Source organism: Numenius arquata, chromosome 6 (genome assembly GCF_964106895.1).
Source record: "Numenius arquata chromosome 6, bNumArq3.hap1.1, whole genome shotgun sequence".
Lineage (NCBI taxonomy): Eukaryota > Metazoa > Chordata > Aves > Charadriiformes > Scolopacidae > Numenius > Numenius arquata.
Genome location: NC_133581.1, coordinates 2,303,485 through 2,444,159, shown reverse-complemented (window position 1 = coordinate 2,444,159; position 140,675 = coordinate 2,303,485). Strand labels below are relative to the sequence as shown.

The window sequence follows — 140,675 nt, the reverse complement described above, 5'->3', positions numbered from 1 at the left end:
TCTCTGGGAGAAGTATTTCACTGAACAGCGATCACAGAGCTGGAAGTCTGGAATTTATCTCTCACTGTAAGACAGGGGGGATGACTAGAGAGAAGGACAGTGCTGGAGATGGACAAGAATGACACAGTGAGTAGAAAGCAACAGCTTGCTCCTGAATCTCACACGTTTACTCCCATCTCCTCTCCAGGATGCATTCCAGGCCTTCCATATCAACCCCACCTTGGTGCAAAAGTTTCTCAAGCCGTTACTTATTGGAGAGCTTGCTCCAGGGGAGCCCAGCCAGGACCGAGATAAGAATGTGAGTATTTGTTTCTGAGCTGGGGTTCATGATGGGTATGTTCCACCATTTCTTTCCTTGTGGGATGTCCTCCAGGTCAGAGGCGGGCAGATTGTAAAGGTCTCTTCACTACTGGCAGCTCCAGAGAGGGAGAACACTCTGTGTCTGAACACCTCCATATGGCAGTGTGCACATCCCAGTATAGATGAAAATGGGCATAGGAGGGAGGTGGCACATTCAGACTGGTTGTACAAGCCTTTCCTTTCCCACAGAGCCACCAACAGCTCTATCTATGGTAATCATATCCCGTTTCTAGCAGCCCATTCCAGGTGTCCAGGCTGGACTGATCCCATCCTGAAGGGAAATGGGAACTGAGACACGTGGACTGGGAAATGTGTGCCAGCTCTTGTGACTGGTGTCCCTTCTGCTGTTCCTTCTCTGGTGACCAAGCTCTCAAACACATGTCACCGCTTGCCTGTTATGGGGGAAGGAGAGGAGTAGGCAAAGAAGTCTTAAAAGACTTCCAAACAAGTTGCTCACCACCTCAATGAGACTTGAATCTCTTTCACTGTTTGCTCCACAGCTCCCTTTCACAGATTAACTCCCAGGGAAATACCTCTTTGAGACCCAAACTGACTTGTCCTGCTGAGACCAGTACCAGTAAAGCTCCGGAGAGGAGCCACGCTTGTGCCACTCATGGCACGAGCAGTAGGTACCTATGGGTGAGGTGAACCAGGTGTCTCATTTCGGTGGCCGTTTTTAAGGAGCAGCAACCCAGCAAGAACCTTTTCCACCCACTCGGCATCCCCAGGGCAGCTCTGTATCCCTCCCAGACAGTCCCTTCGTTAATTATTCAGGCACCGTACACGGCATGACTGGCTCTTGCCACGAAACTCAATCCCGTCCCGTTGTTTGTGACTGGCCATGATTATGATATATCTGTATCGCTGACAATAGAGGAGACGCTGCTAACCCACATTAACCCAGGAATGCTCTTCATGAATGGTTGCACGGTAGCTGACCCACATATTGAATAGACGACGGGTGCTCTGATATTGGGTGCTCATCACCAGAGCTCTGGAATTACGCATAAGTAATAGGACTGAATGCTCTCCTCCTCCAGCTGCCTCTTTGATACTTGTCAGGCTCATTCAGATGAGAATCATCAGCTGATGTAACCCTCAACAGAGCGAGGTGGTGCTGCTGGTTCGCAGCAACAGGCTTGAATTACTCTCCTGGCTCAAGGTGCAAAAGGTCAGGACGTGGGCTCGGACCAGCCAGGATGTTTATTCATAGGAAAGTGCTACGAAAAGCCAGAATACAGGGTGAACATGGAGGCAGGTCCTTCCTTACTTCTGGAGCAGCCAACCAATGCAAGAAACAGCCGGGGTCCTTAGTATGGAACTTGGTTTTCCTTCCTCAGACACGTTGGGACTTACTTACAAGCTGCAAACTGTGCCTTGCTACGTTTGTTTTGCAGTCCCAGCTGGTGGAGGATTTCCGGACCCTGAGGAAGACAGCGGAGGACATGAACTTGTTCAGAGCAAGTCCTTTGTTCTTCTCTCTTTACTTGGGCCATATTCTTGCACTGGAAGTTTTGGCTTGGTTAACGGTGTCGTACTGTGGTACCGGCTGGATCACAACTCTCATCCTCGCCTGCATCCTTACAACTTCCCAGGTGAGAAGTAGTAGGCACAGAACATGCTGGCTACGCAAATCACACAGGGGAAGGCCAGTGTGCACTGGACTTGTCACATTAGATTAATTACCAGTGCAAAACATTCACACGAGTGAGAAATACTCACAACATACCTGCCACTTCTGGCCACCGCTACCCGCTGCTGGTTGTGGCTCACACATTTTTCTCACCCCTTTGGCCTTTCCTTCCACGTGTTGGTAGACTTGGTAGTGTTGCCTTTACGGTTGGACTTGATGATCTCAAGGGTCTTTTCCAACCTGACTGATTTTATGATTCTATGTTCTCTTCCAGAATGAAAACAGAGATCTTCACCTTCTCACTTCAATTAATCCCCTCCCTTCCTCACACTCACAGCTTGCCTTCAATCTCCATTTCCTTTTGTGCGTAGCTCTGATTTCAAACAGCTTCCTAACTACTTGATTTCCCTTCATCCCAGGCCCAAGCAGGGTGGCTGCAACATGATTTTGGACACCTCTCTGTCTTTAAGAAGTCTTCCTGGAACCACATCGTCCACAAGTTTGTCATTGGGCACCTGAAGGTAAAGGACATTGTGGACCCAGGGCACTCTGGAAAGAGCAGCAGTCACTTTGACTATGCCAAAGTAGGAAACTGCAGCTTTAAACTTTTCCCCAGTGAGGAGATGCACAGAGGAGAAGTTAGCAACCATTGCACAGAAGGGATAAGAAAGTGTACCCAGAGCTGTTAGAGAACACAGTAGTTCCACAAGCTTCAAGTGGAACTGCAGCAATTTATAGCAGCTGAGGACAAAGCTTATTAAGTTGCAGAAAACCCTATTTTAACATGATATTTTTGCCATGCCCTCCACCTCCTTCACGCTAAGGTATGGTATTTTTCAAACGTCCCATCCTAATACTTCCCACCCATACAAGATGCCTTCAGAACTTCTATCCTGGGCAAAGTCCAGTGCAGTCCAGGCATTTCAGCATCCACCTGCAGTAGGAACTTCTAGGGGATAGGACAAAGCTTTGCCCATTCTCTCAAACCCGCTTTGTCCTGTCTGGTTCCTCACAGGCACCAGAGAGAAACCAGTATAATAATCAGTAAGACAGCAAAGGGGTTTAGTGGTGGGCTTGGTAGTGTTAGGTTAATGGTTGGACCTAATGATCTTATTGCTATTTCAAAAGCAAATAACAGTTTGGCCATAATCAAAGTTGCACTGTTTTAGTTTATATAAATGAAATGGGTAATCCTACCATGAGAGTAGCTCCTCATGGGCGAACTCCTTGTTCTCGCATCTGCCCAGGGCGCCTCTGCAAACTGGTGGAACCATCGTCACTTCCAACACCACGCCAAGCCCAACATATTCAAGAAGGACCCGGATGTGAACATGCTGCATATTTTTGTCCTCGGAGACACACAGCCTGTTGAGGTAAGGCAAAGTAGGTTAAACATGGAAAACCATGGTCCTAAGGGGCTTCAGAGAACACTTGCACAATACCAGGAGTTGGCTAGTATTGGTAGATAATGGCTTACACAGGACTTCCAGGAATGCTAAAAAAGGAAATCCAGGGATTTCATCTGTCTGTGCTGTCTAAGAGGAGTTTGGTTCTCACCAAACCTTGGGCTGAAGAGCAAGACAGTGTAAAATTCCCTATCCACTTCCTATATTGACCACAGGAAAAAAGTGTTTTGGGATAGCTTGGGAAAAGCAATGAAGCTGGGACTGGAAAGGAAGTAGAAAGCTGGTAAAGACAATTTTGTCCTGCTGGCTTGAAATACCAACATGAGGGGAAAACATGGTGTTCCTCAGTACTTCATCTGAGTACTTGAAAGGAACGTTTCAAAACTGGTCTTCCATTTCCGCAGGAAATATCTTCCAGTATCGTCCGTCCAGCTGGGCTCCAGACAACCTGTAGAAGGTCCTCTCCACTGGAGCCTCTGACATGCAGTTGAGGGGATATTACTTGCATAAGCAATACTTTCTTGCCTTAATTATGTGCTGTCATGCTGCATGTGAAGTAACAGGCTATGTTGAGGGATTTTAATTCCATCTGTCCTTCTACAGCCAAAATATTTACCGCCTATTGCATAAAAACCTACACAAAGGACATAACCCATGTACCATCCTTGGTCTGTTTTACAATGGAACAAGGATTTCCAGTTTTAAAAAGAAATAAACAACCCAAGTAAAAAAAAAAAAAAAAAAAAAAAAACAACAAGAAACATCTGCAGCAAGAACAACGCAGGGGAAATATGACATTAAAAAGTTAATGGTTTCTCAGCCAGCTTTTATACTATTGAGAAAGTAACTCCAGACACATGCAGGGGACATACATACCGGTATATGGCCATGTATAGACAATGTCTTGCACACACAGAATTTTCAAGAGGCAGAAGGGCTCTTATACGTGACTAAAATGAAAGCCTTCTCTTGGGGTATAAAAAAGCCATTCTCTAGAAGATGTAAGTCAGTATCATGCTCTTAAATGTGTGGGTACCAGCCATTGGAAAACCTCGTGCCTGGTAACTGGGTTTAAAAGCAGAACCTATGGCATTTGTACTGGTAATGATGGAGATGACAGCAGCTCTTAGCGCAGCCGCGGGCGTGGCAGAAGGTAGAAAAATCCATTAAAATGCAATCAGGTTCTCAAGAAAAAAAGACGACATCTGAATATCAGGCCAGAAGACTTTAAAAAGGAATTTATACCTAGCGCAATTATGAAGTCAAGATATTTAACCGTACCAAAACACTTTGTACCTTTACTGGTGCGGGAATTTAGTCAAAACTCCCCAGTCAATAAATAAGGAAGTATTGCAAAGAACCTTCTCTTACCCGTGAGTGTCATAATCCAAGCCTGAGCTTTCTCCTCTGTGTCCTGCAGTACGGCAAGAAGAAGCTGAAGTACCTGCCTTACAACCACCAGCACGAGTACTTCTTCCTCAGTGAGTATCTGCCCCTCCACTCTTCCTTTTTCCCTGACTGCCAGTTGACCTTCCCAGCCCCTACTGGGACTCCTTAAGTCTCAACTCATCCTTCCCTCCTTCAGGACCACCATCCCCTGTGCAGGTCCCGAAATCAGTTCAGTGTATTCTCAATGGTTTCCGAGCATCTTGAATACGGCCGGTAGGGTCGTGTAAAGCAAGGCAAACACCTGAGACTGGGAAATAACCTCTGCGTGAGAGGCAAAAGTGCATGTTGCCAGTTGATGCTCTTTGATAAGTCAAGGTGATAGGTGTGAGGAAGAGTCTCCTTTCTTCACAGACAGGCAACCACCCCCCATCACCAGCACCTCACCTCTCTCACCAGTGCTCAGCAGACTTTCCCTAGGACCAGGCATAAGTCACTGGCTCGCTGTCATGTCGCACACCTTTCCACCCCTCTGATGGCCAAAACATCTCCCTTTTGCTTTGCAGTCTTCCCGCCTCTGCTCATCCCCGTGTATTTCCAAATCCAAATCATCTCAACCATGATCAGGCGCAGGTTCTGGGCGGTGAGTGAAATGTTCCCTCGATCTTTATGGGGTCCAGCTGGCTCGTAAGAAATCACAACTGAGTAGGGAGGGAGGTCGGTCATCTCTGCAAGAGAGCTGGCAGAGGGAGGTGGGCAAGAGATCACTGTGTTAATTGTCCATCATCCCTAACAGTACCTGCAAGGACACATTATATGAGATAGGCAAAGTGATGCCTAATGTCTTCTCTCTTCCCCTAGGACCTAGCCTGGGCCATCAGCTACTACATGCGCTACTTCATCACATACATCCCATTCTATGGTGTTCTGGGATCCCTGTTTCTCCTCACTTTTGTCAGGTAGGAGATAAAGGGCATCCTCATGGCTCTCCCCTCCCTCCAGGGCCAGATGGACCAAGTCTCAGTTCTTCTGTGCCCCACAGGCCTTCTCTATTTAGGTTCTCCGCAGTCATTGACCTCACTGTGTGTTATCTTCAGTGTTCTCACTGCTTTACTTTCCTCTTATCGTCTCCCAGTTCTGTCTCCCCACAGCAGAGCTGGTTCTGGTCCTCAGCTTCTTCCCCTGCCCTTGTGATGGTCCAGCCAGGATTCTCCTTCCTTTCCTCATTACCCGTTCTCATACGCTGCCCAACCCCAACACATTTATGCATTTTTTTTCCACTTTGGCCAAGGCTGGACCCTTCCAGAGTGTCACCCTCTTCCCATCTTACTGGGAAGGTAATTCATGAGCCGCCCTCCTGAGCACTGGCCGTGCTTCCCAGTAAATGAAACGCTCACCACTTCCCCCAGTGTGGAAGACCGTGTGGCCTGACCACTGGCTGGTACCAGGGGATGGCAGTTAGTCCCACAGTCACCATTAGGTTTAGGAAAACATTTCATTACAGTGAAAAACATTCTCTAAAAAAAAAAAAAAAAAAATTCATTTTTTTGCATAAAAAGAAAAGGTAATAGATGTAAAACCCCCTTCACAGTAGTAGAACTTCTACCTCCACAAAATGTAACGGCACTGTTCCTGACTTCAGTTTTCATAGTTTCAAACCAGTTTGGGCCTAAGGAAAAGAGGACATTCAAAAGACAGACATTTTGTGTAAGTGCCTGGCCAAACTTTTCAGACTGAAATCAAGCTGAAAAACTTACGACAACCAACCTGTTATTTCCAAAGCTTCCATATTTTGCTTGAGCTAGAAGTGGAAGAAGAAAGGCAAAATTGCAAAGTCAGATCATCTGCTCTTTCGGAAAACGAGCCCAAAGACCAGAATAAGGATGCTTCTGGACAACTTGTCCGCATAAATTTAAGTCTCAGCACAGAGAAACTACTCTGGGTAAATAAAGTGCATTTCTATAGACTACTACTACAGGTGCTAAAAATGCAGTTATATACCACAAGCAATAAAAAAGCCGCTCAAGAGCGATACCCAGCCCAGGGCAGATTTGAGGCTTAGGGTAAAGATAATGAGGGGGCAAAGGGGAGCCCCAGTGCGCTGAGCTTGACACCCAGCGAGCTAACACCGATGGGCAGGAGGAGTTTGAAATTAACGCGTATCCAGCAGGAAACGGGAAAGATGAAGACAGTTCTGAGAATTTCTAAATCAGGGCTTGTTTGGTTGGTTTTTTTTTTTTTCAGAGAATTGGATCAGTTTTATTTACCCAAAGGCAAAAGCAGCGTGAGAGATCAATCCACTTGTGAGGAAGAGGGATAGTCCAGTAGGATGTCCTGCTTCTATTTAATCATAATCGGGTTATTCCCAAAGGTATAAAAAGAGGGAAAGGGAAATTCATCACAGAAAAAATTCTCTCTGGTTTCCATAGAAAGAGAGGTACTTACTGCAAGACCTCGGAGAAATACTTTCCTCACAGGTTGCGTCTCCTGCTGCTCCCCGTAAACCCCACTCTATTTACCTGACACCCTGATCCACAGTATCAATTGTCACACTTTGTTGTGCCCGTTTGCTTTTGAAGGTTTTTGGAGAGTCACTGGTTTGTGTGGGTCACCCAGATGAATCACATTCCGATGGAAATCGATTCCGAGAAGCACAGAGACTGGCTTAGCTCTCAGGTAACTGGGAAGGGAAAGAATGCACAGAATCACAGAATGCTCTGGGGTTGGAAGGGACCTCTGGAGATCATCTAGTCCAACCCCCTGCCAAAGCAGGTCCACCCAGAGCAGGTCCCACAGGAACGTGTCCAGGGAGGTTTGAATGTCTCCAGAGACGGAGACTCCACCACCCCTCTGGGCAGCCTCTTCCAGGGCTCTGCCACCCTCAAAGTGAAGAAGTTCCTCCTCATGTTTAGGTGGAACTTCTTATGGTCAAGTTTGTGCCCATTTCCTCTTGTCCTGTCCCTGGGCATCACTGAAAAAAGACTGGCCCCATCCTCCTGACACCCACCCTTTAAGTATTTATAGGTGTTGATCAGATCCCCCCTCAGTCTTCTCCAGACTAAACAGACCCAAGTCCCTCAGCCTTTCCTCATAAGAGAGATGCTCCGGGCCCCTCATCATCTTTGTAGTCCTAAATACCCCTGACTCACCCCAAAACGGATTAAAGAGTGGACAGGTTACCACTATCCCCAGGCACCATTATACGGTCTCTTTCTCCATGACCCCTCCCATGAAGATGTTCTCCCCAGAGCCAGTAATGCTGAGTCAAGACATGGAAAGCCAAAATTCTGTGATTAATTTGACCATCAAAAGGTTCTTTCAGGTTCTTTCAGGCAGTATCAGGTTCTAGAAGCATGATTTGGCTTTCCTGTGCAGCGTATGTTGGCACATTCATATGAGCAAAAGAAGAGCCCCAACGAAAATCAAAGCTGAAGAGAGGGCTTAATAAATTTCTAAAGTTTATATTTCAGCAATAAGGGCTGAAATGAAAACCAGCTGCTTTCTACACCTTTTTAATGTCGGTTCAGACACATCCACCCTGTTGAAAGGGTACCTTTTATTTACAGTCCTATTTACGGACCTAGAGGATAACGAGAGCAACTTTGACACTGGCCATGTGAATTTGGTATAACTGAGCTGACAGAAGAAATCACCTCATGTGTTAATTAGTATAATTAGTATTTGTAGTTGTTACCGGGGCCTCGAACGTGAGCTTTCAAAGTCTGACAGTCCGTTTCTCTCCCTTGTGCTAAAAGCACAAAAGCATTAAAAATAAAGCGCTGAAAGCACTATTTAAGAAAGTGCCTAAGCATTTGTTTTAAATTAAGCATGGGAATAGATTCGCTGAAGTGATGGGAGCGTTCAGGTCTTCACCTTAAGCTTTTGCTTAAGCACTTTATGCAACTGGAATTTGTAGGCAGAGAGAGGTCTTGAGAGTGGGAGATTTAGGGGGGGTGGTATTATAAGAGAGAGATAGTGGGTGGGAGGGAGAGAGAGGGAGAAAATGGGGGTACGATAGGGATAAAGAGGTGAGTCTCTTTGATGTGGTTTTATGCTGCATCTTGGGAGGGTGAGGAGAGTCCATCTCCTACGGTTACTACGGAGAAATCACAGCTCGGCCAGTCCAGGGCGTAAGAGGATTTTAAGAAAGACTACCGCATTTTACAATCATTAATAGCAAGAGCAGCTAAGAAATATTTCCAGAATATTCAGACCTTGCAACTTAAGGCAAAGTGGGCAATAACTAGCTGGGATGGGGAAAGCAAGCTTGCTGCGTCCGTGCACTTTTCCTTCCCCATTTTCTGCCTCGGTACTGTTGTACTTCACCAATTTTCACAGCTCCTTTCTTGCCGTCACAGGTGGCAGCCACTTGCAACATCGAGCAGTCCTTTTTCAACGACTGGTTCACCGGGCACCTGAATTTTCAGATCGAGCACCAGTGAGTACAGAGCCAGAGCCATTCGGCCATCACCGGGTTGTCACAACACCGGACCCGAGGGGAGGGAAAGTCTGCCAAAGGGATGGGGCAGGATCTTTGGAGCGGTACATCTGATGAGAAAAGAGAGACCCCGGACTGCTGGGGGGTCACAGTCTGCTTCTACCCCAGCCATGGCATCTTTCTCTCTCGCTACCGAATACTTCAGCTTTCACCCTGACAATTTTAATTTAGGGTTTTAGGAGTCAGCAGTACACATCTGCCCGTTACAATGGCGATGGACTCATATCACAGAATCACATGGGGTTGGAAGGGACCTCTGGAGATCATCTAGTCCAACCCCCCTGCCTAAGCAGGTCCACCCAGAGCAGGTTGCACAGGAACTTGTCCAGGCGGGTTTTGAATGTCTCCAGAGAAGGAGCCTAAGCTAAGTACTTAAGGAAGGACATGGACCTGTTGGAACGGGTCCAGCGGAAGGCCACGAAGATGATCAGAGGAATGGAGCACCTCCCCTATGAAGACAGGCTGAGAGAGCTGGGGTTGTTCAGCCTGGAGAAGAGAAGTCTCCAGGGAGACCTCATAGCAGCCTTCCAATATCTGAAGGGAGCTACAGGAGAGCCGGAGAGGGACTCTTGGTCAGGAAGTGTAGTGACAGGACAAGGGGTAATGGTTTTAAATTGGAAGAGGGGAGATTTAGATATTAGGAGGATTAGGATAGATATTAGGAGGAAATTGTTTACTGTAAGAGTGGTGAAGCACTGGAACAGGTTTCCCAGAGAAGCTGTGGCTGCCCCATCCCTGGAAGTGTTTAAGGCCAGGCTGGATGGGGCTTTGAGCAACCTGCTCTAGTGGAGGTGTCCCTGCCCATGGCAGGTGGGTGGAACTGGATGATCTTTAAGGTCCCTTCCAACTCTAACCATTCTATGATTCTACTTGAACCTGAGTATCCACTACAGAAATCTCTCTGTGATTAAAAGCACATCAGTGCTTTAATAGCATGGGAAAGCTGTGGGGGACAGTGCGCGCTGCCGGGTACCAGGTTGCAGGGCCATACGGGCAGTCTGTTGCCGGTGACAACACAAAATGTGGAAGAAACAGCATTTAGGGTAAAGCTGACTGGTTTGGAGGCAAATTAGGAAATCTCCGTTGAACGGCACAGGGCAAGGTGATCCCAAATTATTCTTTACCTGCTTCACTGTTCCGTGAGCTTCCAGAGGTGGGAAATCAGTGCATTCAGTTTCCACAAGCCTTCTTGAAACAGGCTGGATACCTCTCGGTGCCTCTCTTTTGCCTGCTTGCACAGTTTGAGTGAGGAGAAGGCGTTAATAATTAGCCCCTGCGAGGATGCAGAGAGAGATGCCCATCCCTTGGGGTTAGTCTCCAGAGTTTTCTCAGGTTTGTTTTCTCTTTCTCTATTCAAGCCTGTTTCCAACAATGCCACGGCACAATTTCTGGAAGGTGAAACCTTTGGTGAAGTCATTATGTGCCAAGTACGGAGTCCAATATGAAGAGAAGCCTCTTGGGAAAGCATTCGTAGACATTGTTGGGTAAGGTCCTTTTAGCATCACCTGCAGCTGGCAATTTGCTGTTACATGAACATCCTGTCTCTTCTAGCACAGAGAATTGAGGACACTATAGACCCTTCAGAAACACCATCTCGATACGGTGTAATCTGGTGTCGCCGTGTTAATAATCTTCATATCACGGTCCAAGGAACACCTGGAAAAAAGTTGCCCCACAGCAGAAATGACACTGTGACAAATGAAAGCAGACTAACACCGGGTGACAGCAGATGGGAACCTGCTTCACTACATCACGGGGGGAAGAAATAACTATCCCCCAGAGCAGCTTCTGCAACCAGAGCACTGCTATCAAAGTACCAAAGTACCCAGTGAACGTTTAGATGGCTACTAACCTCATCTCATAGGCACCTTTTCTGTAATACATATTTTTTTTTATAATGCCTTTTTAACGTGCTATATTTAACGATACCTTTTTTAAATGCCATTCTGACAGCTGGTGATTCTTGGGTTTTGGGAGCTGGCGGCTTACGTTCAGGCTGCAAAGTGAGATGAATCAAAGGGGGATGAGTCAAGTTACAGCCCACGCTGTCTCCCATCGCTGCAGACGAGTCCGATAGTCCCTGCCAGGCAGACTTGGCGTTAACGTTTCCGTCTCAGTTACTCCACGGGGAATAATTCACGACAGGCAACATGAGAAAGCATTCCGCAGTCCGGGGAGCTCCACTCTCAAACCATTCTAAGCCAATGCAAATTAAAGCAGGTTGGCCCCAACGTGCAGAAGGGCTGAAAGTGGGTTCAAAACCTCTCATCCAGTCAGCACAGGAAAATGCGTGCCACCCTGAGACCCAGGGGGGGCTATGCCCAGCGTCCCACCACACGGCGCCCGCGTCCCTACACCAGCTCTCAGAAACCATCCCAGCACTTACTTGCCCTCCTGGTGGAAGGGTCATCTCCTGTAATTCGTATAAAGCAATATTTCCAGACCACCTTCTGTTTGTCAGACTTTTGGGAACAAACCAGCTCAGATCTGTCAGATAATGTTTGCGGAGCTGATGCAGATGGGAAATTCCACGTGAGAATTCCCGGGGGAGACTCCTTCAGAGATGCAGGGTGGTGACCCCAGCCAATCTCTCTCTGCTCTTTATTCAGGGCCAGAGGGACTATAGATAACACAGCGGGCATCGGGTGAAGTTCTTGCTCCCTGAGTCTCAAACTGGTCACTTTGGGGGTCTAAAGAGCACAATAAGTAGCTCTTGGTGTATCTGCTCTACTGGGGAAAGACATTTGGTGCCTAAGGGTTAATATTCAAATTCAGTAACAGGCTTCTTTGTAGGAAAAAAATGACAGAGAGAAGGTTCACAAGCCAAAAAAAAAAACCCCTTCTCTTCCTTTTCTTTCCACAGGTCCCTAAAGAAATCCGGAGATCTATGGCTGGATGCTTACCTCCATAAGTGAACACGAGTCTTAACGGGGAGGTGTGAGTGCCAGGGAGGGATGGGGGGGTGCGCAGGGTGGGGGGGAAATCACGTGTGTGTCTCTTACTCTCAGATTTCAGTCTATATCTACGTGCACGGTTGGAGGGGAGTCTCCCGTCTCGTGAACCGCTGCTGGCAGGGGCTCAGGCAACCTGTTTAATCCAGAGTTTAAATGCGCTTCACAGAGGACGGAGCGTTTGTGCGTTTGCATGGCACAAAACGGAAGGTTGGGAGAGGATGGAGAGAAGGAGCGTTTTAAAAAAAACAGGCATTAATATCTGTCCTCGACCTTCCCTTCACAAGATTCATTCTAATTCCACCTAAACCAGACAAGCCCCTGATTCACAGACACTTAAGACTCGTTAGGCTTCAGTGAGTATATTTGCAATCCAAGGACACCCCAGTCAGCTTAAGCCTCTTTCCCCTTGTCCCTATTTGTGTAGAAGAGGGGCTCAGCACAGAGTTTCATTTCATTATCAAGGAAAAAAAATAAGGTGGTCAGTGATCACTGCCCCAACAGGGAGCTCAGGTGGGGTGTGATGCTCGGCAGCGCCTGTGGGAATCGCATCCCACGGGGACCATCTCCCGCCGTGCCCTGATGGGGCTTCCAGCCCTGCCCACAGCCCGGCTCTCGCGGGCTCCTTCCTTCCTCTCCCTCCTTCCTTTCTCTAATCATAGCATCACTTTAGGAAAAGCTGTGATACCGACCCTGCACAACTAATGCCTAATCGCCTCTCAAGCAGGGTTGATAAAGCTGTATTTTTACCACCAGCCCCTCTATTTCCAGGGGCCCATGGACGATCTTTGGGCTTAAACAACAAAACGTCTCCTTTAGGAGAGGGTCTATTTTCTCTTTAACAAGCAACAGACCTGGCACACCAGTATGGTTGTCAGTAACTTATTCAAAAGACCGAAATAAGTCACATAAGCAAAACTTACTAATTGCTCCCGAGTGCTCCAGTGTAACCACAAAGGGTTTTTCCAGCAGAGCAGTTGGGCAGTGCGCTGCCAAAACACACTGCTCCCTGCCCTCTCCCGCCTGTCGGAGGCTGGGAGCGATGGCATTGCTCACCCTTCTCTTGGCAACAACCAGCGAAGAAAATGAGTTTTCCCTGCCCAAGGAGCAGGAGCTTCCCAACCACTCGACCCAGCTCCCGGGTCCTTCAGGGAGGCAGCTGGAAACAGAACTGACCAGGCTGTGCTGGTGATAAGCAAACTTCTGTAGAACCCTTTTATAAATCGTCTAAAACTCTATTTTCTGCCCAACACCTAATGACCGCAATCCATGAATCAGGAGATACGGTTGAACAGCTTCCAGGCGCTTCTCTGACGGGCAACCTGATCCCAAATAAATCAAGGGCTTTGGATTTACTTGTAGTACAGCAAAAACTACACACTCTTTAGTTTATGACAAAGGGCCATGGTTTCTCTCGTTCCAACAGCCATCCCAAAACACCCAGCAGGGATGCTCTCGTTATTAGGCAGTGACTTTGCACGCCTCGTTACTTTGCTCAGCTCTGAAACTGGATCCCCTCTACCAAATCCTCGAATGCTAACAGCGTCCCGCAAAACCAGCAGGGATCTTTGGCAACAAAGACAACTCCAGGGCTTGAAAGAATTAAATAATGTATTCCCACCCCCCCCTCTTCGGAGAATAAGATGAGATTATTTCTTTGCTTACAGACTGGAAATTCATAGGGAGGACTGCAACTTAACCTAGCTAGTAATACTTAAGGTTTATAAAGTGCTTATTTTGGTGTTCTTTCCCACCCCTAAGCTGGCAACGCCTGAATAGCAACTCTGAATGGTTAGGATGAAAAGCTACGCTCTCCGGGTCGTCTGAAGCTCAAGCAGATTTTGAGGAATTTTTATAGTTGATTTCTAATAGCACAACCAATAACGTCCTTCTGGAGGCTGTAATTTCCCAGGCAGGCAGTAACGGGCCAGCCTGGGGTTGTGGCTAACGTCGTACAGGCTGCCTTAATATCTGCACCTCTTTCTGACTCCTTGAATGTATCTCACTGCCCCTGCTCCAGCAAGGATGACCACAAGCACACAGTGGCATCAGCAATGCAACTTTGAAACGTTCAGCTTGTTTTTCTGACAATTCATACATTCTCCTCCCCCCAGTTCTTATTTCCAGAGGAAATTTTTCTCAATACGGATGCCTCTTCCTCCTTAGCGCTGACCCCTCCTCTCTCTCTTACCTTTCTTCTTGGGAAACTCTTCGGTTTTTGAAAACTAGAGAAACTGCAGGGAGCTGGTAGCTCAGCCTGGGTAAATAACCCTGCTTTAGCAGCTTGCCTTCCTTTTCACCACTGACCAGCCTTACTGGAAGGACTGGTTTTCTGCTAAAAACCCCCAGTACTGCCAACAAAACAGCCTGGCCTGAGAGCGCCTAGGAGACAACAGCTACTACTTGATGATGGAGAAAAGAACTCAAAACATTCCAGGAGAGCAACCAGGCTGCAACCACCTGCAGAAGAAAAGACCAGCTCTTGGGCAAACGGGCAATTAATTTCCCAAGACCTTAGCAGAAGACACCAAAGGGAAGAAGGGGGAACAGGAGAGGTCTTGATACTAACTCTTCCCCAGCTCCTTGCCTCTCTCAGACTCTCAAAAAAAAATTCCCTTTTCACGAAAAAATGTTCAGTTGCTCAAATCCAGATAATAAAAGCTGTGCAATGTGATAGTCGGAACTGATTTCCAAGTGTCATGCATGGTCCTTGCTGTTGCGAGAGAAAAAAATGTCTGCAAAGAACGGGCCACCAACCCTTTGTAACCAGCCGCGTGTTTTTCATATTCATTGTACTTACAGACGCAAAAACAGTCTGTCTGGTGAAACTGTAATGTGCTGGTTACTTTTTCAGGCAAAACCTCTCCGGCTCATACAGTCTCTTCACCTCCCTCCAAAATACCCCAACTTTCTGTCTTGGAATTCAAGCTGATTCATACGTGCCTTGATGTAGAAGTTCTCCATCCTTTAACTGGAGCAGGTCAAAGAGATCCCTCCCAAAGAGCCCCGGAAGCCTGGAGAAATCTGCTTTGTTATGAAGTGAAATTAGGAGATATTCCAGAAGTTTCAGTAAAACTGCCAACTTAGATGGATGTAAAGTTCACGTGACCTTGCTTGGCTTTGTCTCCAACCTGGACAAAACGCAGCCATCAATCACAGATGAGCGTCCCTTGCAGGTTATGATTAGCCATGAAAATGCTTCAAACACAGGCATTTAAGTGCAGTTTTTGCCCAGCTTTCCGAGGACATTAACTAACTAGTTTCTCTGAAAATAATGAGAGGAAATCTTGTCCTCTTTCTCTCTTGATAAAGTTCATTCATTCGCACTGTAATGAGACACAAACGCGCACACACACACAAAAAATCTGTAAAACATACTGGGAGCCTGCCAGGGTTTATTTAACCCAACTAAACCACATTGTTGGCTCCATGAGCACTTGGCAACGGAGAGAGGCCACGAGTTGGAAACACTGAGTTTGTTTTAGGGCAGATAATACAACGATAGGCAGGAAAGGACTGGCTTTGCTTCTCGACCGTCACTTGTTGGTGGGGACTGGAGAAGATGGAGGACCAGGATGGTCAAAGACAGTTGGGAGAGGAAAGCATTAACTGAAATAAATAAGTGCAGTAAAGGCAAGAGAAGCCTCTGGGCAGGAGAGAGAGGGGCATGTGTTTTAGGAGAAGTACAGAGATGGGAGAAACATGGGAAGGGAATAGGCTCGGGGGGGGGATGCATGACAGAGTGGGAGAAAAAATACCGAAGGGGTGAAGAGAGAAGAAAAAGCAACTTGGAATCAGGTGCCCAATGTTTCATAGATTCATAGATTGGTCCAGGCTGGAAGGGACCTCTAAAGGTCATCTAGTCCGACCTCCCCGCAGTCAGCAGGGACACCCCCAACTAGACCAGGTTGCCCAGGGCCTCGTCGAGCTTCACCTTGAATATCTCAAGGGAAGGGGCCTCAACCACCTCCCTTGGCAACCTGTTCCAGTGTTCCACCACCCTCATGGTAAAGAACTTTTTCCTAATATCCAATCTAAATCTCCCCTTCTCCAACTTAAAGCCATTTCCCATGTTCTCCTACTCATCGCTAGTACCTGCCCGGACAACAGCGTACGCTGGGGAGACGAGGCAAGAAAGGGCAGAGCACAGGCTCAAAGGAGATGGCAGAGGCTGGCAATGTCACCGGGCATCTCACGGTGACCTGGACCTTGCAGTGAGCTCTGCCAGCAGGGACAGTACGGGGGTGACACGCACGGTGCCCCTCAATTGTGCATTTCAGTCCCCTGCAAAGCTCGTGCTCAGAACCATAGAGTCATAGAATGGTTAGAGTTGGAAGGGACCTTAAAGATCATCAGGTTCCAACCCCCCTGCCACAGGGGGGGTGCTTCTCCTGTGCTCCGGTTAAAGCAGGTTAAAGCCGGGACCTAGACCTTCAGCAACAAAAATTAACTCCGCTGGAGGCCATGGGTCTGCGCCAGCTTCGGGAACCAACAGGAAATCTGGTCTCCTGTTTCCAGGCAGAGGCACAATGGGAATGAGGGGATTTGCACCGAGATTTTTCCTTTAAGCACGGATTTGAGGAGTCTAAGATCCCAGCTCCTTACTGGAATAGGGCTTGGGAGGTTCAGTGCACCAGCAGAGCCTCACCAGGACATATCTCCAGGCACCATCATCTCCCTGCTGCAGGGGCTGATCACAATGGCTGGATTTTAGGTCTTTTATTAGGGCAAAGACATCCTTTTGTTTCTGTAACAAGCTGCTGTGTCCCAGCCATGGCCTCTCCCAGTAGATGCTTTCCTAAGAAAGCCTTCCTAACAGAGCCCTAACATCGCAAATGTTTTCTGGGAGCTGTTAAAACATCAAAACCACATTCCTTACAGGACAGCTCCTGATTATTTAATTCTTAAAATAAAATATTCCAGTAACTCAAAAGAACTTTGTTGGTTTTTTCCCTGTGTATTCTACCGCTCAATAAAATCATAACTATTTGCTGACCATAAAAATGCTTTATGTGTTTTTTCCAGTCACATCCAGAGTCACTGCAGTGCCTAAAGGATCTGTTTCCCCTCGGAGCACCTTCTACAATACAAACCCACCAGCAGGTAGCACGGAGAAGCCAACTAAGGCGGTTAGGACATTCCCAGGGCGTGAATGTCACCACCCAGGCCTGGCCCTGAGATAAGAACGTATGTTCAATTCAGAATTCTTCCCGGGTCAGGGTAGGATTTGGCATAAGGGGTGGTTCGAGTCTGAATTTCAGCTCTAGTCTTGTCATTGGTGTTCTAATCAGTTCAAAATCAGATCCCAGACCAAGAACTGCACGAACACCGTGGAAGCAAACTCCAGAAAATGATTTGGGATCAGACTTCCTGATTACGGTTTCCCTTGGTTTTCCTAACTATGTTTTTTTATAGAGGAGCTGTTAAGCTAGTGATTGTGCAAAAAAAGTCCTTTTTCCACTTCACAGGGTGAAATTAGTGAAATTACCTTTATAGCATTGACTTTTACGGCAAGATAAATTTCTTCATCAGCCTTCACAAAACCCAGGAAGAGTGGAGCTGCTTACACTCCTCTTGGGAACAAGCTCCAAAGAAAAGGAGATCTTCCTGTAAAAGGTCTGTCTCCAGGCCATTCGGAGAGGCAGCTGAGGGCAAAACTGATGCGCAAACTTCCGTAGAAGCTTCTTACAATTTGTCTGAAACTCAATTTTCTGCCCATTCATGGCTCATCCAGAGGTATGGTAAGCAGCTTGCAGCAGCTTTGCTAACCAACAACTTGATCCAAAGCTTCAGTGGGCTTCAGGTCAACACCATCAAGTGGGCTTCAGGTCAACACCATCAAGTGAGCTTTGGATCACCATCAGTGGGCTCCAGGTGAACACTATCAACTGGGCTCCAGGCGAACACCATCAACTGGGCTCCAGGCGAACACCATCAACTGGGCTCCAGGCGAACACCATCAACTGGGCTTCGGGTCAGTGGGCTTTAGGTCAGCCCAGAAGCTTTAACAGAACGGTGAGACTGTTAGTTCTCGCAAATAAACAACTTTGAACCATATCACCAGATAGAGGAGCACACAGCAAGGGACAGGGGCTGTGAGTAGGAAGCGCATAGGCTGTCCTAGGTCAGGAGACAAAAAACGATAGTCGGGGACGGCCAGTCTGTGGTTATCTGTTACCTTAAATCAATAGCACAGTTTTCCAGAGTACACATTAATTGCTTCATAGGTAAACTCATTCTGCACAGAAAGCACTCTATAAGAAGTCATAGAACTCGAAACAGAAAATGACCCCACCTTGCCCCATCATTAGGACTTTTATTTGACCCTAGAATAAACACATTCCCCTAATACACACACAGGGAGCTCTTACACAAAAATAAACTGCTCCAAATTGATATATGGCCTGGCTCTCTTCCCTGGGAAAGCACAACTGCTCCCAGAACCCCTGAGCATCCCTAGGCAACACGATTTGAAGGGTAGCAGGGACCTGAGAGTTCTGGGATCACGTTCTGGATTAAGACGCCGACACTCCAACCACATCTCGCAGCCATAAAAGCCACTCTGCTTTTACACGGGGCTTCTCCCTGTGCCAGGAAACCTCAGGCATCAGTCAAAATGTGGCAAGCGGGCCCGTTTTCCAAGTTTCACCTTCCACAAGCCTAAGCTTAGCTTATCCAAAGTTCAGCTCATCCTTCAGCTGGGATCTTGGGAAACGCACTGCCCCTGTGGACCCAGCAGTACAAATGGTTGTCTTTTTTTTTATTATTATTATTTTTTAATTTATCTGACTTTAAGTTGTGACGGACTAAACTTTCCATGGGCTAGTTGAAATTAAGCCTTTCCAATTCCCTCCTTCCCTTGGAAATAGCACACGGACAGTAAGGAATCTAAGGCATGAAATCAACATAAAATGCACCTCATATTCTTACGTTAAATATTCATATGCCAGGCATCGAGCTCATCAGTTCCAACTCTATTTTAAGCTACTTAATGGTCTAAAAAATTGAGGTTTATGATTGGCAAGATCTATAAAGAAGTCTTTATCCATCAGCGATATTGCTTTTTAAAAAAAAAAAAAAGAATCTATTTTACTTACTCTGCAATGGCCCAATTCCAGATGTCTCGGGAAACTGTATATTTCACAACATACTTTGTGTGCGGCATCAACACGATAAGAAATGTGTCCGTGGTGCTCATACCTACAGTATTTACCCAGATAGTGCAAGAAGGTACCCTGTCACATAGTTTTCCCTCCTTGCAACAGGTTTTTTAAATTCTGTTCAGAAAAGCCAACGACAAGTTAAGTCTCTGAAGAAACTCAATTTTCAGTTCCGCACTCGTGGTGGGTTATTATTATATTATCATCTATTTTGTTGGGCGGCTTGAAAAAAAATCTGTCTGAATTCCTCAAATATAATACAGAACAATTTCCATAGCGCATCCCACTTACACTGTCCCTCTCTCCTGGCTGTTCTGCAGTTTCTACAGAAGAGGGTGCAGGTGAAGCTGCTGGCCTCTTGTAAGGCAAATATTTCATACACGTTTCCAGAGAATCATCATTTGTTTGAAAAGCATGTTATAAATAGTATTAAGGGAATAATACAGAATTCCAGAATTCAAAAGCAAGCCGGGAGGCGAATCGCTCCCCCGTGGCAACTCTAGCACGGTCCTGGGACAAAGGAAAAATGATTTTCCTTTGCGTAGCGCGGTGGTGGTGAGAAACACTGCACAGCACTTCCAGCAGCCCAGAAATTTCACCATTCAACCATCCTAAGGTCTGAATCAAGAGGTTATTCCTCTTACTCAAGAAGAGGTTAAGATCCTCCACGATCCCCAGCCGTGTCAGTTGGTTAACAAGCTGGAGTCGCTTATTGCTCAAAGAGTGTGTTTTTAGAAGCACCACTGTCCCCAGCCACCGCAGGAATCCAGTGGTTCAGCTGGAGGGAGTCACTAAGCCACAAAGGGCAAGCAAGAGACACAAGGAACATGTCGGAGAATTCTGACTAGACCATTAGAAAAAAAGGAAAGGAAAAAAGGAAAAAAGGAGAAAAGGAAAAAAGGAAAAAAGGAAAAAAAAAAGGAAAAAAAGAAAAAAAAGGAAAAAAGGAAAAAAAGGAAAAAAGGAAAAAAAAGGAAAAAAGGAAAAAAGAAAAAAAAGGAAGAGAAGGGGGGAAGAGAAGGGGGGAAGAGAAGGGGGGAAGAGAAGGGGGGAAGAGAAGGGGGGAAGAGAAGGGGGGAAGAGAAGGGGGGAAGAGAAGGGGGGAAGAGAAGGGGGGAAGAGAAGGGGGGAAGAGAAGGGGGGAAGAGAGAGAAGGGGGGAAGAGAGGAAAAAGGGGGGGGGAAAGAGGAAAAAGGGGGGGGGAAAGAGGAAAAAGGGGGGGAAAGGAGGAAAAAGGGGGGGGAAAGGAGGAAAAAGGGGGGGGAAGGAGGAAAAAGGGGGGGGAAGGAGGAAAAAGGGGGGGAAGGAGGGGAAAAAGAGGAGAAAGAGGGGGGAAAAAGAGGGGAAAGAGGGGAGAAAGGGGGGGAGAAAGGGGGGGAGAAAGGGGGGGAGAAAGGGGGGGAGAAAGAAAAATAAAAGGGAAAAAAAGGAAAAAAAAAAAAGGAAAAAAGGGAAAAGGAGGGAAAAGTAAGACATTCCAGAGTCGTGTCAGAAAGGTGGTAAGAAGCCTTTCAAAGAGCATGAATTTTATGATGCTGCTCAGCCTCTTGCTAATGAATGGGACGGGGAGGAGGAGATAATTATGAAAAGGTCTCATTTGTGTACGGAAGTCATTATTTTCACGTTTGGTTTGCTGACAGAATTAGGAGAGGTGTGGACTTTGTTTCCTAAACACTGACCAGAAGCAACATGAAAACAATTACTCCACCAAGAGCTAAAGAATAAGCTCATTTATTTCCCAGTTTCGGAGTGAGAAATCTCCCGAGTCCGAACAGAAACACTCGGCTGAGGTTGCAGTGTAGGTGATTTTTCTACACGGATTACGGACCGGTCCGTCAATTGTCTAAATTCACCTTCTTTCTTTGAGCAACGGCAGTGTATTTAAGCTGAGAATCTGAGTCATAGAAAAGGTTCGATTTAAAATCAGTCTTCCGTAATTCTGAATAAAAGTACGTAGCAGACGGCCACTTCAATGTGGGTTTATAGGAAAACACAGTGGTAATAGCCCAAAAGTTCACCGATCCAGAAGAACAGCTTCAATATATTTACCATATACCTCTCTTTGCCCTATAAATATAATGCAAAGCATCCGAAATTCCAATCATTGTTAGAGCTATAGAAATACCGGTGCTGAACGGGACAATTAAGCACTGGAAATGGGAGCAGAGAGGGAAAGCCTGTTGGGAAGGGAAACGGCTGCTCCACCGCATTCCAGCAAAAGCAAACCACGAACGCCCAGGCGGGACCAGCAAGATGAAAAACGCAGGGAAAAAAAAAAAAAATAAATATCCTCCTATCCGGGATCCTATTCTGGGATGCGCGGGTCAGCTCATGATGTCCGTGGAAAGTTAAGGCTGATTCCTGAAATACCGTGGTGCAAGTTTGATGATTAGGCACCAATAGAGGTTAGGTGTGGACCTGCTGGAGTCACGTTCTGAAGAGAAAGATCTGGGGGTCCTGGTAGACAGCAAAATGACAATGAGCAAGCAGTGTGCTCTTGTGGCCAGGAAGGCCAATGGAATCCTGGGCTGCATAGGGAAGAGTGTGGCCAGTAGGTGGAGGGAAGTCATTCTCCCCCTCTGCTCTGCACTGGTGAGGCCACAACTGGAATACTGCGTCCAGTTCTGGGCTCCCCAATTCAAGAGGGATAGGGAACTACTGGAAAGAGTCCAGCGAAGGGCAACGAGGATGATTCAAGGATTGGAGCATCTCCCTTATGAAGAAAGGCTGAGAGAGCTGGGACTCTTTAGCCTGGAGAAGAGAAGGCTGAGGGGAGACCTTATCAATGCTTATGAGTATCTGAAGGGTGGGTTGAAGGAGGAGGGAGCCAGACTCTTTTCAGCGGTTCCCAGTGACAGGACGAGGGGCAACGGGCACAAACTGGAACATAGGAGGTTCCACTCAAATATGAGAAGAAACTTCTTTCCGGTGAGGGTGCCAGAGCCCTGGAACAGGCTGCCCAGGGAGGTCGTGGAGTCCCCTTCTCTGGAGATTTTCCAGACCCGCCTGGATGCAGCCCTGAGTAACATGCTCTGACATGCTCTGGGCAATCCTGCTTCGGCAGGGGAGTTGGACTAGATGATCTCTATGGTCCCTTCCAACTCTAAAAAAAATTCAGTGAAATTTACAGGCTGCGGGTTACGGATTATTGATGAAAAATTGACTTTCATGGTAAGGAGTGCTGTGTGTTGGCAGATATACGAAATTAAACCATAAAATTAAGACATTCCAACTTTTTACCTCCAGTCAATGTTTCTTTTTAGACTCAGTGAGAGTCGTGATCCGGAATCCAGTTCAGATCCATCCAGATCCGGAATCCAGTTCCCGTCCGTTGCCGAGTCCTGCCAATCAGGCATTAGGTTCAAAGCTTTCTCCAGTCGCTGAGCAACCCTGGATTATCGCTTTGCTCTGCATCAAAATGCCTTTCCTAGAGCCCCGGGGAGACAAACTGTCCATCAGCCTGCCGCAGAAGTAGCCAGCATGTGTATCCAGTTCCGGATGTCTGGTGAGAAGCAGAAAAAACCAAGAGAAAAAAAAAAAACCAAAAAAGGTGGTTTTTTTGGATTGTGAACTATCAAAAGATAAGGGTATGCAGTACTCCGGATGCCAACAGGAATGAAAATATCCTGCTACACCTTATTGGAATGGGTCCAGCGGAGGGTCACAGAAATGATCCGAGGGCTGGAGCCCCTCTGCTGTGAGGACAGGCTGAGAGAGTTGGGGGTGTTCAGCCTGGAGAAGAGAAGGCTCCGGGGAGACCTTATAATGGCCTTCCACTCCCTCAAGGGGCTCCAGAAAAGCTGGGGAGGGACTCTTGATGAGGGAGGGGAGCCATAGGAGGAGGGGGAAGAGTTTGACACTGACAGAGGGGAGATTGAGCTGAGATCTGGGGAAGAACTTCTTTGCTGTGAGGGTGGTGAGAGCCTGGCCCAGGTTGCCCAGAGAAGCTGTGGCTGCCCCATCCCTGGAGGGGTTCAAGGCCAGGTTGGAGGGGGCTTGGAGCAACCTGGTCTGGTGGGAGGTGTCCCTGCCCAGGGCAGTGGGGTGGGACTGGATGATCTTTAAGGTTCCTTCCAACCCAAACCATTCTATGATTCTACGATACACCTACACATAGTGCCGATCCTGAGACCAAGCAGTTATTATTCTTAGGCTGTACCTATGGTTGAGGACTCCACCCAAGCCAACAAGCTGCGTTATAAATAAAGGTGCTCCCTAACCCCCCTGTGGAGGTCACCTGGTCACAAATATGAGGAGCTCCACTGGTGTGAACGATGACTGTTTTCTTAAAAACCCTGTTTTTTTGTACCAGAGCTCCACCAGCCACTCAGAACAACTGTTTGAACCTCAAGCACAGGCCACTCGGGTCAAGCCAAAGAAGCCACGGGAGGCTCAGCAGAAATCCAAGACTCTCAGAAAACGGGTGGGAAAGAGGTCAATGATCCTCACACCACCCTTGCCTGAAGCATTGTTCTTAGCACAATTAGACAGCTATGTGACTTATTGGCCAGGTGCTGAATTCATATATGACAATGTGGAGATTAATCACAGTAATTGCTCGTGATTGCACACATCCTAGTTGAAATGGGTGGGGCTGCTTTACTTGTCTGATTAAATTAATTGACTTCGATTATCTTGCCCTCCCATCTTCACCCCCCTTGCACTAAGCAGTGACCCATTTTATATAAAACACAGGAACCATATAGCACTTTCTTGCCTGTGATATTTTCCCCTTATTTTCGTAGTGACCAGCACAAAACCAGAGCCCCATGTGCGTGGGTCTAACTATAAAGACAGTCTCTGGGTCCAGCCCACATCAACCTACTTCACTGGGAAGCTTCACGGGTTCACATCAGCCCTTGTCCATGCCATTTCACCACCCTTTGACCAGAAGTCTATGTAGCAGCTTCAGAAATTGTTTCAGGTCCCTTCTGTGCCCAACAACACCCCAAATCAGGAAAGCACCTCTGGTGAAGAGATTTGTGAGCGATTTGGGGAGCCACTGCCCATGAAGATGTAAAACTGGCAGCTAAGACCAAAAGAACACGCTTAGCAAAATAATTGGACTGATGATATTACCATTAAAATTAGTCCAGAAAAACTATATTTTAAAAAAATAAAATAAAAAATCCTTGCTTACAGATACCTGATAAAACCTGAAAATTTGGTTTCTGAATCTGCAGATGATGCTGTTGGTTTCTCAGCTGGAGCCAGTTCCTCGTTCTCCCTGGTCCCATAAGCAACTCCAGATCAATCACTCCCAGTTGGAATTATTGACCTTTGCAAGTCAACAGACCTTTAGGCCACACTCGTGACCCCAAACGGACCTAAGCAGCAAAACCCATCCTTCACCATCACCCGGGGGTGGTGGAAATGAAGCGTGAACATAAATGAAGGTGCTGCTGCTGCCAATCCCCGTTCCGATCCCTTGTTCGTTCTTGTCTCCTGATGATGCTGAAGCTCACAAAGCACGAAAATTAAACATCTGATTTGGTAAAGGTATGTAACCGAGATGCAATCCAACACACTTAGAGGGCAAGGCACCATCAGGATGACTTTAAAGCTGCAGTGTTCCAGCACCGTGACTCCTTTCACGTCCCTGCAAAAAAAAAAAAAAAATCAACAGTTTGCCAAATAACAAAATGTCTGGGCTCGAATGTTGCAGCAGGAGATTGTCTCTCACCTCGGGCAAGTCAGGAACTAGATGGTCTTTAGAGGTCCCTTCCAATCCAAACCGTTCTATGACTCTATGAACATTCCTGGCTGCATAACTGAAAACCCCGAAATAAAAAGCAAAGCGATGTTGCATCGGTCTGGTCCGTGATGCACAAACAAATCACACACAAAACACAGGAGAGAGATTAAGAAGCAATTTCCTTTCCTCAACGACTCTGAACCACCTCTAAGCAGAAAGGGACATTTTTGAAGGTCTCTACTCAAATATTGCGTAAATGCACCTAAGTTTCAGAAAAGCTCTCACAGATGAGCTGTTGCCGAGACGGTGAGGGCAAGTCAGAGCGTGGTGGCACACGTGCTGCAAGAGGGTTTAAGATATTTGTGCATTTTGAGTGTGTAAAGCCAGGCTTGGAAAATCAGCAAAAATCACAGGGGAACTCCCAAGTCTTCACAGAGTCATCCAGGATTTTAAAGAGCTTGTTGTAGCATCTGATGTGTCTAAATTAGTTGTCCCACCAGGAGTCCCTTTGCAAACCAGGAGTGAGGTATCACTAAACCCATGGATACGCAATGGGGAGCTCCAAAGAACCTAAACTGGTGGTTAAACATGAGGTCTTCTCTCAGGCACATGTGTATCATTTCAGTGCCACATGAACAAGATTTGGTCCTTGTGTCCCCTCTGTTAGTGTTCCTAGTGTAGAAGAGTTTTTAGGCTTAAGGCAAGCCAGAGTGGTCAGGTTTTTTGGGTGGTCCCAACAGTTCACCTGCCCAAAGGCGCTCTTGCCATCCACCCATGGGACCACCAGACACCGCTGGAGTTCCTCCTGAAACATTATTTGCCAAGCTCAGTGTCATCAGTTTAACTGGAAGTTGGATTCGTGCTTCATTCCTTATCGTTCCTGCCAGCTGGCATCCAGCAGGTGTCCTGAGGAAGGTCATCAAAGGCAAGGGACAAGTCACCTCTTCCAACCCCAGCTGCAATTCCCATGCACAAACAGCAAAGGCCTCTTTCAGTGATGACTGACATACGTGTCCGTTGGCATGAGGCATCTTAAATTGACTTTAAGGTGATTAACCGAGCAGAATTAGCACAATGAGCCAGGGGAATTAAGGGCAAAGAGGTGTCCTTGAGCCAGCTACGTCTACGTCTGCCGCATCTACGTCTGCCAGAGGAAAACCCACAGCCCCAGAACTCGAGTGGAAGCGTAAGTAGGGAACATTAACGAAGTCTCTGGTATTGTACACTGAATTAAAAAGCTCACGAGGTTCTGTGCAGCCACGCGAGTATCACTGAGAGCTCTCCAAGTAGCACGGGAACGAGTGCTAGAGTTTTCACTGCAAAGCTTTCTAGGGACCACCTCCAATTTCTCTTTCAGCTTCCTTTTCACAGCCCCCCTCTCCGAGACCATCCTGTGGGGAGTTGCTTTGGGGCTTATGACTATTCCTGCACAAATTGCTGTGAACCACATTTCCACCACTGAAGATACTTGTAAGTAACCAGACACGTACCAGTGACTCCACTTTTCTTGTCCAGCTAACCCAGTCTGATATTTTCTCCTACAAGGGGAATCATCTCAAGTTCAACCTGACCAAAAGAAAGCTAAGAATTACCTTTTCCTTCCCAAACTTTCCCTGCTGTCTCTCTGCTCCATCATCCCAGCTCGTGCTATCATATCTCCTGAGCCAAGGCATGGCTGTCAACTCAGATTTATCCTTCTTCCCCTCACATCCAGCCCACAACTAGACCTAGTCTCATTTTCTCCACATTCTCTTTCCCTTCTGATCCACCTCCAAAGGAGCTCTTGCACTTCTCTCTTCTCCAGGCTGTGCAATGGGTACCTGCCACTTCACCAGTGCAACCATACCAAGCTCCTGTGAGCTCCCACCACAAGCTCCCTTCCAAGGGGACATGCCACTCAGCCTTGCTTCTTCTAGGTTCATCTCCTTTCATGTTCCCTCTCTTGCCTCCTGACACTGCCCACTAAACACCCTATTCAGAGCTTTCCCTGGTCTTCACCTCAAAGCCTTCTGCCACCCTGTGTGCCCAGACCCCCTCTGATGGAGGAACCCACAGAATATACTGTTACTTAATAAGTGATGATGATGCTGGGAGGGCTGGAGCCCCTCTGCTGCGAGGACAGGCTGAGAGAGTTGGGGGAGTTCAGCCTGGAGAAGAGAAGGCTCCGGGGAGACCTTAGAGCCCCTTCCAGTCCCTAAAGGGGGCCTAAAGAAGAGATGGGGAAGGACTCTTGATCAGGGAGGGGAGCGATAGAATGAGGGGGGTTTTAAACTGAAAGAGGGGAGATTTAGAGGAGATCTCAGGAAGAACTTCTTTGCTGTGAGGGCGCTGAGACCCTGGCCCAGGTTGCCCAGAGAAGCTGTGGCTGCCCCATCCCTGGAGGGGTTCAAGGCCAGGTTGGAGGGGGCTTTGAGCAACCTGGTCTGGTGGGAGGTGTCCCTGCCCAGGGCAGGAGGTTGGAACTTGATGATCTTTAAGATCCCTTCCAACCCGAACCATTCTGTGATTCTAAGTAGGGAAGGGTTGGTCTCTTTGGACATCTGCTTGATGCTGAAGACCCTCTGCTGCTTAGCCAAGCTCTGAGGTGCATAGCCTCTGGAAATGCTTTACCACAGTTCCCTGGTGCCCACACCAGCCCTTCCAGAGGGGACCTCAATGTCCACTGAGCCCTGTCCGCTTGACCTCACCACAAACCAGGTAATGGCATGCTTCAGCCTAGCATTGGTTATCAAGCACTGGACCAGGCTGCCCAGGGAAGTGGTGGAGTCACCATCTCTGGAGGTATTTAAGATGTGTAGATGTGGCACTTAGGAACACAACATAGTGGTGGACTTGGGGGTGTTAGGTTTATGGTTGGACTTGATGATCTTAAAGGTCTTTTTTCCAACTTAAACAATTCTATTTCACAGCTGAACACAATTTGAATCGTTACAGCCAGAGAGTAAGCAGGGCTAGAAGGCATCTCACTATCCAATTTATCTCTTGCAAACGGGAGTTACCCCACTGGGGGCCTGCTCTGGCTTTTGACCACCCTGTGAACGTTACGCAAACCAGCAAAGTCCACCTGCTTCAACGGGTTGGCTAAAGTCAACCTTTCAGCTCCTTTCAGTTCTGTCCAACAACCCTCACACAAATAAGGAAATATTGACATGATAAATAGCAAACCCGACCTTTTGGCTTCCAGCACCGGTGGCACCACAGGGATTGCTCCTATAAGGAACGTGTTCCCTTGGCAGAGCTGACCAGCCCCAGCCCTCAAGTGCCACGTGCACAGTTAAGAGCTGTGCCAGGACATTGACTTCTTCCTGGCAGGGCCACCCTCCCCAAAAGTCCAAAATAACTGGAATTTCCCCACGGCTGATACAGTGCTGCCTGTTCTGCAGTAATCCTCGCTGGTTTGATATATTTGTCATACAGGAATGTTACTAGTCACCATGAAAGCTTTGAAGTAGCTGACTTTTTTAAGGCCATCTGCTTACCTTCTCCTTGTCTGCACCTGAAGCAAACAGAAAAAAAAAATAATAATAAAAAAAATCTTTCATTTGTTGGTTCCTGGAAACATACACCTCTCTGTGCCTGTGCGGACAGCCTGACCCATTGTGCAAAGACAGCCTGATTTACAGCCCTGCACAAACCGTGAAGGCAAGGTAAAGGACAGGACCAGCAGATCCAGGGAACTGCCATGAGCAACTGAATCTCTAGGTCCCTTATCCTGGTTTCTCTCTTCTTGCCATTCAAACTCTCCTAGATTCTGCACTTAGACGTGTATTAACATCTGAGTACCTAAAAGCACCTCATTGTGCACAACACTAACCTCCATCAGAGATATAAAATATCCCTTTTCTCTTCCAAACCCAAGCTCCTTTGCAGCCCAGGTTAAGATGCCTCAGTTGGGACCTGCAGACCTTGTCTCCCTCCCTACCATGAATGGATGCACAAATGCTCAGAGCCCCTCCTACAGGCAGACCAAATACACCAGGAACACACACACGCACCCCTTATCACTCTTACTAGAGCTCTAGACAGAAGCTGTCCTAAATGGCGTGGACCATATATCTGCCTCATGGTGAGAATTAATCATCTCCCAGTTGGACAGATGGAGAAAGTGAAGCTCCAAGATGGGTGGCTGAAAGATACCACCCAGTATAATCTACACTAGAACTGGTGCAGGAAAAAAACACGGGAAGATCTCTGGTCCCTTTTGCTGGAACTGTCAGATTATTCATGTTTTGGTGCCATGCCAAAATGCCTCACATCCTGCAAATTTGGTTATGGACAATCCTAACAAACATCAGAGGCTGCTGTTGAAGATGCTGGTGGGACAACAGACATACTATCAAGCTACGTGTACATTTGTCCCAGTGCATCTATACATCTACAGTACCACCACAGAACATCATTACTCAAGTTGGCCAAGTCTTTGCATGAATTGTCACAGGGACAACTGAGGACCACTGTCCTTCACAGCACAACCTTCTCTGGTCCTACAGTTACTAGGGCATCTCCAGGGCAAGTATAAAAGGACCAGAGGACCCAGAGACTCTGTTGAAAGGACATGGAGGGGGTCTGGCAATTGGACTGTGGTTTACTGCTGAGAGGAAAAACAGCAGGAAAGCTCCAGTGGAAGAGGTGGGCAGATGGGGATAAAGGGCAGGGCTGATGTCTTCTCAGACCACAGAAGCTTAGGAGCCAACCTCACGGCTCAGCTCCCAGCCACAGGAAAGCTTCTGAACAACAATCCCTACTGACTCTAGTGAGGACATTACACCTAGAGACCCAGACAGCAAAACATTCAGTCTCTCATCTGGCTGTCCCCACTGCATGCAATGGTCCTCTGGCTTAACCAAGAATCCCTTAAAGAAATCCAAACCCTTCCTTTCCTTTCCATATCATGGACTTACTTTCCAGTTGCTAAGGAGAACGGCACCCACGTAATACCAATTCTCCTTGCCAACAGCAGAGGAAGGTTTCAGAAATACAACCGAGAAGAGGCTGCAGAAGACGGGTCAGCAGGTTTGACGCCTTCAGAGGCAGAAGCGAGGATCTGGAGAAGCTCCATTCTCACAGGGTGGACAGTCCCTACCTGGTCTGCCTGTGCCCTCTTGCGGCTGCCTGACTGTGCTGCACAGGATGGGACCAAACCTCTGGAGAAAAGAGGAGAAACTACTCTCCCTTGCAAAGAATGACGGTTCTTGTATTACTTTTTAATACAGACTCTGTAGGATCCTGAACAAATAAAATAAAAATTGATATCCCGCTCTAGAGACAGCTCTCAATTAGAAATTTAGCTGCTTAACGCAGGACAGCTGAGGAGCCAAAAAGCACAGAGCAATTTTACAGCCATCCGAGCACAGAGCACAGCCCAGTCCGGACCCACCAGGGAAGGGATGTGCAGTCAGAGCTTTGAGTTTGGCAGGAAGAGGACAATCCTTCTAATTACTCCATCGTATCTGCTGTTGGCCCTGGCAGCTGCTTCCTCGAAGCCCCCATCCACCCAGGGGAATCTGTTCTGGCTCTCCCGGCAGCTCATACCCCTGCTCTGCTCAAGCAAGGAAGGCAGAAGAAGGACGGACGGACACCACCAGCTCTGTTCCTGCTTTGTGATCGCCAGTTGGTTTCCTTCGCCATGCCCAGACAACTTGTCCAATAAAACGGTAACACCGTTTGAAAAAACAGTAACGTCGTTTTAGGAAAAAGGCACGGGACCTTTGGGTTACCATCGCTGGTATCTGTTGGGGTTCCCCACATCCCAGAGGTGGCAGCCCCTTCCTCTGGGCACTTGTTGAAACAGAGCTGCCTCCAGTGCCCTTCTCTCTCCCTTCCACGATGCCAGATGCCAATGAGAGTGAATCCAGACAGGGAAAATCTTACGCGCCCTCACCAACCTGAAGAGCAGCAGTGAGGGGCCGCTCATCCCGAGAGAAAGGCAGTAACACCCCTGTTTACACAGGAAGAGAAAGGGGAAAGGATGACAGGGAGATCTGGGGACCTAGCCAAGAGTGTTTCAGGGCACCCTGAGTAGGGAGGACACAGGAGCCCAGTTCCTGGCTTTAAACACAGTGTGGAGCAGCTCATGGTGATGTTTCTGTCGCGCTGTCATGCACCAGTGACTGGCTCTCAGGATTGCATGCAAGCAGGAAAAATGGTGAAGGCCTCACCACCATCACATCAAGCACAAATCCAGAGGAAGCCCATGGGGGTTCTGTGGTTCATTGTCCCGTGCTGGGGAGAACCTCAGCGCTGCACACTCACCAGGGGACACAAGGTTCCCCGGGGCTGGTCTTCCTCTTCCTCATCCTCATGCAAGTTCTACCTTTACTGCAAAAAGCAGCCCCAGGTCCCAGAACTGCTGCTACCATGAGGTCTAATGCTGTTTTCTGCTCTGGCTGTACCTCTGTTTCATCTCCCAAAGGCCTTTGACGATGTGCTTCTTCCCTCCACTGCCACCACCAAGAGATGATGACAAGAGATCTTCCATGTTAACGTCCACAGCTAAACGTGGGAGGAGAGCAAAGGATTTCAGTGAAACCAAAGAGACCCAACTTCCCAACCTGAAGAGCCTGAGAGCTGCTGCAGGGCAGGCACACGCCGTGCCCTCCACCAGCTGGTACCTCTCACTTGTGCTTGTCTCTGCTGTAGCGCAGAGAACAAGTTTTATGGGGAGCAGCTAAGGGAGCTGGGGCAGTTCAGCCTGGAGAAAAGGAGGCTGAGGGGAGACCTTATCACTCTGTGCAACTCCCTTAAAAGAGGTTGTAGGGAGGTGGGGGTCAGTCTCTTCTCCCAAGAACAAGTGATAGGACAAGAGGAAACGGCCTCAAGTTGTGCCAGGGGAGGTTTAGGATGGATATTAGTAAAAATTTCTACACTGAAAGGGTTATTAAGGATTGGAACAGGCTGCCCAGGGAAGTGGCTGAGTTGCCATCCCTGGAGGTATTTAAAAGATGAGTAGACGTGATGCTGAGGGACATGGGTTAGTGGTGGGTTTGTCAGTGTTAGGTTGATGGTTGGACTCAACGATCTGAAAGATCCCTTCCAACCTAGACAATTCTATGGTTCTATGGAGAGCTGCACGTGGGCTGGGGCCAGGGGAACCCAGCCACAGTCCCCCTTCTCCTTTAAAGGACAAGGGCCTGCAGGACCTGGATCTACCTTCCGATAGAAAAAGGCAGCCTTTTTCAAGTCAACTTGCATCTAAAAGCAGCATGAATTAACTGAGCAGCAGGAGGAAGTTGAGTTCCCGGTGCTGCTACAACTCAATGCTTGCCACCTCCTGCCTTGGTGTCCCAAGCCCCAGGCCCTCGTGAAGCCAAGGGATGACCTGCCAAAGAAGACCCCATGACCCAAAAGTCTCCAGAGATGAGAACCATTCACTCCACGCCACTAAGGAATCATTAGTAACGGCAGCTTCTGAAAGGCTCCCACCACAGCTCTGCCTACACCTGCTGACAGGAAAAGCAGGAGACTCTCAGCCCTGCAAAGAAGAAAAGGAAGAAAATCCTTGAATTAACCAGCCTTGGGGACATCCCACGCAACGTTTCACACCGGTAAACTGGACCAGACCACAGCTGAGCTGGAAGAAACCTCAGCCTTGCTCAGCAAGAACCACACGGGCCTGCCTTGTCACGAGAAATACCCGCGATAAAACTCTGTTTGCCATCAAAACACTGTCCCTTTGTCCCCCTGAGAAGCCAGGGAGCAGCCAGCTACTGGAGGGACAGACTGATGAAGAAAAGCATTAAAACCTCAGTCCCTCAGGACGCGCGGTGGCAAGAGAAGCACAGAGCACCAAGCCAGCCAAGCCTGGCTACCAAGCACACACATGTCCCAACCAACCCAGCCCTAGAACTGCAATCAGACCTTTAAAGAGGTTAATAACAAATGTTTATTTTCCTTTAATAAAGAGCAGGGTGCAACCATCCCGCTGCTAACGGAGTGATTTCATATTAATCTACAAATTGTTCTCTCTGCTTTGTTTCAAACATAAGACAACCTTACACAATGCATTTCTCTAATTCCTTTCATCTCAAAGTGCTTTACAAAGTGACACTGAGGGGGGGGGTGGGGGGGAGGAAGAAAATCCCACAAACCAAAACATCTCCTACAGAGAGATCATCTCATTCCCAGCGCTGCAACGCAGCCACGTCTGTTGTGCAATGTAGCAGTTAACGGAACACAATGACATGTGGACATCAAAAAGTTGGGAGGGGGGGGGGGAGAGATACAAGGAGAAACTGCCAGGGATTGAATTTACCTGAGCTGAAATCTGCAGCTGGGGATAGACATTTCTATTTTCTCTTCTGGAAAAGCTGATGTTAAATTGCCACAAGCCCGCAGACACCAGAGATGCAGGTTTATCGCTAGCTCAAGACCCAGCCGGACTCTGGATGTATATTCCTGGTTTTTACTCCGCGTTTGGAACACATTCCTTTGGCGACAAGTAGGTGTACACGCTCATCTGGCGAGGGTGAGCAGCGTGAGTCGGGGCTCTCCGCTGCGGGAAGTAAAAGCAGAACTGGGATGTTATAACAACTTGGACTTGTAGGTCAGCCCTTTCCGAGCTGGATTCCAAGCTAGCACGTATTGTCAGGAACATGTTCTCCTAGCTCTGGGGATGACAACTCATGTTTCACACAGCTCCTAACCCTTAACAATCAACACCATATGCCACTATAGCTACAAGGAAAGGAGTCCCCTGAGGAGCAACTCGGCAGCATATCGTGAGTGTGCTCAGTGACAGGAAAGCTTGTGCTTAGGGGAGTCTTCTACAGGAAGGATCTCTCAGATCTGCTGTGAAGCTGTCCTTGTATTAGGTTCCAAACCAAATTTTTGCCTTCCCTGTCTATTCCTCCCTCCCCTGGATAAAACCACAGCAGCTCAATTAGTTTTCTTCCACTGACAATACAGAGTTCCTACTGCAGCATCTCCCAGGAGGGGATGAAACTTCATGGAGCTGGTTCTGGGCACCAACTTGCTGAGATGGGAGTTAACAGTGATGGCAGAGAGACAGGGCAACGTGCCAGTCAAGAGCGCAGAAATGCCAAGTGAGATGAAGACCCCAGGTTGGGCGGTGGCTGAGCTGATTCCAGAGTCACTGAAAAAAAGGCTAAATTGGCTACAAAACACTGTCATGGCTTTTGCACAGTTCCGTACAGGCAAACCTGGGCCTGAGCTCAAGCTATAGTGGGCCTCCACGTTCCAACAGCTTTAGTGACACCCTTCCCAGCACATTTTGAGGTGTACAGGAACCTCAGCCACATCCCTCACATGTGCACACAAAGATGTCTCAAGTATCCTTATTGGGGATGGCAGCACAGTAGAATCTGGGTTTCCCAGTGGACGTGCATCTCTAGGTCTGCTGTAATACTGGGGAGGAAATCTCGGGGCCTCAAGGCTGTGCCCAGGGCATGATCCTTCTGGAGACATAAAGAATCCAGCCTGGGACCACAGTTTCTATCTAAACGGTGGGACCAGTCCTACCCAAAGCTCCTCCAGAGCAGGACCAGCTCAGAGGCATGTTTGTGGGTGAGGTTTGTATCTAAGAGCACCGTGGGGGACTTCTGCACCAAGGACTGTCACAGACCACCACATGTCAAGGTCCACGTCGGCCTGTGACAACGGCAGCAGATTCTCTAGACCAGGAGGAAACATCCCACAGCCAAGCTGTGGCCAGCTGTGAGTTACGTGATTTCCCTGCTGGCTTTCTTCTGCCGAAGGCCCCAGGTGCACAGCTCCGGCCTCTGCTCCGGCCGTTCCCCCAGCCTGGATTACCCAGCGCCAAATCGCAAGCTAAAACCAGAAACAAATCCCTCTTTGTAACTCAGTTGGCAGAAAGCTTCTTTTGCGGGCTCCTTTAAAAGGAGCAAGGAAGTACTTGGAAACAGGCTGTTCATGGCTCTCCGTAAGATTATTGTGTGCTGCTGGCATTTACAGGGCCGTCAGGGCAGCAAGTGGCCAGCAGGACCGAGGCGTACGGCTGGGCACAGCACCCTCCACCCCAAAAGGAGGGGAAACAGACGGACAGACAGCCAGCATCTGTCCTGAAAGACTTGCTTACAAAGAAGGTCCAGGACTCCTGCCTTGCACAGGGCTGGCCTCAAGACTATGCCAAAGCAGACTGCATATAAAACCAAAAGTTTTAAAACAAAAAATAAATGGATATACACTGCATATAGGAGACTCCACAGAGGACAGTCTGTAGACGGCCACCCCAAAGCGGCCAGGGCCAGCCCGGCTCCAAGAGGGTGGCTTGGAAGCTGTGTTCCAGTCACAGTTGGAGAAGTGGGACAGCCGAAGGAGGAACTTGTGCTTCTTGCTCCTCACTCAGCTTCAGGCAGAGGGAGGGCAGGGAGGCAGTAAAGCCCACTGCAGGAGAGGTACGGTGTTCATCTGTTTGGCAGACTGCGTTTGAGAAGCCATTCCTACAGGAGCAGTTTCCTTCCACGTCCAGGCCTCTGCTTACATCTCACTGGGATAAAACCCGAGTTTGGCCAGAGACATCTCCCTCCGGAGCCGCATGACCTCCCAGTACATCAGCTCCACTGCAAAGCAAAACCAGTGTGGGGAAGGGAAGAAAAAAAACAAGACACCAAAAATCAGTAAGCAAGGCACAGCTGGACACCACCTCACGTTCTGCTGTGCTCTCAGTGCAGCCCAGCCTGGCTCATCCCCAGAGTGAGGGAAGCAGAGGACAGGCCCATCAGGTCACCCCTTACCAGCTCCACCCCAGGGCAAAGAATCATAGAATTCATAGAATGGTTAGAGTTGGAAGGGACCTTAAAGATAACCCGGTTCCAACCCCCCTGCCCTGGGCAGGGACACCTCCCACTAAACCAGGTTTCTCAAAGCCCCATCCAGCCTGGCCTTGAACACTTGCAGGGATGGGGCATCCACAGCTTCTCTGGGTAACGGAGAAGCACCCAACAAGCTAATGAGCAAGGAATAGGTGCATCTATTCCTTCCTCTCATGCCTTTCTTTTGTCATTTAACTGTTTCTCAAAGAGTTCAGGTACCCCAAGCTGGCCCCGTTCCTGTCATGCTGAACAGGACCCCTTAATTCCTCCCCATGGCCCACAGAAGGCATCACCCCCCCCCGCCAGCTCCTATCCCCTCTTACCGTCCTGCCTCACCAAGCCCTGCTGGATGTAGCGGATGTATGTGAAAAAGTTGCACACGGCTGTGATCTGAGGGAGAGAAGGAAAAAAGAGAAAAAGGAGAAAAAAAGGAGTCAGTTACAGAACTGCTTTGCCTGTCAAGAGGCTTTCACAGCACCCAGCAGGAGAGCTCTTAGTGATCAGCACCTGAGAAATAGTCCCACATACCACCAGATAAAGAGATACAGGAAGAAAGCTGATTAAAAATAAAAAAATTAAAAAAATCTGGGCATCTACAATCCCATCCCAAGATGCTACACTATCCATGAGACACACTGCGGAAGAACTCCAATCTACTGCAGATTTGAGACATAAGCAATCACTACTTAATGTGGCAGCAAAGCCTGTGATCTTCCTTCAAAAGAGCACCGTTCTCCAACTGAACAGAAGTCTTTGGAGTTAAAGATTTCTGTAGAAAGCATGTGTGCAGGGAGGCAAAGGTGTTGATGACACTGAGTACTTCAGTGCAAGTGACAAAAATTAATCAACTTAAGTCCATGGCTGAAACCAAATTTTTTGTCTCAGAAAGAGTCACATGTTGCAGGATCAGCTCTTCTGATATGTAACTCGGGAAAGCATACACTTCTCAAATGCTCTGTTGAATCAGGGCCCCAACAGCAACATTAACAAATCATTCACCTTCTCCCTTCCCTCCAAAGAAAGGACAACTTGTTCTTGTAACCATTTGAGTCACTGATCTGAACCGGAACAGTAACAAGAGCCAGCATTTAAAGAGCAGAAAATTACTGTGTTTTACAAAGGAGAATTAAAAAATAATAATAAGGCAAAACAATCAAAGCCCTGTACTGAAGCAAACCATGGAAAGCGAACACACTGAAGATAGGTTGCCTGAAGGAACATGAGGCAGAGCACCGGAGCTTGAAGCAGGGCTGGAGACACACACCAAGAGCCAGATTGACTTCAGGAACAAGCTCAAGCCCCCACATCTCTGTCAGTTTGAGGGCTGACCCAAAAGCTCCTCTATCTCAGGGCTTGGGACAATTTTGGAGGGTCGAGACACCCTGGGAAGGTGGAAGACTCACCCTGGCCCTGCAGGATGGTGAAATGTAGTAGTAATTCCCAGAATCTCCCAGCATGATGCGGTGCTTGCAGGTCCTGGGGAGGCCACTGAGAGCACATTTCCTGCAGGCAAAGGAAAAACACTTCAGCCTTCAGCAACTGAGCAGCACAGCAATTCAACAACCTCAAGACTATCCCCCCAAGAGATGGAAGTGGGAGCTCAGAAGGCAGATGCTGTGTCAGTTCAGCACGAAGAAGGAAAAAAAAACCACTTTGGCTGATATGAGCTTTTTTGCTCCTTGAAAGATTCCATAAACGGCAAGTTTAGGAGACCTTAGACTAAATATCTGGAACCATGAATTATTCCATGCCCATTCCATACCCTTTCCCTGGCAGACAGCCCAAGTCAAAACCACAGAAAATATTAAAGAGGTGAGGCTGAAGCAGAGTATAACAAATGTCATCTGTTCTCTGCACATCTCTTCCATGTTCCAGGCAAGGCTTTTCCTGAAGGAATTCTGCTCAGGTGTATCAGCTTTCCCAATGGGATGCAAACACGCTGGGTGGGGATCAAACCTGGTCTCAAAACAGGTAAATCCAGCATTTGAGCAGATTTTATCATGCTGAGAACTCAAAACAAGCCACGCTGCAGCCTTTATGCTACGCTCCTATTAATTAATTTGGGCCTGATTCGAAGCTACTCTAGTTGAAGCCACACGGATTGACTTTGTACTGACTTCAGGGGGCTTTGGATAAGGCCTGCATTTCCTAAGAACAAGGCAATCCCTTCTTGTGCAGGCAGGGAAGAAGCCTGGCTTCACAACTGTAAGATTCCAGACTGAGTGAAGAAAATAGTCTTTTCAAGACAGCTCAGCTCCCAGGGAGACCACCAATAGACATAATCAGCAAGGGTGCAGCATGTCTGTATTTTCTTGCCATTTCCTTCTGTTAATTGCAAGATTAATGTTTCCCAGCACCAGCCAGTTGTCCTTCCTTCATCCCCACTTAAAGCAGTATGCATACTCATCACCACATTCCCTGGAGACTCAGTGCCTGTATGGTGGGAAGAGGGACATCCCTCCCCAGCTGCAAATAGTTGCTCTGTGTCCCGTGGAAGGTAACAACACAGGGGAGCGGATGTTTCAGCGAGCTTCTGAGCATGTCTCTGTGCTTGCTTTCCATTGCTATCAGGGCAAATAGTAGCTAAGAGTGGAAGCATGGGCTGTAAGCGTTCAGGTGCAATGAGAAGTAATCATCGCCCAAATATTAACACAACTTTGGGGATCAAATCCTCAGAAGGTGCAGGATGACCGATACCTTTGTAAATGAGATACCTTTAAGAGGTCCTAAATTTGAGCATCGCAGCTCACTGAAAAAAAGACTCTTGCTGGTCACTCTTGGCTTGGTTGATACTGCTTGGTGTAACTCCAGCTATCACAAGTGTAGCTAGAAGTAACCTAAACCGCAGCATTTGGACACCTGCCCTTCAGCGCTCTACACACTCCAGGGCAATTTGCCAGACATGCCACCATGAAAACCAGTTGCCCTCAGCACCTCCTGGCCAACATTTTGCTCTGATGGTATAAAGGCAATGTCACACAGTGGCCAACTCACTCCCTGCCTGTCTAGACTCCTCGAACTGCTTCACCGAGGTCTGTACAGCAACGTTCAGACAAGTAGGTCTGGTAGGTCCCAGCTTGGGCAGGGACTCCAGTTTTCTCCTTTCTGGCCCACAGCATGTCCAAAGTTGCCATAAAAATCAGTGGTTTGCATCTGGGAAACAAAGAGGAACAAACTCCTTTTGGGTCCTTTATCGCCAATAGCGAGATTCCTTACCATCCTGTCTGGGTGGAAATTAAAGAGGGTTAAAAAGTTAGCTTAGTTCAGCTCTGGCCTCGAAGCTGCTATATTGCACTAAGTTAGTAACTTGTTAATGGATTAGAGATCTTTGATCACTGGCTAAAAAATAAATACTTCACTTACGTTACAATTTGTGACCGGAACCCACTGTGAAGACACAGAAAAAAAATAAAAAAATCAAAAGGAAACCGATAAGGATAAACACAGGATGGGTTGTTCTTGGAACAGGCCTGACACACACTCATGGAACAATTTGCCTAGAAATGACAGAAAACGCAGAAGAGAGTGGTAGGAATCCTGCATGTGAGCAGCTTTTACTGTTACAGGAACACCTTTGCTTAGAAGGTGCTCTGCTTGAAGGTCAGGGAGGGAAGAAGAAAGAGAGAGAGCCCTGACTGAACTCAAATTCAGTAGCTGAATAAAATCCCCTATCTTCATCTGGAATATCATGTCACCCCCGTCAGTGCTCCTCTTCTTTGAGGCAATCTCAAGTTGTCTGTCACATCAGATACACTCAACACAAGCTCTCGAGCACCCCTAGTCCCAATTCTGATGGTAAGGTGACAGCATCAGGTTGGGAAGATGATATGCAGCAAGAGGAGATCTCTTCTGACCTAGGCTCAAACCCACCTGGTGCACCAGCAAGGTCAGGAGTGCAGGGTGAGCTCAAACCTCACAAGATGACGACATGGTTTACTGATGATTTTTGATTTTATCAGAGTTAGATTGATGGTTGGACTAGATGATCTTAAAGGTCCCTTCCAACCTAGACAATTCTATGATTCTCTGATTCTAAGATGCAAGAACATGAGATAACACAGCTCTGACTTAATCCTTTCACCCTAAGTTATAGATAAACACACCTTCAGAGAACATTAAACAAGTTGCTACCTTAAGGGAAAAAAAAAAAACCAAACAAACCTCTTCCAAGCCAAGGGCACTAACACACCACTAGGTTACAGTCGATTACAGTCCCTCAGCTGAGCTGAGCTGATTCCCCTTCTCTCGAGCTGATCTACCACCGGTCACAGGGTAGGAGAACATGCAACTGAGTCCTTTGAACTGTTCAACTCAACTGACTGACCAAGGCCTGGCCAAACTCCACTAGATGGTACAAAAAGACCAGCAACAAGGAAAGGACAAGACAGCATAAAGCACTGTTCCTTACTTTGGGCCACCACACTCTTCTGCTGACACCTTCACCACCGGCAGTGCCTGGGAAGCAACCGGCTCAATGGTGAGCGTGTTCTGCTCCACAGCCACTCGCACCAGCTCCGACAGCTGTGGCAGAAAGAAACAAGTGCAGATATGAACGTGCAAAGGTCATCTCTGTAAAGCTGCTGCTATGGTTCTGCTACACTGCACAGTTTTTGTCCTCCTTTTCCAGCACTCACCTCCTGCTTCGTGAAATCCAGACAAGGTCCTACATCTTCTCGATAAATTCTGTCCAGGAAGGAACAGGATTTATCCAAAGTTGGAGATTCCTTCCAGGCCTGGAACTCAGCAAATAAAATGGAGTCGACCTGCAGCAAGTGTTCAAGAGGAATGGGAAGAGGGAAGGTGGGTGGGAGGGAGAGATACCATATCAGAAGGTGTTTGTTACTGTGCAGGTAATCTAACTATGAGACATCTGCATCTAGAAGGGCTTAGACATCACAACAGTGTCTGAGAGAAGTTGGCTTGCTCCAAGGGTCTTTCATCTCCCACCCATCAGCAGTTCTGTGCCAGACTGGGCTTATCCTGCCAGAAACCTGCACCTCTCTATGCCACATCCCTCCAGGACAGGGCAGCACCTCTGCTGCAGGAAAGCCACCATACAACCACTGAACAGACCAAGTGCCCACTCAGCCCATGGCAAGAATGATGAGAGCAGCTGAACGGCAAAGCACAGTGGCAATGGCACCCAGGAGGCAGAACTCTTCCGTAAGGAAAGGATTGCTACAGAAAACAATTAATTGGAAAAAGCTATTAATAAAGAGCTATCCGCAGGACTACACTCAGTGAGCCCAAGTAGGAGCTGAAGGGTATGCCAGCCCTTTAAAGACCACTCCAAGCCCAGAACTCTGGTGTTTGGGGAGTCGCAGAAGTAATGGGAACACTGGGCAGCCACACAGGCCTGCAGAGGGAAGCTGAGTGTAGGAAAGTAGGTCTCTCAAAGGGAATTCAAAGACTAGGAATAACTTTCCCCATTCTAATGTCTGCTCCTTGCCTTTTACAGGTGGGCCTGCAATAATTATCACTCCCGGGACAGAGTTTGCTCCCATCCCCTGAGCCAGCAGGAAGGTCGCTGCCTCTATCTCTGCCTGGTTGAAAATACTTCAGTCCTGGAGATTCTCTGGGACCTGGTGTTTAAACCCCAGATGGATCATTAGCCAAACCACCAACCTGACTGACAGGGCATCTCCTTAAAAGGCCAGCAAATCCTGTTAAAGCTGCTGAAAGGAAAAACAAACTTAAAGAAACCCTGCTGAGCAATACAAAGAACATGAGTGAACAAAGCTGAAAGAGGTCTGGGCTCCAGCACACTCGCTCTGTGCTACGGACACTGCTCACCTGCTACCAGGAGGCAGCTTCAGATCCACAAGATGGGAAAAAAAAAAAACATGAGAAAAAAACCAAAGAAACAAACAAAAAAAAAAATATGGAGGTTAGCATGCAAGGAAGCTAGAACTAAAAGGCTGGAAGTGCAAGAGGCAGATGGGTCGGTCCCACCCTTCCCCGATGCTGTCCAGAAAGGTTACCTGCCGCGAGGATGAGGAAGCATCTGCCCCCAAGGCCTGCCAGCTCGGTTCATAGGTGATGTGGAGAGCCTTCCCGGGGATGATACAAAGGAGCAGAGAGAGGAGAGCGGGTAACCCAGACTTTGAGGGCAGAGGGAGAGACAGACAGTGAAGGAAAAGGTTTAGAGAGACAGGCAAGAAAGGGAGGTAAAAAACCTGAGACAAAATAGAAGATATAAAGAAAGGCTCAAGCCCTCCCTTGCGGGGAACTAGGGTGCTGCTCAAGATATCACAGGGCCACAAGCCACACCTTTCGACTTCAGCTTGAGGTGCAAAAAGGAAACAAAAATTCTGTCATTTTTAGGCACAATTTAAGATAGGGCACTTTTTTTTCCATAGAGCACCAAGCACCAACTCTCCGAATGCCAGGTTCCCTTTTATCACCTCTCACACAGGCCACTAAGGAATTTGAGAGACGGAAATGAAGAAGTTAACAAAAAACCACCCCACCCTCGATATATAAAATTATTAGTTCCTGTAGCCCTGGGATTTTAAGCCCTGGGATATCTGCACCATGTGGAAGCTACCCACACAAAGAAATAACAGGTCCAAATATTTAACAAGCAAGTCACTTACAAGAGCTAGGACTTCTCTAAAGATCATCAACAGGAGTTTTGCTGAGACTGAGCCAAGAACAGCAAAATGAACTCCCCAGTAGGCAAAAGTTATCCCTGCTTACTGTAGAGGGCAACTTCAACAGGGCAGTCAGTGGTTCATTGAATTGGGCTCTTGGTTTGGAGCTCCTCTGTTCTGACTGGAGGAACAGTTAGCACTGGGAGAGGTCACAGGACCTTAAAAAGATTAAAACCTTTTTCTTCCTGGTCCTCAAAGCAGCTTCCAGCTGACTGCATTTGACTCCAACTTCCAGCGTATCTGGACTGTTCCCTGCTTGACCACGAGAAATCAGTGCATCAGGCCTTCCCAGTCACTGAAATGATTTTTTTCTTTGGCTTTCTCTCTGACATAGCCTTTGTTCCCCTCTGCCTGTGAACAGAGTTAAAGATCCTCATCTCTCACTGCTACTGCGGTCCCAGGAGAATGGCTACAACCAACGTTGCCTGAAGCATTTCACCCAAACTCTAGCAACAAGAGCACATTCACTGAATCCGCTGCCAAAAGCAGAGGTTACCAGTGTTGCCAGCACAGTCCTGTTTGGTCAGAGTATTAATTTCACAAGTGGCCCTTGTGCATATGTTCTCGCACAAGCCAAGTGACCAGGTGCCTTTGTGTTCCCTCAACAATTCTTCATGAGAGAAGCCACACCTCCCCAAAAAAATCACTAGGGAAGACACATTCCCCCACCACATTCTCACTCATTTTCATTCTTCCTGACCAAGTGCCATAAGCTGCCTCTTTTTTGCTCCCCAGAACAGCTGTGTACACATCTGGTTAGTGGAAAGTTCCCAGATGAAAAGGTCCTGCCAGCAGGAGGAAGCTTTACTTACACGCATGGTCACAGCAGGTGGGGGTCTATCAAAGGATCACCCAAGGGAATTAAATAGAGTTTGTTGGAAAGATACTAAAAAATGCTTTGTACGCTTCTCTGCCCAGTTCCTTCCAGTAAGGAAGGAATTAAATATAATTAAATATACGCTCTGCAAAGAAGAGCACATGCCCAAGAACACAGAATGAATGACAGAGACTACAAGTTGATGGAGGTGTCCTGGTGTCCAAGCCAAACTAGGCAAAGAAAAGAAACAACAGCAAATCACCCCAGAGCAGGCAGTGGACTCATCTACCAAGATGCAGCAGAATTGGCTTCTGCTCAGCAGCTCCTGACATACCCACTCAGCACTGGTAGCTCCTGGATCTGTCCGTGCCCTCCAGGGATCCTTCAACCGCTTCCTCTAGCAGTTGTCCCGACGCAACCTCAAACGCACTTCCCAGAAGGGGAAATCTCCACAAACGGAAACCCTCCAGAGCCTGCCTCAGCACAAATTTAGGGAACAAGCCAGATTACTGCACAGGCAGCTTCTCCCGACACTGAAACCACAGAGCTCTCCAGGAAGCCAGAGTCAAAAGCCGCACAGCTCCCTGAGCACAGTGACAACGGTGGCTCCAAGGCCAATTCAGGGAATGGCCCTCACCCACCTCTTTGCGTTCATGACTGACTGGCTCTGGAGTCACATTCTGGCTGGCAGCTGAGACCATGGCGCTGCTGGTGCTCTTGTTTCGCCCATGGCCCTTCCTGAAGACAGCTTTAGAAGGGCTCTGGAGCTGAGGGTGCAGCTCCCGGTTTGGAGAGGAAGGTGTGGATGTGATCACCAGCGTCTTCAGAGCTGTTACCTCTGCCTGCAGCATGTCAATCTGAGGAGACAAGGCAAGAGTCAACAGCACCTTCAGCACTAGCTGAGCTCGAGCTCACTGCACCCCACCAAACACTAAAGCCACAGGGAACCAGTTACAAGCCCAGTCACGAAGCCTTCTCCCCATTTTCCCAAATGCCCACCATCACCAAGAATTTCAAACAGGGCCAAACAGTAGCTATTCAGGAACCCATCCCTCTGCTCTCCTCAGTCTGAGCACATTTTGCTCCGGGCTCTTTTTAGACCCAATAACCCAGGAGAAATGTCTCTCTCCTTGAGAAGGAACCAGTTGAGCAGCCCTGTGGTGCAGCCTTGTCAGGAAATTCCAACTCCCCAGCTCCCTGCTCTAATCGTCCCCACAGCTGTGGCAATTAAATATCATATCACTTCTCCGTGGTTCCTCTGGCATCCATGTCTCAAAGGGGAGCTGGATCTCACAGACTGCAAGGATGCCTTTTCCCCCTCAGTTAGTGTCTGCTGGTGAGGGAACAGAGTAAACGCAGCATCTCAGAGAGACTGAGCTGCAGGTGATTTACTCTCCTCCAGCCACCAAACAGCACCAGTGGCCAGGCTGGGCCAGGATGCCACCAACCTAGCACTGAGATCCAAGTCAAAGAGAGCGCGGTTCTCACCTTTCCCCGTGCCTCCCTCAGCTGTTTCTCTGACGCCGCCTGTTTAGTGTTTGCTTCTCTCACCATCTTGTGCGCTTCCTGGACCAGAGAGAATTTTAGTCTGCCTGTTTCAGTCCCAACTCGTAAAGCCACCAGGGCAGGTCAAAGCTCTGCCATTATCGCATGCTCTGAGCGAGCAAGCAGGGGGACAGACAGCACTGCCACATCCAAGGGTTTTACTCTGTCAGCCGTGAAGAGCCTTCCCCCAGAATTTCCCAGAGAAAGCTCTCAGTGCCAGAGCCTGGAGTGCATCCCCCTTCTAGGAGTGTCGTTGGCTAAATGAAAGAGTTTCGCTGGCTGAGTCCAAGGTCATCTCTTTCACTGATATGGGCTGCTGTGAACAAAGCCAGAAGCAAGGGCCTGCCCTTCCCTGCCCTTGGGAATTGCTTTAAAGCTGAGGCTTTCACATTAGCACCCACCTGAGCCATATCACAGCCATGTAGAAGCTATGTCTGCACCCAGTCCAATACCTCTGTGACTCTGACCTTGACTCAGACTCACTAGCATGGCTTCCTGACTTGACCTCAGGCCTGCGCTGTCGCTGCAGACTTGCTGGTTGATCACTGGACTGTTTTCTGACCCTGATTGCCATCTGCGGCACAGATCCTGATCCAGACTTGCTGCTCCACGTCTTGGCTCCTGGCTGGTGAGGTCACTGCTCTTGCCTGACTTGTTATTGCACTTTGCTCCCACTTCCCGCGTGGAGCGGCCAGCCCTCGCTGCTCTGGGCATGGCTGCAACGCAGCAGGAGCTGTAGCTCCGGTGGGGGCCAAATGGTAAGAGACCAACTTAAAAGCATCTCCCACAGGAAGAGGGGAGCAGTGCGAGTCCCAGCTGGGGCCTCCCCGCAGTGCTGTCTGGCAGCGCTCTGTCCGAGGCCACCAAAGGAAGGGGACAGCCCTCAGCTGCATTATCTCTAAATTCACCCCGAGCCCAGGCAGCCAAATCTCCAGGAGGGGGGATGCTCTCTTGGCTCTTGCACTCAGCATGAGCCTGTGTTTCAAAGGTACAGACGGGCTCTGGCTTTCCTCACTGCCCAGTCAGATCCAGACATTAGAGCTGCTGGTAAATGGGATTTTGCCAGGATAGAGCTTGGCAAGAATCACATTACAGAAGAAAAAACAACCAACAGGCCTTCTGAACACTCACTGGTGCAGAGTATATGAGGACATCGAGCTTGTTCCCACCCCAAGCAAGGGCTGACACAAGCCAGGAAATCATCTCCATTACCCAGCAGCTGCTGCCCAGATTACAGAGCAGGCACAGGAGAGGGAGAGGGACAGGGAGCTATGCTCAGCTCCAGCTACAGGCATCCCCACATCTGTTTTTGCTACCAGACGTACAGACCCATAACTGCCGTGCTCTTTATGCCACCCCACAGCTGCTAGAAGGGGAAAGAAATACATGCAAATGCCCCCCAGGAGCGGGTACAAGCCCCTGCTCTGAGGCTCTGCCTGCAGCACTGCCCAGCTCTGCTCCAAGTGGGAAAGAACAACAGGGGAAAGGAGGAAACTCGGGGAGGAGATGGCTGGAAGTTCAGGGAAAGCCTCTCTTAAAGCAGTTGGATGTAAGCTTAGCTTAAGAAATGATGGGAAAAGGAAGAGGGTGGTACCTCAAATAGGCTGGCTGTTAACTCCTCTAGTTCCTGCTCCAGTTGTTCTCTGACTTTTGACAATCTCTCACATTCTTTGTCCTTCAGCTTCAGCTCCTGTTGAGGAAAGGGAGAGGGATGCATGAGCTCATAGCCAGCCTCAGCAGTGCTGACGCCTGCCTGCCCCCACCTCTCAACCACAACCCTTCCTCCCCACGACGGTGTGCATCCCTGGCCCAAGACTCCTGTCGCTAAACTCTGTACCACACTCTGTGTCACCAAGGGCATCCCTCCACAAGTTGCAGCAGGTTTTTCTGGCTGGAATTGCTCGTTTGCATTAGCAGGAGGCTCCATAGTAAGCACTGCCTGCCTCAAGCTGCTTTCCAGCAGGTTTCCAGGCATGGATGTTGGCATGGAGGTTTTGGAGGTTATGACCACCTCAGCTCAATCTTCACAGAATCACACAGTTATGGGGTTGGAAGGGACCTCTGGAGATCATCTAGTCCAACCCCCTGCCAAAGCAGGTCCCACCTAGAGTAGGTTGCACAGGCATGTGTCCAGGGAGGTGTGAATGTCCCCAGAGACAGAGACTCCACCACCTCTCTGGGCAGCCTCTTCCAGGGCTCTGCCACCCTCACAGGAAAGAAGTTCCTCCTCGTGTTTAGGTGGAACTTCTTCTATTCAAGTTTGTGCCCATTTCCTCTTGTCCTGTCACTGGGCACCACTGAAAAAAGACTGGCCCCATCCTCCTGACACCCATCCTTTAAATATTTATAAGCATTGATGAGATCCCCCCTCAGTCTTCTCTTCTTCAGACTAAAAAGACCGAAGTCCCTCAGCCTTTCCTCATCAGAGAGATGTTCTAGGCCCCTCATCATCTTTGTAGCCCTAATCTTGCTCCTCTTCTGCCTGCTCCAGGCTCTGGCACGGCCACATTCAGACCCTGCTCCCCTCAGCACCACCTCTAGGAAAAACCGCACTGCTCAAATCTGTGCCACCATCCTGAGGTGTTCTCACAAAGTCCAGGCCTTACCTTCTGTGCTTTGTGCAGCTCTTCCTTCAGGAATTCGGACCCTTTTTCACGGATCTCCACCGAAGAGCTGCGTAGACGTGACATGTTGAGCTGCTCAGTGGACTGGGTCTCATCCACACCTCCGGCATCCTGGCATCCAGTCTCTGGCTCCTCCTTACTGCCTTTGGATGGCATTAGTGTCTTCCAGTGTCCCACAGCGGGTTGCTTCTGGTTCTCTTCCTCAAAATTGGCCTGGCTGTGGGATACCAGCATAGTGAAAGTTTATATTTTGATAAATATGGTGGGAGAGATTCACAGCTTTCCTCTAACACTCGCAACACATCCACCTCCAGCCTCTCCCAGGCACTGAAGTGAGGCAGGGAGGGTGATGGTGTATGAAGAGCAGGTCCTGGCTTAGAGGATCTGCTCTGTGCCCAGCAGCACCAGTTCCTTTACCCTGCACGCAGGCACTGCCTCCCTATTGAAGTGCTTTACCCTTTTGGCATGGATTGCTTCCAGAGCAGCAACAGAAGAGGAGATGACAGTCTAAAATACAAACTTTGGGGGAAATCTCCACTCCCGTCCTGGGATCTTTAAGGACGGCACCAAGTCTAGTTTGAGATGCCCAGCCTGCACTCCTCTGAAGAAGGGCTGGTTTCTCAACAGCAAGTGCTCCCTCACAGATAATTCTGGACACACAAAACTTAGTGGGCAAAGCAATGCTATTAGTAACTCCTGGCTTCACCCTTCTCAACCAACACGTCCCAGGTACTATTAACTCAGGATAAAGCAGGAGAACTAAAGACAGCTGCTCCAGGAACTCCATTCTCACCTGCTTTTTGAGAGAAACAGACTGCAGCTGGCTCGTTCAGAACTCCAGCATACACCCAGCAGACCTAAATTCAGAGACACGGCTTCCCCAACTGAGGGAGTAACAAGAAAAAAGCGAGTACAGCTCTGCCCTTCCCCAGCAATATAAATACCCTGATCCCCTTCACTGCAAACCCAGCCTTCCTCTTCCTCCCATCCCTGCTTCCGAGGGGAAGGATCTATTTTTAACCTACTGGTTTCCCACCCAAGTCCTTCAAGGAACCGTCTAACACAGTGTATTTCCATTGAGCTGAAATGAAGCCCTATTTTTTATTTTCAGTGGCGAGTAGAGATGTACTCAGAAGAGGGAACCAGAAGAGTCACCCAGGACACTGTTCCCCAGTGCTCAGCAGGACTTTGTCAACGGACTAACACAGACCCTGAAAGCAGCTGATGAATTTAGTAGGATTTGCAGCTGCTGGGGTCTCACGAGAGGCAAACGTAGGCTTAAGTGGCTGCATGACAGGGTACTGCCATCATGGCGTTACCTAGAGTATGCGCATCACCCCTTCTTCACGCATTGGCGGTCACTTGCCACGTGAAGTCGGCGGGAGCGCAATCGAGCCTTGCACACATGGAAGCTTTCTATCACCTCCAGCACACACCGCGCTACAGATTAACCTGCTGCCAGTTATCTCTGGGTCACGAGGCTTGGCTGAGCTGTGGCACTACCCTCTTCCACGCACAGCACCAATCCTTCCTCCCGCACCCTCCTTCTTGCCCACCACCTTCTCCTGCACAGAAGCTCTCACCTTGGTTAGGTTCACTTTCTCTTCTTCTCTTTTCCTAATCTCTATATTTTCCTCTCCTGATTTTGCCCTACCTCCTGTATTCCAGCCAGGCCACACTCTGACTCCAGCCTCATACTGGGCTTATCTCCTCAGCCACATGCAGCTCAAAAGAGCCTTGTTCTCCTTCCTCTCACCCAAACACAAAAGGCAGTCTGACCATGAGGCCCAACTACTGACAGGCTGGCCTTTTTCTCCTCGCCTATGACATGTGGCTACAGCGTGATGCTACCATCGTTGCTACTTAAATTGCTCCCTTTCTGCCCCCCCCCAAAGCTGTCCACGGTCATCTTCTAAAGAGGGAAAAAAGCAGCAGCTACCAGGTAATTCAGCTCCAGGTACACAGGAAAGCACGTGGAAAAGCTCACATGGAAAGCACTCTGAACCCTTGGAAGATGAAGAGCTTGAGACCGTCACCGTGCCATGCCAACTAGACAGCATTTTGACTACAGAACTGGGGGAGGAGGATGTGCAGTCAGTATCATAGATTTTTAGAATCATAGAATCATAGAATCATAGAATGGCTAGAGTTGGAAAGGACCTTAAAGATCATCTAGTTCCAACCCCCCTGCCATGGGCAGGGACACCTCTCACTAGAGCAGGTTGCTTAAAGCCCCATCCAGCCTGGCCTTGAACACTTCCAGGGATGGGGCATCCACAACTTCCCTGGGCAACCTGTTCCAGTGCCTCACCACCCTCACTGTAAAGAATTTCTTCCTTATATCTAATCTAAATCTCTTCTCTTCCAATTTAAAACCATTGCCCCTTGTCCTGTCACCACTCTTCCTGACAAAGAGTCCCTCTTCAGCTCTTCTGTAGGCTCCCTTCAGGTATTGATAGGCTGTTATAAGGTCTCCCCGGAGCCTTCTCTTCTCCAGGCTGAACAACCCCAGCTCTCTCAGTCTGTCTTCATAGGAGAGGTGCTCCATCCCTCTGATCATCCTCGTGGCCCTCCGCTGGACCCGTTCCAACAGGTCCATGTCCTTTCTGTGTTGAGGACTCCAAAGCTGGACACAGTACTCCAGGAGGGGTCTCACGAGCGCAGAGTAGAGGGGCAGAATCACCTCGCGAGACCTGCTGGCCACACTTCTCCTGATGCAGCCCAGGACACGGTTGGCTCTCTGGGCTGCCAGTGCACACTGCCTGCTCATGTTGAGCTTCTCATCCATAAGCACTCCCAAGTCCTTCTCCTCGGGGCTGCTCTCCAGCCATTCTCCACCCAACTTGTATTTGTGCCTGGGGTTGCCACGTCCCAGGTGCAGGACCCTGCACTTGGCTTGGTTGAACTTCATGCAATTTGCACGAGCCCACCTCTCCAGCCTGTCTAGGTCCCTCTGGATGGCATCCCTTCCCTCCAGCGTGTCAACTGCGCCACCGAGCTTGGTGTCATCAGCAAACTTGCTGAGGGTGCACTCTATCCCACTGTCCATGTCACCGACAAAGATGTTAAACAGTACTGGTCCCAGTACCGACCCCTGCGGAACACCACTCGTTACTGGCCGCCACCTGGACATTGAGCCATTGATTGTAACCCTTTGGATGCGGCCATCCAGCCAGTTCCCTATCCACCGAGTGGTCCATCCATCGAATCCATGAGTTTCCAATTTTGAGACCAGGATGTCGTGCGGGACAGTGTCAAATGCTTTGCATAAGTCCAGGTAAATGACGTCAGTCGCTCTGCCCTTGTCTACCAAGTCTGTGGCAGTATTGTAAAAGGCCACCAAATTTGTCAGGCACGATTTGCCCTTGGTGAAGCCATGTTGGCTGTTTCCAATCACTTCTTTATTCTCCATGTGCCTTAGCAAGGATTTCAGGAGGATCTGCTCCATGATCTTGCCAGGCACAGAGGTGAGACTGACCGGCCTGTAGTTTCCCGGGTCTTCTTTGTTTCCTTTTTTGAATATTGGAGTTATGTTCCCTTTTTTCCAGTCAGTGGGAACTTCACCAGACTGCCACGATTTCTCAAATATGATGGAGAGGGGCTTAGCAACTTCGTCCGCCAGTTCTCTCAGGACCCGTGGATGGATTTCATCAGGTCCCATGGACTTATGCACCTTCAGGTTCTTTAAGAGGTCTCGAACCTCGTCTTCTTGTACTGTGGGTGCTTCTTCATTCCCAGAGCCCCTGTTCTTGCCCTCCGTGACTTGGGCAGTGTGGTTAGGGCCCTTGCCAGTGAAGACTGAGGCAAAGAAGTCATTCAGTAGCTCAGCCTTATCCACATCCTGGGTGACCAGGTCTCCCGTTTCCTTCCGGAGGGGACCCACAGCTTCCCTCGTCTTATTTTTATCCCTGATATATCTATAGAAGTTCTTCTTGTTATTTTTCACATCCCTGGCTAGATTTAGTTCTGCCTGGGCTTTTGCTTGCCTGATCAGGTTTCTGGTGACTCGGACAGCTTCTCTGTATTCTTCCCAGTCTACCTTTCCCTGCTTCCACCCTCTATAGGCCTCCTTTTTGGTCCTGAGTTTGTCCAGCAGTTCCTTGTTCATCCACGCCGGCCTACTGGCTATTTTGCCCGATTTCTTCTTTTTTGGGATGCACCTCTCCTGAGCTTGGAGGAGGCAATCCTTAAATACCACCCAGCTTTTTTGGGCCCCTCTCCCTTCCAGTTCTTTTTCCCACGCTACCTTACCAATCAGATCTCTCAGGAGATCAAAGTCTGCTCTTTTGAAGTCCAGGGTAGCCAGCTTGCTGCGCACCCTCCTTGCTGCCTTATGAATCTTGAATTCTATCATCTCATGGTCACTGCAGCCGAGGCTACCCTTGAACTTGACATTCCCGACCAGCCCCTCCTTGTTGGTGAGGACAAGGTCCAGCACTGCTCCTTTCCTCGTTGGTTCCTCTATTATTTGCAGAAGAAAGTTGTCGTCGACACATTCTAAGAACTTCCTGGATTTCCTGTGCTCTGCTGTGTTGTCCTTCCAACAGATGTCGGGGTGGTTGAAGTCCCCCATGAGGACCAGAGCGTGTGAGCGCGATGCTGCCCCTATCTGTTTGTAGAGGGCCACATCCTCGCTGTCACTTTGATCTGGTGGCCTGTAGCAGACTCCTACTGTAACATCACCTGCCCCCGTGCTCCCTTTAATCCTGACCCATAAGCTCTCTGTCTTGTCTTCACCCATCCCCAGGTGAAGCTCCATACATTCCAGCTGGTCCTTGACATAGAGGGCAACACCCCCTCCCCTTCTGCCCAGCCTGTCCTTCCTGAAGAGCTTGTAACCTTCCATTCGAACACTCCAGTCGTAAGAGCCATCCATTTTCTGGCCTCTCTGTTGAGCAAGAATGAGTGGAAGCACCAGAAGGACCAGTCACAACGGTGCTAAGAAGGTTGGAAAGGATAGAAACGAACTAGTGTCCCACTGACTTCACCTGGTTTTACTGAGCATTGACTGGGAAGATCTAGAAAAGGTTTATCCTGGTGATACTACTAAATTTGGAAGTGTGGAAAATAACATAAAAGGGTGCATTGGGGAAAGGGCAAGAAAATAAATATTAGTTTTGGCCAGAGGAAAAAGGACAGACAGTGCCGCCAAGCAAAGATAATTCATCTTGAGCTACTCAGTATGCTGGGACTGCTTGATAAAAAGAAATACGCACAAACATGGAGGGATACGCCTGACTGAGCGAGCTACGACCAACGGGAACTCCCAGACCGGGCAGACTTTTACAGTGTGAGGTGCAAGAGAGCAAGTGTGAACTACATGGTGGTCAGAGAGAGCAGTGCCTGCTCCATCCAGTTAGGCTGCTCTGTTGGAACATTTGGTTAATCAGAGGAAAAGCAGAACTGCACAGGAGAAATAAAATGGTTTAGAAAGGTCAAGATTAGCTAACATGGATCACTTACCTAAACAGTGACATTGCTAACAGGATGAGGAGGTCTCCAAAGGATCCAAACACTAAGAGAAGGGAGGGACCGAGCAAGAGAATGACCCAAAGGAAGGAATTAAATCCATTACAGGAAGGTGGGGACATAATGACATCAATTCATCCCAGAGATCAGGGGAGGTTCTCTGGAATGGATTTGCCACGGAGCAGGGGAAGCGTGCCAGAGAGGTCTGTTCAACAGTTAAACCATTTCTCAGGTGGCACAGTGGAAGCCCTCTCTGCTGTGGACTTTTGAGATCAGACAGGGTAAGCAGAGAACATGTCTCTCCAGGTTCTCCTGCGTTATAGGGGAAACACACCAAAGGGCCCCTGCCAGTCCCAGCACCTCCAGCTTCTGTGACCAGAAGGAAAAAAAAAAACAACAAACAGCGTAGAGGAAAAGCTAGATTCAAAACCAAGCAGCTAGTGAAAAAAATAAAGAAGCAGCAAGGAAAAGGGACATTTCTACAGTCCACTGAACTACTAAGACAGCCAATCTAACCCACACATAACAGAAAGAAAAAAACCCAATGTTGTTTCTTTATGACTCTCAAGTTCTCAGATGAAAGTTGTTTGTCTTGGGAGACTCGTATTCCAGTGTATTTCCATACACTATGGGAGAAAACTGGAGGACATGGAGGAATGAAACAGTCCCACTCACACTCTGTAACGCCAAGGGACCTAAAAAACTATCCTGAAAAATTATCCCATCTTCTAAGACGGGATAGCGCATTCTCCAAGTTGTGCAAACAGAATCCCCACGAAAGCCTTGGCTATATTGGCTTCTGCCCAGCCAAGGTCCCATCTCCAGCGTCTAGCTGGGGCTTTGAAATACACCCCCCTGAGACCAAAGGACCACACACACTTACACTCTCTTGCTATTGCTGGTCTGACTGGTGGCTACCTTTCTCAGAAAAACATATCATATCCTAAAGGAGCCACACCAACACAAGAAATGCAAACTTATACAAAAAAAAACCCCTCAACACCCCACAACCTTCTAAAGTTGGATTCTGTAGAAAAAGCAAAAAAATGTGCAGGATCTGCACTTTTTTCCAGCGGGCCCCACATGTTTCCTGCAGGGCTGATCCGGCAGGGTTATTTCCCATGCAAACAGCCTGTGGGTCTCTCCAGGTTAAACTCTTGCCCTCAGGCTTGTGAAGAGGACCTGACTTTTCCATCCCACCAGGACAGAAGCCTGACCGTCGCCGTTCTGCATCGCCACGAAGCAGCATCGGTCCACAGCCCACTCCACCACCCTGCCAGCTCTTAAAAGCTTTTGCAAAGCATATGGTCTGTTCGACTACAGCGTAGAGAACAAATTGTCTTTCTCTTATTTGCCAGCAGTGTGCCCAGGTGGCCAAGAAAGCCAACAGCATCCTGGCTTGTATTAGAAATAGCGTGACCAGCAGAAGTAGGGAGGTGATTGTGCCCCTGTACTCAGCACCGGTGAGGCCACACCTGGAGTATTGTGTCCAGTTTTGGGCACCTCAATCCAAGAGAGATATCGAGGTGCTGGAGCGAGTGCAGAGGAGGGCAACGAAGCTGGGGAAGGGCCTGGAAAACAAATCCTATGGAGAGCGGTTGAAGGAGCTGGGACTGTTTAGTATGAGGAAGAGGAGGCTGAGGGGAGACCTCATCACTCTCTATAACTACTTGAAAGCACATCGTAGAGAGGTTGGTGCTGGTCTCTTCTCACAAGCAAACAGCGATAGAACAAGAGGGAATGGCTTCAAGTTGCAACAGGGTAGATTTAGACTGGACATTAGGAAGAAGTTCTTCACAGTAAGAGTGATCAGACACTGGAACGGGCTGCCCAGGGAGGTGGTTGAGTCACCATCCCTGGATGTGTTTAAGAGTCGTTTAGATGTGGTGTTGGGGGATATGGCGTAGGGAAAAACTTTGTAGAGTAGGGAAGATGGTTGGACTCGATGATCCCAAGGGCCTTTTCCAACCTGGACGATTCTATGATTCTCCTGGCTTGACTTCCATACGGCTGCATGCACACACACACGCCTGCAGAGCCTTGGGACCGGACTGAGCCCTGAGTTATTCGGCTGCGAGGACGCAAGGTGTTAACAGCCCAAAAAAAAAAAAAAGTAAACCCAGTGGAAGTCCGCGGGGAAAGGCAAACCCAATGGAACTCCGAGGGGAAACTCAGCCCGGCTTCTCCCGGCCCTTGTCCCAGCACCCCGGGACGGCGAGGCTCGGGGGGCAGCCGCTGGCTCCCCGCCCTGCCTGCTCTGAGGGGGGCAAGTCCGGCCGCCACACACCCCGGCCCCACAGAACCCGGCCGCCTCTCCCCCGTCACCGGCCAGGCCCCGCGTCCCGGCCGCCGCCTCACCGCCCGCAGCCTCCCCTCCCACAGCCGGCGGGGCCGGGCTCCCGGACCTACCCCCGCAGCATAGCTGGGTCGCTCTGCCGCCGCCGCCGCCGCTGCCGCTGTTGCTGCTGCTCAGGGAGGAGGCGGAGGAGGGCCCGCCGCCGCCCCCATGCCCGGAGCCGGGGCCGGACGCTGCGGCACCGCCTGAGGGACGGGCTCCCGCCGCCCGCGGGGGAGAGGAGGGGGGGGGGGGCACCACGTGACACCGGCGCGGCTCGCGCGCTAGGGGGCGCGCCTGCGCTCTGCCGCCCGGAGGGGGCCCGGCCGTGAAGGGAGCGCGATGCCGGCCGGGCCCGGTGGTCGCTGTGAGGCCCGGAGACCACCCTGAGGCCTTTCCGCCGTCATGTTCCGGGGTCGCGGAGCCGAGCCCGGCCCCTTGGCGGCATTGCGGCCTCTTGGGGGGGGGGCCGACCCGGAGGCGCTCCGGCGGGCGGTGCTGCGCCGGGCCCGGTGGGATGGTTTTATCGCTCCTCACGGTGCTTTGTGTTTTCCTCAGAGCGGCCGCTGCCCGAGCTGGAAATCACAACGGTCTCCCCCTTCTCAGGAGTCAAACCAGGGACGTTTCCAGACCTGTGAGTCCACGGAAGAGTTTGCGAGCCCTTGTGAAAGGCCCAGGGGACAGACATTAGAAACACAAACCTCAGAACTGCTCTCCCTGTCCCGATTTGGGGCTCAGGATGGCCGAGACGGGCGGTGCTGGGGTGAGCGAAGAGCCTTCCTCCCGAGCTGAGGCTGGGAGAGAGCCCCTGGAGCCACGCTGGTACAGGGGAGGCGGCTGTACGCAGAGGGATGTCACTGCGATTTACAGCTGGAGGGGCCCTGGGAGAAAGGTGTGTGCTCAGCCAGGGATCCAAACCGGTACCAGCAGCTGGTAACACCCGTACGCTCCCCATAACACCCGTATGCTCCCCCGTAAACACATCGTCCCTCCCTGGCACGGAGCCTGCCCTCAGAGTCCTGCTGACACAGCTCTGAGCTCAGCCTGGGATCTTGTTCCTGGTCTGAGCGACACAGGATTAATATCTCTTTCAGTAATTTTACTTTTCAGTGTCTTCTAACACTAGGGAAAACTGCACTTTCAGAAGACTCTAGTGTCTGAATTAGTGAAAATATTTACTTTATAGCCAGCTATGGTATGTGGGTTTCAAGGTCTCAGTGTTTTGGAGCTCACCAGGTGCAGGGATGAGGAGGAGCGAGACAGAATCGCAGAATCTTCATGGTTGGAAGGGACCTTTGAGACCCGGGCACTTGACCCAAACTGCCATCAGGATTATTTCATACCATGAACATCACATTCAATATAAATTAGAAAGTTTGCTGAGTTCTCTCTCTCTCTCTCCCGTGATGGCTGCCATCCTGAGAACTCCTTGCCCCACTGCCAGAGCCCTGAGCCCTTCCCTTCCTCCCGAAGCCGCAGCGCTCGCAGTGTCCCACATTGGCTGTCCCTGCTGGGAGGGACCAGCTTCCTGGGATAGAATGCACTGGGGATAGTCCTTGTGTATTTTATATCGATATCAGGATCAATTTTTTTTTTTATGTTACTAATGTTAATTATTTAGTCTTATTATATTAAATCTATTTATATTTCAACCCTCTGGTTTCCTTGCTTTTCCCAATTCCCCTTCCCAGGTGGGGAGGGGTCATTGGGTGAGAGAATAATTGTCTGAACAACAGTAAGTTGTGGGTTCCTCAAACCATAATGGATGTAAATAAGTGATAATATACAGGAACATGAAAGGATGGGGGAAACCTGGCTGAGGGGAGAAATCACTGTTCTTGTTAGTGGTGGGCAACAGTGGGACTGGACCAGGATTCTTAAACTCAGCACCCGGAGAAAGCACTCGGGTTTCCGTACCCTTCCATGAGTGAGACATGTGGGTCTCGTTGTCACTGAGCTTTGGACTTTGGATGCTCCAATTTTTAGCTAGCTCATCCTTGCACTCACCGTCTCCAGGAGGCTGTGGGAGCAGGGCAGCGCTCCCAGTAGATGACAGCAGTCATGTGGCCGCACTGATTTACAGTCCTCTCTGCAAAGCAGTGGGAACACGCCGTTCTCTGTCCACCCAACCTCCTCCCTCCTGCATCACCTGTGCATGGAGGAGCCCCTTTGCCCAGGGCATGCTCATCCTGAAAGCTTTTTCCTCTCTTGCTCTGCTCAGCTACAACAGAGGGGCAAAAAGGGTCAGCCCCAGGCGATTGCTGAGGCATTTGGAAAAGACCGATCCACTCCACACTGAAATCAAGAGGAGTTAACGGTTCCAGAAAGTACACAGTCTCCTTAGGGCATTACCTACAGGCAGAGAGACAGCACTGTGGGGTTCCCACCGCCCCACAAAGCGCTCCAGGGAATGCACAGCCCGTTGTCCCTGTCCCTGTGACATGTCTGGGGACAAAACCACTCCTGCTGTTAGCCCAGGCCCACAGCAGATCCTACAACCACCTCTGGGTTGACAGCACTGCAATTTTGGTGACAGAGTATGTTTTCCAGATGGGTCCTACCTTGCCGTTGCCTTGGGCTTTCCTCCAGGTGGTGGTATCCCCTCCAAGCCTTCGCACACAGCGGCAGCTCCCTCCCTGATCTCAGCTGCTCCATCCTCTGCCTCGCCACCAGACACAACGCCAAAGGCAGGCAAGTTAGACATGGTGATCCTTGCATCCATCGCAGAGCGCCGCTGTAGGTCCTACACGGGGAGCAATTCCCTGTCCCAGCTTCTCCCAGGGGTCCATGTCATCTCCAGCCCTGCCCTGTCTCGTGGCCAGGATCCATGGTGACAACAGAGGCTGACCCCATGCTCTGAAGTCTTGGAGCAAAGCGTCCGAGAGGTTTGTGTCGATGGCTGTAACCTTTGTTATCTTCAGGGAACTTTTGGGAGGAGGAGAAAGATCTTCAGCTTTGCAAGGCAGCACCAGAAGTAATTAGTCTTTGTAATTATTAACTCCCAAGGCCTGGCTGGCAGGGACGGAGGGTCCTCAGATTAGAAAGGTAGAACTTCCAGGATTCAACAAAGGCAGGAAGAAGGAGAACTGATAATGCAGACGGGAAGCGTTAGGAGAGGATGTGCTGGGGATGCTGAATCCCAGCCCCTTGCAAAAATAACTGGTCGCAAGATGTGAGTGGCGTGTGCTCCCCCTCACTCCCAGCCCCAAAGCTACTGAGGAAGCCTGGAGAGACCCTGAGATTCCTCCATAACCAGATGAATGGGCAGGGCCAGCAGAGCAAAACTCAGCCCCTATCACTCCCGAACTGCCTTGAAGCAGGAAAAGCTGCTGCCTTCTCCATCCCCTCTGCACAAGGCTGGCTGTCCCCCAGGCGTGTCCCAAAGTGTCCACCCATCAGTTGGAGAAACACAGACCCAGCTCCCACCTCTGGTCTGAAGAGACAACAAACGACCAGACAACCTTAAAGTCTCGGTGCCGTTGGAAGCCCTAACCCAGCACCCTCGTCTCACACCATGGAAGTACCTTGCTCTCTCCCGTGTTATTTCCCATCACGTTTCATGGAAGCTGAAAAAAATCACTGACCTCTGGGCAACGAAGCGTCATAAAATCGACTTTGCCTCTTGCAAGTCTCCCAGCAAGGCACAGACCTGTTGTGAAGGCCCTGACATGGTACCTCCCCACTGCCACAGGTGGTTTTAGTTACCCTTTTTCCCCCCCCATTATCTTCCCCACTACCACTGCTCCTCCACTTGTACCCACTCACCCCCACCCCTCTCATATCCCTCCTGCAGATCCACCTTGCCAAAGTACTGACCTCTCTGACTCTTCACCTTTTGTTTCTCATCCTCCCATCTCCCCCAGGCAAAGCAGCATCTTGCTAATGCTTTCTCTGTCCTCTTGAGAGTCACGTCCCTTGCCTCCTCACAGCTCTTTCACGAAGGAAAGGACCCCCCCCAGTCCTTCCTCTGGGTTTCTCAGACTCAGGGGGTTACACTTGTGGCACCCCGTTGGGTCCTCTAACCCAGCTCTGCATCTCCTAGGTGTTTAGGAGCCTGAACACCTCCTCCAGCACCCCGAGCAGGCCCCTGTCACTTCTGGAGACCCTCAACACCATTCCCCAGTGACCTCCTCTCAGCCCAGGCTCTGTGGAGGCAGACACTGGAGCACATCTACCGAGGAACCGTGGAATCACCAGGGCAAAGCAGAGACTTCCATCTGGTGGGGTCTGCTTCTGGTGGTTCTAATTGCCTCCTCTAGACAAGCAGCTCTGCCTCCACATCATATCCTTCATATTCCCTCCTGGAGCGCCCACACCTTCCTCTGAATGGGTCATAAATGAAGAGCGGGACTCAAAATCTTGAGTTTGATTCAACCAAGGTGCGAGACCACCCAGCACAGATGCTTCCCAGCCATGGGAGAGGGTTCAAGCCTCCTCTGGGCTGCCTCATCTGCTCGTGGATTCAGATCCTACTACAATTGAAAAAAAAAAAAAAAAGGAAAAAAAAAAAAAAGAATTAAAACCCAGACTCATGCCGGGAAGGGAAGGAGGAACATGGATTATTTTAAAGCTTGGAAAGCAGGACTACACCCCTGATCCAGCAAAGCCAGACCGGATGTTACTGCCATGAAAATGAGAATGAAAACAAATGGCCTAAAACTCCAGGCTTCATCCACCCACTCCCTTCCCCTCCCTCTGGGCAGCCTGAGCCCCAGCTGCACAGCACATTTGCTCAACTGGTTGGAAGGGCTTCAGGAAGGGTCCTCTGGGACCTCTGGGTCTAAGATCTCCGATTTCATGGAGGGGATCTGCCTTGATCACCCAGCAAAGTGCAACCCCCGTTCCAGGGTGAAAAGAAAAGACTGGAAAAGCGTAATGCTCAGCTCCTGACTGAGGGCCAGGAGAGCAGGGGGGGGTCAGCGGTGCTCAGATGGATGCTGCTGATAGCAGCCACGCTGTGGCACTGAGCAGAGACCCACCAGAGACACTGCCGTTCCTGCTGGTTCTCAGCTGGAGAGAGCTGACAGAGAGCAACCTCCTTGCTCCGCAGCATCCTTTGAAGGATGAACCCAGGGGAAAGACACCAGACGGGAAAGGAAGAAGAGCAGCTGAGAAACTCAGAGGGAAAGGAGTGCTGTCCCTCAGCTTTTTAGGAAGACCTTCCTTTCTGCTGGCTGATTTGGACACTGTTTATCCAACCAGAAACTTCTCAGTCCCGCAAATGCACAATATCTGCAAGGAGGCCCCTAGAAGTGGTCACTAGAAGTGACCAACACGTGGTCCTCCCTTTGGAACCTAATCCCCACCACGGTGGCCAAGGCAAGAAAAGGGGGACCTCGCTAAGGACTCTTCCCTCCTTTTCCTGTCTGTCCAAACTGAACTATGCAGCATCAGAGGGAGAGGGAGAAATATGTCACCTGGGCAACAATCTCTGATCTCTCCTGGGTAAAGACACATCTAGATGTGTCCGGGAGTGATGGCCAAAAATAATCCCAGTGAGGTACAGTCAGTCTGTCCGTGTATCGAGCCTCTTGGCCAGGATTCCCAGGCATCCCGCAGCTTGGTCGGTGCCATCCCAAATGGCTGTTTATACACGCACACGTGCCAACGCCGCCTCACAGGAGCCCAGTGTTACCAGATGGCTCTTGATTTGCCACAGAGCTGGAAAAAAAAAAAAACAACAGAGACACTTGTAAAAGGCAGTAGAGCTGGCAGGGACGTGGCTTCTTCCACTAGAGCAGCAAGTTACTCCCTCCCTATGTCAGAACAGCACATAGTCCACGAGGAAATTAATTACTACACCGAGCTCGAGTGCTATGTGAGGGGGGGGCAGCACCTTCAGTGTGCCCCCAGCTCTCAGGAGCATCCCCCCCCGCCTCCCCCGGATGGTGCAGAATGAGTGATGGATCCTGCAACATAAGGAGGAGAAGAAGTCTGGGGGTCACCGATGGTCATTGCATCCTCTTCAAACATTCACGCCCAGCTCAAACCTCAGAGTAAATCCTGTCTGTGCAAAACAGCACCCCCTCAGGTACTTTCCTCGTCTTTTTTTTTTTTATTATTATTATTTTAATTTATTTTATTACATCAGATTCCAGGGAAGAATGTCAGTTTGAGAGACACCCCTGATGCCAGCTGCCTCTGCGTCCATCTCAGCACTGAAACTGGAGAAGGGAAAGGGATTTCACCAAGCTTTGGGACCCACGGCATCCTCCTGAGAGAAGCACTTATTATTCGCTGGGAGACGGCAAGGAGGGCACCGAGCCTTTCCCAGACAGCTGCAGCTAATTCAGCACGGAGAGCGGACCTTTGGGATTCCCAAAGCGGGGATTCGCTTCCCGTCGCAGTAACTCAATCTCCGTATCTGTAAAATGGAGAAAATCGGAATGATTCCAGGGCTGTGAGACCGAGGATGGATGTCAGCACCTCCTTGCTTTCTCCTCTGCCAGGCTTTCAGACCGGCATCTTCCTCAAGGCCTGCAAGGACTGAGGCCACAGGAGACGTGAAAAGAGATCCGAGCGGCGCTGCCACACCGGTAGCCCTCGAGTTATTTACTTTCATATTAAATTCCACAAATATTTCGTGCTGTCCTAACAGCTGCTCCGAACCGCACGAGCTGCCAGCAGAGCTACTCTCAGAGGAGGGCAGCAGAGTCCCCCAGATGCCAGCACATCCCTCCACAAAGAGCAGGACACGAGGTTTCGCTGTTTCACGTTCGTCCCCAGGGGCACCTGAACAGCTCCAGCAAATGTCTCACCCGAACCCTTTTTGTCCCCCTGCCACGTATGGGGATGAGGGCTCAGGCACCGAGACCCTCAGGAACTGTCTCAGCCTGCCTGACCACTAATTCCTTCTCTCTGGATCCCTCTCCAAAGGGGAGGACCAAACCGTGGAGCAGGGCCCTTCTGTGGACCACCTTGCCTTCAGAGAGAGTCCGTTCCTGTGCTCTCCCAGCTTTTACCCCCATTCACAGAGCTCTTTGGTGTTTCAGGATATTGTCATGATCCTGAATCGCTTGGGGACCCTGTCCCAACCTTGTAATCCTCGCCAGGAGCAGCTGCAACCTAGGAGCAAGGTTTCAGGGACTTCACAGCAAGCCCAGCCCCATAACAGAGCAGATAACAAACCCAATTCAGTACACCTCTGAGGGACAACGCTGGCCCAGAGCCTCAGAAGAACCAAGGCATCCCACCTTCTGTCCCAGACAGATGCCACTCACACATGTGGGGCCACCACAGGGCCTGAACCAGCACCCCTGCCTCGCTGCTCGGCCAGGGCAAGGACAGCCGAGGTGTTTTGGTCCTGGTGGACGCTTCTGTTTCCCCGTGAGCTGTCAGGTGCTGCTCATGACAGCAGGTGCAAAGCTACGTACTCCTTCAGTCAGTATGATGGGTTTCCTACGTTTGGGCCAGTGAGGCAACCCTGTACTCACTAGCCTCTGGCCACCGATAAGAGCCCTTATCTAGTTCCACACCTTGAATGTGAGGGTCTCCCAGTGGCCCTCCACGTGCCTCTGCTTCTCCTGCCAGGTCTGTATCTCAGACTGCAGAAGCATTATGCTGCCTGTTCTCTTCTGTGTTGCCCTCCCACCCAACCCAGAGCAAGTCATCCCCAGCAGGATGTTTATCCAGGAAGGACCCTGCTACGGCCAAGTGCTCAAGGTCCATCCCTTTCCCCTGCAATTATACCTGTTCTCCTAAGACAGTGTGTCAGCCTCCCAGATGTGGTAACTTCCACCAGACGTGTGCCCGTGTCCTTCTGCATATCACAATCCAATACAGAGCAGCTTCTACCCAGAGACATCAGATCATAGAATCATAGAATGGTTTGGAAGGAACCTTAAACATCATTGAGTTCCAACACCCCTGCCGTGGGCAGGGACACCTCCACTAGAGCAGGTTGCTCAAAGCCCCATCCAGCCTGGTCTTGAACACCTCCAGGGATGGGGCATCTACAGCTTCTCTGGGCAACCTGGGCCAGGGTCTCACCACCCTCACAGTAAAGAGTATCTTCCTAAAATAAAGTCTAAATCTCCCCTCTTTCAGTTTAAAACCATTCACCCTCATACTATCACTACATTCCCTGATCAAGAGTCCATCCCCATCTCTCCTGTAGGCCCCCTTCAGGTACTGGAAGGCTGCTCTAAGGCAGATCTCAGAGAACTCAGATCTCTGAGGTTCTGGTGACAGGTAGAAGAAGCAAGGATTGTTCCCTCCATTTTTGTCCTAAAGGAATCAGGACTAGAGGTAATCCAACAAACCACAGCCTACACCAGAAATAAAACCTCAGATGCTGGCACCAAGTCCCACATTTTAATCTATGATCTCCCCACCATTGACAGCCATTCCCAGGACTGCACCAGAAACCCCCCATTAGACGGATGCCAGGCATCACCTGCTTCTGAGAAGCCATGAAACATCTTCCCTTTATCTACGCTCAGCCACACAGAAAGGAGAAACCTACAGTTTGGACAAATTGATCCCCCACTGCTGATGCTAAACAAGTGTCAAAGACACAGGCACATAAACCAGCGCAAGAGAAAGTAGGTTATTACAAGAACTAGCTCTTCCTTTAATTTCACTGGAGACTTTCCTGCCTTCTTGTTGGAAAGAGCCATGAAAAAACACACGTGGCAACCCCACAAAGTCCCACCGAGGAGCCTGGGTCTCCAGGTGCTCTCACCTGCAGGGACCAGACCTCCTCCACAGTGGCCCACAGCTGGTTAAATGATGGAGGTGAGGAGGGTCAGAGCACGCTTATGAAGTTGGGCCCAGGTGGTGAGACAGGGCCATGGCTTGGCTTATGGCTCAGAGCAGCTTCTTGTCTCCAGGACACGGAACGTTATAGCAGCTCAGCAAGAGCTGTCTGCAGGAAATATTGGTGTTTAGGGGGGCAGACGTTATTACCTTGGGCAATAGAGACAACTTCCCAGAGGAGTGAGCAGAAAGGAGATGGGAAGACATGGAGGTCCTCCTAAAGAGCCGTAGGCTCTGCGAAGTCCTGTGCCTGTGGGCACACGGTTGCTGCCCAGGAGCCCTCTGACAGTGAAGGCTCCATGTCACAGCAAGACTAATTTGGTAAGAAAGGATCTTGATTCAGAGGCTCATGGAAGGGGAACGTCTTCAAGACCTGCCAGGAGAGATTGCAGGAGATGGTGGAAGAGACAAATGGTCACAATTGTGAGGGACAGCTTGGGAGCAGAAAAGGGACTTGAGGACCCTGGAGAGATAGAGGTAAGGAGTTCCCTGGCTCGAGGACAAAGACAAGGAGCTGTATTTCCCAGGGTGATGTGCAAGAAAGAGGAGTGACAGCCCCTGAGTGCTGCTGGAGAAGCAAGCAGAAAAGAAAGTGAACACGTGGGAAGAGTCTTGGGGAGCCAGTGGCAGAGTGGAGGTCCCCAGCATCCAAACCACAGCTGGAAGAGAGGGCAAACCCATCCAGGGACAACAGAGACAGTGAGGAGTTAGAGAGAAACATCATCCGAGAGCCAGGCGGAGCGTGGGCCAGGTGTTTCACCGACCTAAGGAGCCAGGAGCTTCCCCAAGGGAAGAAAGGGGCTGCGCAGCCCCCAGGGGTGACACATTTTCTAGCCTTTGTGGAAAATTCCAGCCCTGCTTAATCTCCTGGGGCTCCTGCAAGATTGTGACACGGAGAAAGGGACCAAACAGGAAAGAATTAGAGGAAAAATGCCTCTCTTCTGGCAGCCACCATGGCTGTGCCAGGAGTTAGCAGCAGCAGCTGCCGAGCAGCCAGCCCTGCCTCCCCCTCCTCCGGCCGCCTCTATAAACACGCAGGGCTTACTCAGAAGATTAGAAGGGAACGGGGCAAAAGACAACAGAGTCTCTTTTGTAATGAGGAAGGATTACGGCATCAAGTGACCGGCTGCAGCTCCCAAGTGGGTTTCAGGCTCCTTAGCGCACCGCGTCTGTCAGGTTCAATCCCCCCCTCCATGAGCCAAGGGGGCACGAGGAGGCGGGCTGTGGCGTGGGCCACAAAGGACCCAGCAGGGACACGTGCGGGACCAAACCTCCGCAGCCTCCAGAGCAGCTCATGAGCCCATGACTGTGAGTATCTAGTCTTCCCAAGAGCAGAGCGATTCCTTCAAAGATCTATCCTCCTGCCTCTCCGCGACCTCCTCTCGCTCCGTCTGTCCACTCCACCCTCTTGCTCTCCATCTCCAAGAGCTGCTTGTGTCTGTTTGCCATCTCGCGCGGCGGGTAATGCACCTGATGCAAGCTTGTTGTTGTGGGATCTTGGTTGCTGTGGATTCCCACAGTCCAATTAGTGTCAGTCGAGCTCCGGGTGCAATGGTTAGTCCGGATGGATCAGGCAGGAGGAAGGCAGGCAGTGGTAGGCAGCAGGTCCCTGGGGGCACGGCACAGGGGATGGTTCTTCCTCCCCATACCGACTCCGGTGTGCCCGGTGAGTCAAGTCACCTCCCACCACCTACCTCAACTCCAAACGGTGCTTTGAGCGTGCCAGCTGCCGGGTGACATCCCGGGACAGTCCCGCAGGTGGGCTGGGAAGTGCCTTCACCGTTCAGGGACGGAAAGACCAGGAAAAGCCCCATATCCCAGCAGAACTGCATAGAAGTGGGTGACATCCATTATTTACCCGGACAAGAGCAAGTTTTCCATGTTTGGTAAAAAGTGAATCTGTATTTGAATTACGCAACGAAGAGTCTCCTCGAGCGCTTTAAAATCCAAAGCGTAGAGAAAACAGCCGGCTTTCCGTAAGCAGCCCCCAACAAATTTCTGGGAGTTTACACACATTTCTCATCTATATAGCCCATGTGTGTGCAACCCCTCGGGCGGCTAAAAACCACTCTTTTTAAAGAGTCCTGTGCGCTGGCCAAAAATACACATGGAAACTTGCATGAACGTCCATGAGGCTCGAGTGAAAGGTGGGGAGCAGCCGGGGAGCCCTTGGCAGGGCAGGTGCCAGCTCTGCTCCTCTGATATAACCTGTGAGAGGGGACTCGGGGGAGACTTATGAGATGGAAACCCAAAGGAGGAGCAGCACCGAAAAGCCAAAGCCAGGACAAAAAAGTGATTTGGTTGAAGGTGCCAACAAAAGAGAGTTTGCTGGTTTTCTGCACAGCACCAGCTCACCGAGACTGGAGTTGTCCCCACCTAACTGTAGATCTTCCACTGAGATGCATAAATGAGGAGCATGGACACAAACTAACCTGCTTTCAGCTGCTGCTACAAAGCAGTAAGGTCTGAATTGTCCCTTGAAGTGCTTCTTTGCCTCCATCATTCAGGGAAGATCCCAAGGCCCCATCACCATTAACATTATTGCCTCTGTTAGATAGCAATGTCTCTGCAACATCCTGGTAATGTGTTTTGATTTAAAAATACCGATAGTTTTCACAATGGATAATTATTTATGAGCCAAGGGATCACTGACCTATCTGCTTGGCATGGATTACGCTGGTTTGGTTTTTTAAAACAAATTTAGGTTTGTATGAATGTGAGTCTGATTATTAATTGATGATAAAGAATTATTTACCCAGGGTTAGATTCGAAGAAGTGCAATGGGGATGCTGCATGATCGGGAAGCATTTCATGAGCCTGAATGCCTTTTTTTCATCCAGCGTGATTTATTGCGCAACGTATGGTTGAAGGAAAGGGAGGCGGAGCTGCTGGAATTTGTGCTCTGTGAGCCTGGCCAAACTCCATCCCTCCGCTAACAGGGGGGGGCTGTTCTGCCAACGGGACCAGGACCAGCACAGTACAGATATGGTCTAAATTTAAAGACAGTTATACTTGTTGGGCAAGTGCTACAAAAACTGTCAGATCTAAAGGGCTATTTTCACCTGGATCGGTACCAAAAAATTTCTCCTTTCTGGGGTTTTTGCTTTCCTTTGGGTTCTGGGTTTTTTTGCTAGCAGTATTCCAGGAAGACACTCCCCGACAAGCAGATTTACAGAAACAACATATCTGAAGGAAATACTACAAGAAAAAAAAAATAAATACAATAAGCAACTTTGGAGTTTGTGACCCTGAGAATTAATCTTAAACAACTGGTTTGTGGAAGGGAGCAGCACGTGGGCTCTGTCCACTCCGACCATCCAGCCCCACTTGAATGCTGATAATCAAACACTAGAAACCAAGGGCTCCACCAGAAAGTATATTCTCTGTCATTGTAACCAGCTCACACGCAGCTCAAAGGCAGGCAAAAGATGGCAAGCTCATCAAATTAATTGCCTACCATAAATTTCCTGCCGATTCTCTGTGTCACTGACTTTTTCTTACCTGTCTTTTGATCTCAAGTCATTGTTTCTTTCTCTCTTCCTGCTTGCTGGGACACTGGAGGTGTCCCTGTCTCCTCCCTCTGTGCAAGCTTGCTGGCAGCTTCAACATCTGCTCATTTTGTGTCTCCACCAGGATCTGCGATGACAGTGACATACACCAACCGCGTGGCTGACGCCCGTCTAGGCACCTTCTCGCAGCTCCTGCTCCAATGGAAAGGAAGTATCTACAAACTTCTGTACTCCGAGTTCCTTATTTTTATCTCTCTCTACTTCACCATCAGTCTCATCTACAGGTAAGCATCCTGACACCCTGACACTAACGCAGCCCCTCGCTCTCAGCCTGTCCTGGAGCAGGACAACTGAGCAACACAGGATTGGGACAGTGATCCTGGTGGAGAGGAGCTGGAATGAGACAGCCACTCACCAGCCTCTGGAGGAAAGGAAAGGTCCTTCCTCACTGCTCCAAAATGGCTTAGCAGCTGATAAATCTCCTTTTTCTGTCCTGGGAAGTAACGCAGTTTCCCTTCACTGGGATGAAGAGTTGCATTTGATGATTACCTACAGAAGAATAATGTGTAGATCAGTGGAGACCAATACTGAACTAGTACGGGAGATCATAGAATCATAGAATGGTTTGGGTTGGAAGGGACCTTAAAGATCATCCAGTTCCACCCACCTGCCCTGGGCAGGGACACCTCCCACCAGACCAGGTTGCTCAAAGCCCCATCCAGCCTGGCCTTGAACCCCTCCAGGGATGGGGCCTCAACAACTTCTCTGGGCAACCTGTTCCCTGTTACAGTGCCTCATCACCCTCACAGTGAAAAATTTCTTCCTGAGATCTAATCTAAATCTCCCCTCTTCCAGTTTGAAGCCATTACCCCTTGTCCTATCAGTACATTCCCGTGTAAAAAGCTCCTCTCCAGCTTTCTTGTAGGCTCCCTTCAGATACTGGAAGTCCACTCTAAGGTGTCCCCAGAGCCTTCTCTTCTCTAGGCTGAACAACTCCAACTCTCTCAGGTGTCCCACAGTGAGGAGCTTTAGGAGAGAGTTTCCCTTGTTACACAACGTGCAATACCTTGGGTGCATTTTTGAGAGCCGACATCAACTCTGGGACCACAGATCTGTAATAAGCAACTGTAGACTGTGGCTGGTCTGGTTTTGGTGAGGAAAGACAGGGAGCTCCCCGGCTGGTTCAATCGCAGAGGCAGCACTGAGGCAGGGAAGCAGCTCTAAGAAAGAGGCAGGAACTCACGTAAGAGCAGAGCTTGGCCTGACATTTTGCAGGACATTAAGTGAGCTGTGGTGCACACCCGAGCGCTGTGTCGGTCCCTTGATACCACACAGCACTGTCCCGAGTGAGAAAAATAGGGGTGGTCCCTGGCATCAGACTGCATCACTCACCACATTCTCCGTCAGTAACCACTTCTGGCTCCTTTGGACCGCTCAGCAGGGTGTTTTGGGGAGGTGGGCTGATGTCCCAGGCTCACGGGGGCTGTTCACTCACATCATCCCCAGACTCACAACGTGGCAGTGTCCATCCTTGGCTTCCCTTGCCAGATTCCTATCCCCGCAGGCCCAACAAGGCACAGGCTCTTCTTTGAGGCTGATGCTTCTCTTTCTCCCTTTTAGGCTGATCCTGAGCGAGAGCCAAAGGCTGATGTTTGAGAAGCTGGCGCTCTACTGTAACAGCTATGCTGAGCTAATCCCTGTGTCCTTTGTGCTGGGTAAGGAGCTCGGTCTGGGGACACACAGGGAGGGGAAAGGGACAGCATTTCTTCTCCCTGGTTTGATACTGCAGCAGGCAGGCAAGATTCGCTGAGCAGATCCCTCCCTCTGCCTTTGTAAAACTCAGAATACATCATTCCACGTTGCAGCTGTGAGGTACGGCCCCAGCACGCAGCTCGCACTGGCCAGATGTACTAGCACGTTCTGGGTTCTGCCGGGAAGGCAGGCACCAAGTCGCACCAAATAAACCATGAAACCTCAAACCAGGACAAAACCAGACTCTAACTTTAGCATGGAAATCCGAATTGCCCTCCAGGCACTCCTGCACCCGTCCCCGTACGGGCAGTACCAGACATCCTACACATGAGCATTTACATCTCCCGCTCCTTTAGGACGGCTAATTTGCTCAGCTCACCTCTAGGTTTCTACGTGGCTCTGGTGGTGTCCCGCTGGTGGGCTCAGTACGAGAGCATCCCATGGCCCGACCGCATCATGAACTTGGTCTCCTGCAACGTGGACGGGGAGGATGAGTATGGGCGGCTCCTGCGACGTACCCTCATGCGCTACAGCAACCTGTGCAGCGTGCTCATCTTGCGCTCGGTCAGCACGGCTGTCTACAAGCGCTTCCCCAGCATGGAGCATGTCGTGAGGGCAGGTCAGTACTGGTGCTGCCTTCTGCACAGCTCTGGCACCAGCACCTCACTGCCGGTTTTGGGGCAAAGAGCCTTGGAAAGGGACACATGACCTTCCAGACTGGAGATGGGATAGCGCTGTGATGTGCTCAGCTGATGTCTGCAGTGGGTGGGAAGCATCTGCTCTTCTGAAATAATCAACCATTTATGTTTCCCCATTGCACAGCAAGCGTGTTCCTACTCGTGGCTGGAAGGCCTGTTTGAAAGATGAAGGGTCTTTGGCCAAATTTTTTACCTAAGGAGAGTGTCGAGATCCAGTTTGGGAATGCAGACTTGCTGCAGGTCACAGGGCAGCCCCGGCTGATCAGATTAGGGTAACTGTGGTGCAGCAACTTCACAGAATCACAGAATGCTATGGGGTTGGAAGGGATCTCTGGAGATCATCTAGTCCAACCTCCTGCCAAAGCAGGTCCACCCAGAGCAGGTTGCACAGGAACGTGTCCAGGCGGCTTTTGAATGTCTCCAGAGACGGAGACTCCACCACCTCCCTGGGCAGCCTCTTCCAGTGCTCTGCTACCCTCAAAGTAAAGAAGTTCCTCCTCATGTTTAGGTGGAACTTCTTATGGTCAAGTTTGTGCCCATTTCCTCTTGTCCTGTCACTGGGCACCACTGAAAAAAGACCGGCCCCATCCTCCTGACACCCACCCTTTAAGTATTTATAGGCGTTGATCAGATCCCCCCTCAGTCTTCTCTTCTCCAGACTAAAAAGACCCAAGTCCCTCAGCCTCTCCTCGTAAGAGAGGTGCTCCAGGCCCCTCACCATCTTTGTAGCCCTCTGCTGTACCCTCTCCAGCAGTTCCCTGTCCTATCGCTTCACTGGGAGCTGCTCAGCCTGCACCAAAATCATGCATGGGAAGAGAAGAGCTCTCTGTAGTAAATGACCCTACGCACAGATCTACAGCAGAGCACAAGCAGACCCCTGCCAAGTGGTGTGTCTGTCCTCCCTCAGGGCAACAGTTTTCCACGGGGCAGGTGCGAATTGGAGCCTCAGACCTCCAACTTTTAACTGGCCGGTTCCCTGAATCCTCTCCGAGGATGCTCTTTAAGGTATAAAATTTCCCAGTCTGCCCAAACGGAGATGGCTGCACCTGCCCCAGTCAACTGGGTTCCCTTTGCAATCCAGAGAGAGAAACAGGCACTTCTAGGACACAAGTTATCCCCTTCTCAACAAATATCTACTTACAGCAGGCAACTACACCCTCAGCAGTACCTTATCTCCCTGCTGACTGTGATCGGGTCAGATACGCTGCACTATCCAAAGTGAAATGAGATAAAGCCCGCCTCACACTTCTGTAATTCAATGTTTTAACAAGTAGACTTGTCCTCCTTCTACGTGTCTCCCAAATGCTGAGTGCCTGAGTCTTTCCTGGGATTTTTAAAGAGAGCTAAGGTGACCACCTGAGATTGAGACGTTTTCATTTCAGACCAGATCGATTCCTTTCTGCCCCCTATGGCCATCCCTCTCCCATCTACTCTTTCCCACCCAGGCCTCATGACACCAGAAGAGCACAAGAAGTTTGAGAGCTTGAATTCCCCCCACAACAAGTTTTGGATCCCGTGTGTGTGGTTCTCCAACCTGGCTGTGAAGGCAAGGAACGAGGGGAGGATCCGGGACAGCGTGTTACTCCAAGGCATCCTGAATGTGAGTGACTGAGGCAATAGGACACTGTTTGAGATCCTCATCCAGTCTCCTGGGTGGAACTAGAGGGATTTCCAGAGGTCAGGCATGGAACAGGAATGCTGAGGTAGGACAGTGAGCCAAGTCTGTCCCTGGGGATATTACATTAACTTTGACGGGAAATAACCCCCCTGCCACTCTCCAGCTCGTGACAAAACAGAGCTTTTCGTGACCTACAGACATGGTAGCAATGTCACATCTATAAGAGGTGAGGACAATGTGACATCTTTCTCAAAGGTGGGACTGGGAGGAACCATGGGACTCACATCTAGGTGTGGGAGATGCACGTGTAGCAGGTCCTTGATCAACCTTCCTCCAGCCTTCACACGCTCCAGAGCAGCTAACAACAGTGGCCAGTGGAGGTCTCTAGGATACGGATGGAAAGCCACAAGGAAGCTTGTATCTGGAAGAGACCAGGAGAGGTCAAAACAACAACCAAGATCCCTGTAGAAAACTTCACTATTGAAAACTCTTAGATAGTGCTGGGAAGCAGGCCATGCGCCACAGACAAGACCTGGCAACGATCCCTGCCCAGTTGCAGAGAAAAAAAGGGCCAGAGCAGCTCATCCTTCCTGGCATTCACGTGCAGAAAAAGTCACGTTGTTTCTGTTGCCTGGAGTGAGATTCATTTGCCCAGAGAGAGATCTCCCTCTGGGCTATTTATCTAGACCCACTATATAGTCAGGAGAGAGAAAAGGATGCTCCTGAGACATTCTTTGCCTAACCTGTTCGCTGCTCATTTTGGGAGCAGTCAAAACACTGCTATGAAGTGGGCTAGGAAGGGATTTTGGGCTCAGATGGAGGCATCCAGGCAGCGTGAAGTTCCTCCAGGGCAAGTGTGAGACCCTTCTGGTGGTCTGCTGGGGTGAGGCTGGGCACCGAGGGAGCAGGAGGCCTGGCTGAGCCCCCCCTTCCAGAGGAGGGGTGAGTGGGAGGGAGCGGGTTGGAGTAATGAAGGACATAGGCTGATGGTTGAACTTGATGATCTGAAAAGTCTCTTCCAACTTAAATAATTCTACGATACGAATGGCTGACAGATCATTCCTTTTCCCCACTGCAGGAACTCAACACCTTGCGCAGCCAGTGCGGGCGACTCTACGGGTACGACTGGATCAGCATCCCCCTGGTCTACACTCAGGTGAGAAGGGATCCCCCCCCCACGTACCGCTCCGCTGCCTGCAGGACACACCGCCCCACATCACGGGGGGTACCTCCATTTACACCCATGCCTGACCCACACACACGGACCATACGGACACGGGGTGCCCTTGAACACCTCATCCCCACTCCCGTAACTCAGACACAGCCACCTTTACAGAAACACACGCTGCCCAGGGATAACTAAGCACGATGTGAACCACACAGGAAAACACAAATAAATACAGATCTGCTTCCCGCACCCCCTCGCAGGGAGAACATCCCTGAAGCAGCTTCTTCCTACTCAGCAGAGCCGAGATCTGTCTGCCAGCAAAGCCGCTCCGATGGAGCTGTGCCACGCGTGTGAGAGCGAGCTGCGTGCCCCTCCTCAGCCGTTAAATAGCTCCCTCCAAGCAAACCCAGACAGACGCTTCGGCACCAACTTGCTCTTTTTGTCTCATCCGATCCAGCTGCTCAGATAACACTAATGAGCTCCGCCGCCAAACGGGAACCGCTTCCATCCACGCAGCCCTGAAGGTTAATGGGGAACACGTTAGGAAACTATATTCCTGCACAGACCGGGAGCAAAAAGCAGCATCACAGCATGTCTTTGTCCCCCTCTGCAGTACACCACCCCTTTTTTTTTATTTTTTCCCCATAGGTGCCCATCCACAATGCAAAGTCTGTCATTCCAGGCCCTCTCATCTGTCATTCCCTGTATCTCTGTCATTCCCTGCCTATCATGAAACAGCCCCGCGTTGTTCACCACGAGGAACTCGGGGCTGGCTCCAGAGTCTTGTGACGCTGGGTGTTTGTTTTGAACCCCCCCTCACCCTGCCTTGTTGCGTCAAGAGATCACGCAAGAATCTCAGCTGCTTTTAATTTGAAAAGGGGAAGTTTCCAGTCCCATGATTACAGAGAAAAAGCACAACGCTCACCGTAGCCTGAAATCTGGGCAAGCAAGCAGGGAAATATTGAAAAAAAAAAAAACCAAACCAGTCCAGTGTGAGTACTGGGAAGGATGGAGCTAGTTGAGAGCTGGCAGCAAGTTCCCTTCCCTGCCTTGGAAGGGACCTGCCAGCACAGACTGAGTCACCAAGGGACGGAGACAGCTTTCAGGAGAGGCGAGGGCAGGAATGAGAAGAGCTCACAGTACCCTTCGCCTCGGCAGCGGAACAAGCACGCAGCCACGTGGCCCTTGTTTAAGCTTTTCAATCCAGGACGTCACGTGCTTTCTTCTGCCACTATCTTCCTGTGACACCTACAGAGATGTCACTCCAGGGACAGCAGGGAGTGAAACGCCCTGCGTGTAACACCTAAAGGGCAAAGGGCATATTTAAAGCTTTCTGCAGCTGAAACGCATCTTCCTGCGAAAAGCAGAGAAGTCTGTCGTAACCGAATCCAAGGCTTTCCGAAGGCTACAGAGCCAGCAGCTCGACGCTGTTTGGGAGAGGTGTGGGGTGGAAGTGAAGAGAGATGCCGGGAAAGCAAACGGGGAACTCCAGCTCCTCTGATGTGTCCCCTGGCATCTTTCCCAGGTGGTGACCGTGGCCGTTTACAGCTTCTTCCTGGCCTGTCTGATCGGGCGGCAGTTCCTGGATCCAGAAAAAGCATATCCTGGCCATGAACTAGATCTCTTCGTGCCCGTCTTCACGTTTTTGCAGTTCTTTTTCTACGCTGGCTGGTTAAAGGTAAGCCCAGAAAAATACATCTGGTGCTGGAATCTGATCTAGCCAAGGGTTTTTTTCCAGTGTGCGCTCACCAGCGACCCAGCTGTGTTCTTTGGTCTATGGGCAACCTGCCAGGTGCTGGCAGACAAAAGGGGGGCCAACAGGGGCTGGGGGTATTGCCAAGACCTTCTTGGTTCCAGAGTGACTCACCCTGGAGACCAGCTTCACTTTTCCTAAGGTTTGGTCCCGACTAGTTTGGGGAAAAGGAAAGGCTACGCTTCACCTGCAGTAGTGGTCTGCAGTTGCAGGAGGGCTACGTGAGCAAGGGGCAGTTATCTGCGTGTACCAAAGTCTCCCAGTCTCCATTTTTAACCCTCTCCTTCTTGGGAGGAACAGCATTGCTTCAAATTCAAGGGACATCACACTCGACTCTGCCCCACAGACCTTCTCCAGGCAGGAAAAAGGGCAGGTATGACTACGATAACCTTTGCTGTGTTGCTCTCCACATGCAGGTGGCTGAGCAACTCATCAACCCTTTCGGGGAGGACGATGACGACTTTGAAACCAACTGGCTCATCGACAGGAACCTGCAGGTAAAGTGAAGGCAAGATCCTCCAGACGAGCCTGACCTGCAAAGGAACACAGAGGCAGGACTGCACCTGAGGGTTCAGCAAGGATGTCCCGAGGGAGATGGTTAGGAGAGCAGAAGGCTCCCAACAAATACAAGGGTGGAGGTGGCCAGCTCAGTGCTCCCCCTCACAGCCAAGGAGACACCCCAGGCTCCAGAAAGAATGTGGGGCAAGGCCTGGTGCCAAGAAGACACACACACACCAGGGAGGACAGGGCTTTTGGCATATCTTGTGCACAGAGACCGACTGTGGCTTTAGTCCACGCTCTGGCACACATGAGGGATCCAAACTTTGTTTCATGCCCTCACTGCCTTTCAATGACACATCATTCCTGCCTCTCCCGAGTTTTTTCCATCCTGTGTCTGTATCTAAACTGCCTCCTCTGCTTTCTTCCATGCAGTAACTCTCCATCTTCAGCCCTTCCTAACACTGAGCCCTTCTGTCCCAGGGAGCATAGAATCATAGAATCATCCAGGTTGGAAGAGACCCTTGGGATCATCGAGTCCAACCATCTACCCTACACTACAAAGTTCTTCCCTATATTAGGGAAGAACAGGAAAGCATATTGCTTTCCTGTCTCCTTCAGCACCACTGTCCTTCCAATTAATCAGATCTCTCCATGTGACAAACAACCCAAGTGCCAGGAAATCAGGTAGCAAACCCAGCCACTCGCCTCCCTTCCATGCTACGTTGCTTCCTCCTGCCCCGACTCCTTTGTCCACACGTATCGCCACTCATCCCGTGGGATGTTTCTGCTGTCCCCTGCAGGTCTCCCTTATGGCAGTGGATGAGATGCATCAGGATTTACCCATTCTGGAAAAGGATCTATACTGGAATGAGCCTGATCCTCAGCCACCCTACACTGCGGCCACCGCTGAGTACAAGCGCCCATCGTTCCTCGGCTCAACTTTTGATATCAGGTGAGCGCAGCCACAGGGTGTCAGGACAGCCCACGTTTACACCTCGGATCAGGTTTTGTGCAGGATATTGTGTTTGAAGAGTAAAAACGAGCAGGAATATCTTTCTCCATAGTTTGTGAAATCACGCTCCAAGATACTTTTGGGCTCATCCAAAGGTAACAGCCAACATAAAATCATAGAATTGTCTAGGTTGGAAGGGATCTTTAAGATCATCTAGTCCAACCATCAACCTAACTCTGATAAAAAAACCCCATCACTAAACCATGTCTCTAAGCACTATGTCAAGACGTCTTTTAAATACCTCCAGGGATGGTGCCTCAACCACTGCCCTGGGCAGCCCATTCCAAGGCTTAATAACCCTCCCAGTGTAAACATTTTTCCCAATATCCAATCTAAACCTCCCCTGGTGCAACTTGAGGCCATTTCCTCTTGTCCTATCGCCTGTGACTTGGGAGAAGAGACCGACCCCCCCCGGCTACACCCTCCTTTCGGGGAGTTGTAGAGAGCGAGAAGGTCTCCCCTCAGCCTCCTTTTCTCCAGGCTGAACCCCCCCAGCTCCCTCAGCCTCTCCCCACAAGACTTGTGTTCCAGACCCTTCACCAGCTTCATTGCCCTTCTCTGGACCCGCTCCAGCACCTCAATGTCTTTTTTGTGGTGAGGGGCCCAAAACCAGACACAACACTCAAGATGGGGCCTCACCAGTGCCAAGTATAGGGGGACGATCACCTCCCGAGTCCTACTCACCACGTTATTTGTGATACAGTTCAGGATGCTGTTGGCCTTCTTGGCCACCTGGGCACGCTGCTGGCTCATGCTCAGCTGACAGTCGACCAACACCCCCAGGTCCTTTTCTGCCAGGCAGCTCCAGCCGCCACTCTGCCCCAAGCCTGTAGCGCTGCATGGGGTTGGTGTGACCCCGGTGCAGACCCAGGTGAACCTCATCCCTTTGGCATAACCCACCAAAAATGATACCTGTCCCCCTTCCCTCCACTGTGAGCATCCCTATCGTGGGGGACCTAACACATATCTAATGGCAGTACAGGAAGCGAGAAGCTTGTCACTGGCAGCAGCGCTCCTTGTGCTGCCACCCTCTCCACCAGCAACCACCTTCTTTTTGTGACCATCTAACAGCCCATTTTGCCTTTCCCCAGCATGCAGAAAGAAGAGATGGAGTTCCAGCCCTTGGAGCAAATTAAAGAGAATGAAGAGGCAAACCACTCCACACCATTACTGGGACACTTGGGCCGCCTCCTTGGTGTCCAGTCACCGAGCTTCTCCAGGTCCTCTTCCCGGATGAACCTGCTGCGCAGGCGAGGAGAGCCCACATCCCCTTTCTCCCATTATACCTACCAAGACATAGGCAAGTCTGGAAGCCCTTGCAGCATCAATCAGCCAAGGGGAGACTCCGGCTCCCAGGAGCACTGGGACAGCGAAGACAGAAAACTTCGGGAGTTTGACGCCTTCATGTCAACCCCATTTTACGAGAGACCGGGTTTCTACAGTGCTCCACAGACACCCATCAGCTCTATCCCCATGATCTTCCCTTCTAGACGGCAAGGCCGCAAGAAGCCTCCCGCGCTCTCCAGCATCGCCGCATGCTCGACTTCTCTTCGGGATGTCATTGTCAACTCCTCGCCTTCCAAGGTCAGCGATGTGTATAAAAGCCAGAGCTCCCTTGGCTCAGGCGCAAAGGAAACATTTGTTTGGCCAACGGATCGGGGCAAAGGTCCTGACTCGCTGTGTTTAACAGTAGAAGAAGAGAAGAGCCACTCAAACAGTAAAAGCGGAGAAGCTGCCACCACAGGGAGTCCAGGAGCTCAGTCCACAGCATCGAACAGCCCTAAATTCCCCTTCTTGGCAGAGTCCCCAGAGCACGAGAAGCAGGGTAGCTTCAAGAGTCTGAAGAGCTTGAAGGCTTCCCACCCACCCTGGCTAACCCTGGAGAACACAGCATCAGCCACCCACAATTCAGAGCATTCAAGTGCCTTTCACACCCCCAGTAACAAAACTCCCGGAGGCAGCACCTCCCTCTGCTTCTCCTTCACTCCCGTGACATCTCCAGTGCTGAAGAGATCCCACGTGGGGAACATGGGCCCTGATGCTCACACCGTGAGTTTAGAAGATGCAGCCAGCGCTCCAGACCAGCACCCAGCAGAGGTTTCCAGGACCACGAGAGATACTGGAAATGGAAGCACAAATACTCCTCCTACAAAAGAGCAAAGACGAGCAGAGGGTCCCTCCCCCAATGACTCTGGCATCTCTCTAGCTGAAGGTGACTACGTGGGGCTGATGGAGGTGATCATGGAGACCAGCGAAAGCCCATGTGAAGAGCAAATAGATCAGTACAGCTAGAGGACACCAAGAGGCACACACAGTTGGGTTGAGATACCTGCCATACTAGTGATATGGCAGTATCTGTACACCTGGCCACGCTGGCACCCACCCAAAGAGAAAGGCAGGGCAGCCAAACCTCCTTCTGCTGGACCACGTAGCCCAGCCTAGGCTAAAGCCAGCCCTGATGACACACTGGCCTCAGGTACAGCAGCAGGCACAACTTCAGTGTTGCAACAATAACAAACCAAACAAACCCCACCTTTTTTTTTTTTTTTTTGGTCACAGGAAAAGGTGCAGTATCTTCACCTTGAAGAACCTGGAGTGCAGGTGTAACAGAAAACAGAAGAGGAATATAGTTAATAATGATACTTCCCCTCATCACTGCAAGAATTGGAACTTGAGCTTTACGTTAACATTTGTCACAAGACCCACTATAAGTCTCAGGCAGGACTTGAACTACTGTCAAGATACTCTGGGAAAAGGAAGGGACAGAAGCAAGTCACAGCATTTGTGACACAGACCCACAGTGCTTCTCGAAGCCACGTCTGGCTGATGTTTTCCAGTCCTGGAAAAAGTAATGGGATAAGGCAGGCCAAGCGTCTACTAGAACGGGTGGCCACTGCCAATGGTGTTGGCCCAGCACATTGCTTCCACATCACACTTGCCACCGATGTGACAGTGCTCAGAAAAGTCATCTGGATGGTAGCAGACACCAGAGCTGTGAGGTTTTTACTGTCTTCCCTAAGAAAATAAAAGCAAAGCTGAAGTCTGGGACCACCCGTTTCATTTCCTCTTTTTAGTTTCCACGCAACAATAGGAATTTAGGGAAACCACGCAAGTTTTCCTACTTCTATCTCCAGAAACAGCTGCAAGTCTCCTGTGTAACAGAGGGAGCATGTGACAAGCTTGTGTAGTGCCATTCATTAAGACAGGCACAAGGATCACCCTCCCTTCAGTAGCCTCATCTAAATTCACAGCCACCAGTTCAGGAAGTTTAGAACCTCAAACCTTCCTTTCCTTGCGCATTCATCACAGCCACAGCTTCGGTGGTAAAGGCATCTAAAAGACAACTTTAGTCACTGTAGCAATTCCTGCAGTCGATCCCACTGGATTGGGAAAAAAAAAAAAAGTAGTAATTTCTATAAAAAAAAAAAACCAGTAAGTAAAACCTGACCCCTCTAATATTACTCCTTCATCCATGTCCAACTTCAGAGGGCTGCCACAACAGATGGAGCACAATCTGTTCAGGCCTCTCGCTCCCGAGAGAAACAGAAAAAGCCAACTTGAACCAAGTCACTTTATTGGATGGAGGGCAATACACAAAACACAAGAGAAAATAGGGGTGATATTTGGTACAGAGTATGAGAACTGTTTATCTAGATAGCTGAAGATGCATGCATGGCTGGACAGTAAGTAGGAGTCCCACTGAAACCCACAGGGTGGCTCCTGGCAAGACTTCAGCTCTCATTGTCACTGTCCCCGAGGGTGTGCTTGTCAAAGAGGTACTCTGCCATCCCATATTTTGGTGCCCCCATCTTCCGCAGGTTGGTCACATGGTCACCCAGCTCTTTGATGGATTTCACCTGTTCATCCAGGTAATGAGTCTCAATGAAGTCACACAACTGAAAGGGAGACAAGAGTTTAAAATTTAAAAATTTAGGCCCAGGCACAGCTTATCCTGCTGAAGCAGCATCTGAAATCCTACCAATCCTCCCTAGGGTAAGGAGAAGACACAGAATGACAATTTTAAAGCTGCAGAAGATGCCCAAGAGGAAGAAGCCTTTAGTTTTGCCTCAGCAATCCCAGAACAAGACAGAGTGGGGCAGGCTTATCTAGAAACATTCGCTCTACAACCTTGTAAGACAAATGTCAGCTCAGGAAGCCTCTCCTCTTCCTCACTACAGGGAGCAACAGGCAAGTTCCTGAACAGATTTAGAAGCCCCCACTGCACAGCACTTGAATTCATGACCATGAGGATTTACACCTGTAGAATGGTCCAGTTAAGTTCTTGGGTTTTTTGGTTTTGTTTTCATTTTGTGGTTTTGTTTTTTTTGTCTTGTTTTTTTTTTTTTTAAGAAGTCCCTTTAAGTTACACAGGACACTTCCAAGAGTGATTTGGACAGCTGTTAATCTCTTTCTGGTGGTAAGAGGCCTCAATCCAGCTTTGCCAGTAACTTCCATCTGTGATAAAACCTGTATTTTCACCATCTTCTGAAGTGTCAGGGCTTTTCAAACTTTGACAGTCACTTTGGAATGTTATGACAGCCCTACAGGCACCCAGTGGTTTAAAGAACTCATCCCTCACAGAAAAGAGCCTTCTTCATAGAGCTTAATACACATCTTCTCTTCAGAATGCTGTTCGTATGAGTGTTCTTTGCTCCCAAGAGCAACAGAAGGGTTTGAACAAAGCGATGCACCCGCCATTCTGTAAGGCAGGCCCCAACCACCCTCACACGCTGCAACTGATCCTCCTGGAGAAAGATAGCAATAATCCTACCCGATGGCTAAGGTACAGGCTGACACCTGGGCCCTTCCCTTTGGAAAGGCTACAATACCACCTCACACCCTTTTTTCACCTTCAGGGACAGCAGGGGCACACAACTCACCCCTAAACCCACACAGACACATACAAGCCCCCTCATTGCAGGGCCACATCCTCAGCTTCAGCATCTACTTACGTGTGGGTCATTCTTTTCAGTTGCCAATTTGTGCAGTTCTAACAGTGACTGGTTCACATTCTTCTCCAGGTGCAGGGCACACTCCATTGCAGTCAGTCCATTCTCCCAGTCATCACGATCTGGCTTCTAGAAGGGGAAGGCACACAACAATATTTTCCTCTAAGTACCCACAGACCATTAGGGAGCAAAGTCTTTTAGATCAGTCTCAAAACCTGTTTAGACCAAGTTCAGGCATTTAGGTACCTTCAAAAACTTGGTGGACACACAGAGCACTCCGAACAGAACTGAATGCATGCTCCAAATCCCAGACCTGTCCCCATCCCCTCATGTTATGTCCTCTGAACTCTTGTAGAGAAGACAGCTACTAGAGCTATTTTCTTCTCCCTCACACTCACTTTGTTTGCCATTTTCCCCATGAAGAGTTGTCCTGCATTAAACTGTCCCTACAACATTGCTTACTTTCTGCTGTTTTGAATAATCTAAAGTGACTTTAAGAAAACTATGAAATCTGCTTGTTAAGGCTCACTACAAATTGAAAACTTGAGATTTCCTGTTCCCATGGCAAGCAGGTCAAGAGTTCTCTACAAAACAGTGCAGAGAACAGAGAGGGCTCTTATTAAATTTAGGGTAAATGAATCAGTTGTGTTCTGGTTACCCTCACCCCACAGCAAACCACCTAGTGTTAAGCATCCTCTTCTTACCAGGAAGTACTTTTAATTAGTCGATCAGCACAAATTATCAAATTACTACACATCTCTAGACTGTGGGCAAAGTGCCACATGCAGATCACAGCAATGCGGTACGCTTATCTACTGTCAGCTGCTGCTCCTGCTGGGAGAGGACACACAGGGAAATTTGTCCCCTTCCAGCCTGAAGGCAGGCAAACCCACAGTTCCACTCCTCACCTTGATGTCCTGCAAGAAGATGCGTCCACCCCTCTGATTCTGTAGCTTCATCAGTTTCTCAGCATGCTCACGTTCCTCATGGGACTGATGCAGGAAGTACTTGGCAAAGTTTTTCAGAGCAACATCATCCCGATCAAAATAGTAGGACTGCAAAATAAGAATTCATACGCTCAAAACCCCAAGCCTGACTCCAGCAGTCACACAAAGCCAAGTCCATGTTGTGACTTCCGCTATGTCCCCTATCAGCCCTACTTCAAGATGGCTGGAGTCCAAGCTAAGGCTAACAGTAGCACTGACGACAGCAAGGCAGCGTCGCAAAACTCTCCCCTTAGTAGCAAGTTAGATTTTCCTGACTAGGATTAAGTTTTAACATGTATCCCTACCATGAACACAAATAAATGGTATTTGTGGTTCAGTTCTGAAGATACTAAAGACCCCACAGATACCTGTTCTTCTGAGCACCACTCAAATGCTTTAAACACAGCAGACTTGAAAAGCCTTTTTAAAAAAGAGAAATCTTCCCTGCTCCCTTTGTTTGCCTGAGTTTGTTTACAATAATCACAGTCAAGGTTCTGCCTTGCAACATCAGTTAAGAGCAGCCAAGAACTTTAAATACATTTGCAATAAAGCTCCCATGCTTCCCTAGGCTTATCAGGGATTAGACTAAGAGGTACACTTTCTACTTTAGAGAAAAAAAAATTACTACCACATTTAAAAGACAAAAAGGTAAGTTGAACTAAAATACATATTCAACAGCCAATACAAGGTCACTTATTTGAAAGCCTTAAAAAAACCTGTTACAGCAGTTAGAAGCCATCACACAGCTTGTTTGTTCTTTGGTCAGAGCCATTAGGCAGGACTCAATGGAAGGCTTTGTACTAACTGCCAGTTATTTACCAGACAAACTGCTACTGAATTCTCTGCTCTTAAACCAGCAGCTTGGAGGTTTCAAGGTAAGACACTGGTGCTTGTGTACCACTATCACCCACCAACGTAATTACATTCAGCTTGTAGCTCAGGTTCAGACCATCACAGTGACACAAAAGCAAGCTGTGAAGATCTACACCTGAATGCCACAACATACTACAGTGTCACTAAAAAGTCTCAAGTTACCAGCACGCCTAAAACACTAAGATTGCTGCACAGAGGTCAGAGCTGCTGTTTGGACCAAAGTTACTCATCTCAGCTATGGCTAAAATGGGAGCTTCGTGCCAAGTCAGGCATGTAAGCACAGCGCCAAGGAAACCACGGGTTCCTACCAATTCACTTCGAAAACCATGAACGAAAAACCATGCCTCAAGAGACAAGAACGCCTGTGGGAAAGGTGCCAATCATTTCGTTAGTCAACTCCTGCTATCCAGCCCAGCCCCAAGGGCAGAGCCGCTTGGAAGCTGCTGAGCTGTGCTGATAAGGAGTCCGCCAAGGGCAACGGACAGAGAGCAGTTAACGTGTAACTCAAGTTCGGCACCCAGATAAAGGAAAACACCTAGAGAAAACAAGCGGCCGCCCCACCCCCAAGGGAAGGCCGAGAACGCCCCAAAGGCAGAGGGGGGGGATGGTGGTGAAGGGGGGAAGGAGGAGGAGCGGGGCTGTGCCCGCAGGCACCTCCCCGGCTCTCGGGACTCCCCCCCCATCGCCAGCCGGTCAGGGTGTGTGTGGGGGCCCAGGCCGCTTCCCCCTGCGGAGCCCGCGAACCCCCTTCATCCCCCCTCCAATCTTAACACTCCGTGGGGACAGCCAGCCTCTGAGCTTCCCTCACGCAACTACCCCGCCCCCCAATACCCTCTCTCCCGCTTCCTCAGGCCTCACACAGAAGGTGCGACACTCCTTCCCCCTCCCCGGCTAGGCCCAGACACAAGGCAGGCCCAGATCCTCCTCAGGGGAGAGGCCACACCGGGTAGGCCCGCCTCCCCCCTGAGGCTGGCCTACCCCCCTCGCCCGTAGAATACCACTGTTCGCGGGTAGGCCCGAAGAGCCCTACCCTTCCCCACTATCAGGCCCCACGCCTATCCTAACACACAGGCCCCACACCGGAGAAGCCCTTAAGCAGACACCCCTCCCTTCGCTCACCATGCTGAGGTACACGTAGGAGGCGTAGAGCTCCAGGTTGATCTGGCGGTTGATGGCGGCTTCGCAGTCCTGGTGATAGTTCTGGCGCACCTGGGAAGGAGGCGCTGCCATGGCTCTGCCTTACGGGGTGAGTCGGTAGGTTCGACGGCTGTAGGAAGGGTATGTGGATATGTAGTAGCGGCGGGGGCGGCGGGCCCGAGCGCGGCCGGTTCCGTCCAAGCACTGTTGACGCAGGAACCCGCTCCGCTCCGCCTCGCCGACGCGCTGTGAGGGGCAGCCTCCCCGCGCCGCCCTTTTTATAGTGCCGCAGCGTCACCGCGCGCCCTGGCTCCGCCCCTTCCCTCCCCGCCCCGCTTCTGCTGGCCCAGCGTGACTCAGCACCTCCCCCGGCGGCGCGTGCCTCGGCACGCCCACACGCACCACCACCACCACCCCCCCCCCCCCGCGGGGCGGGGCCCGCGCGCGCCCCCTCAGAGTCCCGGCGGCCTTCCCTCAGCCGGCTCTGCTTTGGCTACTGCCGCAAAAATGCCCCTAAAAATACAAGAAACGGTCAATTAAAGCTAAAAATCCTCGTCTAGCCCGATGAGCCAGCCAAAGCCGAGCAGACAAACGCAGCGGAACGGTGCCCATCGCGCTTCAAAGGTATTAAGAGGCACCTGCAGCCATGGCCCGTGGTGGTTTCTGGTGGCCTGGGGAAGGAAGCGCGCTGGAGGTTAGCACCAGGCATGAGTAAAGGCACCGTGCACAAGAAGGACGGTGAGAAACTTAACATTTCCAGCAATGTGACCTTGTGGCCAAGAAGGCCAATGGTTTCCTGGCATTAAGGAGAGCGTGGCCAGCAGATCAAGGGAGGTCATCCTCCCTCTCTACTCTGCCCGGGTGAGGCCACATCTGGAGTACTGTGTTCAGTTCTGGGCTCCCCAGTTCAAGAAAGACAGGGAACTGCTGGAGAGAGGGCTACAAAGACGATTGGGGAGTGGAGCATCTCTTTGATGAGGAAAGGCTGAGAGACCTGGGGCTGTTCAGCCCGGGGAAGAGAAAACAGAGGATCTCATCAATGCTTATCGATATCTACAGGGTGGGTGTCAAGAGGATGGGGTCAGACTCTTCTCAATGGCGCCCAGTGACAGGACAAGAGGTAACGGGCACAAGTTGGAACACAGGAAATTCCGTCTCAACATGATGGAAAACTACTTTACTGTGAGGGTGCCAGAGCCCTGGAACAGGGTGCCCAGAGATGGTGCGGAGTCTCCTCTGGAGATATTCAAACCCCACCTGGATGAGTTCCTGTCCAGCCTGCTCTGGGTGACCCTGCTCCCTGCTTTGGCAGGGATAGACTAGATGGTCTCCAGAGGTCCTTTCCATCCCTGGCCATTCTGTGAGTTCTTGCCCTCTTGATTTGCTTGACGGTGAACTTTATGATAGGTCGGTTCAAACATAATGCCAAATAATAAATAAGTAATTGAGAAATCAAAGGTCAAATGGAAAAAACTAAGCCCTCTGATAATGAGATGATTATTTCAGCTGCTTTTAGTACTACCATAAGCATTCCGTTTGTGCGGTCATTTATTTTCAATAAACATTGGATTCTTTTACTTTCTGGTTTCTGAAATTGTAGGCAGATTATATGTGCAGCCTCGAGGGCTGGAAATGTCCTCCTTAAACTGAGATCATCCTGTAACATTGGGTTCCCAAAATCTTGATTTCTATTAAGCCAATGCTAATGTTGAAATTCATCAGAAATATTTCAAGTTACTGAGCCTCTAAACTCAGATTAAATGAATTTTCCTCTAACCAGTTCTTTCTACGAAGTTTTATTTGGTCTTTGAACCTTCCTGATAACGCGTGATTTCCCGTGTGTGACTGTCGGTGTGTAAAGGGCAGCGCAAGGCCAGTGACAGCAAAACAGCACTTTTTGAGGTGCTCTGGATGCCTGGCTTCCTTTGTTTTACCGTTTTCTGTGCTTCCCCAGCAGTTAACCATCAGAAGTAATTAAGGTCTATAAGTTAACGTGGGTCATACCTATCGCTTCAGCAGGCTGCCAGGTACATTTGAAATCTCATGTTCCCCTCCCACACATATGCTTATGTAAAAAAAAAAAAAAAAAAGTCATAACTGCTGGGCGGATTTGCATTACTGTTTTCTTACTGTGGTATTTTCTTTCACCAGCTTGCAGGAACCTCAGACAAACCTTGTGTTAGGCTGAAGAGGCTTAGGATTGTCCTCCTGAAGCATAGAGGCACGTATAACTTGACGTGTTGCAGAGTATGTTTCAGTGTTCCCCAGAGAATAACCTTAAACCTACAAAACACTAAACCATTTCTTTTATGTTATGTTTTCGTGCTCTCTTTCCACCTAACCTTTTTGCCTGGAACTATGAGAAGAAAGTTGCCCAGCAGCTTATAGATTGCAAGCTATTGCTGTTTATGTTTTTAAATTCTCATTACATTGTTCAACTGTGCAGCAGCACAAGTTTGTAAGCGACTGAACAAAAAGTCCATTAATGAACAGGAATATTTCCTCTCTAGTTCGGACAGCTTGTGCCACCCATGATTAAATATCCCTAAGATTGGGGAAGTCCTACAGGCTGCTTTCTGGATCAACTGCAAGTTGCACAATGCACATTGTCTCTGATGACAGCAGATTCACGTGGCCACACGCTGAGTTGTACAGCCATGCGTCATGATATCTCGGTGACCAACACGAGGAGTGTTTTGCACTCTGGTCTTGTAAGAGTTTAGGTTTAGCTACACCCGGACCTTTTCTGTTGATTGTGCAACTGACTTGCAAACTACCGTCCCATTATGGTTTAATTTTGACTTTTTTTACTGTTTTTAATTTCATACTGTTTTCCTACGGCTTGGGTTAAGCCTTCTTTTATCTTGTGCCTTTCTTCCTGAAGAATGCATTTACAAGCATTACCATAAAAGCGTTACCATACTCAGGCTGGACTTCCCATCAAATGACATTCCCATTCAGTAATTGTAAGCTCATTTTTTGCACCTGACAATGCTTTACACATTATTTCCTATCATACTATTTTCAGTAACTAATAGTTGCATGCCTGAGAATCATTCATTAAAATATTTCAATTAGAGGGGGAAGCCTGGCCTTACTCATGCAAATCCAATAGATTAAAGCTGTTGGTGTATGTGGGAAAAACGGACTAATAATCCAAATTACTTCTTTCACTACGCTTTTGCACACCAACATCTGCCCAGGGATGATCCACCCTCTCAGCAGAGCGCATGCCCAGCGTTACTTTGAATTCATGTCGGTTCTCAGCTGCTTTTGGTCTGAAGTGGAGGCAGGCTTCGTGCTGCCCAGAGGCAAAAATCAACATATTGTCTGCCTACACCAGCTTCAAATTGTTGAAGACAATCTCTTGTTTTCCCTTGGACAAGATCCCATCAGAAACAATGGCCCGAGCTCACTTGTTGTTTACAGCTCAGCTTTTCTACACCGAGCACAGCGCCCAACATCAGCCATCTTAGGGGCAGCAATGCTCAGCTTCCTCGTATGACAGCCGGAAAAGACAATTTAAGCACGAAAAATTAATCAGAGCTTCTCTGATGAACTTTTCCATATATATACAGAAGATGAGTAAGTCAGAGGGGATCTAGATGAAGAAAAATCCACCAAGACTCTGCGCACTCCTCGGCATTGTGGCACACACCGTGTGTGCGTGTAAGCACACGCATCTGTCCGTCTGTCCGAGGAAAACGGAGTCCCAGCCTGGGCCAACGGTAATTAGTTGTTCGTTTGGGAGCCCGGAGGGTGAAAGTTTCCATGACTCTTATACCCACTTTAATATCAGTCATACTGCCTGACCTGTGCCCTTCTTGTGCATCACCTTTCTAAATGATGGCCGTGATCTTAGAGCGGGCAGAAAACATGACTTTTCGACAGAAACTGGACAATATTTGCACAAAGTAAATTCTGGGCTTGTAAAAACAGAAGCCAGTTTTTTGTTGGTTTTTTTTTTGCTGATACAGTCCCTGAGCAAAAACTGAGCATGTGACTTGGGCATCCTGCTAAACCTTCAATGAGGGGGCTCCCTTGGTGTGAGCACAGAGCTCACTGTAGTTGGACAAGCCAGAATATTCAGGAATACACAACGTTTCATTTATCATCTGTGGAAATGGTTCCCCCTTAGCTTTAAAATGCTTCCTTTTTGCCATGCTGGTTAGAATAATAATAACAAATCTGAGTTAAAAAGCAACAATTGTTCCAATCCAGTAAGCAAGAGAGTGCTGAATATAAATACAGTAACCTCTTTTTTCTTTCCCAAAGCTCAAAGTCCTGTAAATAAGATAAACTGTGCATCCAGTCAAATATTTATTATGGAGAATTTCCATTCCACCCTTCAGCGTAATTCAGCTCACAGACTTTATGTAAACACAAAAGCAACCCTAAACTTGGCTCCAAGGTTGATCATGTGTCTGGAAACTTGACACTGATCTCAACTGGGAGTTTTTTTGAAAGCCGTTTACTAAAAACATCTGGGCTCCACTTGTTCCCTAAGATATCCTAAAAATGGAATCCCGATTAACTGCAAACTCCTCCTCTGGCTCCTCGGGCAAAAACATTGTGCAAATTTCTCAGTTGTTTCCTTCAGATGCCCAAATTTCTACATGTGGGAAACCCAGGTTTTAAGGCAATGGGTTTTCACTGGCTGCTTGCAGCATGGAATGCAAATGGCTGGGTTACGCGGAACTGCTAGTTCCTGGAAAAACACTCCTCGGACTGAAAGACAAAGGATATTTCAAGTTACTCTAGAAATTTTGCTTCGGAGACAACCAAACACTACACCATTCTGCTACAGGAAAAAAAGTCCCAAAGACAAAACAATCTGTAACTACAGGATTTTGTAGACACAAAATATAAAACCCGTTTTAGACAGACAAACATTTTCTAAGTTCTGTTACAGGGGTTTTTCTCTCTCTGGAACATTTTTGCACACAGTCAGGCTGAACAAATTGCCCCAGGAGATTTCAATTCTCTTTATTTTTTTTCAGAATACCCTTTTAATTAGATTTTTCTTCTTTGGCATGCCTCTAAAAATATGCTTAGAGGCAAGAGAGTGAGGAAGAGCACTGTTAATAATACAGTAATTCTGTCTGCCCGGTATGCCCAGAAGCAGAATTTGGTGAATTTACTGGCATGTAGCAGCCCCATTTAACCTAATTTCAAGCCTGACTCCTATATCTGTGACTGAAAAGCTCCAGCTCTGATCCCAGTGACAGCCTGGGCGCTGGGCGGACATACTGTAGCTTTCAGAAGCCAGATTTGCCAAGTTGCAAAAGCCAAAATTAATCGAATGTTGACATTCCACCCCAGGCCACAACCACAGCATTCGCTATACTGTCACCATCCTCTTGGAGGGTGATACCGCTTTTTTTCCCCCTCGTGGATTTAAAACCAAGGGGTGGAGGGTGGCTATCATTCTCAGTCCCTATTTCTGTTGTACTTAACTTTTTTTCCTCAAATACTGACAAGCTGGGGAAAAAACCCTGCGCTTATAAACAGAACCACCCAGTTAAAGTCAACAATTACAGGGAACTTTCTCGATACAGCAAAAAATCACCTCCTTCCTGTTAGGAGTTCCCCTGCCAGACACTGGTCAAGTATCGAAGCCTTCATGAATGATCAGGCAGCTTTCGTTCCGAGTAGGATACACAGGAGAAATGCCCTTTTTTTTTTTAAAGAGGAGGTTTCATTTTGGAAGCTGTGAATGAGATAAAAGTTTAAAAGGATGTCTCTGTATCTCTCTATATCCCCTCTGTCCCTCAGGCTGGCAGCCGAGGCCATCGGCTAACGTTGTGAGGATGCAGAACAGGCACCCAGGCTGGAGCTGGCAGGCGAACGGCCCTACACCCGGCCCCACGTGTGACACAGGGACCTCACCTGCTCCCAGCAGAGTGTCACAGCGCGCCGGAGGGTTATCGAGCAGAAATAACTGGTAGCAATTCACTTGGTCAGCGAGAGACAGAGGCTGGAGGTGGAATAAGGCAGCAAGACAGGGGAGCTGAGGTGGAACCATGCAGCTCTTTCAAAGCTTCCCATAAACCAGGCTGTCCATCTGCCAATCCGTGCTCATATTTGTAATTATTGCTCACCCCCCCAAAATGCCATTTTGACAGTTTGTGCAGCATCGAGTTTGAACAGACATCACAGCATCGCGCCTGTGAGAGTAGGTGGTGGTTGCTTTTATATTTAGCCAGACAGGCAAATTCTTTCAAGCACGATGAGAAGCAGCAAGCTTTTACAGGGAACTGGCGGTTAAAACACCAGCTTAAAGAACATGCACCAGCCTGATAAAGCACCAGCTCCACCACAAAAACAAGCAGTGGCCCATGTCATGATCTCTCTTGGGCAGAACATGCTGGGGGGGGGCACCTCCCAACTGCTGTTGTTGAGCAGGTCTCTCCAGGAACTTATTTCATGGCTTATTTAGAGGAAGTGACGAGATTAAATCATCTTAGTGGCTTAGAAGGACCGGAGGGATTTTATCTATTGAGGTGAAGCATGGGTTGGTGAGGACAAGTAGAGAGCAGAGGGCGTTTTCTGAGAGTCTGTGGGAGAAGCTGGTTCCTGTAAAGGGACACTGAAAACACCCGTGCGGTTTTTGCAGCTGAGATGCAGCCGCAACTCCGCAGGCACCACACGCACACCCCTCTGCACACCTTTCCCGCTGGGTGTTATTTCCTCCTGAGCCACGTCCAGCCCCTCACAATCAGGGCTAAAATACTTAAAAGCAGTTCAAGGGACTCAAGTTGGATCTGCTCCTACGCGTGCTACCCGTGGAGAAGCCAGCTCGTGTTGAAGTGTGGAGTATTTGTTCCCTCAAAGTCACCTCTGGATGAGCTGGACGTAGCTCCTGCCACAAGGCAGCAGCAGCTGGTGGGGAACAACGCACTGCTGCTTTCCGGGTGCTTCTGCCCCTCACGCTGAACTAACTGGGCAAAAGGAGAGCCAAGACCTTAGAACCTGGTTTTCCCTTTTCAAACTTATTCCACCACAGCATTTGTGGGGGGAAAAAAAAAACAAAAACCAAAAACCAACAATGGAACTGGACAGAGAGAGAAATAAAGTGGGGAAAATACATCAGCAGGCTCTACTGGGGCAAGACCTGACCTTGATATTAAAGCATAGGATCGGATATGAGGACCACATACATTGAAGAAGACTAGTCGTCGACTTCAACTCAGCAGATGTTGGACCGTGCCCACAGATAACAACATTTCAGCCGCCAGTAGAACAGTCAGAGAACAGGCCACCCGCTCCCTGCAGTCGGCTAGATAACACCGAAGGGCACCTACAGGCGCTGCTATAGCAAGGAGTACACAAACTCCCCAGCAATCACATCTGGCCGTTCCAGGCTGCAGCAGAAGCTGTGTTGGCAGATTCTGCTCAACAGACCGGGAAGAATCCTTAAACCCAGGGAGACCACTGGCCTCTCAAATCATGGGCATCAGCTAATGTTGGATTTGGAACATACTGGAAAGATACTCCCACTAAAAGCTGTTATTACGAGTCTCATGCGGTACCAAATGACGGCAGTCTGCAAAGCTCTCAGACTTTTCTAGGACAGCAGCCAGCTCCGTTTCAGGTTTAAGACAGCGGGAGGAATGCTCTGCCTGGTCTAAGGAATCAGTCCCTCCCCTCAGTTGCTCTAGGTGATGATGAGTAGACCTGTTCAGTCATGCATGGCCACACTGCCCAAAACCTGCCTAAATAAGCAGCGATGACCAAGACTGAAAACAGCAAATCAGGAACTTTCCAGACTCACAAGAAAAAAAAAACAACGAGATTTCCACTCCACATTTATTTAGCGCAGGCCGGAGCCCTTGCCTTTTGTTTGATGCTCTTGGTTGTTTCTAAAAGCCATTGTGAAGGGACACAACCCGCAGGACAGTGGTAGGGTAGGAGTAAAGCTACACCACGAAGCTGAAAGATCCCCAGAGCTTGAGGCTGTCAAAATGGGGAGACTGCAGTCCTCACCCAGACACAAACATACACCCCCATACACACCTTATTGCCTCTTTTCCCTGTCTCTAGCCACCCTTCTCACCCCACCACCACCTTCAGCGTTCATCAGGGTCTCTACAGGCCAGTTCAGCTCATGAACCTAGAAGAACACAGAAGAAGAAAAAATCAACCATTTTTGGCCAGTTTCTAGGGTTGGCTTGGCCAGTGGAGGGCTCTAAAGTCAAGTGCAGAGCGGAGGACAGCAGGTTGTTTGAGGAGTTCAAGCATTCAGGTTATGCCTTCATGCTGAGGTGGGTGAGGGGGTGCTGGCCGAGCTCCGGAGCAATGGGAAGCAGAAATGGAGGGGGGGGAGAAGAAGAGAGAAGTGAATTGCTTCAAATGCCACAGCCAGACCCCTCAGAACGAGTATAGACCCTTCCTGAAAGCAAAGGGTGCTTCCTCACCCCTGCCGTGGCCAAGCCGTTTGTTCCCAAAACTGCATGGGCTGTAAATCCTGTGCCTAATTTGTTCCATGTAACTTCCTGTTTAGACAAGCCATCTGAATTTCTGCTGCCTGTCATGATCCCACCAGAACTCCTCCGCAAATGAACTGAAAGTTCTCAGTGTGTGTGTGTGTGCGCACAACAAAAGGGGAGGCAACCACAGCCTTGCTCACAGGGATCAGGCGGTGCAGGGCTCTGAGGTAGCAGGGTTAGGACCTTCGGTGCTGCAGGGCAGGTGGAGATGGGACACACCGAGGAGACTGCTCACAGATTCAGAGGGACCCTCCTCAGAGAGGGACTCGTGCTGAAACGGCAAAAGCATTAACACCTAGAACTTGGCCAAGATGCCAGGGTACTAAGAAGCAGTGAAAATGTTAAATCAGGCCCAAAAGGGAAGCGGCTGGTAATGAGTTCTCTTACAAAGCGTCAGGAGGTGCAGATTGAGCAACGGGGCTGACATCAGCTAAAATAACAGGACGGTGGAGGGAGCGGCTCAGATGCTAAACCATGCGGATGTTACTTAGGTCACCATGTAAAACACAATTTCTGATTGGGAAGAAAAAAATAAGCCAGAATTGCAGCATTGTTACTTAATCCAAGAAACTTTGTCATTACGGTTGAGCATGAACTGGCTCAGCATGACCACACAAAAAAACTACCAGCCTTTTACTGGAAATCGTAAGCGACTGCATCCTTAGCCACAACAAGGCTTAACTAGCAGTGAAAACCACCTGACAAAGGCAATTCCTACTTCTTTCCCTGCTCCTATAGCTTCACTGTAGCAGAGATTCCCTGGAGAAGACGCTGTGTCGAGTCCAGGCCCTTGCCCAGCGAGGAATACTCAGCCCAGCCCTGGCTCACTCCTTATCCCGAGTGCCTCACTTCCAGAAGCACGGGTCAAACGGATTTGCCATCAGACCTCGTGCTTATTTAACTCCTGCCCTTATCACGCTCCCCTTTGATCAGTCAGGTCAGATCTGCAGACAAGGGAAAGGCCCCGTTAAAAAAAAACAAAACAAAACAAAACAACTTTGGGTCAAAGATACCCCATGAGCCAGAACTGCCCACGTATTCTTTGCCAGGAATTATGACTGGCCCGAACAGCAAACAAGGGATATTTGCTGATCCTGCTGTTGAGCCACGGAGTAGCATTAGGTCAGCACATGAGTCCCTGCACAACATCTCCACCATTTCTCTAGCTTCTTTAATTTGCCCAGAAGCTCACTTGTTAAGAAAAGCCTGTGCTTACTCTCTGCTTTCTTCACTTTTTTATATACTTTGGATTCACTAGGGTCTCCCGCCCCACCCCGTAAATATGAACATTTCAAGAGGAACATGGTGGACTATGGTTGTCAGCCTAGTAAAGGAAAGACAAACATCCACTCCCAGTGTTTTCCACTGTAAACGCTTTTCCTTTGCATCATCAGCTTAGTCCTGCCTGCAAGGCCCTGTATCATCACAAATTTCCTCGGATGGGAAGGGTTCAATACCTTCTTGCTCTGCTCTAGAGGCCAGAAAAGCAGCTGGATCCAGAAGTGGCTCAGGACAGGAGAAAGGAGAACTTCCTAAACTACGTCAACCTGAACTGGCCCATAGTCACATCGCAGCAACGCAACGGCGCAGAGGCCTGCAATAACAGAGCTGACAAGCCAGGAACACAGCTGGAAATTGAAGAGAAGAGGGAAGGGGACTGAGAATCTGTTTCTGCAGCCGCATCCAGCCTAAGGAACGCCAGAGACTGAGGAAGGGGAAGAGAAAGTGACACCATCGTTACTTTAGATCAACTGGAAACTTTCTTTTCTGGTACTGAGTCCTTCAGAAGTGCCTTCTTCCAGACAGTTCTACCCCTTTCCCCATATCACTTCCAACCATAATCAGACAGACCTCTTTTTGTCCCCATCAGGTTCTGCTTTCCTCTTATGTGGGACTATCAGGATTGAGCAACAGCACCTACAGAAAGCAGCCAGGCCCTAAAGGCTAGGAATTGGGAAGCAGATACAATCTCTTCCTGATCAGCACGAGACCTTTATTCATCTTCCTCCTTGAGAAGGAGATAGCATTTCATTTTACGGCAACGTGTTTTCATCTGACGTCTGCAGTAACCAAGAAAGGCACCATTCATTTGCCAAGAGAAAATTTTAAAAAGCATCTTTTTTCACCTTTGAAAACTAAGAGACCGTCCTTGCGTTACACCACAAGTCACGGGGATATGTGAAAGGTTACAGCCCTCGGCTTCAATTTCAGAGCTCTGTTGTCTTGCGAAGAATGCGGTCCTTTAAAAACCTTTCTGGGAAGATTTCAGAAACTTGGTTAACATTTCCATCTCGCTTACAGCACCAGGATTACAGTCAACAGCTAGCACACTGAGAAATTGGTCAGGACTCCCACTATCCCTCCTCCTCCCATTTCAACCCCTCCCCCCCCAAAACATGGAGATTTAAGAGAATTTGGGGGAGGGAGGGAGGGAGGAAAGACAACAGAAAGCTGCCAACTGCCAGCGGTGCCTTCCAGCATCATTACCGTTTGCATTGCTGACACACCTGCCTAATCCTGTCATCGTAAAGCAAGAAAGCTCATTTTTCCCTATAAGTACTTTCCACTTTGTTGGTCTTCATATACATTAGCTCTGCTTCCTCAAGCTGTACGACTGTGTCAGAACTCATCTGAGTCTCCTTCCCCTCAGCAGAGCCAATCCTGAGTGACAGTTCCGCCTCGTCCGACTGCCGAAGGCGGGATGTAACACTGGGGCATTTCCCTGCTCTCAAGCCCACGCCAGCCTGTGACCCAGAGCTCCTCCAGCTCGACGTGACCTCCGCTTGCCGTCACAACAAGCAAGCGTGCCCCACCAGCCAGCGGGGCTAAAGCAAGCCACCAAGCCCTCAGGTGGCCACGTACATACGGTCCCTTCGCAGCGGGTGACCCCCGCTGTGAGCTGACAGGTGCCCCTTTCGACTGTCACACACACACTTACTGTCAGGCGCGCTCACTCCTTCTTCAGGCTCAGCCCTTGTTTTCCCACAGCGGAGTTGCAGGCGTCATATTTTATAAAAACAAGTAATTTAATTAGACGGTACAGCAGTGTTATGGTTTGAGAGAACCCATAACAATCTATTGTCGTTACACAATTATTCTATCACCCGATGACCCTTCCCAACCCGGAAAGGGGAATCGGGGAACACAAAGAAACACAAGGGTTGAAATATAAATAGATTTAATAGACTAAGACTAAATAATTAACAATAATACTAAAGAACTAGTATTAATGCCGATACTGATATAAGATATACAGAAATTATACTCAGCTGACTATATCAGCAGGAAGCTGTGCACTCCCAGCAGGGACAGCAAATGTGGGACACTGCGAGCGCAGTGGCTTCAGGAGGAAGGGAAGGGCTCAGGGCTCCGGCACCGGGGCAAGGAGTTGTCTGGACCCGCCGCCATCAGGGAGAGAGCCAGCTACGCAGCAAACTTTTCTAATTTATATTGAATGTGACGTTCATGGTATGAAATAATCCTGTTGGCCAGCCTGGGTCAAATGCCCAGGCCTCGCTCCTCCTTGTCCCTGCACCTGGCAAGGCTCGAAAACACTGAAACCTTGAGTCCCACAGAGCCTGGCTGGCTGTAAAGTGAATATTTTCACAAATTCAGACACTAGAGTCTTCTAAAAGTGCAGTTTTCCCCAGCATTAGAAGAAAAATTAGTCTCGCATCTCTCAACCCAGGACAAGCAGTAGGGTTGGGTGCCTCCAGAAAGGGGGGGAACCTCAAAGAAACCCCTGGGGAATTATACCCCTGCCATCCCCTCACGCCCCGGTCACACCTCTTTTAGTTCAATGGTCATTTTTGGTCTGGGGTCTTACCTTGACTGCTCTTATGGATTTGCAGGCTCTGCTGGACCCTCCTGATCTTCTGGTTTATGCTTCTTGTGCGCCTGCGCTCACTGGTGGAATCATGGAATGGTTTGGGTTGGAAGGGACCTTAAAGATCACCCAGTTCCACTCACCTGCCCTGGGTAGGGACACCTCCCACCAGACCAGGCTGCTCAAAGCCCCATCCAGCCTGGCCTTGAACCCCTCCAGGGACAGAGCATCTACGTGGGGCACTGAAAAATCCCAGACTTAGGGAAAACAGTACCAAAACATCATAGAATCAGAATCGTCCAGGTTGGAAGAGACCCTTGGGATCAACGAGTCCAACCATCTACCCTACACTACAAAGTTCTCCCCTATACCATATCCCCCAACACCACATCTAAACGGCTCTTAAACACATCCAGGGATGGTGACTCAACCCCCTCCCTGGGCAGCCTGTTCCAATGCCCGACCACTCTTTCTGTGAGAAATTCTTTCCTAATGTTCAGTCTAAACCCACCCTGCTGGAGCTTGAAGCCGTTCCTTCTCGTTCTGTCATTAATTACCTGTGCGAAGAGACCAGCACCGACCTCTCTACAGTGTCCTTTCAAGTAGTTGTAGAGAGTGATGAGGTCTCCCCTCAGCCTCCTCTTCCTCACACTAAACAGTCTCAGCTCCTTCAACCGCTCTTCATAGGATCTGTTTTCCAGGCCCTTCCCCAGCTTTGTTGCCCATCAGTGTGTTATCAACATTTATTTATTTTTTTTTCCTTATACTAAAAGACTAAACACAGCACTGTGCCAGCTGGGAGGAAAATTAACTAAGAAAATTAACTCTATTACGGCCTAAAGGCTTCGGCAAATCCAGCTCCTCGTGCTCAGTGAAGCTGGGCAAACAGCACAAATCACTGCACGTTACAACCCTACAGTAATTTATTCTAATTAAAACTTACATACTTAAGCCAGACAACTAATCTCTCTCAACGGGAACCAGAAACCAGCACCCACCCCCTCACCCCGAGAGGACCGGGGGTAGGGTCTTGCCAGGCCGGGCAAGCGGGAACCACCACAGCACCAGGCCTCATCCCAACCCCGGCAGCACCGGGCCCCGTTACCAGCCCAGCCCCCGGGTCCGGTCCGGCCCAGCCCAGCCCAGCCCGGCCCGGCCTCCCTCCAGGCAGCAGCGGGGTAGCTCGGAGCAGGCCTGGAGCTCGTTACGGAACTCACACGTAGGGTGGATGGAATCCCCCGGTGTGGTCCGCTGGGGGGCCCGGGCCTGCGCGGAGCCGCCACCGGGGGGCGCCCCGCTCTGCGCTGCCGCCGCGCGGCCGGCTGGGGGCGCTGCCGGCAGAGGCGCGCCCAGCTGAGCCAATCAGAGGGCTGCGTGCTCGGGGCAGGGCGGGGCGCATGCGCCGACGCCCCGAAGCATGCTGGGAGTTGTAGTCCCCAGGGCCGTGCCCCCTCTCCCCTCCCCGCAACCGCTTCCGGGGTCTGTGGGGAGCCCTCCACGGTGCGGCGGGGTGCTATGGACGGGCTGAGGCGTACAAACCTCTCCTCAGAGTCGCTAGGGGACCTGCAGGGTATTTTCCGGCACACCCCCTGGTGCGGCCGGGTGCCCTCCCGGCGTTGCCATGGGGATCAGGCCTCAGTGTCGCGGAGTGATGACGATGCCGCGGCGCCGCGGGGCATGCTGGGAAGCGTAGGCCGTGGAGCCGTTCTGAGGTGGTGGCGGCTGTGCTGCTGCCCGACAAACCTCCGCCTGAGGCCGGGGCAGGAGGGCCGGGGCAGCTCCCAGCGCCCGGGCTCTGCTTTCCCAGTGAGGGGCCCCTCAGCAGCCGGCCGGGCCCCGGGCTGCCCCGTGGAGGGAGCTCAGCCAGGGGGACGCACCCCCGGCTGATGTTTATTGGGTAGTTGTCCCGGTTTGAGGTAAAACAACCAATTTTCTCTTCAGGAATTTTACTTTTTTAGCTAAGCCTCTTCTAACTACCTAAACTCTCTGAAATTAGCAGCATATTGTGCAAAAATTGTTCGCTCTCAGGGCGGTAAGACCTGATTATACCAGGGAATGGTATGCAGGGAGGCTCCTGCTTATACTTACTGCTATAAGAGCCAAGGTCACCTCGCGTTGTTTTTGCCTCGTTGGAGGGCTGGAAGAGGAAAAACATAGAGGGGTGGCACCTGTGGGGAGGAGGGGACAGGACAGGGGACTCCAAACTGATCAACAGGGTGTTCCATCCCATTGGCATCACGCTCGGTATAAAAGCTGAGTGACCAAAGGCTCATTCTCTTCCTTCAATGGGCGGTGTCCGAGGAGGACTCTGTTCATCTGCCTTTGATCCTGATCCACTCTATGATCCATGCGTTTCTGACTGCAGTTCCGGAATCCAGTTCCCCTCCTCGCTGAGTCACACAGAATCACAGAATGATACGGGGTTGGAAGGGACCTCTGGAGATCATCTAGTCTAACCTGCCAAAGCAGGTCCACCCAGAGCAGGTCCCATAGGAACGTGTCCAGGCGGGTTTGGAATGTCTCCAGAGATGGAGACTCCACCACCTCTCTGGGCAGCCTCTTCCAGGGCTCTGCCACCCTCAAAGTAAAGAAGTTCCTCCTCATGTTTAGGTGGAACTTCTTATGGTCAAGTTTGTGCCCATTCCCTCTTGTCCTGTCACTGGGCACCAGTGAAAAAAGACTGGCCCCATCCTCCTGACACCCACCCTTTTAAGTATTTATAGGTTGATCAGATCCCCCCTCAGTCTTCTCTTCTCCAGACTAAACAGACCCAAGTCCCTCAGCCTTTCCTCATCAGAGAGATGCTCCAGGCCCCTCATCATCTTTGTAGCCCTCTGCTGTACCCTCTCCAGCAGTTCCCTGTCCTTCTGGAACTGGGGAGCCCAGAACTGGTCCCAGTGCTCCAGATGGGGCCTCCCCAGGGCAGAGCAGAGGGGCAGGATGACCTCCCTCCACCCGCTGGTCACACTCTTCCTGATGCACCCCAGGATGCCATTGGCCTTCTTGGCCATAAGGGTACAAGAGTTCAGTGTGGGACTTCCCCAGTGTCTGTTGGTGACGTGATCATCATCCTGGGAGCTCTATACAGTTTTGTGCATATATATATATAGAGAGAGTATATATTTCATTATTTCCTTTTTATTATTTTATTAATATTTCCATTAGAGTGGTTTCTTTTTAAACTCATAAGTCTCTTTTCTCTTTCATCCTTCTCTCCCTGAAGGGGCCTCCAACGGGGCAAATAACGAAGCGAGGTGTTCGGAACAGACTCCAGTGCGCTACAAAAGTGTATCTCGACATTAACGTACGTGTTTTGTAACACTCTGATGCTGCTGATACCGTAACCATCAACAAGCATTTTTTTAGCACACGGTTAAGCAGAAATAAAAAAGTAATTATGCTGCGAGAAGGCAGACAAGGGCTTGTGGTTCAGAGGCAGAAACAGAGTAGGGAAAAACATACACATGAAGTAAAACCTTCAAGGTAAGAACATGGGATGAGAACAAGCGTGGAAGACGTCTGGTGGGAGCAGAGCAGGCAGGAGGGAGGGACGCCTGGTGAAACCCGAACAAGTCCAGTCCTAAAAATACAATGAACTGTATCATAGTTTACAGATGAGATTCCTTTCTCTCTAGAGGGTACGGCAGAGCTGGCTGCCAGATAAGGGAAGTCTTTTCCGCTGTACAAAAGTCTTTAGTTTCCCAAATTTAATACATACGATCACACCCATACATAGTAGTTACCTGAATTGGACTTTTCTTTAAAACCTCTTGGTTAAGAGTTGTCTCCATAGTTGTAAACTGCAAAAATATAACTTTCTGCTGCATTTGTGATAGACTGTAGACAGCGAGGAGGGGAAGGAGATCCTTCTGGGATGGGATCCATCGACCTGGGCTTCTGTTTTACGACGGGGTGAATCACCTTCTAGGTTGACTTTTTTTTTTTCCAGTGATTCCCAAATAAATCTGGGAAGCCAGTTCAGACGCAGATATTCCTAACAAGCCACCCACACTTAGTCAGGTGGATCCCGTCGCTTCTGTTTTCATTGCGTGTTGCACCAGCAACCCACTATATCTTTTCACTTCGGGGAAAAATCACCGAGAAAACACTCTTCTCTCTACTGTTCTCCTTAGGGCGTCCTTCACCTCTTTGTTCCTCAGGCTGTAAATCAGGGGGTTCACCATGGGGAAGACCACGGTGTAAAAGGCAGAGACGACTTTGTTGGTGTCCAGCGAGTAGCTGGAGCTGGGCCATAGGTAGGCGAAGAGGAGGGAGCCGTAGAAGAACCCCACGGCCGTCAGATGGGAGGTGCAGGTGTAGAAGGCTTTGTGCCTCCTGTCCACCCCACGGATGCGGAGGACGGTGCTGAGGATGCAGGCATAGGACACAACGATGGTGAGGAAGGTGCTGGTTTGTACGAAGCCACAGAGGGTGACGAGGAGGACCTCGTTGGCCTGTGTGTTGGAGCAGGAGAGCTCCAGCAGCAGGAGGATGTCGCAGAAGAAATGGTTGATCACGTTGGAGCCGCAGAACGACAAGGTGAAGGTGAAAGACGTGTGGACCAGCAAGGTCAGGCCCCCGCTGAGATAAGCCCCGGCTACCATGGAGGTGCAGAACCTGCGGGACATGGCCACGGTGTAGAGAAGAGGATGGCATATGGCCACGTAGCGGTCGTAGGCCATCGCAGCCAAAATGAGGCACTCAGCATCGGCGAAGGTGGCAAAGAGAAACATCTGCGTTGCGCAGCCAATTAAAGAAATGGTCTTCTGCTGTGCTAACAGATTCACCAGCATCTTGGGAGCAATGGCAGACGAACAGCTAAGGTCTAAGAAGGATAAATTGCGTAGGAAGTAGTACATGGGGGTGTGAAGGCAGGCGTTGTGCTGGACAAGCACAACGAGGCCGATGTTCCCCACCAAGGTGGTGGCGTAGACGAGCAGGAAGACCCCAAACAGAGGTAGCTCCACCTCCTGACGGTCCATGAAACCCGAGAGAATGAACTCGCTCGGCGCGGTGTAGTTTTCTTCGGGCATTTCATCACCACGTGTTTTGGCTTCGTAGACGTAAGGTTTGTCAAGGGGATCGGTCAGTCCTGCTGGGTGAGCAACGCACAAACACGTTACGTCCTTCACGAGACAGAGGTAGTGGAGATGTGACCATCTCATCCAATGTCAGAGGGGGAAACCAGTGGCTTAGATGGTGTCCATTGAAAGGAAAGCTTCAGAGGACATCCAAAGAGAGCTTTACAGGCACGCTTTATATTTTTTACAGTGGCAGGAAAATTAGCCCAGCTAAAGTGCATCTACGCAAATGCACGCAGTATGGGCAAAAAACAGGAGGAGCTGGAGGCCATTGTACATCAGGAAAACTATGATATAGTTGCCGTCACAGAAACGTGGTGGGAAGACTTACGCAACTGGAGCACTGCAATCGATGGCTACCAGCTCTTCAGAAGGGATAGACAAGGAAGGAGAGGCGACGGGGTGGCCCTCTATGTTAAAGACACATTTGAATGCCTAGGACTTAATAACGGGAATGACAGTGTAGAGTGTTTATGGGTTAGAATCAAGGGGAAGGTCAACAAGGTGGATATCGTGGTGGGAGTTTATTACAGACTCCCAAACCAGGATGTAGAAACTGATGAAATATTCTATCAGCAACTGGCAGAGCTCTCGCAATCACCCACCCTTGTTCTTGTGGGGGACTTCAACTTCCCAGATATCTCCTGGGAATACAACACGGCAGAGAGGGAACAATCCAGGAGGTTCCTAGAGCGTCTGGAGGATAACTTCCTCACGCAGCTGGTAAGTGGGCCAACCAGGGGAAGTGCCCTCCTGGACCTGCTCCTTGTGAACAGGGAAGAACTTGTGGGGGAAGTAAAGGCTGGAGGCTGTCTAGGGCACAGTGATCATGAGATGATTGAGTTCTCGATCCTTGGAGAAACAAGGAGAGGGGTTACTAAAACTGCCACCTTAGACTTCCGGTGGGCAAACTTTGACCTATTCAGAAGACTGCTAGACAAAGTCCCTTGGGAGGCTGCCCTGAAGGATATAGGAGTCCAGGAAGGACTTTTTCGGCACACGGGGACAGCCTGCTCCTGTGCCTTTAAGACTTCTTTCTTGAAGTATGTCCTGATTTTATTTGAGAGCTAGACCATAGTGCAGGCATAGAATAAACTTTATATGATATATCACTTGAGGTAAAGCATATTATTTGAGCATAACGGTTGCTACACATTTACCTGCGTGACCAGTAGAGTAGGGAGTTCAGGCACAGTTAATAACGACCTTTCTGAGGCAGCGGTGAAATTGAACACTGGAGGAAAAAAAAAAAAAAAAAGGATGCTGGAACATAAGCAGATTTTATTATTTTAATTTTTTTTTAGACAAAAAGAAAAGACATCATTAGTTTGGAACAAACAAAAATCACTGAGTTTAAAATGGAATTAAATGTTGCCTCTCCTTCTGGGATTTCTTACAAATATTTTGTGGGTTTATTTTCCCGAGGGATTGATTCTTAAGGAATTGATGAAAAGAAAGCCATGAATATTGTTTTTAAGTATTCAAACACAAATATTTTTAAATTTTCCAAGCAATTTTCCCCACTGTTTTTTTTTGGCTGGAACTATTAATTGAATTTGAGTTAGACTCAGTCCCCTAGAAAATTAAGTCTGGGTGTTAATTTTACCTTTCCAGAAAAAGTGCGTAATTTAATTCAACTTTCCAAAAGTTAAGACACATTTCTACTGATGCCTTTAGAAATTCCAGGCAGGGATGGAATTTTTTATATATATATATATATATATATATGGCTCACCTTTATATTTACAGAAAATATAAAGATTAGAAAAGAATGTCTAAGTAAAATAACTGCTAACACAGGTCAGGTAAATAATGCTGTAAATATCAGTGCTATGTGGACGGAGGCACAGACAAACCAGAAATGTCTATGTTCCTGTAAAAATAATAATTATAATAATAATATAATAATCTGATTTATTCAGGATAGGATACAAGATGGTTACAGCAGAGCCCGGGGGCTCAGAAAGGAGGGGGTCAGCTCCCAGCTGTGTTTCTGGGCACTGTAGGTACAACAAACCTCACCTGCATTTGGCTTTCCAGAGGTTGGTCTGAGTCCATCATCTTCAGCTCCATCCACAAGCGTCATGGAGGGGTGGGTGGGATTCATCGTATCCCTACGTGGGTGGCTGTTGAGGAGAAAGCAAGCCTGGGTGACCGATATAAATCCACTGCCAAAATTTACCCTCCAGTAAGATGAATCCCATTTTAGACAACTTTTTTTTCTTTTTTTCCAAGATCCTTCTTTCTTGGTGCATCCTCAAATCTGAATAATTTTCTGGGGGTGACTCTTTCCTCCAGAAGATGTCTTGGGTGACTCAGGTCATCCCACCCATCCCCCAGTTCCGTTCCTAGAATGAAGCGATGACTTCCCCAAAATTTCAGTTGCGTTTTATTTTTAGCCAAGACCAGTTAAACAGGGACCATGTAACATTACAATTTATTTTGGCGTTATCACAGGCAATTTGAGAGATTTCTGCTGAAAGTAAAAAAGATCATTTCTGCCCTGAAAAACATTCCACGCTTACGCACATGTGGCTGTTCCTTCCTATTTTCAGCTGTTGATCATGCTCAGAAATTAAGGCACGGAAATACTACCAGCTGCTAAAAATTCAGCGCTCTCTGATGAGGACCTGCAAGAGATTTCAGTTCCCAGATCAGAATTTAGATGCAAAAATTATAAAAAACCCCACAAAAAAAAAAAAAAGAAACCACCGAAACCCAACTGCCCTCTTTTTAAAAATATATCCATAATTATTTTTTCTTTTGTCGTATCGTGATGCAGCAACACATTTCCTTTAGTGCATCTGAAATTCATTCAATCAACAAGGCAACTGACTTAAAACAATTTCTACACAACACCCTGAATAGAAGGAAATTTTACTCGTTGGGAGACTTACCTGCCAGGGAAATATTTGGGTTTTTTTCCTGTATGCGAGGAATGTTTCTTTTGGGGAACGTCACAGATTTTATATCTTCCTTTTGGACACGGGAGACCACGATGTTCTCAAGGGAAGAGCAGAGCAAACCACATGCGACTGGGATTGTCTCAGTGTGGAAATGTTTCAATGAAATGATACGCTTTGAAGATATTTTAAGCACTTTTGGAAATGCTTCTAATATTTCCTTTGACTGGAAACCCATAAACAGTATGTTTGTTGGTTTTTTTTTTTTTTTAAAGCATCAAACCAGTGGTGAAACGAGGATGGACCTTTTGGCAAAATAGAGTCCCAGCCTGTGATCTGGAGTCAGGGATACAAAGCCACTCTAAACTTGAAGCACCCACTTTTTGAAAACAAAAAATAATTCAAGTCACCTTGAAGTGATTGTTACAATTTAGAAAACAGAATTCAGGCAGTCATTAGAACTTTTGGTAACGTGATTATCAAATTAAAAGGTGCCGGTTCTCACTAGATAAAGCCTCTATGTAATACAGGAATTACACACCCAGAGGAAGATTTGGAGCAGTTTAACTTATTACCTTGCTCATATTTTATGCAGTGGTTAATCTCTTTCATTAATATCAATTTGGTTTAAAAAAAATAATAAAAAGAAAAAAGAGCTAATAATTGTTCTTTCGTAGAAGAGTCGTCATATTAATTACGGTGAATAAAATAAGAATATCCAGCAGGTATCTAGGTGGAGAGATACAATAAAAAAAGCTTTCAATTCGCTATTCTTTCTGTGGGGAAACTTGGGTGACTCCTTCAACATTTTTATTCTCCAACTAACAAGCTTTATTTGCATTTTTTACCTTTGTCCTTCCTTCTATCTTGTTCACGTGTGAGATGGAGGGCATATTCATGCTGCCAGGCAAGCACTTCAGGTCTTATGGTTTTATTTCATCTAATCCTGAGCCGTTCCTCCCAGTGGCCTCCAATAACATCTAAATGGGATGAGGGCAGCTTTGTATGGCATGCAGTTTGTGTTGGGCACAACACCAGAGCTCAGAGGCTCTGGAGGTCAGAGGAACCCTAAAAGCGCATGAAAATTCATCTTAATTAGTCTTAAGCATCTAAAAAATTATTAATCTAAGTTAGCTGGGTTCTTTTGGCTGCCACCAGCAAGAAATAGGCACTTCCAGAGGACAACTCATCCCATCATAAAATAAGTTTCTAAGGAAAAGGGCACATATTGCTTTCTGCAGGTCTCTCCCTCCCTACAGAGACCATGAAATAAGCCCGGATGGCTGCGTTAGGCTTGCTTGGCTCAATTTTATGCTCCTGAAATTATACAGAATGGATCCTTCCCTTCTTATCCCCATCCCCTGTCCCTCAGGGTTTAGCAGAGCACAGCTTGAAGCTCTGGGGTGCGTGTTCAGAGGTTCAGACACCCCCTGAGTCAAAACCATAAGTATTGACCAAAACGCCGCAGCAGAACTGATTTTTATTTCTCCCATTTCAACAAACTGGCCATGAAGAGACAGGAAGCTCCAGAGAAGCTTCCAGTAGCCAGTGAAGGGTGTGCTTGGACCTTCTGAAACTCCAGGCAGGGGCTAAACCATGACACATGGCCAGGATATAATGAATTCTCTTGTTTGGGGGGGAGTGATGCGAGGAGATTCCTGGGAGAACGGGAAAATTACCACGTTTGGATTGTTATTCATAACTCTTCTCTTTCATTTGGTATTCTTAGTATGGGATTCATCCCTCAAACAATTAAAAGTTACTTGTCTAAGCCTAACTTCTAGGCTACTCCTGTAATCCACGTCGAGAAATAATAACTCAAATTATCCAGAGCACAAACATCGCAATTTTAGCTACTGTAGGCATTGCTGATGTTAGTTCAGGAGAGGATTCGGTGTCTCTTTTGATCCAGTTGAGCTTTCAGGGACCAGTTGATTAATACTAAAAGACACGACTATCTCAGATGACCACAGACTGTAAATCAGTAAAAATACATCTTAATGGTCCAATAAGGAAGACTGCCAGTGATATAAACTACCTCTAGCTCGAATAAAGAAGAACACAGACTGAAATTCAGTATTGCATCATGGGGGCCACCAAAAACTTGAAATAATGATTACCCTCCCCTTCCCATCAGCTCCTTCCAGATCTCATACAAAGGCTGAGCATTTCAGGAGGCCAGTGTTCTCCGCAGCCTGTTGCTCCCGATGACCCCATGACTTACAGGGTCTGTGGCCAGAGGAGAAATGTCATCTATGGCAAAGTAACACAAAATAAAAAGTCCGACTTACTGTAAAAATAAATTATAACAGTATCTAGAGAAGAACATGACTCCTCTGCTTATGTTCTGGAGTTTCACTGTTGTTACTTGCCCTGGTTTGAGCGATACAGGATTAATTCCTCTTTCAGTAATTTTTGCAGTATGGCCCCTTCTAATGCTTGGAAAAATTGCATTTTTAGAAGACACTGGTGTCTGAATTGGTGATAATATTTACTTTACAGCCAGCTATGATTGGTGTTTTCAAGGTCTCAGTGTTTTGGAGCTCACCAGATGCAGGGATGAGGAGGAACGAGACCCAGGCACTTGACCCAAACTGCCATCAGGATTATTTCATACCACGAACATCACATTCAATATAAATTAGAAAGTTTGCTGAGGAGTTCTCTCTCCCTCCCATGATGGCTGCCATCCTGAGAACTCCTTGCCCCACTGCCAGAGCCCTGAGCCCTTCCCTTCCTCCCGGAGCCGCAGCGCTCGCGGGGTCCCACATTGGCTGTCCCTGCTGGGAGGGACCAGCTTCCTGGGATAGAATGGGCTGAGTATAGTCCTTGTGCATTTTTTTTATTGGTATCAGGATCAATACTTGTTCTTGAGTGTTATTAATGTTAATTATTTAGTTTTCTTCTGTTAAATCTGTTTATATTTCCACCCTCTGGTATCTCCTTGTTTCTCCACCAATTCTCCTTGACAGGTAGGGAGAGGTCATTGGGTCTAAGCAACAATAAATTGTTGTGAGTTCCTCAAACCATAACACTACTTTTTTTCCTAATGAGCTCTGTGTTTATGAACCAAAGACCTGAGCATTCTGCAACCATTGCATCACTCAGTGGGATCCCTCCGGGGCATCCGCAGCACTTAAGGGAAGTAGATTGTGAAAGTTGATTGAGAAGACCTCACCCTTCCCCTGCTGAGGGTACATCCATCACCCATCCCACTGGGAGTAAACGCCAGGCGGGGAGGAGCAGAATCTGCCACCACCTTACTTGATCCTGTGGTCACGAGCCTCTCTCAATGCCATTATGCATCCAGCCTTTCCAGCAGCTTTTATTCCCGAGGAAAAGAAAGCATCATTTTTAATGTTAGTTTCCAAGGTAGGAATCGTATCCACGGCCTGAAATATTATAAAATCTGACAGACTGTTAACTGCGTCACTGTTTTATTCTCTATCCTTTCTCTGTACTTTAAACCCTGCACACAGAATGCACATAATTGCAGCTGATGCTCATACACAGAAGAGTAAAAAATTAATGAATGAATTTTCATATAAGGAATGCTAAAAGTGAAGTCTAAAAAAATTAACGTAGTCAAAGAGAGGAAAATTGCTTTGACCTGAGCCGGATTCTTTTTCTTGCTTTGGAAAACAGGAGAACGAATGCTTGTGGATGTCCATCTGGCTTCTTTTCCTAAGATGTGGAGACTTTTGGACTCTTGCTCCTGGAAGTTTGCACTTAGAGTGACAAATGCCATTCAGGTCAGTACTTGACAAGAGAGGTCTCTGCCCTCAGCTGGGGCAGGTCTGCAATAGCTGTAATTCAGCCATTCTCCCCGGTTACAGCAGATGCAGGGTTGGTTCGAGACTTAAACACGTGTTTAATGCTTAATCTCAAACCACCAACATCCACAGGAGTTCTAATAATGGCTTGATGAGCCCGGAAATGGGGGGTTACCACAAAAGAAGAATTATTTAACCGCATCAACTTGTCATACAGACCGTGGGGTTGGGCACTGCAAACAGTCCCACTGACCTGTCTAGAATTTCCAATAGCACAGAAAATTATTAGCAGCCAAGCCATTGGGCTCCACAAATTGCTGCTGATCAGTTGAACTGCTGTAACTGCCTGAAAGTGCACTCTTAATTACTCCCAATACAACGCAAAAAGCTTAAAAGATATTTCAGTCATTCGGTTGTTTGCAGTCAGAAGCTCCACCTTGCAAGCTCAGGCATTCATTTAATACACCTGCAATTAACAGTGCTCATTTTCTGCAGAACTCTAAACAGAAATGTCAAAGCAAGACCACAATCTGAAAACAAGAGGCATTTTTCTTGAAGTCAACGTTTAAAGAGAAGCAAAAAGGTAAATTATGAGGTTATAGGGTTCTTTCCTTCATTTCACCCGTAGAGATGCTGTTATTTAAGATGCCTATAAAGTGATGGTCTGATTTGCCTGACAGTATTATCCCCTACAGAGATAGAGGCAATTCATTTCACCATAAGTAGACATTTTAAGTAGCTTACATGAATTTTGCCTTAAGATGCCTACTTCTTTTCTACGACTAACCAAAGCCTTGAAGGGCTACCTCAAACCCAGCTGTCCGCCCAGGAAGGAGGTAACGTTAGGCAAGATGGATTCTGTCTTCAGTGTCAGCTCCTATGTTTCTTTCAATTTATACTCAACTCATTTCTTAACGTTGGACAAAAGTGTGATCTCGTCAGGACAAACTTTACAAGACTTTCCGTTGGCACCAACAGGTTGAGGGAAGCAGGACAAGGTCCACGATTACGCTGGCCCTGTCTTCTCCTTTGAATTGTTAAGTTTGGAATCGGCAAATAAACTTTAATGAAACTACCACCTGCTTTTTAACACAAACTGCTTTTCAACGTGGATAACTTTTTTTTTTTTTTTTTAAATGTGGGGTTATCATCCTGTGCAGACTTCTCAGAACTGCATTGGCCAACTTCAATGTCATCCGTGGAAGCTGAGACCAATTTATTACTCCACTATTTAAGAACAACAGAGCAGGTAACAAGAATCTTCCTGTTATTCCTCCTAGGCACCGTGGACACAGATAAGCATTTGAGAAAAATTAACAATAGAACTAAGCAGGAAATATTTTAAAAAGATCAGAATGAATAACATGTTTCTCCTCTTTCCTGGAACAATCTCAGCAGCGGAACAAAAACAATCCTTCCTTGAGACCGTCATTACAGAAGGGTTAAATGCAGAACAGCAAGGTTCTCAAGAGAACCAAGTTAAGCATCCATTTCTTATAGAATCATAGAATGGTTACAGTTGGAAGGGACCTTAAAGACCATCTAGTCCCACCCCCTGCCCTGGGCAGGGACACCTTCCACTAAACCAGGTTGCTCCAAGCCCCCTCCAGCCTGGCCTTGAACCCCTCCAGGGATGGGGCAGCCACCGCTTCTCTGAGCAACCTGGGCCAGGCTCTCACCACCCTCACAGTCAAGAATTTCTTCCCCAGATCTCATCTAAATCTCCCCTCTTTCAGCGTAAACTGTTTCCCCTCATCCTATCACTCCACTCCCTGATCAGGAGTCCCTCCCCATCTTGCATACTGACAGACAGAGAGGTTTCCATTAAAATAAAGCAGCATCCAGTTTTCTTCTCCTGCATTCCTGCCTGGCATTCCCAGCATCATTATGACTTATTCTTCTATCCAGAGTTGTAACTTCTCCTCTTTGATTTTTTCCCCTTCTTAAAAGATTCAGGTTCATTAAGGGGATGGTCAGAAGAAACAAGACAACTGTTGATGAGTTCATTCTCTTGGGAATCACAGGTATTTGGGGGCTGCGGGTCATTCTCTTTGTGCTGTTCCTTCTGATCTGTGTCGCCTCGTTGGTGGGGAATCTCGGCATGATTGCATTAATCAGGCTTGACTCTCGACTCCACACCCCCATGTACTTCTTCCTCTGCCACCTCTCTCTGGTAGACCTAGGTAATTCCTCAGCGGTTGCTCCCAAAATGCTAGTGAGCTTCTTTGAAGACAGGAAAGCCATCTCCCTGCTGGGGTGCGCAGCCCAGATGTACTTTTGTGGAGTCTGCATAATCACTGAGTGTTACCTGCTGGCTGCAATGGCCTACGACCGCTACATGGCCATCTGTAACCCTCTGCTCTACGTGGCCACCATGTCTCAAAAGGTTTGTGTCCAGCTGGCTGTGGGATCCTACATAATGTCTACCATGAGTCAAACGGTGCTTGTCAGCTCCGTGTTCAGTTTACACTTCTGTGGTCCTAATGTCATCAATCACTTCTTCTGTGACATTCCCCCGCTCCTGAAACTTTCCTGCTCCACCACCACTCTCAACGAACACGTGCTTTTCACCATTGCTACCTTTATCGCACTCAGCACTTTAATATTCATTGTTGTCTCTTATGGTTATATCCTCACCGCTGTCCTGAGGATCCGCTCCTCAGAGGGCAAGCACAAAGCTTTCTCCACCTGTGCCTCACATCTGACCTCAGTCTCAATTTTTTACGGGACTATGATCTTCATGTACCTCCGCCCCACTTCTAGCTACTCCCTGGACCAGGACAAAGTGGTGTCCATCTTCTACACCCTGGTGATTCCCATGCTGAACCCCCTCATCTACAGCCTGAGGAACGCGGAGGTGAAGGATGCTCTCAAGAGACTCCTAGAAAAAAGTTCTTGTTTCCTTTAGAAATCAAACTGGTAAAGAGGTGCCATAAACTGGCACAGGAACAGCCTGCCCAGGGAGGTGGTGGAGTCTCCATCCCTGGAGGTATTTAAGAAACATGTAGACGTGGCACTTCAGGGCATGCTCTAGTGCCTGAGTTTGTTGGGTTGTGTCTGTTTGTGGGTGGGGTGTGGTTATGGGTGTTTGTTTTGGTTTGGTTTTGGTGTTGGTGTTCTGGGATTTTTTGGGTGTGTGTTTTTTTTTTTTTTTTGTTGGTTGGACTCGATGATCTCAAAGGTCCCATCCAACCAAAAATATTCTGTGATACTAAACGAAATAAATTCAGACATTCTTGAATTTCAGTCTCCGTTTGGCTGCTGACCATTTAAACTAAAAGCAAAAAGACGACAGCAATCATGAGGACCCAAGTGCTCATGGATATCATCGCTACAAGATAGTGAGCCACTGTCCCTCTTCTTCTCTGTCAGAGTGTAGCTATACTGTCTGAATTTACCCTTAAATTATACTCAGTCTCACACGCACTCCTTTCCCACAGGCCACCCCTTACTTTAAAGACACGGTATTCTTTGTGTTTTTCCACAAGGAGCTCTATTTTTCAGGCTGAGAATCACCCCTCACATTATTTAGTTCTTCTGGCAGATCTTCAAGAAGGAATGATGGAGCAAAGAGAAGATCCATGTCCTCATGCATGTTCGCTAAGAATAAATGGGGGCTAATGTGTTTGAAACCAGGAACGTTTCCAATTGACAGCACAGCCCGAGTCCGCAGAGCCAGATTTAACGCTACTAGTGAGCAGTGCTGTTTTAAGATCAAATAAATGAATGCTACATATGTGCATTCCCCGGATAAGGTTCAGCAATCAGACACAGCTTGATGCAATCAATTCTACATGACATCTTTGGCTTAAGGTCATCATTCAGATTTGGTAGCTTCAGGAGTTGGGGGTGAGCAAACAAGAAAACAGCCTTGAAGGAGGGACTTTTTTATTGGTTATACTAAAGCTGACCAGAAACTTTCATAAAACAGCTCACCATTCTGATGAAATCGTGATGTTTCTAGAAGAGAATTTAGCTTTGTAGAGGTTTACAAGAATTTTTGTCTCATAGTCCCCATTGTGGATACAGAAAACCCATCTATTTAAAAAAAAAAAAAAGCAACCAAAAAACCACCAACAAACAAAAAAATTGCAAGTACCAGCTGTGGATTTAAATAGAAAATGTCATCTAAGATGATGGGTCACCACTCACAAATATTTACTTATTAGCAGAACCAATGCCTGACCACACCACATCAACTGAAGCTCTTAGGAGCAGCAGAGGTCTTGAAATACTTGTGGGGAAGGTCTTCCTACGCGCCACGCTTCGGAAAAATTACCTTAGGAGCTGCATATTTCACCTCTTTGATAATGAAGTGATGAGGGCCAAGTAAATAGGAATTGCCCATTTCCCTGTTAGATACACAATATTATGAGACATGAATCTTAGCCATGGAACAGAGTGGTTCCAACACCTGTGACACAATGTTCATCTTAGAAGAGATATTTAGGAGGGCGACTAGTCCCCGGCCTGATGTCAGACTCACTGAACAGCCCATGAAGAACTCCTGGATGTGATGTGAGAAACCACTGGATGGTACGCAGTGAGGAGCTGGCAAATTAACAGCACCATGATGGATGGGCAGATTTCACCAACGGTTGGAGGGCACCAGGGGTGCTAGAGATGGTCAGGCTTCACAGATGATTGAAAGGGAAGCGTTGGGCACCCTTTGGGGAGCAGACCCTCACAAGGCCAACAGTGCCTAGGAACCGTACCAGGAATGCCACGTAAGAGCTAGTTTACCCAGGTATCAGAAACAGCAAATTCAGGTAGGAATGTAGCAAAACTGGAACAAACGTGGGGAAGTGATCACAGTGGGTCATTTATTTGGGAGGAAACAATGGTGGAGAAACTGAGGTATCGTGGGGGATGAGGGAAGAGCAAGAAGGGGACAATGAGAGAAGGGAGGTGTTAAAAGGGGCTTGTGGCCTTTAAGCACGATGTTAGTCAGTTTGGTGGTCTGGGCAAGTCCTGTGCCTGACCACCGTAGCTGGTCCCGTCCTCTTATTAAAATGACTACTTCTCCCAACAACTGGGTTTTGGCACTTAAAAAGTCTTTTGGGAAAGTGAAGCAACTGCATGCCAGGTATAAGCAATACAGTTATTTCACCATAGTCAGCTGGGACATCAAACTGAATGGAAACCTTCTATCCACATGGCCATGGAGAAACAGCAGAAAATGCACACACCAAGAGGAATGAGAGCTCCTGGTCACTTCTACTATATGTGATAGGTTGGGAACAGAAAGAAAATACCTTTAAGGAGAGATGGAGAAGAACAGACTCTAACCCTAAAGCCAAGAAGTTTTGGAGGAAAAAGGAAAAGCATTTAATATTGAAGATATTTAGGGATATTTCGTACCTGGGTTAGGCAGACTGAGCAGTGGTTTCTCTCAGAGTCCATGGAAGTTCAGAAGTAGAGGCACGTTTCTGCAACATGTCCACATGGCTGCTGCCAGGGAGCTGCAAGGACCAGCTGGTCCCCGAGGGACAGGGAGCGAGGAGCCAAAGGGTACCCCAGGGCAGGCAGTGCCTCACTCCTGGGGGACAGAGCTGCAGGGGCTGAACACAGCAGACAGAGCCAGGGGCTGGCAACAGGGTCCGTTAACAGCCCCAACAAGCAATGAACCGGGTACAGGGTCCATCCACAGTGTGCCATCAGGAGCAAAGGGAGATGGGCCAGGAACGGGGCTGGAGACAAAGCTACAGTCTTGATCCTGGGTCCATCCAGGAGGCAGAAACACAGCCAGATGCACCTACAGCATAGCCCAAGAAGGACTGATGGCCCTAGACCGAGCTTAAATGGGGCTCCTGGGCATGGGCAAGGGGCAAGTGCATGAAGTGGTCCAGGTGAGGCTCATCAGGGCCATTAAGTCCTATTAGTGCCTTCAAGGCCCTGGCTGATTCCAGGTGGTGTCAGGACGTAGTAGCAGGAAGGCTGAGTTTTGGCCGTGAATCAGCAGAATAATACTATGAAAGGGTGGAACTTTGTAAGAGGAGTGATTCTTTTGGAAAAGTTGAGGAACCCATCCCTGGAGGTGTTCAAGACCAGGCTGGATGGAGCTTTGAACAACCTGGTCTGGTGGAAGGTGTCCTTGCCAGTGGCAGAGGAGGTTGGAATTAGATAATCTTGAAGGTCCCTTCCAGCTCTAACCATTTTATGATTCTATGAACTCATTAAGACTCCGCTGATAAGGGCTGTCCTGTGCCATTTAGTCCCTACTTTTGCTTTCCAAATTCAAAGAACTAAACACAAACCTCACGTTCTGAATCAGCTGAAATACACGCTTTACCTGACAGTAAGTTTTCAAGAATCCACAGCTTCCCAAGTAGAGGAAATATATTTTCCAATATATGAAGACACAAAGTACTTAGAGGGTGGCTACAAAGAGGACCAAGGTCCTCTCTTCATAAGGAGCCATATGGAGAAGACAAGCGGTGATAGGTACAGGTTGCACCAGGAGAGATTTCATCTCAACATAAGACAGAATTTTTTTACAGTAAGAACAATTGTTCTCTGGAACAACCTCCCCAGGGATGCGGTGGAGTCTTCACCGCTGGAGGATTTCAAGATGCAGTTGGACAGGGTGTGAGGTAATCTCATCGAGGTTCCCTTTGCCACAAAAGGTTGGACCAGATGGTTTTCCAAGGTCCCTGCCCACCTGGGCTACTCTGTGATGATTCTATGAAGTGCCACCAACGTAATGAAGACATGCGTGTGAGCACGTGCAGTTTGAGGTGAATGATAGTTAAATTCTAGACTTTAATCTCCTGGCTCTCAGTGTTTTTGTTGGCTGTATGGATCGCACTGCGTCTCAACAGCTCATCTCACATATTGTACGTGCACAAGTATTTAAGAGAGTAAAAAAGGCTTTTAATGGAAAACAGCCCACTCGGAGGAAACAAGGTATCTTTGAAAAATATCATTATTCAGCTACTTTCTGTAGCCGATGTCTTTCTCAAGGTTTCAATTGGAAGTTCAATAGCAATAGGCACATGAAATCTTTTTGAAGGCACATCAAGAATTTCAGGAATCCTTTATCTTTATGAATATGTACATGAAAATGGTCCTTTTTCATCCCTCACTGGTCATATGAGATGAGCCAGATACGCACATAGGGGAAGTCTGATTTTCAGTGGCGTACGCAAAGCGCAAATGCACAGATGTTGATTACTATGGGGATTTCATCGATACAGGGGATTTTTCTTCCCTTTATTTGGAATCCCCCATGTTTTACTCATTTGCAGAGACAGCTTTATACAATCAGAAGGGAACTCATTCCAGGAATTCAGCTTCCCCTCCCAGCATCCCGGTGCAAAAGAGCATGTCAGAGAAGACTGTGTTTGTAGAGACGCGAGCGAGCAACTGCAGGGAGAGACCAGAGATTCTCCTGAAGCAGCAGTATTAAAAAAGATCGCCAAACAGACCCTGCCAACATTTTTCTGCCTGTTCCAGCTGGCCGCTCGGTGTGTGTACTCCCACGTTGCTGTTCCAACAGGGCAACCCCGCTGGTAGGAATATGGGAATAACTCCACGGTGAGAGAGAGTCAGCCCAGGGGTATCGATTTCTGACGGCAGCCAAAAATAGGTGTTCAGAGAAAGAGTATCAGAAACTGGATGGCTATATTTTCATCCTTCCCTGTTAATTTGTTTGGTTTTTTTTTCCAACTCTGGCAAAGAAAATCACGGCTGTGTGACAGAGCTCCCTCTTTCTAGTGTTGTAGGCTATTGGGCACAAGAAAAAAAAAGAACGTCTCGGTTTTGAGGAACACTTTGGATGAGCACCTAGCTCCAGGAGGGGGTTATAGCTGATGTCCTCTCCTCAGAGATGAGTGCTCCTCTTTATCCTGGCTGAAGATGCTCATATCATACCTAAGGAAGAAGGTCTGAAGTGAGGTCTTACTTCCCCCCAGGCCTCCCAAAGTTTGGTTGAACCTTTGGCACACCTCATCCAGCCCTGAAACCTCATTAAAAATGGGTCATGACACAAACCCAGTAACCGAGTCCGAATTTTTGCCGCTCAAACAGCTGAAACACCATATTTGCTGAATCCAGTGCAGTTCCCTCTCCTTGAAGTGTCCGTCTTGGGTCCAGGCAGATGGGAAAGAGATAAATACCTGGTGTGAGGGGAAATTATCCAGGCTATCCATTCCACCACTGCCTTCCCAGCCCTTGGGAAGTCATTTCACCAACTGCAGTTATTTATCTTCCTCTTTCCAAACAATGAGATCAATCGCTCTCTGGAAATGCTGATTCCTCTGTGCTGAATATGGAGGAAACGTTGTTTCCCTTGTGCTCTGAAAATGGCTATTTTCCGCTGTTAACTATACAGAAAGTTAGTAGTTTAGACCTAAATAACTAATTTTTGGACATCTGAGGAGGATTTCGCCTTACGTGATGTATCTGATTCTGCATCTCCTGATGTCTTCAGGCTGAAATTGGAGTATTGATGTGTTTCACCCTCACAGAAGTAATTTGGCTCAAATTAGGAATAACTGGATAAAATTCCATGTTTAGACAATGCTCTAAAAATCCCACAAATCCATTAAAATATTTGGTCTCTTAAGATTTGAAGTGTAATGTACGGTTCACCAAGTCTTGAACAGGCATTTTTTAAAAACTTTTACCAAAACTACGATTGTTTACGACTTAAATACTTAAAATTATACTTGGGCTTGTTCTTACAAGGAGTAATTGCAATACTACCTCTGGGACCACTTCCCATTGGCATTTAAAATTGGTTATGGTGTCTCAAAGGGGAAATTTTGAAACGTGACTTCAATTCTTCCACTACTTTCCTATCACTTCGAATGAGCTAAATCTTTGTAAAGGACAAAGCCACTTGCCATTTATTTCTTACCTCCAAATACCTAACGTTTCTGGAGACTGGGCAAGGTGTGGCTGGGTATTCTGCTATCAGTATTCCTATTGCTGGATGAATTTCAACCTTGTTGCAGATTGGACATTCTCAGGTACAGAAGAAACATTCTTTAATTTTACAAACCTTGAACAAAGACATATCAGGATGATTTCAAGGTATTTTAGCCTATATGAGAATTTATATAAGGTCCAAGGCATGTTTGTCACTGCTGACAGATATGCCATGATAAGATAATGGCTTGTCTAAGACACCTCTTCAAAGCACTTAACCTTATTTTTTGTCTACTTTTTCTCTAAAATATAACCGACTCTCATCCTTCAAATTGCTTTGAAACCTCAAGATGTAAATTGGGAGCTTGTGCTATCTACTGATGTCAGTAATATAAGGAGATGATTTTCAGAAGTGGGTAAATGATCTAGAAGCACAGTTCTCAAGGCCATGGAACTTCTCATGAGCCACTTGGTCTCAGATACTCCAAAGTATTTAGAAAACTAAATCCTAGAGAGAATCCCACTCTAGTTATTTAAGCTATAGCTACAGTAAATTTCCCTTCTCGCTCCCAGTTTTCAGATCCTGAAGGATGTTTTTTGATGTGGTATGATATTCATCAAAAACGTTACAACTGGTTTATTGAAGGCAAAATTGAACTGTTCTTTGCCTACGCAGTGTAGTTATGTTAATTATAAATGCCTGAACAGAATCAGAAGTTGAGTGTAGCTGTTTATGTTGGCACAGGCTTTAAAATGATTGTACATGTACGTACTTAGATGAGAGAAAGATGTCTTTCAAGTTCTACATCTTAAGATGCTGAATTTCTTGTTATTCAGGTTTTTATAGATGACGTCATGACTGATAACGGCCACCTAGTCTAGAGAGTTCATGTCTTGAATAAGAATTGGATTCATCTCATTAAACGTCAGAGATCACCGAATTACAGAAGAGTAGGGGTTGGAAGAGACCTCTGGAGATCATCTAGTCCAACCCCTATCTTGTCTGATGGGATCAGACCCATCTCACCGAAATTTAGGTGTTTACGTGCGAGCTGATTGCCACATCTGCATTTGCAGAGGTGCCAGTCAAAAGCTAGTTGATAGAGTTGACACAAATCTTCTGCAGCTCTTTTATCATACGTGCTTGTCCCATACAGATGTCTCGGATACCACAGTGTACCTAAATTGGCAAGAGGTGGGGATGCTTCGGCACCTTAATCTTTCCTTTCAGGAGGGATGTACCATCCTTTGCTGACTAGGAGATGGGTGCTGAGCCCTCTGGGCTCCCTGGGCTGCAGTGGAGACAGAGTCCTCCAGTTGTATTGACTGGGGTGATGGCTCACTGATGTCCTGAGAGAGGTCTCACCTACCTGAGAGAAGGTACAAGCTAACGTAGAGAGAGACACTAATCTTGGGCTGAGGCAAAACTGCCTCCTTGAAATTAGTTTTTTAGGATATTTCTTAACTTCCCTTCTGGAACAGTTTCTGTTTTGGAGAGATGCTTCATTTTGCAGTACTTTTCCTTGACAGCATAATCGCTATTTCAGGCTGTGAGTGTCTGCTTGGTCTTAAAAACACAGGATAGGATTCAGTTTCAGGTTAAGGCATCAGATTTAAGCGCCTACATATAAGCATTTATCTGTAAGTTATACAGCTATATTTCTGTCACGAGTGAGGAATAAACCAGGTGTTAAGGCTCAGTCCAGAAGGCTGCTCAGGTTCTCAGGAACAGCTGAGAAGTTGAGATAGCTAAAGTTGTCACCTCCTAGCCGGTCATCTGAATCGCCCTTTAGAGTCCATTGACTGTATGAACCAGGCATCCAAACAATTTGTTCAGCCCTTGCCGTAGCAGACAGGTCACACGTAGAGATTGAGACACCCTCGTGTGACCTGTCCATTTGTCCAATTTTCATTCCAGGAGCCCTCCGACAACCCTGCATCAAATGGGACGGCCGCCTTCAGATGTCTCCGATACCCCGCAGCGTATCGAGTGACATTTATTAGTGCCTTCCACAGCGTTATTAACGTGGGCGTTCTGCTACTCTCCTTTTACCGCACGAAGACTGAGGATCCAGAAACTGTGACCATATACTACTCTGAAACTTTCTTTTCATAGTAAAGACTTAAAACATCTTGTGTAAAGACAGGACGTGAACAGCAGGATCTACAGCGATGAGAACGCTATAAGATTCTGGATATACATTAAGGAGGTTGGACATATTTGTTAGATGTGGTCTGTGTGCTGAATTTTGGCTTTATTGCAGGAAAAGGAGACAGGTCTATGGATATTTGTCCAAAAAGAGTAGCTCTGTTTCATAATGAGAGTGCCTGAAGGATTGTCTCACTCCGAAGTCTGTTTTGTGTTTCTACCCATGTTAAGAGAGGATATCCAGAACTGGGATTTTAACACATAATCTTTTGATCAGACATTGAATTTTGATTTTCTAAAGAGGATAGTAACTCTGTTAGGCATTAAAATGTGTATAAATTAGGCATTCTTCTGTTAAATCTGTGTAACTAGACCACAGGAACTAGAACACAGGAACGGGTTCAGCTAAATGTACCATTAGAAAACTTTCTCAACATTTTCTCTTTTCTCTTGCCACCATAATAGACAATAGACAGTGGATGGTATGTTGTGTCTGCTACCTTATTTTCCATAGCATATTCTCTCCCCTTCAGAGAGAAATATAAGCTCTTACACTTATCTTGCAACAGATATGAATTGACTTTGTTACTATCCCTTATCTTGACAGTTAAACCACTGGAGTAATAATGGCTGGGGGAAACCAAAGCATAGTGACAGAATTCATCTTTCAAGGCCTTTCCTCCCAGCCACGGACACAGACTGTTCTTTTCATAGTGTTCCTGGTTTTTTATCTGTTCACCTTGGCTGGGAACATCGCGATCGTTACAGTAATCAGAGCTGATTGCCAGTTGCACTTACCCATGTACTTTTTCCTTGCCAACCTGTCCCTTTTAGACATCTGCTATGTCTCCACCAACATCCCCCAGATGCTGGTGAACCTCTTGACCAAGAAGAGGACCATCTCCTTCTCTGGATGTGCTGCTCAGATGTATTTCTCTACGGCTTTTGGCATGACAGAGTGTCTCCTGCTTGGGGTCATGGCTTACGATCGGTACGTGGCAATATGTCACCCCTTGCTCTACACCACTGTCATGAACAGGAAGCTTTGCACCCACATGGTGGTGGCCTCCTGGACCAGCAGCCTGCTGAGCTCCATGGTCATCAACAGCCTCACCTTGCGGCTGCCCTTCTGCGGGCCTGACATCTTGAACCATTACTTCTGCGAAGTGCCAGCAGTGCTGGCCTTGGCCTGCGCCAACACTGCCCTCATGGCATTGGTCATCTTCATCTTCAGCATCCTCATAGTCTTCACCCCCTTTCTTCTGATCATCACCTCCTACGCCCACATCCTTTCCGCCGTCTTGAAGATTCAGTCTGCGCATCTGCAATCCAAGGCCTTCTCCACCTGTGGATCCCACCTGACGGTGGTCACCATATTCTATGGGACAGCCATCTGCACGTACATGAATCCTAAGTCAAGGCCTCCTCAGGACAGGGACAAAGTGGTTGCAGTGTTTTACACCGTTGTAGCCCCGATGCTGAACCCCCTCATCTACAGCCTTAGGAACAAGGACATGAAGAATGCCCTGAGAAGGGCAATGAAAAGACCCAAATCTATGTTTATTTAAAGGCTTTGCAGGGATTGGTAGCGTTGCATTTAGTTCTGTGAGTGGAAACAATAATCAAATGTGATTATTTCTCCACCTGCAATTGTCCGAGACTTATTTTGCAAGGACTGAGAGGAAATCATAAATGTGCTAAATTCAATAGCGCCTAAACAAAAAGACCTCGCTTGCAAATAACTTCCTAAATAACATTTGGGATTTGGCCTAAAACCCAGAGGCTAAAAAAAAGACATTGGGACTTCAGCCTTCCTCACTCCGGCAATTCATTTAAAACGGAAGTGGAAAATGCCAATAGTATCAGGACAAGGAAGAAAAAAAAAAAGTGAGGAGAAAGAAAAAATAGTTAAAGAACTGTGAGAAAAATTAAGTGCTTTATATAAAGCTTAAAATTAAATTTGCTTCTGAAGGGTTCTGTAATTAACTTTAGAGCACACAGATATTTTCTTGTTGCAAGCACGAGCTGCTACTGGGATTTCTCTTCAGACCTGAAGATTTCTCAACCTCTGTTATGTCGGTTTGCCAACAAAAGTTCCATCTTCTCCGTAAAGGGAACGGTTGTTTGCAACTAATATTTATCCCCTTGCGCTGTGAGCATTTTCTCAACTCGCTTTGCTTCCTCTATGAATAAATTCTTCCCCTTCCTAATTCCTGCTGCATTTCAGTCCAACTCCGGCCCCTCACGGGCCAAGATCCTTCAATTTTCTTTTCTCTTTGGGGCAGTAGATTGTTTTGTTTTCTGACTTGAGTAGGGCACAATCAGACATGAATATCGGAGAGGGGTTTTCTTTCCGTAACTCAAAGAGTAGATCCTTAGGTTTTAAGTAACCCAGGCAAGATGAGGAGTACTCCAGACCTCCTGAACTTACGGACAATTAAACTAACCTTTTTAGAGATGTGCTTTGTACTCACCTTCATAGAACAAGGGTGGGTTTGCTCCCCACCCGCTGGCTTTCTCAGCCAGGGATGGCTGTGCGTCCTCCGTCCTGTGGTGTGGGTTTATTTGCTACTCGATGACATTACAGCCAAAATCTGGTGGATGCTATTGGATCCACATTGTTGGATCCATCGTAATTCCAATTTCATATCAGAATCCCTCACTGACTATGGAGGGAGAACGCCTCTCCACGCACTGATTGACCTTCCTTACGTAGACATATTTTGATGACTAAAGTTAGATGGAATAATTCAATCCAAGCCTAAAGAAACCCACAGAAAGTCCTTCCCCAATGGACTTCCAAGTCTAAATAAACCAATGTATGACAAGAAAGCAAGAACAGATCCCTATGACGCCTAAGACACGTGCCGCCAAAGCAGACACAGCATCTTTAAAGCCAAAATCTTGTCTTTCCCCTTTAATTTTGTGGCCCAAACTGTTGTGCTCTAAGAAATATCCTCCATCCTTGTCTCTTTTTCCTTCTGCCTGTCAAATAACCAGACTGTCAACCATCCCCAGAAGCACCTGAGGAAGGTATCAGGAAAACTAAATCAGGACGACTTTCTGATCTCCAAAGATGAGAGTCATCTCGCATGTTTGGCAGATGCAGGCGTGGAACAGATGCCTCGTTGGGTCCTGAGCTGCAGGACAAAACCGCTCATTTGCGGCCAGTGTGAGACTGAGGGAAAGCTGCCCAAATTCTACAGCCGTAATACAAAAGGGGGTACCAAATCCAAACTGCTGCCAGGACAATACACCGTCTGACTGATTCGTGTGTGAATGGAAGACTAAGAAAGCAATTCGCACCTTAATATATCTTCTTTCTTTTCTTTTTCTTTTTCTTTTTTTTTTTTTTTTTTCAGAAAAGGGAGGTAATGAAATCGATATACTTGAAGAATATGTTTGAAAAAACATAAAATACAAATAAGCCATTACAGGTGTCAGCAATTTGGTGCTTGTTTCGTGTTTCTGCCTCTTTGTCTGTCCAGGAAAACTGGCTTTTAGACACCTGTTTTAAGATTATTCTAAACGATTAGTTTTTAGGCTACCAGAGTTAGGCAGGATGAATTTCAGCTTTCATAGCTGAAATTGTGTGGCTGTAACCTTACAGGCGTGTGAAGACTTTCTCCCCACCCAGCATGACTGGGGTTTAACAACACGCCTGGAAATAACAGTCGTCCCAGGTACACAAATTTGTAATTATGATTTCGTGGTGCACACTCTGCCTTTAATGTTTGCCAACACAAAACAACCAGCCGTTAATAGGCGAGATTAATAGGGGAGAAATAACCCCCTGCACCAGCACAGGTTGGGGCTGACCTGCTGGAGAGCAGCTCTGAGGAGAAAGACCTGGGAGTCCTGGTGGACAACAGGGTGCCCATGAGCCAGCAATGGGCCCTGGTGGCCAAGAAGGCCAATGGCATCCTGGGGGGCACCAGGAAGAGTGTGACCAGCAGGTGGAGGGAGGTCATCCTCCCCCTCTGCTCTGCCCTGGGGAGGCCCCATCTGGAGCACTGGGACCAGTTCTGGGCTCCCCAGTTCCAGAAGGACAGGGAACTGCTGGAGAGGGTACAGCAGAGGGCTACAAAGATGATGAGGGGCCTGGAGCATCTCTCTGCTGAGGAAAGGCTGAGGGACTTGTTTAGTCTGGAGAAGAGAAGACTGAGGGGGGATCTGATCAACGCCTATAAATACTTAAAGGGTGGGTGTCAGGAGGATGGGGCCAGTCTTTTTTCAGTGGTGCCCAGGGACAGGAGAAGAGGAAATGGGCGCAAACTTGATCATTAGAAGTTCCACCTAAACATGAGGAGGAACTTCTTTCCTGTGAGGGTGGCAGAGCCCTGGAAGAGGCTGCCCAGAGAGGTGGTGGAGTCTCCATCTCTGGAGACATTCCAAACCCTCCTGGACACGTTCCTGTGCAACCTGCTCTGGGTGGACCTGCTCTGGCAGGGGCTTGGACTGGATGATCTCCAGAGGCCCCTTCCAACCCCATGTGATTCTGTGATTCGTGCTGGTGTGGTTTTCTCTGCGAGCTGGCAGAAAGTGGAGTCCCTGCAGAAAGTAAAGGAAGATCACAGCAGCAACTACAAAGGTGTTTTGAGGGTGATCGGTGCATCCTGATCATGTGGAAAATGCAATTAGTGAACGAATGTCACTCATTAGCTGGTGTCCCACACATCAAAAGTGTGCTTACACCCATCCTGTGCAGGGAAGGACCAGACTAAGGGGTGGTTTCAGCCCTGGCTCTTCACGCTGCCATTAAGCACCAGCATCTGGAGGTGGCATTGGTGGGTCTGAGCCCAGAAACCCACCCCAGAGGGACAGATCTGGGCTCTGCTGCGGCTCACAGCAGGGCACATGGCCCCAGCTGTGGCTCTTGCCTTCCGAGCAAGGGCAGAGAAAGGAGAAAGCTTATTTAGTGCTGGATCTTCAACTACTCCCTTACTCTTACACCATGTAAGATACAAAACACATGAGGACAAACTCCTTGCTTGGGTTTTTGGGCAGATCGCTGTCACCTGGGGGAAGGTCACGTGCCAGATGTCTACCCCTACTGCTATCTGCCACCTTTCAGGGTGGCCAGGGGAAAGAGGGTCTGACATCTGGCACAGGTCCTTGCTGGGGTAGGACGTATTGCCACTTTGGTGAATGGCTCATCCTTCACAGCCCCAGCAGGGACAGATATTCCTGCAGCTCAGCACCATCCCAGAACAAGACCCTCCAGCCACCTACCAGGAGCATTAGTTCACCTTGAGTTACATCAGCTAAGCAAGCCCAGAATGGAGTTTGGACACGGTGGGCTATGTCTTGGAGAGGCCTGCACCTCCTGCAGAGTCTCTTGGGATAAGGTAAGTGAGCTCTTGGATAGATTAAGCCTTTCACAGGTAAATACAAAGATAAATTTAGTGCAGATTAAGCCAGAAAAGGAGAAGTGTAGCCAGAGCCAGGCACCAGCCTTTTCCTAGACGGACCCAGGCTCCTACCACACCTAAAGGACTCTTTAAAAAAATACTCTTGAGTGAAAGATAGGGAAGATAAGGCAAAGACAAAGTATCTGATTAGTGAGGGCAAAGAAATGCATATCAACTGTACACGTAGAGGGAACAGGCAATTTCTTGACCTCTTAACAAGACTAAATAGGAGGCCTTGTCTAGCAGAAGGTGGAGGCAATAGTCATGCCATGACCCACTGGAAGCCTCTCAGCAGGCCTGAACTCCAACATCAGCTAAGTCATGAAATCTATTTCCATCACAAATTACACTTCTCCCCTTCCCAAAACAAGGAATCCCCTGGGGGCCAGCCACCCAGGAGTCATCAGTTTAACAAGCTCTTCTGGGTGTGGTGAAGAAACCTCTAATGATCTTGAAAGCTTCTTAGAAAGCTCATAGTAAACCTACCTCATTCTTCCTAACAAGCCCCCGGGGGACAACTTCACAGACACTGAGGAGAAGGAAACTTTCCTCTTTGTTAAAGGCAATGAGCACTTCTCAAGCAGTTTAGTTTGTCACAACTACTCCACACAGCCTGAAGTTGGTTGGCGAGTTTATGGGTTGGCGTACACCTTGCCAGTCCTCCACTCGGTTGGTACAGGAGTTACCACTGGAGTTTGAAGGATAACAGATCTGTGCGTTGCACCACCAAGCTGCTGAGAGAGCAGCTGCCCCTGGCCAACAGCTTCTGTTTGGCAGAAGCCACTCAGCACCTTGCAACAAGTGCTTGGGACATCACATGGGGGTCCATCAACAGCCAGAGCTATGGCAGATGAGGAACCAGAGTCAGGGTTCATCCAGGGGGTCCAGTTAGAAGCAAAAGGAGATGTGGCTGAAGATGAGCTACAATGTAGGTACAGTTGTCCATTTGGGAATAAAACTATCTACAGCACAGGTCCAAGGTACATCCAGGAGACAGATGCAGCCAGACACATCTGTGCAGGGAAGGCCTGAAGGTCCCCTAAAATGGAGGGTACTAGTCCAGGGGAAGGGGTGAGTGTGCATGTGACCAGGCAAGAAAACACCAGGTGGAGCTGATCAGGGCCACTATGACCTGTTGTTGCTGTCATAGAATCATACAATGGTTCGGGTTGGAAGGGATCTTCAAGATCATCTAGTCCCTCATGTCCCATGTGCAGGGACACCTCCCACCAGACCAGGTTGCTCAAAGCTCCATCCAGCCTGGCCTTGAACACCTCCAGGGATGGGGCATCATGATCCTGACCCACATGAACTACCCCAGTTGACAGATGCTATCTGTCCTGGTGGTTCTCAGTTGCCTTCTGCTGCCTGAAGGGCCGAAGTCTGTGAGGTGGTCTCCTCTGTAGCCAGCTCTGTCAGTAAAACCATGGCTTGATCTGCACCCACCCCCCCAAGGCTCGTCCCAACATTTACCCTCCATCTCCTTCCCCTGCAGAAGGCCAACTTCTCTGCAGGCTTGGGGGAGTTCACAAGGCAGGGTCTGCACCCTGAGGTGCTCTCGGGGTAGTCACACATGAGGAGAGGCTGAGAAATGGGATGGCTGGTGAAATCCGGCTTATCTACATATAAAGCCATGCACAGGGGGTAATAAAAAGCATTAACTTCTGCTCAGAGCCCCAGGTTTTGTACTCGGTTGCTATTTCATATTCTGCGCTGAAGTAAGCATACGGAAAAAGTGCCTCCTGGTCTTATTATAATCTAGAGAAGAAAACTTACTGTAAGGATGGGCTCAAAAAATGAATTTGAACAGCTCATTTAACATGTTCTTTATATATACAGAAATGCGTATTCAGTTCAAGGGTGTAAGTTGCACAGTTACTATCCTGGAGGCCAGTGGTGGTCCACAAATAAGTCCGTGCAATATTTTATGATTCAGCCTACAAATATTCAGATACAGAACATGATTTTGTTCAGAATTAATAAAATTTTATACTTTATCACGGCTTTTAAAGTATTCTTCATTCAGTACTGCCCATTAAAGTTCACGCTCGCTCAGCGTATGCACCAAGCATCCTGGAAATGTGGTTTGCAGTCAGACAAAATGGAAAACAAAACAAACAAAAATGGAAAACAGAAACAAATAGTTCTGGTTAACCAAAAAAGGGTGATGGTTCTAAGTTGCCGCAAATATTTTGATGGGAATTCCAGCTACTACAACCTTAGCAAGGTTCCAGATGATGATACAGAACTGGGAGGAGTGGCTGGTACACCAGATGGTTGTGCTGCCCCTCAGAGATACCTGGAAAGGCTAGAGAAATGGGTCAAGAGGAACCTCATGGAGCTCAACCAAGGGAAACACCAAGGAGGAATAACCCCAGGCACCAGTAAAGGCTGGAGTGTGACCAGCTGTGAAGGAACTTGGCAGAGAAGGACCTGGGTGTCCAGTGGGACACCAGGCTGACCATTAGCCAACGCTTGTGGCAAAGAAGGTCAAAAACCTCCTGGGCTGCATTAGGAAAAGCATTGCCAGGAGAGTCAACGAGACCACACCTGGGTGCCGTGTCCAGCTCTCAGCTTCTTAGTGCAAGACAAGGACATGCTGGAGTGGGACCAGGGAAGGGCGTTAAGGGACTAGAACATCTTATACGAGGAGCCAGCTCAGATAGTTCAGCCTAGAGAAGAGAATGCTCAGGGGGGGATCTTCTCAGTGAGTGTAAATACCTGTTGTGGGGGGAATAAGAGAACAGAACCAGACTCTTCTCAGTGGTGCCCAGTGAGAAGACAAATTGAAATACAGGAAACTCCATTTAAACACAAGGAAAACCTTTATTCTTGTAATCACCAAGCACCGAAAACCCAGGGAGGTTGTGGGCTCTCCGTCCTTAAAAATATTGAGAGTAGACACGTGCCTTGGCGGCCTCTCTGTTTGACTTGGCTTTGAGCAGGTGCTTGGGCAAGGCCATCTCCAGAGGTCCCATCAAACCCCCGCCATCCTGTGATTCTGTGTGAAGATCTAGATCACCACCTCTTTACCCATAGACTTACTTTTGCCTTGTTTCGCCCAGTGGCATCATGATTATCACACGGGAGGTAGAGTTACTGGGCAAGAACTTTGTTCTAGAGACAGGTCTGATGTCAGTGGACACAGTCTGAGACCAGAGTAATTTTTCAACCCTAACATATGAGGTGCCAAATGGTTTTGGAGGCAACAGTCCCAGAGACCTGCATGAAACATTCTCCTTAGAGAAAAAAAAAAAAAAAGAGGAAAATAATATAAAATGAGATTTCTTTCAGCAGTACATTTTCCTCCTGATGAAACTGCTCAGAGCCTCCTTCACCTCCTTGTTTCTCAGGCTGTAGATCATGGGGTTCAGCATGGGGACTACAATGGTGTAAAAGATGGACGCGATTTTCTTGCTTTCCAGCGAGTTTGATGAACTGGGTTGCATGTAATTGAAGGTAGCAGACATGTAGAAAATGAAGACGGCTGCCAAGTGGGAGGCGCAGGTGGAGCAGGCTTTGCGCCGGCCTGCAGCAGAGCCCATCCTGGCCACGGCCACCACGATGCGGGCGTAGGAGGCGACGATGAGCAGGTTGGTGGTCGTCAAGTTGAAACCCACAAACACAAACATTAAACCCTCATTGAGACGTGTGTCGGTGGAGGCTGCAACGAACAGCGGTGGCGCATCGCAGTAGAAGTTGTTGATGATCAGAGGACCACAGAAGGACAGATGGAGCAGGGCACTTGTGTGCACAATGGCATTCAGCAACCCTGCAATGTAGGACACGGCAACCAGGCTCATGCAGACACCGTGAGACATGACAACCTGATAGAGCAGGGGCTTGGAGATGGCCACATAGCGGTCGTAGGCCATGACAGTCAGCAGGTAAGCCTCAGCTGTGGCAAAAACAGCGTAGAAATAAAACTGCGTGAGGCAGCCAGCAAAAGAAATGGCTTTGTTCTTTGTTGGAAGGTCCAGCAGCATTTTGGGGGTGATGGTGGAGGAGTAGCAAGCGTCTAAGAAGGACAAGTTGGCGAGGAAAAAGTACATGGGGGTGTGAAGCTGGGGGCTGACCCTGATCAGAGCGATCAGACCGAGGTTCCCCACTGACGTCAGCACGTAGGTGCCCAGGAAGAGGGTGAAGAGGACAGGCTTCAGTTGTGGGTGCTCTGTGAGTCCCAAGAAGGTGACCCGGGTCACCTTGGTGCAGTTCTCATCAGCCATTCTTACATCACTGCAGAGAGACGTGGAGGCAAGAGGGTGAAAAAAATCCTGATGCAATTTCCACTTCATAAATACCAACGTAAAAAGTTGACGCCGTCATTGAACTTAAATGGAAAAGAAAAAAGTGTAAGAACTGCTGATTTTTTCCTTGCAATGACAGTGCCGTCTCTGGAAGAAACATCAGCAGTTCTTAGGAGTTGGATTTTTTCTTACCAGAAAGCAGTTTGTCACAACCTCTCCTTTGACTTATGATTCCCTTCCAGTATCAAGTCCCATACCTGCACAAGGATTTTTGGGGAACACATGGAGTGTTTCATAAATACCCTGTTCACGGTTGAAATCATGTAACTTTGTTCACACTGATGATTTTTCCTGTATTTCAAACATCTAGTTCATCTCAAATACCGTAAGGCTACAGTTAATACAAGGTCCCATCACAAAGATAAAGCTTAACTTGGAATTTATCATCCTGTGGGATAGTGTCTGTGCTTTTTAGTCTAAGAACTGGTATCTTTTTATCCATCCAGAGGCGAGGTGTAGTCTTTCCTTCTGTCGTTGATTCCTTAGTCGTTAGAAGTAAGATCCAACTTACTTTAGACGACCACGCTATACGCAGCTATAAATGAGCTGTCTGGCCTCCCAGACAACATACAAAATTGGCTTTTCTGACCTATTATGAACCATTTTGCTTGAGATAAGACGACTCAGCTTCTGAGGGTACCTCTGAGGATGACCTGTTCAGATGTTGACACTTGCACTGTAGATGGTGAAAGGGAGAAGACGCCAACCCCAGCTGTCTCCCTGCCAGACCTCCCAGTCATGCATGCAACATAACTCCTGAAAGTTGGCACTTTCACTTTTAACATTTTGACCAAAGATTGCCAAAGTGGGTAAATCTGAAGGCAAATTTTCCCTTCACTATTTCCTTTCCAGCTCAGGATTTTGGTCTCTTCTGCATAGCTGATGTGAAACTGTTCAAGCAGGTATGTAAAATACATATCATTCATTTAAAAATCCAGAACCAGTTGCAGATATATAATAATATAGATTATTATTATATATTATATTATAGATTATATATAATAATGTATTTTATTAAACGTATCTAATCAGAGACTTCTGGGATCAATCAAGTGAGAATAATCTCAGCACTTTTGCAGACCTATTACTTCTCTATAAAGAAGTTTGCATCATTCAACCTTCCTCAAATAGCCTCAAAAGTACCTACAATTTTATACCTTCCAAACCCCCTTTCAGTAGACTAAGACGTACCTTTAGCTCTCATTTTCAGAAAGCATTTTCCAATAGTGTGCCAACATGCTCCTCCAACTCGGTGCATGATACAACCCTCCTCTTTCACTCCCACTAATGTCTTTATCGAGAAGCTCTCAATATCATTATCAGAAAATATCCTTGCTGGGACTGGAGTCAGGCACTTCCACAGGGCAATTCTGTCCATCTGGAAAAGCTCTCAGATGTTTAAGGTCAATTATCACTTGTTTGCTTCTTGCATTTAGTGAGAGGGTAGACAGGCAGCGTGGAGTTACGCTTAGGAAGTTTGGGTGTCTAAATTTAAGTTAAGATTCCCAAGAAGAAAAAGATCTGCACGTATGGCAAAGGAATTAATGACCTAAGATACAGATCTAAGGGCCAGGCTAAGCAAGGACAACTTAACTGGGGGGAATGGACCAGAGGATGGAGGAGCCAGGCCAAGGAGAGAAAGCTACACTCTTTGGCAATTTTATGTTGGTGTCAAATATTGCCTGCACCATCTCCTGCTGCCTACAGGTACCTACAAAGCCCCGTTTCTCCATTCATCCTCTGATCTAAGCTGGGCGTGATGAGCCCAGGGATGGTTGTGCCGTTGGGTGGGCAAGGGCAGCACGCGAGGCTTGGGGTATCCAACATCACCAGTCACTAAACTCTATCTTACGGGTTGCCATTGTCATCTTTATTCTGTTATTCATTCACGTCTCTTCTCCTGCAGCTCCTGGGGTTGATGCAGTGAAATACACTCGAGGATTGTGTCTGCAGACTGCCTTTTCTCTGTACATATTCTCTTTTCTGAGATCCCCATTATTTTGAGAATGATGGTCAGTGCCAGATATTGACACCTGAATAGGTATTTCCAACAATTATGATTCAAAACTTCCCGCAGTTCCTCTTCCTGTTCATAGACACTCGAGTCCTCCACAGTCTTCAGCCAGACTTGAAACTTCAGACTCTCGTGCCATTTGTTGGATACCAGTGATTCAGACAGACTTTCAAAACTGAATAGTAACGGTGAGCAATTTTGCCACCCTTCATTTTGAAGATGGGCCGTGGACAAGGCAAAACAACAAACTCGGGAAAAGCCAATTTTCACCCTGTGATTTAAACACAGCAGTAAACGAAGAATCCTTATTTGTTGTCTTTATTATCTACTGTGATACTCAAATTCCTTGTCAACTCACGTGTAAAAGAGTTATTCGACGTGCATTGTCATTTTCCTCCTCGTCTTTGCTGCATTCTTTATCACTAGTCTCTTAATAAGACCCTTAATTTTCCTACCTTGCATCAGAGCTTCTGCAGTTTTTCATAGTTCTCCTCCATCCCAGTGAAACTACGGGCAGGTGGGACCATCAGGCAGGTGTTGATGGAAGATTTTGTCCATGCACACACCAATCACTTAGTTGTTAACAGAGACTCATGAGGACAATCAACATCTACCCACACAGCATGACTCTGTACCAGCAGCAATTCACCCACCCACTCTCATCTCAAAGGGCTCCTGTGTTATTTGCAGACCCATACTCAGCAATTATTATGCCAAAGTCAAAAAACGGGCTCTGTTGGTCTTTATGAAACCAGAATGATGTCCTGTGGTCATGGGATAAATCATCATAGCCTCTCTAGGACAGCTGGGGCGAGATCTCCCCAAGGGCATCCTGCAGGGATTTCTCTCTGAAGTTCACATTTGGGGAATTGGTGAAAACATCAGACATACGTGCAGAGGATAAGAAAATCTGCTGACATACTTAACTTCGCAAGAAAAAAAATAAGCACAAGAAAAATGTGTTTTTGCAGAAGGATTTGAATTGGAAGAACTTTTCCTTTGTTTCTGGAGAATAAATTAATGACTCTCTATTAACGGGTCAGTTTAGGGAAATCAGTGTTTATCATTGCAGCGGCCAGTTAGGTTAAATGTACTTCTGTTTATACTGCATTTTTTTGATAACATGGTATTTATTAAAGAAAGAGCAAATCAAAATACAGTAATCAATTTGCTATTATATTCTCACTTTTCTGGTTCTGTGATTGTTAGAGGGAAATACATCATGTGTGGTCCAACAGCCCAGGAGAGGCGAGGCTGCTGCATGTCCCCAGGTCCCACCAGCAGTGAGGCTGAAGATCTATGCCCAGCAGACATGAGCACACAGAGCACACACACACACACAAAATGTGTACTTGCATGTATATATGCATATGGCTCTGCGGAGTCCATGCACGCTCCTTTGTCCCTATGCCATGGGCCATCTGCTGAGCAGAGGTGTCCCCTGGAAGCAAGCAGCACCTGAACTCTTCCCTCACTGCCAACGGCAGCGTGGAGGAGCCAAGCAAAAGTCTTTTCCAGCTATGAAAGTCTCTGTTCATAACATGACTAATCACTCTCACATCTACACTGCTGAAGTCATCTTCTCTGAGCCGGTCTGTCATAGAATGGTTTGGGTTGGAAGGGACCTCCAAGATCATACAGTTCCATCCCCTGCCCTGGGCAGGGACACCTCCCACCAGACCAGGTTGCTCCAAGCCCCCTCCAGCCTGGCCTTGAACCCCTCCAGGGATGGGGCAGCCACAGCTTCTCTGGGCAACCTGGGCCAGGCTCTCACCACCCTCACAGCAAAGAATTTCTTCCTCAGATCTAATCTAAATCTGCCCTCTTTCAGTTTAAAGCCATTCCCCCTCATCCTACCACTACACTTCCTCACAAGGAGTCCCTGGTCTTTTCACTCAATTGGTAGAAATGAAACGCGACTCTAAGTAGTCTGTCCTTTTTATGGAGCAGGAACTATGGATAAGATACCTTGGGTCACCCTGTGTGCCATTAGAACCTGTTCTTAGGGAACTGAATCCCAGCCTTACTGTAGGTCAGGGCATTGAACTCCTGTGGGAAGCTCTGCAGCATTAAAGCTACATGGGGGGGGGGGGGGGGACCTTCCCCACTCCTTAATGCTCGAGTTTGAAATTTAGGGGGTCTTAGATGGACTTACATGCATTTTCTGAAGTTAGTGAAATATACTTAAAAAAACCACCACACCCACAGACAAAAGAAAATCCCAGAAAAACCAGAATGTATTATCCCAAGGAAAAGCTTTTTGGTCATTACAGTTGACTTTTGAACCCATTGTCAACATGAGCGACAGCTGAGAACAGATGAAGCTGCAATTATTTCCACTGGTTTAATATCCACCACCTTGTGGTCAGCCACACCTTCATTTTTATCTGGAACGAAGCACTCTGCCTAGTTGTGGACTCACACAGACCTACAGCACCCTCTGAGAACCTTCCTTCTGTCTGCCAACACAGAGAAGAGCCAGAGTGTGTCTGTGCCACGGGTCACATAGCCCTTGGCTGGAACAGAGGAAGTTCCATCTGAACCTGAGGAAAATCTTCTTTATTGTGAGGGAGGCAGAAGCCTGGAACAGGTTGCCCAGAGAAGGTGTGGAGTCTCCTTCTCTGGAGACATTCAAAGCTCACTTGGATGCGTTCCTGTCCAGCCTGCTGTAGGTGACCCTGCTTTGGCAGGGGGTTGGACTAGATGATCTCCAGAGGTCCCTCCTAACCCCTACAATCCAGCAACTGCAAAGCCTCCCTTCCCCCGCACAGCAAAGAGGAGTCTGAGAAAACTCTCTAGTGGATAGACATCAGCATAGTTGACATCTCTAGGTTACGGGAGTTGATTTGCACCCTGGCAGACTGATTTTTGAGACACATGGTGCAAACCATGGCCAGATTGTGCCTGGTGGCACTGCAGGTGTTGCAGCTGGATTCTCAGCACACTGGTTGAAAACACACCCAGCGTGACCCTCAAGGATGGCAAAGGAGACTTCCTTCCAGTCAGTCTCCCACAAAGGAGGTGCTTACATGTTCTGCAGGAGCAATGTGGTCAATAAGAAGCACTAAGCTGCTTTACGATAGAAGAATGTGTATCTAAATATGCATACGGTACCGATTCCCAGCATTCACGCTCTGAGATACGCGTCCAACCCCATGGCCAAGGCTGAGGCTCTCATCTAAGCTTCCTCCATGCTCCATGGAGAAAAACATTTCCAGCTGAAGTCATTTCCTCCTGTGATAACCTAAAACTGTGCCATTCTGGAGGTGCACACCCCTCCCTCTAATCTGTAGGGGGAGCCCAGAGAAGGCGTTTTGATTCAAGCCTGTAGATGACTAAAGTTAGAGAAGACCAGTCACACACTGTGGCGCCTATCCAACTGCTGGGGCTCTAGAAGATGCCAGAGACTGAGAGAGATGTTCTTGTCTCCTTAAAGCAGCTCTGACCTGGCTGATGAGTCTTCTCAGGGCACATTTAACTTCTTTGTTCCTCAGACTGTAGATTATGGGGTTCAGCAGGGGAGTGAGGGTTCCATAGAGCATGGAAACAATCCTATCCTGGTTAGGTGAGTAGGTGGAGGAAGGCCGTACGTATGTGCAAATGGTGGTCCCGTAGAAGAGGCACACTACTGTCAAGTGAGACCCACAAGTGGAGAAAGCTTTGTGCCTGCTCTCGGAAGAGCTCATGGACAGGATGGCCACCAGGATATAGAGATATGAGACCACAGTGACCACAAAGGCACCGCTTCCAAGGACCCCAGCAATGAGGAGGATCACCAGTTCCCTACTGTAAGTAGGCGAGCAGGAGAGGGCCAGCACAGGGGGAATATCACAGTAATATTGGTCAACTCCATTGGAGCCACAAAAAGAGAGTGTAAAAACCAAAGATGTGTGCAAGAGAGAATTAAAAAACCCTACTACCCAGGTGCCAATGGCGAGGTGAGCACAGAGTTTCAGACTCACGATATTCATGTACTGCAGCGGATGACATATTGCAACATAACGGTCATACGCCATCACGGCCAAGAGGAAGATCTCCGTGCCTACAACATCAATGAGGAAGAACAGCTGGAACATGCAGCCGGTGAACGAGATCACCTTGTTCTCCAGCAACAAGACCTCCAGCATCTTCGGCACAGTGATAGTGGGACACAAGACATCCAGCAAGGATAAGTTGCCAAGGAAGAAGTACATGGGGTTGTGCAGATGCGTGTCTGTGCTCATGGCAACCAGGATTGTGATGTTGCCTGCCATGGTGGCCAAATAAATGATCAAGAACAGCACAAAGAGAAGAAAACGGACTTCTGGAGCATCAGAAAGGCCCACGAGAACAAATTCAGACACTGTTGATAGGTTGAGCCTCTGCATCTTATCTTTCATGGCAGAAATGATTGCAGAGGAGTATGTACCTGGAAGAAAGAAGAAATTGTAACTTACTCAAAATTGCATCTCCCTTCTAAAGGGTGTGATTTGTTTTGGTCTGCTTTTCAGCTCAAAAACATTTGCAAGCCTGCATTGCCACACTCAGTCTAAATTTTACTCGCATATACTTAACATAAAAAGCAAAAATATAGGTATTAAGCTTGGCAGTGATTAATCAAAGAAGCTGAATTCTTGCAAGCCATCTTCTCAGACTGAAGAGCTTGAAGTTGAAGACAAAGATGCCTCCCCTGTGGTAGTCAGCTTGGCTAGAGACAGCCCTGAGCAACCCAAGTGGGCTTTGAAGGTATCTGCACTCTGAGCAATGGTGGGGTGAAGTACAGATCTCTAGAAATCCTTCCAGCATAAATCATTTAGAGGTACTAATATCACCAAAGGGGTCTAGATTACTAGCTGGAGCTACTCCCTTAAAAAAAAAATAAGGTCTTTAATGCCATCACAGAAGAAATAAATCCCTGGCCATCAACAGGCAAGTAGTATACCCCAGATGCATTCTGGTTTTTTCCAGTGTTATCCAGTAGGATAAAAGAAATAGATATAATCTAGTGTCCAATCAAAGACATCCCTCCTTTCTATAAATTTTACCCTACAGTTTTCCATAACACTATTAGCACTTTTAGGATCTAGCTGGTTTTCCCTCCCCTTTTCACAATTCAAAGTAGTCTAGGAAGACTTGGCATTGAAGGATCCTTCCATCTACCCTCATTGCTTCATTAAGCAGAACTCAGTACTTACAGAAATTATTTACATAGTGGCCCTATAAGAGAGGGATAAAGCAAAGTTTGGCACAAACACGTCCTTCCTTGCAGATTAGAGCATGATTATGAGATGGTGTGAATATTGTAACACATTCTCCTTTTTAAGAGATCTATATCACATGTATGTTCTATAACACAAATTAAATAGGGTACTATGGTTTCCCATCTGAGACAGGCTCATCTGTTGTCTCAAGTTCTCACAGAAGCTTTGTCCCACCTTGAAAGGGACCAACATCAGAGCTTAAACTGCCATAAGAAATATTTTAGTCAGCAGAAATAAAAGGCACATGGTGCTTTGTATCCCAGAATCACTTGTTCTTAAAATGAGGAACTTCTTCAGGTGAAATACAACAGAAACTTCACACAGAAATACTCACTGGTACAAAGAATTAACTACTGGAAATAGATAGCGGTCTGTATCTCCAGGAAACGGGACTATCCTTTTTCTTCTTTCTACATCTGATTAGAGTATCTACCTAGGACAGAAAAATTACTTCACTGTAGACTCAGGAACATCAGTCTATTAAGGAAGCGGTAGGTCCACGTTTAGCAGCACAGGAATTCTCACACAGACATCCACAAGCACCGGCAAACTGCCAGGGTGGCTGCAAGGGTAAGCACCTCTGGTCTTTAATGAGGATTTATAAACATGTGAGGCTGTATCTGGGGAGGAGAGTCTCTGAAGCTTTCTGGGATGTTGCCTTTATTGCACGTATGAGGCTTTTTCAGGATATTGTCAAAGGCTCAGTGGGAGCTAGAAACGTCAAACTGTTTCTTCACCCTGAATCCTTTGATTGCTGTAACTTTCATATTGTAGAACCTTTTCAAAGGGCTGTAGCTTGATACTTGAGAATGCTCCCAGGAAAAAGAAATAGATGGCATCCTTCTCCCTAGGTCCTGCCAGCCCTCCTCAGGTGCCTTTCCAGATTACTGGAGTTTCACATCTCATAGGAGTCCAGCACTCTGATTTCTTTAAGTTAAACTACAGCCTTCAAATTGCTTGATCACAGGTTGTTTTCAAACCGATTTGTCTTGCTCTGGAGCCTGAAGTCTCTCACTTACACATACTTGGGCAACAGCTACTCCGCAGATGAGCATACCTTAGACGAGGGCAGTGTAAATGCCTCCCACAGTGATTTTATGGGCAACCACTAATTCTCATACAGGAGCAGCCTTTTAAATTAAGTGTGCCCCGTACAGAAATGACAGGAGATAAACCACTCGTGAAATCCACGCACTCCTTGAAGCGGATGTGTACCCTGCCATAAGAAGAAGGAACAGAAGTTACCAGCACTGCTTTGAAGAGCTATCAAAAATTCCCTCTCTGGATCCAGAAAGTATCCATGCATCATACATTCATTTTATGGGAGCATCACTTCCCACCAGATGCACAGGGATAGCAACACATCTGTTCTAGTTTCACCTGCCCATAATTTCCACATTATTAACATGAATGGTGCTGTTTTCAGTCCTTCTTAAAGCCTCTTTACTGTTTGCAGGGTGCGACTCTTACAAAATAAAGACTTCTAAGTATGTATCAGAAGATAAACTGGAGTTCTCCAAGTGTTAAAAAGCCTGGGCCTCTCCCTCCATGGTTGTGTAGAACCTGTGGCTGGAATAAATCCACATGGTCCAGATCTTTGTGTGCTGCAGTTGCCCCAGGACCATCAGGCATCATACTTCCTGTGAAGTTGTGCAACAAAGAACGGATCTAATAATTTTATAATTAGCTCAGATGCCAGAAAGAGATACAATAAAGAGGACAATCTCATCCACAGCTGTGAGAAGAACCAGGACTGTGCCTTCCATCTGCCTAAACTGGCTTCACGCCACTTCCACTGTCAGTGAACCATCTTTTTATTGAAGAGCCACAAGAGGGCAATACCTCATGAAAAACATCTGTGGTACAAGGCTTCAAAGTACATTGCTGTGAAGATGGTGAAGGGACTGGAGCACCTCTCTGATGAGGAAAGGCTGAGAGACCTGAGTCTGTTCAGCCTGGAGAAGACTGTTCAATAGTTATCACTATCTAAAGGGTGGGCATCAAGACGATGGAGCCAGACTCTTCTCAGTGGAGCCCAGCAACAGGGCAAGGGGCAAAGGGCACAAACTGGAACACAGGAAATTCCATCTCAACATGAGGAAAAACTTTTTTACTTTGAGGGTGCCACAGCACTGGAAGAGGCTGCCCAGAGAGGGTTTGAACGTCTCCAGAGAAGGAGACTCCACAATCCTGCCAAACCATTGTCAAGAGATGATGTGCCACTACTGGCCTCCTACTATTTGCTTTTGGTATTTTTTAATCTGAGACTTTACATCTAAATCCCAGTGCTGATAATCCAACCTTTGTAGAACATAAGGACCTGATCGAGATATGCTTTTAGCCTAATCTAACCAGGCTCAATTTAATGAGGTTATTTGTGACATCATTAGCCCAACACTACGAAAGCTGAACCCCCAGGATTATAATGCCTGTGAACGATACACACCAATAGTTTGCCACATGCAAACACAGTCTTTAAGCTCTCGTGAAAGTCATCAACAGTTGATGCTTCCTCAAAAGCTTCCTCAGCTGTGCCTGTCATGCTGTTATTTTATATTTATAAATAAATAATTCTTATAAAAACTATATATAAAACTTATATAAAACTCTTACATAAAACTATAACTCTATATAAAGCTAAATTACTCTCTCGGGTAGTGCAGCAATAGGACAGGGGGTAATGGTTTTACATTGGAAGAGGGGAGATTTAGATTAGATACTAGAAAGAAATTCTTTCCTGTGAGGGTGGTGAGACCCTGGCCCAGGTTGCCCAGAGAAGCTGTGGCTGCCCCATCCCTGGAGGGGTTCAAGGCCAGGCTGGATGGAGCTTTGAGCAACCTGGTCTGGTGGGAGGTGTCCCTGCCCAAGGCAGGAGGTTGGAACTGGATGATCTTAGAGTTCCCTTCCAACTCTAACCATTCTATGATTTTAAATAAATCTGTTGTATTTACCATATGCTTGCCAAGGCCTAGTGATTCTTACATAAATAAATGCTTCCTATGAATAACCTTATTAACCTCTTCATGCGCTAGATACCGAAATATTCAGTCCACTTGCAGTAATTGCAGCAGCTCTGAAATAATGCTCAAGAAAAAAATTAGGCCTTAAGCCCAAATGCCTGCAAATGTGACATGTTGCTTGTAGAAAGGGTATTCTGCCTCAGGGTAAAAAAAAAAAAAATGATAAAAAAAAATAATCAAAGTTTCTCAGCTAGTATTCCTCATCTTGTAATACCTCAAAGCAGCCTGGAGACACTTGGATGGTGTAAAACCCCCCGATGTTCCTGTCCCAGACTCCTAAGTTGCTGGTGTATGTAGTACAGTGGAAACTCGTTATGTATCTTATTCACCCAAACAGCTCAGTCATCCAAAGTCACTTACTACAACTCAACTTGCTCATTTTGCTGTGGCCTCCACAGGAAATCCGTAGCTTTAAAGTTACAGTTTTCACATTATATTTTACAGTAAAATAGTAATTTCCCCCAAAAAAACGACGACACAAAACAAAACAAACCCAAGACAACAAAAGACAACAAGTTCTATTTGCAGAACACAGACACGCACCAGCTGATGATATGCTGGATTAGAGGGATCCCAGCTCTACCAGTCCCTGTCATCTTAAAACAAAAGTATTGGCCACATCTCTGAACTCGGAGACACAGCACAGGGGCAGTTGTTGGAGACGGGCTTTGTTGCCCACCCCTTTTTTTGCCAGGACCATCCCCAGCATAAACACAACCAAAGTGATTTGATTTGGCCAATCAATTACTGAGCTTTGTCACATCTTGAGCTCTCCAGCTAAGAAAGCTTATCCTGAGCCCAGACTGATTTCAGACTTGGCTGCTGAAAATGCTCCTTTTTCCTCTGATGACCATTTAGAGACCTAGATAGATTGGATCATTGGGCCAAAATCAATGGCATGAGTTTCAACAAGGGCAAGTGCCAGGTTCTGCACTTGGGCCACAACAACCCCGAGCAGCGCTACAGGCTTGGGGAAGTGTGGCTGGAAAGCTGCCTGGAAGAAAGAGACCTGGGGGTTCTAACTGACAAGCGGCTGAACATGAGCCGGCAGTGTGCCCAGGTGGCCAAGAAAGCCAACAGCATCCTGGCTTGTATTAGAAATAGCGTGACCAGCAGAAGTAGGGAGGTGATTGTGCCCCTGTACTCAGCACTGGTGAGGCCACACCTGGAGTATCGTGTCCAGTTTTGGGCACCTCAATCCAAGAGAGATATGGAGGTGCTGGAGCGAGTGCAGAGGAGGGCAACGAAGCTGGGGAAGGGCCTGGAAAACAAATCCTATGAAGAGCGGTTGAAGGAGCTGGGACTGTTTAGTGTGGGGAAGAGGAGGCTGAGGGGAGACCTCATCACTCTCTACAACTACTTGAAAGGACACTGTAGAGAGGTTGGTGCTGGTCTCTTCTCACAGGTAATTAATGACAGAACGAGAGGGAATGGCTTCAAGCTCCAGCAGGGTAGGTTTAGACTGAACATTAGGAAAGAATTTTTCACAGAAAGAGTGGTCGGGCATTGGAACAGGCTGCCCAGGGAGGGGGTTGAGTCACCATCCCTGGATGTGT

The 140,675-nt window shown here is 48.3% G+C and overlaps 9 protein-coding genes across 11 annotated transcripts in view; 4 read left to right on the top strand and 5 right to left on the bottom strand.

Moving 5' to 3' along the window:
- The window catches only part of LOC141466232 (acyl-CoA 6-desaturase-like), a 17,321-nt gene extending 5,103 nt beyond the window's left edge, over positions 1–12,218 (top strand). Inside the window, 11 exon segments of the mRNA XM_074150048.1 lie at positions 188–298; positions 1,758–1,955; positions 2,413–2,514; positions 3,241–3,366; positions 4,820–4,880; positions 5,352–5,428; positions 5,647–5,744; positions 7,365–7,461; positions 9,144–9,223; positions 10,642–10,767; positions 12,147–12,218. Coding sequence (XP_074006149.1) covers positions 188–298; positions 1,758–1,955; positions 2,413–2,514; positions 3,241–3,366; positions 4,820–4,880; positions 5,352–5,428; positions 5,647–5,744; positions 7,365–7,461; positions 9,144–9,223; positions 10,642–10,767; positions 12,147–12,198 — 1,128 coding nt within the window. The 3' untranslated portion in view covers positions 12,199–12,218.
- A 23,326-nt stretch (positions 12,219–35,544) lies between these two features.
- On the bottom strand, positions 35,545–58,134 carry RAB3IL1 (RAB3A interacting protein like 1). 2 transcript variants are annotated; one of them, XM_074148885.1, is made up of 10 exons: positions 57,884–58,134; positions 47,501–47,735; positions 46,489–46,584; positions 44,838–44,915; positions 43,991–44,206; positions 40,514–40,642; positions 40,288–40,400; positions 37,283–37,382; positions 36,203–36,269; positions 35,545–35,627 (listed from the first exon to the last, which is right to left on the bottom strand). In XM_074148885.1, the coding sequence occupies exons 1-10, from the start codon at positions 58,042–58,044 to the stop codon at positions 35,545–35,547; spliced, it is 1,278 nt and encodes a 425-aa protein (XP_074004986.1). In that variant the 5' UTR covers positions 58,045–58,134. The 2 variants fall into 2 exon arrangements, with proteins under 2 accessions (XP_074004986.1, XP_074004987.1); XM_074148886.1 differs by lacking the exon at positions 57,884–58,134 and adding an exon at positions 52,982–52,995.
- Positions 58,135–67,720: 9,586 nt separating this feature from the next.
- Positions 67,721–78,382, top strand: LOC141465578 (bestrophin-1-like). Of its 2 annotated transcripts, none has more exons than XM_074149079.1 (9): positions 67,721–67,872; positions 69,209–69,303; positions 69,726–69,959; positions 71,484–71,638; positions 72,735–72,812; positions 74,350–74,502; positions 74,994–75,074; positions 75,879–76,030; positions 77,182–78,382. In XM_074149079.1, the coding sequence occupies exons 1-9, from the start codon at positions 67,721–67,723 to the stop codon at positions 78,380–78,382; spliced, it is 2,301 nt and encodes a 766-aa protein (XP_074005180.1). The 2 variants fall into 2 exon arrangements, with proteins under 2 accessions (XP_074005180.1, XP_074005179.1); XM_074149078.1 differs by having other exon boundaries at positions 67,789–68,005; positions 69,163–69,303.
- Positions 78,383–79,642: 1,260 nt separating this feature from the next.
- FTH1 (ferritin heavy chain 1) lies at positions 79,643–97,667 on the bottom strand. Its single transcript, XM_074149626.1, has 7 exons — positions 97,568–97,667; positions 96,351–96,430; positions 95,463–95,497; positions 84,018–84,165; positions 81,948–82,094; positions 81,043–81,168; positions 79,643–79,986 (listed from the first exon to the last, which is right to left on the bottom strand). The coding sequence occupies exons 4-7, from the start codon at positions 84,126–84,128 to the stop codon at positions 79,822–79,824; spliced, it is 549 nt and encodes a 182-aa protein (XP_074005727.1). The 5' UTR covers positions 84,129–84,165; positions 95,463–95,497; positions 96,351–96,430; positions 97,568–97,667; the 3' UTR covers positions 79,643–79,821.
- A 2,777-nt stretch (positions 97,668–100,444) lies between these two features.
- LOC141465161 (olfactory receptor 5AS1-like) lies at positions 100,445–101,383 on the bottom strand. Its single transcript, XM_074148392.1, has one exon. The coding sequence runs from the start codon at positions 101,381–101,383 to the stop codon at positions 100,445–100,447; it is 939 nt and encodes a 312-aa protein (XP_074004493.1).
- An 8,693-nt stretch (positions 101,384–110,076) lies between these two features.
- On the top strand, positions 110,077–111,015 carry LOC141466181 (olfactory receptor 5G25-like). Its single transcript, XM_074149959.1, has one exon. It carries the CDS (start codon positions 110,077–110,079, stop codon positions 111,013–111,015), a length of 939 nt encoding a protein of 312 aa, XP_074006060.1.
- Positions 111,016–119,753: 8,738 nt separating this feature from the next.
- LOC141465841 (olfactory receptor 2G3-like) lies at positions 119,754–120,695 on the top strand. The gene has a single exon (XM_074149502.1). It carries the CDS (start codon positions 119,754–119,756, stop codon positions 120,693–120,695), a length of 942 nt encoding a protein of 313 aa, XP_074005603.1.
- A 7,133-nt stretch (positions 120,696–127,828) lies between these two features.
- LOC141465344 (olfactory receptor 5J3-like) lies at positions 127,829–128,764 on the bottom strand. The gene has a single exon (XM_074148702.1). The coding sequence runs from the start codon at positions 128,762–128,764 to the stop codon at positions 127,829–127,831; it is 936 nt and encodes a 311-aa protein (XP_074004803.1).
- A 5,466-nt stretch (positions 128,765–134,230) lies between these two features.
- On the bottom strand, positions 134,231–135,226 carry LOC141465342 (olfactory receptor 5F1-like). The gene has a single exon (XM_074148701.1). The coding sequence runs from the start codon at positions 135,224–135,226 to the stop codon at positions 134,231–134,233; it is 996 nt and encodes a 331-aa protein (XP_074004802.1).
- Between the last annotated feature and the right edge of the window lie 5,449 nt (positions 135,227–140,675).

Excerpts from the sequence above, each read along its gene's own strand:
- RAB3IL1 (XM_074148885.1), bottom strand. The coding sequence starts at position 58,044 with ATGGATGCAAGGATCACCATGTCTAACTTGCCTGCCTTTGGCGTTGTG. Across the intron at positions 47,736-57,883 it reads AAGCCCAAGGCAACGGCAAG|CCAGGCCAATTTTGAGGAAG; the intron begins GTAGGACCCATC and ends GGTATCCCACAG. Across the intron at positions 35,628-36,202 it reads GGGCTTGGTGAGGCAGGACG|TGGAGCTGATGTACTGGGAG; the intron begins GTAAGAGGGGAT and ends TTTGCTTTGCAG.
- LOC141465578 (XM_074149079.1), top strand. The coding sequence starts at position 67,721 with ATGACAGTGACATACACCAACCGCGTGGCTGACGCCCGTCTAGGCACC. Across the intron at positions 67,873-69,208 it reads ACCATCAGTCTCATCTACAG|GCTGATCCTGAGCGAGAGCC; the intron begins GTAAGCATCCTG and ends TCTCCCTTTTAG. Across the intron at positions 74,503-74,993 it reads TCTACGCTGGCTGGTTAAAG|GTGGCTGAGCAACTCATCAA; the intron begins GTAAGCCCAGAA and ends CTCCACATGCAG.
- FTH1 (XM_074149626.1), bottom strand. The coding sequence starts at position 84,128 with ATGGCAGCGCCTCCTTCCCAGGTGCGCCAGAACTATCACCAGGACTGC. Across the intron at positions 82,095-84,017 it reads CCTACGTGTACCTCAGCATG|TCCTACTATTTTGATCGGGA; the intron begins GTGAGCGAAGGG and ends CTTATTTTGCAG. Across the intron at positions 79,987-81,042 it reads CTGAAAAGAATGACCCACAC|TTGTGTGACTTCATTGAGAC; the intron begins GTAAGTAGATGC and ends TCTCCCTTTCAG.
- LOC141465161 (XM_074148392.1), bottom strand. The coding sequence starts at position 101,383 with ATGCCCGAAGAAAACTACACCGCGCCGAGCGAGTTCATTCTCTCGGGT.
- LOC141466181 (XM_074149959.1), top strand. The coding sequence starts at position 110,077 with ATGGTCAGAAGAAACAAGACAACTGTTGATGAGTTCATTCTCTTGGGA.
- LOC141465841 (XM_074149502.1), top strand. The coding sequence starts at position 119,754 with ATGGCTGGGGGAAACCAAAGCATAGTGACAGAATTCATCTTTCAAGGC.
- LOC141465344 (XM_074148702.1), bottom strand. The coding sequence starts at position 128,764 with ATGGCTGATGAGAACTGCACCAAGGTGACCCGGGTCACCTTCTTGGGA.
- LOC141465342 (XM_074148701.1), bottom strand. The coding sequence starts at position 135,226 with ATGCAGAGGCTCAACCTATCAACAGTGTCTGAATTTGTTCTCGTGGGC.